The following is a 114,996-nucleotide window of genomic DNA, read 5'->3' on the forward strand; positions in this document are numbered from 1 at the left end:
TGGGGGTGGAGGAGAGAAAACTGTCAGTGACCTTTTTATAAAATCCCAACCCATGTTTTCTTTCCCTGACTATCTTGTGCCAGATCTTCTGGCATTCGATATGGGTCTGCAGACATCCAAGGCTAGCCTGAGTTTTATCCCCTTATAAGTGACTTGACTTTTTTCCTGGCTGTTCAAAAAATTCTGTATTTTTTAAACTACAATAACTTGATCAGTTTTCCCTGGCATAGAGCTTTTTCTTTCCCTGTACAGATTCAAGTCTCTTTTATCTCAGAAAAACTGTCTTGAAATCATGTATTTAAACGTGTGTTCCCCCAATTTCATTTTCATTTCTCTAATGTTTGTGATGTTTTTCTTCCATTGCTTCTTGAAATTCAGCCAGCTCTCATTCCATCTGCCCCTGTTGTCCCGTCATCTCTTTTCTGAGCTCTTGCACCTCTGCCTTCGTATCTTCCTTCATCAGGATGATTGCTTAATTAATTTTTTTTAATCCCTAGGAAAATGTTCAATCAGTGTTTTCAGCTTCTCCCTGGCAAAATTTTTTCTGGTGGGTACTCTTCCTCTACTTGTGAATTTTATGGCTGTCTCCCACATTTTTTTCCCTTTGGTATATCTTCTCAGTGCTGTGCTAGTGACTGTCTTGGACTCGTCATTGAATGAGCTGGATTTTCCTAGGTCAATATTTGCACAGTGTCCTTCCCAGCATCATAGCCCAAAGGCTCTCTCCTCAGCTGCTTCCTCTAAATAAGGCCCAACTGTGGGAGTCTTTGTGGAGCCCCAACTCCTCTGCTTCACTGAACAGACAGTGAACAGAATAACCTCACTCCCTCCAGTTCCTGCTTCTTGCTCTACCCCGAGGATACACCAGAATGGTCCTCTCACCTTCCGGAACCATATTTTTGCTCAGACTTTCAGAAAGTTGCAGCCCCTCCATCCTCTTGCCGTGTTCCCACCTTCCCTTTCTCCTAATCACAATCTCTGCCTACTCACAGCTGGAATTTTGCTGTCTGTGGATAGGTCTATTTTCTCATTTTATTGAAAATGGAATTTTCCATTCTCTTTATTGCTTTTATGTGATTTTCAAGCAAAGCATTTAAAGTTGACTTTTCTGCAGACGTGTTTGAATTGGAAGTCCCTTTTGGAGATTTGAGGATGTTAGAACGGCAGAACGGCTAGCAGCAATGGTTATGGCCTCATGGAGAAGCAGATCTGGGAGAAAGATGCCAACATGCAGAAAAAGACAGAGCATCCTAACAGCGTTTGGGTTCCTTCCAGGAGCCTCAAAGATCAGCTCCACCCCTGTCCTTCACAAGGTTTGGTTTTATGAGTCAATAAATTCTTCTTTTGGTTTCTGCCACTTCCAAAAAGGGAGTTCTGACTAATACAGGATGTAGCCACACTGCCTGGTAATCTTTTCCTTGTTTGCTTGGTTTCTCCAGGTCCCGCTGCCCCAGCCTGACACATAACACAAGGTGACTCTTGTCCCCCAGGAGGAGCATAAAATAGGCCACCACTATAAACCAGCATCACACACGCCAGGATGCAAGAAATGGTCAACAGTTGGAAGCCTTACATCCTTTTACCTCGTCCAGAGGCATACCAAGTCCATCCTCCATGCCACGTTCCCTTTTTCCTCACCATGTTGTCTCTGCCCTGCGTTCCCGTTCCACCTTGGACATCGTTTCCAGGCTTGGCTGGTTATCCCAAGGCTGCATCCAAGCTCTCAGAGGGATGTATTGGCTAGTGGTCCTGGACCCACAGAAAAGGCATTTCAGAGATAGAGGGCTTACTATAAAATGATAAAAGATTCAAAGATTCTTTAAAGATATAACAACTGTTGAATTATATGAACTTAATGAAATAACCTCAACAAATATAAAGGGAAAACTTGATAGAACTACAGAGAGAAACTGACAAATCCACCATCATGGTGGAAGATTTCAGCATGCTTCTTGCAATTACTAATAGATCAATGCCTCCCCTCTCAAAATAGCAAAGATATGGAAGATCTGAAAAACCCAATTTTAAAACTTGATTTAATGACACATATAAAAGCCTGCTCCAAAGAATTAAAAATTACACAGTCTACTCAAGCACACCTGGAATCTACACTAAATTGGCTGAGTAACAGGATGGAGGCAAGTCTCAACAAGTCTCAGGGAAGGAATATCATATAGACCTCTCACCAAACCTCAGTGAGTAAGAAGCCATTAACAAGTAGAGAAATTTAAACATTCTTGTACAGTTGGAAATTTAAAAACCCACTTCGAAAAAAAAAAAAAAACCCACTTCGAATGTCTTATAAATAAAAAAAAACCCAACAAATTTTAAATATTTAGAATTGAGCAATATTACAAATATTACACATCAAAACTTGTAGGATGCAGCAAAAGCAGAACATAGGAGAAAACTTATATTCTCACGTCTTTTTATTAGAAAGCACAGACTGGACTTCCCTGGTGGTCCAGTGGCTAAGACTCCGCGCTCCCAATGCAGGGGGCCTGGGTTGGATCCCCGGTCAGGGAACAGCTCCAGCCTCATTCCCTCCAGTTCCTGCTTCTTGCTCTACCCTGAGGATACACCAGAATGGTCCTCTCACTTTCCGGAACCATATTTTTGCATACTGCAACTAAAACCCGGCACAGCCAAAATAAATAAATAAGAAAAGCATAGACTAAATAGCCTTCTTTAGAAGTTAGGAGTGGGGGCTTCCCTGGTGGCACAGTGGTTAAGAATCCACCTGCCAATGCAGGGGACACGGGTTCGAGCCCTGGTCCGCGAAGATCCCACATGCCGCAGAGCAACTAAGCCCATGCGCCACAACTACTGAGCCTGCACTCTAGAGCCCGTGAGCCACAACTACTGAGCCCGCGCGCCTAGAGCCTGTGCTCCGCAACAAGAGAAGCCACCGCAGTGAGAAGCCCACGCACCTCAACGAAAAGTGCCCCCGCTTGCCGCAACTAGAGAAAGCCCGCGCACAGCAATACAAGACCCAGTGCAGCCAAAAATAAATAAAAATAAAATAAAATAAATAAATTTATAAAAGTTAGGAAAAGAACAGAATAACTCAAAGAAAGCTGAGAACCAAGATTAATTAAATAGGAAACAGAGACTCACCAGAGATTATCAGCAAGGCCAAAAGGTTGTTTCTTTGAAATTGACTGAGAACACCAATCACGAAAAAAATGGAATTCAAAAGGAAATATAACTCCAGATATAGCAGAGATTAAAAAGAAATAGAATACTATAAACAATATTGGGACATTTGAAAATAAAAATAGAATGGACAAATTACTAGAATAAGTATAACTTTCCAAAAGTTACTCAAGAAGAAATAGAAATCTGAAAATTTTGTAATAGCAAAGCCTTGAAAACAACCCAACTGAGCATCAGAAGGAAAATTAAAATGGGAGAGAGGGAGATTGTAGTAGTCAAAAAATGGAACCCTTTTGCGGTTTTATATGGACATAAAAATATTTCTACATACATTGACATGGATACATCTCACAAACAAAATGTTGGATGAATAAAAGCAATTTGTAGAATGATTTATAAGTAAGATATTATGTATATAAAGTCTAGAAACACACAAAATAATGCTAGCCTTTGGTAATGGGCACATACTATGTAAAAAAATTAAAACACAAAAACTTGAGAACCACACTCGTTAACTTCAGGGCGGTTTGTTTACCTAGGAAGAGAAAGGGACAGGATGGGCTTGGAAACAGATACGCTGGTGGCTTTAAATGAGTAGGTATCTCTTTTAAAATATATCAGAAATACATGTGGCCAAATATTAAGAGCTATGAAAGCTAGATGCTGGGTATATGGATTATTTTTCTTCTGTTTTTTTGTAGGTTTGAAATATCTCTTAATATTAATTTTTTTTATTAAAAAGAGACTAGGAGGTGAGGAAGTGAAGACAACGAAAAAGCAACTCAAAGAGTTTTGCTCTAAAGAGAAGCAAAGAAGCTGGGAATTCGCTGAAGTGGTCCGTGTTCCAGAGAGTGGGCGTCTGAGGTGGGAGTGGGGAGAGTTTGTTTGTAACTTGTGGGAATGGTTCAGCAGGGAGAGAAAACTCATGGGTGCAGAGGGGAGGGAAGCCCTGGAATCAGTGAGGAGGTGTGTCTTTGATAGGAGCAGAGAGGCTCCACTGCCGTTAACAAAAGGGAAGGAGAGGTGTGTGGGTGGAGATGCAGGCGTGGGAGTTGGTACCTGGAGGTGGGAAAGTGAGTGTCTCCTTAGCTGCTGTAACACCAATCTTGGCGGTTTAGCATCACAAAGTGTGCTTCTCACTCACATCACAGGACAAAGGAGGACAGGTTTCCTCAGTGGGGTGGCTTAGGGGTCCAGGCCCCTCCCATCGTTAGGGCCTCCTTAGGATCCCTTCCATCTGGCCAGCTGAGAAGTAAAGAGACAGAATGAGAAGGACCAAGTAGGACGCATCATGGCCAGGCCTGGACACACACTACAGAAGTAGCACTGGCCAGAAGCCAGTCACATTGACCCAACCTACCTCCAGTGGAGGCTGGGGTGTGAATTCCCCCACGATTGGTGAGAGGAGATGAGATCAGTGCCGATCCAGGTGGTCTCCACCACGGAGTATGGGTCGGCGGGGTGGCGTGGGCTTCTCATCAGACCAGACATTTTCTCAGTGAAGTAAGAAGCAAGGTCATTGACTGAAAGCGAGGAAGGATCAAGAGAGGGAAAATTATGAAACAACAATCTTGGAGAAATGGAGAGCAGATCAATGAATAGAACCTGCAGGAATGTCGGGCAGTGATGAAGAGTCACTTGAAGCTGGTCACAATTTTAAAGTCAGACAGGTCATCATGTGCTGGTGTTTTTGTTGTTATTGGAACTGCTTCATACAGCCACATCCACCTGCCTGGGTGAAGGACCAGAGCAAGAGGAAAAGAATTTAACTGGGGTTGGAGTTTTGCCTGGTGAGAAAGACAGAGGGAAGGAGGAGCAAGGGAATTCAGGGTATGAAAGGATTATAATTATAATTTTAATTATAGTTGCTTCAAGCTCACGGAGAAGGGCAGTGAACATGACAAGGGAAAGATGATTTGAAGGAGCCACAAGAAGCCCCTGCAGTGTCCTCAGGAGACAAGCTTGCCTACATGGCTGTGTCCAGGCCAGGAAACTCTGAGGAAGGTTTTGAACCACTGGACCTTGCACGATTTGCTTAAGAGCAGTCATGTCCGGGCAGGAGTCTGGGCCCCGTGCAGAAGAGGCTAGTGTGACCACCCCACTGTTGATGGGAGGCATCCTTGGATGGCACATGGGGTTCATTTTCCAAGAGGTTAGGAAGTTGGCTGCAACATCTGTGAGAGGTAGATTCTCTCTTCTCCTTCAATTTGCAAACCATACTGGGTGCATCAAAGTGTACTGGCAACTTACTTGAATAAGTAGTTTTCATGTTTTCAATACGCAGTTTTGAAAAATGAAGATTCTCCTACATTTTTTTAGATTTACAACTAGGAAACCTTCTTCATATTAACAATCCATTTATATGTATTTTCCTTAAAGTATTCTATTGCCTATTTTCCAAGCACGGTTCTGCCCTGATTGGCTTTTTATTCTGAGAGGTTATGCAACATTTGCTTCATGATAGAACGCTGAGGTCAGTTCCTATTAAATGAGTCCTTCTGCAGACAGCACATTCAGTAGCCTTATCCTTTCGATGGAATACCGTACCATATGCTCAACTCTGAAAACCTTGAACACGGCCAAAATCCATAAAGATTATAAAAGCAAACTAAGCTGTGAACCTATAGTACATGTAGGCATTTAGCTAAGGATAGCAATTCAAACTGACCAGCATCCATTCAAAACAAGTTCCTCCTTCAACCTTATTTTTACTTGAAATCTGCTAGAAGAAACAGCAAACTGAAATTTGTTCTATGCACAAGTTAATACCACTGGCTCAGCAAATACAAGTTAGTTTGCTTTGGGCAGGAGACTTTTTTTGTAATGGAAAAAACGCACTACCAAGTAAGAGGACAGATTTTTGCTTAGAGCAGGAGGCCCTTTATTACTGCTGCAGAAAACAAAAGCCTGGCTGCGTTGATGTTTGACATTCACCTTTACTGAAATCTACATGATGCTTTTTGCTGGGTTTTTGTACACGTGAATATTGTCAAGCTGTGAAAGAAAATGGCTGGAGGTGTGCTTTGTGTGAAAGATGAGCAATAAAGTATTTGTACTTTCAAAAAAAAAAAAAAGTTTACTGGCATCGAGTAGGGAAGGATATGAAGAAAGCCCAGAAATTGCTGAAGATCCCTAAGAGCAACCAGATACCTATTGACCTCAAAAGCAAAACCTAGAAGATGGCATCATTTGTGAGGAAGAATGTTCCAGTGACGGGGGGATTTTTCGGAGGCTTTTGGCTTGGTATGGCATCCTTAGGAGGACAATTCCACTTCCATTGTCCCTGGATGGGTTTTTTCCCCTTCCATCATTCATCAAAATGTGTCAGTTGTGTTTCCCAACCAGCAGCCTCTACACTCCATCAAGAGACACTGAGTAGGAAATGGGGGAGCGGACGTATAAAAAAAAGAGAGAGAGAGAGAGAGAGAGACACTGTCTCCTCCTCCTCTTCTCCTGGGTCCTCCTCCCTGCCATGGCAAATCTGAATGGCTTTCTACAGACGTCCGTTGGTACAGGCTAACTAATATGGCCCTGACATGAACTTGATGACCATGGAAGAGACCCTTCTCCAGCACATGCCTCACTTGGCTAATCTCTAGGTCAGCAAGAATGTTTCTTCTCCCCCCCACACCCCGTAAGATACTTACCAGAATTGTTCCAAGATGTGTCATGTTCCAAGATGTGTCACCTTGGAGGTTGAGTGGATCCTCAAATGCTATTCCAAACTGTTGATTTGGAAAAGAAGTAGCAAGTGCATAGACCTGGTTATTATGTGCTGCGTGGAAATTAACTGAAAGCATTTGCCTTTAAGTATGAAATATTTTGGCATCTAGGTTTCTACTTTCCTTTTGAGTTGGTTTTAGATTACAGAAACAGAACTGTTGGTACCTGCTATTATTATCCTGACAAAAATGGCAACATAAGCACTATAATTGAAAAATCTGAATATGGGCAAATTTATGCTAAATGTATGTGCTGAAGGTATGGTGTTTGGTGGAAGGTCCTTAGGGAAATCAGTTGATTTCCAGACGGTGAGTCATTTAGGGGCATTAAGATATTATCCACGGGAGGACTTCCCTGGTGGCACAGTGGTTAAGAATCCGCCTGCCAATGCAGGGGACACGGGTTTGAGCCCTGGTCCGGGAAGATCCCACTTGCCGCGGAGCAACTAAGCCCGTGCGCCACAGCTACTGAGCCTGCGTGCCACAACTGCTGAAGCCTGCGTGCCTAGAGCCCGTGCTCCTCAACAAGAGAAGCCACCGCAGTGAGAAGCCTGCGCGCCGCAATGAAGAGTATCCCCTGCTCGCCGCAACTAGAGAAAGCCCGCGTGCAGCAATGAAGACCCAACACAGCCAAAAATAAAAATAAATAAAATAAATAAATTTATTAAAAAAAAAACTTGCCTTATGGCCCAGTATTTGCTCAATTTTTTAAAAAATGTACCAGTATACTTGAAAAGAATGAGTATTCTGTAGCTGTTGAGTGCACTATACTAAATGTGTCCATTGGATCATTATACTTCAACCTGGCACTCAAAACATCTGTATACTTAGTGATTTTTCGGTCTGCTTGATATATCAATTACCAACAGAGGTGCATTACAATCTCCTACTATGAATATAGATTTGTCTATTCTTTTTGTACTTCCAGATTTTTTATTTCATGTATTTTGTGGCCATGTTATTCTGTGCACATATATTTAACACTGGTGTATCTTCCTGTTGAACTAAACCTTTTATCATTAGGAACCGACCCTCTTTATCTCGAATAATAATTTTTGTTATAAAGTGTACTTTATAAGAAAATTATTTGGGGACTTCCCTGGTGGTCCAGTGGTTAAGACTCCACGCTCCCAATGCAGGTGTCCTGGGTTCGATCCCTGGTCAGGGAACTAGATCCCACATGCATGCCGCAACTAAGACCCGGCACAACCAAATAAATTAATTAATTTTTTAAAATAAGATAATTATTTGGTTAGAATTTTCCTAATATATCTTTTTCATATTTTCGCTTTCACCCTCTCTCTTTAGATGTGTCTCTTGGGCATGTGGTTGGACTTTACCTTTTATTCTGTCTGTAAGTTCATGTCTTTTAAAAACATAATTTAGGGAATTCCCTGGCAGTCCAGTGGTTAGGACTTGGTGCTTTCACTGTAGTGACCCGAGGTTCAATCCCTGGTGAGGGAACTAAGATTCCCGCAAGCCGCACGGTGCAGCCAAAATAAATAAATAAAGAGATAGATAGATAGATAGATAGATGATAGATTATTTAGTCTTTTGTATTTAATATAATCATCAACATATTTGGATTCATAACTAACACTTTATTTTTTCTTATCTACCTGTTCTGTTTTTCTCTCCTTTCCTGCCACCCTTTAGATGTTTTTTCTTCATTTTTCCCCTTTATAAATTTGGAAGTTAAAAGCTCTGTTTCTAAGGGATTAACCTAAAAATTACAACAATGGTAGGAGAAACTGTCTGTATTCTGCTGTTTCAGACAGTGTTACATAATTATATCCTCTATATCTGTTCTTCTGTAACCTTTTTCCTTTCTAAAATCATGTACCTGTGTTTCCTTTATTCTCCTTCATATTTGTTTGTTATTTACCTTTTCTAAGAATCAGATTTCGTTTTTACTGATGATATCTACATTTTTATTTTCTAGTGCATTAAGTTTTGCTTTTTTCAAATGTCTTATGTTAAAAATAAGCTTATTTCCATTCAGCCTTTCCTATTTTTTTTAAAAATTAATTTATTTATTTTTGGTTGTGTCGGGTCTTTGTTGCTGCACGTGGGCTTTCTCTAGTTGCGGCTAGCGGGGGCTACTCTTCATTGCGGTGCGCGGGCGTCTCATTGCGGCGGCTTCTCTTGTTTTGGAGCACCAGCTCTAGGCGCGCAGGCTTCAGTAGTTGTGGCACACGGGCTCAGTAGTTGTGGCTCACAGGCTCTAGAGCGCAGGCTCAGTAGTTGTGGCACACGGGCTTAGTTGCTCCGCGGCATGTGGGATCTTCCAGGACCAGGCATCGAACCCGTGTCCGCTGCATTGGCAGGTGGATTCTTAACCACTGTGCCACCAGGGAAGTCCCTTCCTATTTTCTTTAATAAATGTGCTTAAGGCTATATACTTTTCCTCTGGGGAACTGCTTTATACCATCCCACAATCTCAGTATGTAGTGTTCTTCTTGTTCACTTCTAAACCACTTGACTGTTTCATTTTTATTTTTTTTTAAACCCAAGTTATCTAGAAAGATGGTGAGTCATGTATATGTTGATAGATCTTTTTTGGCTATACTTTTGTGTTTATTTCTAACTTTATTTTGTTGTGGTCAGAGCATTGGTCCTTTTTAGAATTAGTGGAGGTCTTACCTGTGGGTTAATTTGTCCATTTTGGTTGATAAACCCATAAGTGTCCATAAAGTCTTCATCTGTTTGTCCTGTTAACTCCCATCTGGGTTGTGGATTCTATTTGCTGTGGTTTTCTCTTCCATGGTATTGGTTTTCCTCCCATGTTGGTGATTCTGGGTTGTGGGTTCACCTTTGCATTTGTTGTATTTGTTACCTAACTGTGGATGCTGCTTCTGTTCACATTGGGGTGGTTCTGTTCCTGGGGGCATTGCTGGAGGTAGGATGATCCCAGTGAAACCAAGCAGGACCCTGCGGGGACCTCCCAGATACAAAAGCCCCTCCATGTCCCTTGTCTCTTGTTTGTAAAAAAAAAAAAAAAAAAGAAAGAAAAAGCTGTACTCTCCCAAGCCTCCCCTGAGTCACAAAAAAACAAGCTTAAGAAGTTAATGATTAGGACAATAGAGTCACAGAATCTTTAGTTCCTCCCTGAAGGACATAGGCAATAGTGTCTGAGGCACACTCCTGAGTTGTTTTGCAGATACTAAAACCACCACCAAATGGAAAAAGTTAACTGCACGATGACCAGGCTGTAGTCATGACATAAGCTGCTCCATCTTGTACAATTCAAGAACTGGTCTCAAGGAAATGGGACCAAACCGACCCTGGAACTGAAGATTAACTCTACTTGAAACAATCAAGACGATGCTGATCAGACCTCCGCATGACCAACGTCAAGGTGATTATCAGAGTTAACTGTGCTATTCTGCATGTAGCCCCCTGCCCTGCCTATGTACCCATGAAACTCCCCTTTAAAACCTTGTGCGCCCTGATCAGCAAGGGGAAGTTGCTTCTTTGGGACATGAATCCACCTTCTCCCCAGGATTGCCAGCTTCCTCAGTAAAGCTATACTTCCTTTTACCCAGCACTTGTCTCTCAGTATTGGATTCTTGCGAGACAAGCAGCCGAAACTGAGTTCAGTAACACCAGTAACAATGCCGCTTTACACCTGAGACTCAGGGAGCAGAATAACTTGCCCTAACTCACATACCTGTAAATAAGGAATCCAGGCCACCTGGCCCAAAGCCCAGACAGCTCTCAGGATGACCCGCTGCCTGCCCAAGGCTATCTAGTGCCAACCTGCCCAATCCCAATTCCTAATCCCCAACAACAAGACAACTCAGAATGTTTCATATATTTCTCTTCTTTTTACTCTAAAAAACAAGTTGACAATAATAACCTGCAAACCACAGAAAGTGGCATGGGTTTCAATCTCTTCGCCCCTCCAAACATCAGTCTACATTCCTCAGACACCACCCTTCCCCCTTCCCTCCAAATCTTAGATGAAAATCCAGAAGCCCCCAGATAGGAGGGTCCCCAAACCAGGAGCCCTATGGCAGGTAAAGGCATTGAGGAAATAAATTAGGGGGAGAGGAGGCTGCTAGCTTTCGCTGTCCCTGTCCCGCTGTGTCTCGCAGACCCACCGGTAGGGCCTCTGACAGACGTCATCGTTCCAGCGGCCGTCATCTGTGAAGTGGGCACAGTCCTCACCTCCTCCGAGCCCGTGCCCATACCAGTCGTCCGGCTGCTCTGGTCTCCAGTTCCTAAAGAGACCAGATGGATGCAGGCCCGAGGGGCCCAGACCCTCAGCCAAGCCGAGCAGCCCCCGGCGCGCTGGGACCCGCCAGGCTGGGACGGTGGGGCGCACACACTCACTTGAAGCCCGACTCATAGTCCGTCCCGTCTACCCATTTCCAGGGCCCGTTTTGGTCAGTGAGGCCCATCCAGGTGTTCACAGGGCCCATGTGGTGCTGGATAAATTTCTGGGGAGAGAGAAGGGGCTGGTGATCTCTCCTTAGACCTGCCAGCCTCCCAGCCGAGCCCTGCCAGGCCCTCACCTGCTCCTCCCAGGAGCCCACCACCACCAGGTGGGCGTCCTCCAGCTGGCAGTACTTCTCAGCCTCGGGCCAGGGCTTCCCCGAGCGAGAGAACCAGTAGCAGCTGCCTTCATGCTCCACCCAGTTCACGGGGCAGCAGGTCCTTTCAGAGCCTGGGGGGGGGGTGGGGAGGGGGGCGGGGACAGGCAGAGGGAGGGTGAGGGGCTGAGCGGAAGTGGGCAGGAAAGCGGGGCCGGGCAGCACCCACCCCCTTACCGTTGCCCTGGAGGACGGCCATCTGACAGCTCAGGCTTCGCAGGTCAGACACAAAGTGCTTCACGTGGAGCAGCAAGCTGGAGTGATCTGGGGAGACAGAGTGCAGAGGGGGAGGGGAATGAGCGGGGGAGGGCAAGGAAGTCAGGATGAAGACTGGGGCTGGGAAGGCTCTGTCATCTGCGTGCTGGGGCGTGAAGATGGATCACAGATGCTCCTGCCGTAAGGCCCCTTGGTTTGGCCTGAGAGACCCCTGTATCCTGCACGCGGAAGCCTGTGCGCACACAGGCTCCCTCGCTGACCTTCACTCAGGTCCTGCTGCTGTTTCTCCAGCTGGGACTCCAGGGACTTCATCTTTCTGCCCACATTTCCTCCTAGAGGAGAGACTTGCTCAGTGTCCCAGTGTCCCTACGTTCCCAGCCCCCCCAGCCCCAGCCCTCCTCACCCTGGACGCTCAGGGCCTTGACCTTGGCCTCCGTGCTCACTGTGAGGTTGCTGAACGTTTCTCTCAGGGCCCGCAGCTCCTCCTGCAGCTTGGAGTCTGGGCAGAAGAGGGTGTGGATAGGACAAAATTAGGAGGTTGTGTCCACCATCACAGCAGCCAGCACGTCCCCTACCCACCCACCCTCAACATTGCTCCCTTCCCAGCCCACCCCTGGGGAACCCACTCTGGGATCCGATCACACAGACAACCACCAGCAGCAGGAGGCTAAGGCCGACGGAGATCAGGATGAGGCTGGGTCCGGAGCAGAGACGCCGAAAGAGTGAGTGGGGAGGAGGCGGCCCTGCAAGAGGAGAGGATATCAGGAGCCTGGGGCAGCTCTGGGGTCCTAGAAGGAGAGCAGCCTGAGCCTCCTCTAGCCGACTAGGAGGAACGTTATCGATGAAGAAATTCGGGCGGTGGGTGGCCCGGAGAAGCCAGAGGCAACTGGAGGTGGGGAGGGGCGCGAAGCTTTGACCCGCCGGAGCCCTACCCAGGCCTTGGGCCTTTGCTGACACCTGCTGGCCGGGCTGAGTCACTGCAGCCTCAGAACTCAGCCTGGAGGATGGATGGAGTTTGCGAGCTGGAGGAGACTGGTTGCGGGGGGGACCGCCTTGCAGGTGGGGCAAGAGGAGTGGATTTCTTGGTTTCCCGTCGAATCCCACTCCTCTTTGGCTGCGCGCAGGGAAAGAGGCGGAGTAACCAGACTTCAGGTCCCTCAAGTTGCTCCCACCCGGGAGCCCTGTCCCTGTGAGCTGGAATATGGGGGCTTCCCCTCCATTTTTGCCGTCAGTCCCTTCCCCCATCGAAGGTCGCTGCCCACTCCCATCCACCAAGAACTTCATCCTGGCTCAGCCGAAGCAACATCCCTGCTCGCAGGAGAAAGAAAGGGGGCTTGCTTTTTGATGTAAGAGAGCCTCATCCTCCCCCAACCAGAGATCCCTCAGAGCCGTCGCAGAAATCTTCCCCTTGACCAAACTGATCCCTGGCACCAATGCACTCACGCACACTCACACACACACGCACACTCAGCGCACTCACACACGCACACTTACACACACTCACACACACACGCACTCTCACACACACTCAGCACACTCACACACTAACACGCACTCACACACACACTCAGCACACTCCCACACTAACACTCACGCACTCACACACACACTCAGCACACTCCCACACTAACCCTCATGCACTCACACACGCACACTTACACACACTCACGCACTCTCACACACACACACACACTCACACAGCTGGCCAAGGCTCACAGGGTGTTGAAAGAGGAAAGAAGAAGGAGGCCTAACTTCTTCCAGTTAGTCCCACACCCCTGGGCGCCCCCCTCCCCAGGGTCCTGAGAAGTCGGTGACAAGGTGAGGGACAGGAGGGTCACGCAGAAGCCTGGGGGCAGCCGTCACCAGGAAAGGAAATCCAGCCCTACACCCTGCACCTCCCCTAAGAGGGGCGGCTCAGACGCGGTGTCCCTGGGAGTGGGGCAGACCCAGGGAGAGTCGGGGTTACAGAAAGAAGCAGGAGCTGAGTGGAGGGAGCGAGAGCCACCTAATGCTCGCCTTTCAGAAATGGGGGGAGGCCTCTCCTCACTTTTTCTGTGCTGATGGTCATTCTCCTCGTTGTCCAGATGCTGAAGATCTTGATACTCCTTTGTCATGGTAGGGCTGGCTGGACCTGGGATCAGGTCAAGGCTGGGGTTAGGGCTGAGGCTACGGCGGAACAGAGTTGGGGTGTGTGGTCCAGTCCCTTTCTAGGTGATCAGCAGCTGCACGGAGACCTTTCTTCTTGCTCCCATTCCCTCCCAGGCCTAACATCCAAAATCCATCTTCTACAGTTTTCCCACTCCATCCCAAGCCCTCCTGACATGGGTCCCCTCCATCCCCTCCCCCACCCCACCCCCCCAGTTAGTCCCCTCCCACAGCCTTTCTTCCCCTTTTACTTGCTGAAGGTCTCAAGGTTGACTCCTGGGTCCCTCGATGCTGCGCAGATCCCAGGCTAAGAAACGGGCTGAAGCCTGGCGGATTAGGGTGCGCAGACAGCCCTGGATGGTGGGAGAGGAGGGGGCAGGGTCCATATGAGGGCCCTGAGCCCTGTGCGTCTGCCTGTCTGTGCGTCTGCGTGTCTATGTGTCCAAACACACCAAACCTGGCATCTCCAGTGCCCGGGACTTTGGACGTAAACAGAGGTAGAACTGGATTTGGAACTCTGGGGGTGTGGGGCTGGGAGCGGGGGATGGGTTGCCTCTTCTTTTCTTCCCAGGGATGGGGAGTCTCCCCGGTCTGTCCCCATTCCTTGTATGCAGTCACCTCACTCATGGCACCGTTTGGGAGGGGGCCAGGCCAGGAGGGGCCAGGGTGCAGTTTGCGGTTTCCCCTCTGCCCCTCCCCCCTTTCACTTCCTGCCTCTGAATTTCCCAGAATTGGTGGTGTCTCCAAATATCCCTGACCGGGATCAGAGGGGCCGATCTCCGCTCTTGCCCAATCCAGGCCTGTGACCCTGGCATCTGAGCCTGGGCCCGGCTTCCCTGGGGCTCAGCCTCCAGACTCCCCAGCCTGGGGCTGAATGGCTTTGCTCTCCGGGGGAGTAAAGTCCTCCCAGCTGCGTAGGGGGCAGTGCGGGGAGAGGCCGGAGGACAGGCTTTTCCCACTCAGCTGGGATTGGTGCCAACAAACCTCCAGTGACTCCTGTGTGCTTTTCCTTCATTACCTCCTCTCATTAGTCCCCCGAGCACATCCCTATTCGATTCGCAGATGAGGAAACCGAGATCCTGAATGGTAAGAGCTTACCCAGGGTCACACTGCAAGGAACAGCAGAGGGAGGACGGGATGTGGGCAGCTGGACTCCAGGACCTGTGTGCTGCCCCCAGAACCAGGGTCCCATCCCGTCACCATAGCTGGGCCCCGGGGTCCCAGAAATGCTAAAAGTGGTCCCTCACAGCCCCATGGAGAGTTCAGGGAGTGTTGTGTTCAGAGAGGAGTGTCTGGATTGGAATTATGCTAAATTAGAAATTGGGCGACGTTAAAGACGTTAATAAGTCTCGCTTTAGTACCAAATGTGAAGTCACGGGAATCCTAGGTTACAGTTATTTCAGTGAGAAAACTAGACCTGAGTTAGGAGAGTTTACATCACATGAGATATTCAGGAACACATCCCTTGCGTAAAATAAGAAGCCCTGGCTGCATGCTCCTTTGTCTGTGTCTTGAAAAGCCCCACGTTGGTTGCATGCACTGGGACTGTGGCCAGTAATTCTGGTGACTGTTGGGCTGTTAATTTGGCTTACTCTGGTATTATCGCTTACGATCTGGTTTATTCAGGCAAACAAACCTACGATGTTTCGGTCAGAATAATGGTCATCCTTACAGGAGTGGTGATTGGAAGGGAACTTCTGGGCGATGGAAATGTTCTACTTCTTGAACTGGATGCCAGTTGCAAGGCTGTGTTCAGTTTGTAAAACTGCTGATAGCTGTACACTTAAGATCTGTGCATTCTTCTGTTTGCATCTTATACAGGAATAAGATGTTCCTGCAAGCTGGTTCTACCCTATAACCATATTCCCAACCCATTGCTTAGGGAGCAGTCCTTGGACCAGTGCCGAAAAATACGCCAAAGCCAACAACTTTAGGGTGAGAGTCAGAGGTGATAAAACACTGTGAAGAAAGCCAGACAAACAACATGATACACCCGGTGGCTGACTTACAAGCCACCTGTACGATACCAGAGATAATCCTGAGAAACTAAAAAGTAGCTAAAAACAAAACAACGCCACATGGCGGTAGATATATGCACCCTGAGAACTCTTTACATTTATCCCTTTAAGAATATATACCTTGGGGGGCTTCCCTGGTGGCGCAGTGGTTGAGAATCTGCCTGCCAATGCAGGGGACACGGGTTCGAGCCCTGGTCTGGGAAGATCCCACATGCCGCGGAGCAACTAGGCCCGTGAGCCGCAACTAGGCCCGTGAGCCACAACTACTGAGCCTGCGCGTCTGGAGCCTGTGCTCCGCAACAAGAGAGGCCGCGACAGTGAGAGGCCCGCGCACCGCGATGAAGAGTGGCCCCCGCTTGCCGCAACTAGAGAAAGCCCTCGCACAGAAACGAAGACCCAACACAGCCAAAAATAAAAAAAATTAAAAAAGAATATATACCTTGGGATTTCCCTGGCGGTCCAGTGGTTAGGACTCTGCACTTCCACAGCAGGGGTCCTGGGTTCGATCCCTGGTCAGGGAACCCACAAGCTGCGCAGCGAGGCCAAAAAACAAAAAAGAATATATGCCTTGAATTATGCAAAGTCTTCAGGGACATAGCCTCGTGTATTCGTTTTCTATTGCAGGGTAACAATGCACCCCAAACTTAGTGGCTTGAAATGACACCCATTTATTAGCTCATAGCTCCGTAGGGCAGAAGTCCAAGCTGGCTTCTCTGCTCAGGGTCTGACAAAGCTGAGATTAAGGTGCTGGCAGGACTGTATTCATTTTTGGAGGCAAAGGAGAAGAATCTGCTCCCAAGCTCCTTCAGGTTGTTGACAGAATCCAGTTCCTTGCAGCCGTAGGACGGAGGCCCCCATCTCCTTGCTGGCTGTCGTCTGGGGGCCACCCTCTGTTCCTCGAGGCCACCTGCCTTCCTCATCGCATGGCCCCTCCATCTGCAAAGTCAGCAACAGTGCCTGGAATCTTCCTCGAGATGCAGATCTCTCTGACTCCCCCTGTGCTTTCAAAGGGGCTCTTGGGATTAGATTAGGCTCACCTGGAGAATCTTCCTGTCCTAAGGTCAGCTGTGTACATGACATACACAACAACTTAAGAACAGGAGTCAGAGGTGATAAGACACTATGAAGAAAGCCAGACAAACAACACGATACACTGGGTGCTGATTTACAAGCCAGCCCCCGGTACAATGTGTACGGCCATAGGTAATGGTCACTCCCTGTAACATAACAGTTGTGAGAGAGATATCTCAGCATGTTCTCAGGTGCTGGGGAGGACAGTATGGAATCTTGGGGGCCACTTTTAGAACTCTGCCTCTTCATGCAAAGCGACGCTGTCCCCTCTGAGTACACTTCACCTTGGGATATGGAGCACATGCAGAGAGCAATTCAGAGAGGCCGGGCTCCAAACCTGGGAATCCCACCACCAGGCTCCCTACGGGAGGTCTGTGACGCTGGCCTGAAAGAACAGGAAGGATTTTTATCAGTTGTAATAAGCAGGTGACCCTGGAAAGAGTGGGAGAAATGTCCAGAGTTGTAGCTTGGGCCACCCTGAGGAGGGCCTTGAGTCTCGGGGTGAGGCATCTTGAATGTCATTCAGAAGCACAGAGGTCTCCGAACTGGGGGGACATGTGCCCCAGGGGGATCACAAGGTCATCCATTAAGAAGGTGGCAAGAGGGCTTCCCTGGTGGCGCAGTGGTTGAGAGTCTGCCTGCCAATGCAGGGGACACGGGTTCGAGCCCTGGTCTGGGAGGATCCCACGTGCCGCGGAGCGACTAGGCCCGTGAGCCACAATTACTGAGCCTGCGCCTCTGGAGCCTGTGCTCCGCAACAAGAGAGGGCGCGATAGTGAGAGGCCCGCGCACCGCGATGAAGAGTGGCGCCCGCTTGCCGCAACTAGAGAAAGCCCTCGCACAGAAACGAAGACCCAACACAGCCAAAAATAAATAAATCAATAAATAAAAAAAAAAAAAAAAAAAGAAGGTGGCAAGAGGCGGACTCTGGGAGGGCTCACGCCAAGGAGTGCTTCCCAGAACTTCTGCTGCCAGTGTCCTTGTCCCCACGGTGAGCCACGGCCATCCCCCCACTCTGCAGGAAACCCTCCAACACTAGCAGGTCTCGAGATTCTGCCCTCCAAGAAAATCTTGCCATGATTGGATAGGACCCCCAGATAAACATTCAAACCTTCAACCTGTTCACTTTTACATCCCTGAAAATGAATCACCATTGGAACAAAAGTTAAGAGAATTAAGACAAGAAACACAAGAACGGAACCAACAGTTCTGGGCAAACCAGAATTTGACTTTTCTAAAGGCTTTGAGATGGGCCACTTCTCAGGAAATCCACATCCAGACTTCTCCAGAGCACTGAGAGCTGTGTCCTAGCCAAGGAAAAACAAAAAGACGAAGAAAGGGAGTTCTGATAGCTGTCTTCTTTTTTTTTTTTTTTTTTTTTAATGTGGGATCTTCCCGGACCAGGGCTCGAACCCGTGTCCCCTGCATTAGCAGGTGGATTCTTAACCACTGCGCCACCAGGGAAGCCCTGATAGCTATCTTCTTTTAGGAAAAAGAAGAATTTATTGACTCAAGACTAAAAGCCAAAGGCCTGGAACTGAGAGCTGAATCGGGTCAAAAAGCAACACTGAATGCAGAAGAAATGGCTGACTTTTACAAGGAATTTTTAAGTAAAAATTTTCGGAAGCACATGTATTGTAACAGGGACTGGTGCAAGCGTAATTTGGCCATCACCTTCTTCATGGGAAAAGTGGCCCTGGAGAGGATTTGGAACAAGCTTAGACTGAAACAAAAGAAGACCAGCAATTAGGAGCCCACCCTGACCCGCCCACCCTGACCCACCCACTGGCGTCTGAGTTTCCACGAGAAGCAGCTGCTTATAGGAGCTCATTTTACAAGGGCTCTAAAACCTGCGAGTGCAGGGCAGGCTGGGAGGACGCGGGTCCTGGTGCGCTGTGGCCCATGTCCTGGCTCTGTCCTGACTGTGGATTCCAAGCTGGCTCTTGGTCACGGAAGTGATGTTAAATAAAACCCAAGCACTGTGGGGGAAAGAAAAAAAAAAGAGGGTGTGGCAAGAAAACATTAGAACTTTATTTAGGGAATCCCCTGGCGGTCCAGTGGTTAGGACTCTGGGCTTTCACTGCTTAGGGCCCGGGTTCAATCCCCGGTGGGGAACTAAAGTCCCTCAAGCTGTGTGGCGTGGCAAAAACAAAAAACAAAAACAAAAAACAAAACAAAACACTTTATATATATTTTTATCCCATTTCTTTAGATTTCTACTTGGGGATGTGTTTTATCATGTACATAATAGACTTGTACAGTGGTAAATGCGCGTTAGTGATCTATTGCTGTAAAATGATCACTCCAAAGCTGAGCAATTGAAAACAAGGAATATTTATCATCTCGCTCAGTTTCTGAGGGTCAGGAATCTGGGTGCAGCTTGGCGGGTTTGTTGTGGCTCAGAGTCTCTCATGAGAGTGCAGTCAGGATGTATGTCCATGCTACAGTCATTTGAAGACCTGACCGAGACCGGAGGATCAGCTTCCAAGGTGACTCACTCACAAGACTGGCAAGTTAGTGCTGGCTGTCGGCAGGAGGTCTCAGCTCCTCACCACATGGGCCCCTCCACAGGGCTGCTTGAGTGTCCTTGCAACATGGCGGCTGGCTTCCCCCAGAGCAGATGATCGGAGAGCACAAGGTGGAGGCTGCAATTTCTTCTATGACCTAGCCTCAGAAGTAACACTTCATCATCTCCACAGCATCCTGGTGGCTCCCCAGTGTGGAAAGGAACCACACGAGAGTGTGAATACCAGGGGGTGAGAATAATCAGGGGCCATCTTGAAGGCTGGCTGCCACAAGATGTATAGAATTATTAGATGAGTGAATATGCACCGGGGACACACAACCAAAAACACTGTACTGATGTTGGCACCTGAACAGCCAAGTTAAAGACTGACTACAGGGGCCCATGAAGAGTTGCAGGCAGGGCAGTGGTGAGGTCAGAGCTGTAAGGTGAACAATGGCCTGGCCTCGGGGTGGGTGCTGGGTCAAAGGTGGGTCCCTGAGAGGCAGGGAGCTCTGTCAGGAGGCTGCTGAGTTGGTCTCAGTAAGAAAGTGTGAGGCTTGAGGCCAGAGAGGGAAGGTCACAGGGGCAGAACTTCGCAGAAGAATGGAGCTGACCTGGTGGCTGCTGAACACAGAGCGAAGGGGGGGATGGGGGCAAGGACGGCAGTGCACCTGACCAGGGTCCAGAAGGCTCCTGGAGACCACAGAGATTTCTGGTTACACTGAAGGCAGGGTCTTGGGTGCTACCCTGTGATGAGGCCACAGTGGAAAGAAAGCAGCCCAGGATGGAGTTCCCCCCCTGTGGGGGAAGCAGAAGAGAGAGCCCCAGGAAGGCGGGGTGACCTTCAGGGACAGCTCTGGGGACCCCAAGTGCCAGATTAAAGGTGGTCAAGGAGAAAGGGGTCTGGGCCTCCTATCGGGGTGAGTCAGGAAGAGGGAAGTGCTTTTCTGGCAGGTGGAGGTGGGGCCTGGGCTGTTGGGGGATGGAGGAGGGGCTGGTGGGGAAAGGGGGCAGGTGGACGCTGAGAAGGAAGGATGCCGATGGCCAGAGGTCCCCAAGAAGGATGTTAAGGGGGTGGAAAACTAGTGAAGCAGAAAGAACCTAAAGGCTGCTATCAGACAGACCTGAGTTCACCTTATCTAGAAAGTGGGTTTAATGCCCATCTCAGAGTTATGTCAAGGTTAAATAAGATAATGAGTGGAAAGCCCTTAGCACAGTGCCTGGCACATACCAAGTGCTCTGTGCATACTACCTATTTTTATTCTTATTATTATCACTAGCAGCACAGCCAAGAGTTGAGTTACCTCCAGGGCCTCTGCATGAGGGGACAGGGGGAAGGTGGGTCAGGATAGCAGAGGAGATCTCTCCCCAGATCCCAGAGGGTGGTGAGCAACTTCCCCGGGGCAGAACTGGGGCCCTGGCGTGTTGTCTGAGTTAAGACAGCCCCCTCCCCTTCTATGGAGGAGACCTGCGTCCTGAGCCCACACCTGCTCACACCTCTCCCTCAGAGCGCTTTTGACCTCGTGTTTGGAGTGGGCCCCAGACCCAGAGGGTTGGGATTCCACCTCGTGCCTCTCAGCACCCTGTGGGCTGCAGAATCATGTACCCAGCAGATCCAGCAGAAGAGGTGACAACAAATGGGCAGAGGGGCGCAGAAAAGGCTCTGTGCTGACTTTCCAAAGAGGGTGACCTGCGGTTCCCCAAATCTAGCCGAGGCTGACTTGGGCTTGGGTGGAGATGAGACAGGGGAGGTTAGGGAGCTGCACTAGGGCTGGAGGGCTCAGAGCCAGGAGCAGCGGTGGAGAAAGAGGGGGCTCTGAGCAGGAAGGGGGCGACAGCCACTGCACGCAAGTTTCAGATGTGAACTGATAAACCCACCCAGGGGCTTCAACATCCCCTCCCTGGGGCTGGGCGAGAACTTGCCTGTGTGGAGGGGCCGCAGCGCCCCGTCTCCCATAGGCGCACCCCGTCCTGGCTCCGTCCTCCCCAACCCCACTGTCTTTTGTGCTGGGACAGCCAGGATCCTGTGACCCAGGACCCTCTCTCCTCCTCTCTCCTACTTTTAGAGGGTGAAAATTTTAGAAAATTGTAAAACTCCAAAGGTTTCCAAGTTTTATTTAACTTTCAAGTTTACCCAGTAACAGAGAACAGATCAAGAGGCCAGGAGCAATAACCATTACCACATCCTAACGTGTGCCAGGCAGCGTGCCAATGGCTTTACGTGTTATTTTCCCTTTATTCCTCACAAGAATCCAACAAAGTAGTTACTCTTCCCATTTAACAGCCAGGGAAACAGGGTCAGAGGAGTTAAGCTCTTTGGCCAGTTGCAGTGACGCCATGCCTCTCACCCTGACCTCACGACCACCTCCTCCCTGGCTCTCTGCTGCCCTCGACCATACCTTCTTCACCAGGACCCACGGCAGCCAGCCGTGCCCCTCTTACAGCCCTCCCGCAGGACTCTTCCTGGCGTTTATAAAATCCACGTGAAGGCCTCAGGCCTTGCTGAGTCCTCTGACCCATATCCTACTTACCTCCCTCCCCTGACCCTGCTCTACTCTGTGACCTCTTTCTGTCCACCAACATTACAAGCTTCTTCCTACTTTGCATCCTCTCTCTACCTGACGCACTCCCCCACCCCATGCCTCATCACAGTTCAGGTCTCAACTCAAAGGTCGCTCCAAGAAGAAGCCTCCCTGACCACCCCGTCTAAACTAGCAAGGACACCCAGTGGTCACTTTCTTCCCTCATTAGCACCATCATTACCTTAAATTCCCTGCATTCCTTTACTTGCTACTCTGTCCCCACTGGGTAGACCCCCCCCCCCCCCCGCCAAGTTCCCTGAGGGCAGGGACACTGTGTTCCCAGCATTTCAAACACTGCCTGGCACCAAGGAAGATCCAAATTAGTATTTGCTGAAAAAAATAGAGGGGGGGTGAAGAGGAGCCAGGCTTTTTAAAAATAATAATAAATTTAAAAATAAATAAAAGCGGGGAAAAAAAAAAAAGAGGGTCAGGCTTTGAACTCCAGTCTGTGTGGGAACCCAGCGCGCCTACCACTCAAGCACATGTGGTCTCCCTAAAGGGCCAGGAAACAGCTCTTTATAGATTTGGAAGACTACATCCCAAACTGCTAACATGCTTCCCTCTGAGGAGTACATGGAATGAGATGGGGAAGGAACTCTTTTTTAACCACGTGTATTTCTATATTTATTTGCAGTTTTGTAAGGTACGTGTATTAGTGTTGTAACCTAAAACATAACGCATGCAGAACTAGGGGATTTTACCCCTTCTCGGTGAACTCTCCTTAACCCCTTAGATGCAGACGGGTTACCTGCACACACCTTCGTCAGCTCACAGCTTTCTCCCTTCAGCCGATGGCAGAGAATGTGAGCACAGCCTCAAACCATTTGCTCCTACGCAGAATCAAGCTAAAAGAAGGGTTATTGGAAAAGGCGGTGCTTCTCCATCCAGCGAGACATCAGAATCACCTGGGACGTTTCCTGAAAGGCAGACCCCCCCCCACCCCCGCGCCCCACCCCCAGGACTGGCCTGTGCTAGATAGAGTGCTGCTCAAAAACCAGCAGGGCGATCCAGAGAGGACCCCTTGCTTTAAGGGCCACACCTCTGGGGATCTCCGCCTCTAGCCTTGGATCTGGTCGGGCCAGGGCAGCACCCCTCAACACTGCCCCTGGGGGTTGGTCTTTTCCATCCAACTCTCAACTTTGGCAGGGGTGGCTACAAAATTGCCCTTTTGCACAGTTCAGGACTTAACCACCCCACCTCAGCCTTCCTCTCTGGGGTCCCTGAATGAGAGAGAGAAAGGGGTAGGTGGGATCCCCCAGCTGGTGCCAGCAATGGCTCATCTATGCTGCAGTTGAGGCTGGTGTGAGGGGAGCCTGTCAAGCATATGAACAGTGGTAGAAGGGAAGCTGAGGATGAGGATCTACAGAGCAGCATCTGAGAAACTTCAGTTAGGATTTAGGGCCCAGTTAAACCTGACTCCCTAAAAGAGCCAGAAGTTTTTCTCCTTCATAACATACACAACATACATGTATATGTATGTATGTATGTATGTAATGGACCATTTCCCTTTTTGCCCTGTCTACCAGGAAGCTCAGAAATCATATTTACCCTCATAGCTAATACATCTGTTTCTCCTATTTTTACCTTTGGTATCACGTTCTATTTTCCTACCCTTATTATTTGCAAAACTGCTTCAAATATTTCCTATAGAGATGGGGCAGACATAAAGAAATCCAATGAATATTCATTCACACAGCATTTCTTATCGGCAAACCTCTCTGAAGGTCACTGCCAGAGCCCAGTTCTGTCCACGGCTCCATGAACATGAATGAAGTGTCCTCACTATTTTCTTTAGAGACCATTGTGCTGCCCGACAGGACTGAGACAGCCCAGGGGAGTGGTCAGGGCTGGGCTACATTTGCAAGTTCTCTTTCTGGGTCTGTCAGTGACCTTGGCCGGAGCTCCAGCCCCGCCCCACCCCACCCCCAGGCCCATTCTTCACTAAGACTCTGGAGCCTTGATTTGCAGGTTCCTCCAAGGCCCCTTTCAGGTCACTCTATCCTGTGGGGTGGGGGATGCAGGGCGGGGAAGAAGTATCTGACCTTACCAGACCCATCCCTATGCTCCCACCCGGTCTCCCTCCTCACCCGGGTCCCAAATAACCAGGCCACACACCAGGTTTCAAGTATCTGTCTCTTCCTTTCACTCTCTCAAAAGAAAAAATAAATAAATTGCAGAAGGCGGCAGCATTTCCAGTCTTCCCCTGGCTCCCGGACACCCTACCCCCAACCCTGTCCCCCCCTCCCACATTCCCACTCCCTAGACCCATCCCTCCCCATTCCCCCAAAAAAAAAATCCCAGAAAAAAAAAAAAAAAAAAAAGCCACAGTTAGACCTTCCACTCATGCAAACCGGCAAAGAAAAAAGGTGGGGGGCATGTAGAAAGCAGGGGGCTCACAGTGGAGTCCCCCTACTTATCCCCCCAAAAACCACCTTTGAGAAGAAAAAAAATGGAAAAAAATAAATGAGAAATCAAGGGACAGGGGGAGTTATGATGGGGGCAGGGATGACCCCAGACCCTGCCTCGGGAGAGCGCGGAGGCCTGTAGCCCTGCATCCCTGCAGCGGGGTGCTCCTTGAGGGGGGCCCTGACTTCCGGAATGTGTGTGGGAGAAGATGGGGGAAGGCAGGTGGCCCCTGGTGGGTCTGTGTGTGCGTTGGGGGCGGGCAGGGGTGAGGGGTCCTAAGGAGCTAGGGCTCGGGATCAGGAACCCAGGGCTCCCCCCCCCAGACCCCAGGTTCCTGGGGTTCAGGAGTCCAGTTCTGGGGTGCGGGGATACATGCAGAGGAGTGTCCCCCCTCCAATGGGCTGGATCCAGTTAGAAAGGAAATAAATAAGAAGGGGTGGGAGGGAGGCTGGAGGTGCGAAGGGCGTGGGCAATTCAGTCCAGACCAAGGGCCTGGGCGATGGAGGCGGGGCGAGTCCAGGCCAAGCCAGGGCAGGAATCAGAGTCTCTCTCGGGCTGGGACCCAGATGTAGGGGCCTGAGAGGTCCTCGATGACGCGCTTCACCTTGTGGTAGATCTCCTCAAAGCTGTCTCCCTCCACGATGGCTGGGGGTAGGGGGGAGCAGGGAGTCAGGCCCAGAGGGGCACCTTTTTCTAATTCTCCTATCCACTTGCCACGGGGCTGCACCCACCCAAAGGGGACACCTCTCTCTAAACCACCCACCCAGTGGGGGCCCCCTCTTTGAATCTGAGCCAAGGGTGCCTCGTGTGCACCTCACCTGAGAAGCACTCTGTGAACTCCTGCTCCAGCTTGGCGGCTCTGTCGAAGGCTTTGCGGGCTTGCTCCTCTGTGATCCGCTTATTAATCTCTCTGTGGAGGAGAGTGAGAGACACACAGACCTGAGGGTGGGTCCTGCCCCACCTTTTATCCCCTCCATCCAGGGCTGTGAAGTCGCAACCAGTATTTTCTTATCTGGAGCACGAAGAAAAAAATACAATTCCCAATATCCTCTGGGGCCACAGACGGGCCCCCTCCCCATGACCCACTCCAGCCGGGTGTGGCCACTCCAGGGACCTCTCCAGAGCCTCATCCTTCCAGCCGGCAGCCCCAGTGAAGGACTTCAGACCCTAACTCCCGACAGCCCCCAGGCCCTGGCTCGGCCTAGCAGGTGTGTACCCCAGGGGTTGCTGGGAGTTGTAGTCCTGCCTAACCCGGGGCAGGAGAAAAGGAAAGAGGCCTGGGATTCCCTGTATCCTCTGGGTTCCAGCTCTAGGTGCAGATTTCCCTCAAGGGCTGCCGGAGCTGCTGTCCAGGGTTCTCAGGGGACAGTTCAACACAGAGGCCTTCTGAGGCCCAGAGCCCCAGGTGTGGGCGAGCAGAGGGGAAGCCCCCTGGGACCATACTCACAGCACATTCTCCAGGGAGCGGGGGCGGATGAAGATGGCGATAGGGTGCAGGTGGGCCGCCTGCAGCCGCCGCACGGCATTGGCCGAGACATCGAGGATGCAGTGCTTCCCCTGGGGGCGGGCAGGGTGGGCGGAGGCGGACCAGCAGGTGGCGGGAAAGGACAGACACAGGCGCCAGGACAGGACACAGTGCATGGAAAGGTGGGGAACGGGGGATTGGCCGAAAGGGGAGTGACATGGGTGTTGAAAGACACGTGGACATAGAGAGTTGAGACAGGAAGGGTATGGATAGACAGAATGAAAGACAGAGAGAAAAAGGCGAGGGGCAGACGGAGAGCAAGGGAAGGGCCAGCACAGGAGGGAGGGAGTGGGGGGAAGGAGGGAGGTGTGAGGAACCAAAAGATGGGGCACAGCAAGAGGCGGGGGGAGGTGGGGAGTGGCGAGAAGCAAAGAAAAAGGAGAAAGGAAGTAGGATAGAGGGAGGAGGGAGGGGAGGACGGACAGAGGACAGACAGATGGAAGGAACAAGGAGAGACAGATGGGAGGGAGGAGATGCAGATGGAGAAAGGAGCCATGGAGGGAGAGGGCAGGGTGGGGGCAGCAGGGAGAAGGTGGTGGCAGAGGAGTGGGAGGGGAGAGGGGAGAGGGCCAAAGGGGAGCCGGCAGAAGGGAGGGACCGAGTTGGGGGAGGCCGAGCCACCAAAGGCAAGGCCACAGGAAGAGAGGTGAAATGGGGCAAGGAGGAGGGCAGGGGAGGAGAGGGGACAGATGGCAGAGCAGAGTTTGGGGTCAGGGACCGAGGGAGGGAGGGAGGCAGGGGGAGCGGGGCACCAGAGAGCAGCCAGTCAGACAGAGTTGCCCAAGAGGAGAAGGAGGCGGAGGAGCGGAGTGGAGACCCAGCAGGGAAGAGACAGAGAGAGAGAGAGTTAGAGAGAGCTGAAGGAAGGCCACGGGGGGCGGGGAGGAAGAGGACGGTGCCGCGGCTCCTACCTGCTCGGCCACCTCGCGCACGGACTGGACGCTGGTTCCATACAGGTGGCTGTTGTACTGGCCGGCCTCAATGAACTTGTGCGCCTGGATGTCCTTCTCCATTTTCTCCCGGGATGACACAAAGTGGTAATCCCGGCCATCTATCTCATACTCCCGCTTGGGCCGTGTCGTATCTGCCAGGAAGTCACCCCACCACCCAAAGATCTAACCACCATCCCTCTAGCTTAAACCCTGCCTACAGTGACCCCCCCGCCACAGAGTGCCCAGCCAGTCCTTCAAGGAAGGGGGCAGCTGGGGAGACTGAGACCCAGGAGGGGCAGAGCCACCTTCCTCAGCAACCCCGGGTCCTCCGAGTCCCCGGCCTGGAAAGGTCACCGTGGAACATGAGGGTGGCTGAGCAGCACCCTTCTCTGAGAACCTCTGTGTCCGGCTGCATCCCAATGCCCGGAAGCGGCTCTGCCTGTGTGACCCCTTGGGCCCCCCCACCCATTCCAAGGCCCCGGCACTCACGGGGAACACAGGATCCAAACTTGTCGGGGAACTCGGAGAGGAGATCATCATTGGCGCGGTCCTTGGTGGGCCCGAGGATGATGATGGGGCGAGCGTAGTGCACTGAGGAGAGAGGGCGGGGTCAGGCGGGGAGCAGAGCAGGAGCAGGAGTGGCTGGGCCAGGTCGCAGCGCCAGACCTCACCTTCCATCTGTGTCACCGTCTCGTAGCTCAGAACCGAGTCTTCTCGACCTAGTGGGAGGCAGGGCGTCGGCAAGGGGGCTCTGAGGCAGGGGACCCGGGGCCCTGTGCTGCCGTCCCGAGGACTCAGGCGAGGCTCAGGGCCCCTCTCACCTCAGGTCTTCCCAAACGGACCCTACGTACCCTGTGATCCAGAGCTGGAGCCCCAATCCTAGGAAGAAAGAGCAGGCCATGCGATCGGTCAAGAGTCCAGCCCCACGAGCCCCCCACTCTTCCACCCAAACTCACGGCCTCCTCTACCTACCTTGGCCTTTAACCTTGACCACTCCCGTCGCTCAACCCTGTGGGATACATGGAGGGATGGTGGAAGGGGCGTGTAGGGAAACACCCAGTGAGGAGCCCGAGGGCCCCACCCCGGGCCAGCTGAGAACCCCATCTCTCAGCAGCCCCTGGGCCCCGTGCTCCTAAATGAGGCATTTGCCAGAAGTGCTCATGTGAGTCAAGGTGCCCGGGAAGGTCCAGCAGACAGATTCCCAAGAAGTCAGTGGGCAGACCCATGTCCTCCCTACTGGCTGCCCACCCTGGGGACCTTGGGAGCGTCAGTGCCTGGGGCAGGGAGGCTCACCGCCGTTTGCTGGGGATAAAGCCGATGTCATCAGTCTCGCTGTCAGAGTGGACCCGCCGCGCCTGCCACCACTCCTCATCACTGGCGTCGATGACATGCAGCACATCCCCAAAGCGGAAGCTCAGGGCCTGGCTCAGGAAACCACAGTCCTTGGTCTTGTCGTAGTCAAACAGGGCCCTGGAGGGCAGGCGGCCTTCGGTCAGAGCCTGGTGAGGACTCCGTCCCCCAAGACCCAACCTGGAGGTTCTGCCCCGGGGTCTATAGACAAGCGCGGCCGCTGATGGCTCTCCCACAGGTGCCGTGGATTCTGAGAAACCCAAGAACTGTGTGGGGACCAAAAGCGCTACCAAAACTCATAATCACCATAACTATGAACTGTCATTCAGTCCACACTGTGTCAAGGATCAGACAGGCTATGGATTCAGTGCAATTTCTAGAGTAAGATCTAGAACGGCACCCTCCCAAGAAAGCAGTTGCAGTATGCACACACGTCACAGTCACAGGGGTAACGGGGACTCAAACTCGTAGGGAAAGAAAAAAAGATCACTCTTTGCAAACTCTGGTTACCCTCAGCAGTATGAAACTCCTGTAAGTCACAACCCCTGAGGTCAGGACAAGGGAAGGAATGACCGCAGAGATGGCAGAGATGTTGAGCAGAGCACTGGGGCTAGAAAGATGGGAAGGGACCCCAGGATTGCCCGGCATCACCTGGGAGTCAGAACTGACCAGCCCTGGGAGCCAGCCGAACCCTGCAGAGAGGAAAGGGCCAAACGAGGCTCCGGTTTGAGCCGGGCATCTGGGCGGATGGAGGTGCCATTCAGGGAGAGAGAACACTGACTGGGTGGGACAGAGAGCACGAGTGCACGGGAGAAAGAGGTGAGCTCACAGTTTGGGACGTGTTGAGTGTGAATGCCTGTGGGACATCCCCATGGACGTGTCCAGAAAGCAGATGGCCAGAACTGCAGGTCTAGACCTCGAGGAAGAGGTCAGGCCAGAGCTGACAGCTCTGAGAGACATCTGCAGAGCGAGTGGCAGGTGAGGCCATGGGAGTGGATGGGCCCCCAAAGGGAGAGAAGGGAAAAAGCATCAGACACAGCGCCTGTGCCTGCGGAGAATGAGAAAGAGGAGCCAATGGGAGAAGGAGCCCTAAGAAGGTAGCAAAATGCCACCGGAGAGATGGGGACAGACTGGAGAGAGCGGTTGTCCACCTCCCCTAGACTGCATTATCCCACGGGGCTGGGCAGGCTGCGGCAGTATATTCCAAAAGCCGAGAGGCCCCCTGCTCTGCCAGGCATTAACCTTTGAGTTACCTGATTGTGGGACAGCTGGGGGTGCCAGGGGAGGTGCCAGGGTGACCGGGGCTAGTGGCAGTAGGGATCATAGGGAGTACTTCACAATGCCAACCTGTGCGGAACGCCAGCTGAGTGTCGGGCCGGCAGGGGTTGGGGGAGGGGGGGGCCGGCAGGATTGAGGGGGAAAGCTGGCTGGGGGACGAGGGGCACAGGAGGACGAGGAGCCCAGCCTGGGAAGCGTCCGACCTGATGTAGAAACCCCTTTTGGGATTGCTTCGCAGGGAGGCAGTCCCTGAGCCCAGGCTGCTGTTCATGAGCTGTTCCCGAAGGTCGTGGATCTTGGCCTCGAACCGGCTGTACTCTGAGGAAGGACAAGGTGGTTCCTGAGCTCGGGCCCCACACTACCGCCACCCTCCCTCTCCCCCTGCTGAAGCCAGGAGCCGAGGAGACAGAGAGCTGAGCCCACGAGAAGGCGCGATTCAGGCCCGATACCTTCCGGTTTATACTGAGCGATGATCGTGACTGTCTGACCCGCGTTCTTCAGGGCAATGGCAGCCTGCTCATGGCTGGCGTTGCGGAGGTCAACACCATTGACCTAGAGAGCAGGAGAGGCTGAGTCACTGGAGATGCGGGCCAGGCTCCAGCCTACAGGGCTCTGCCCTCAGGGGAGGGGGTGGTCCGGGCAGGGGCTGGCCTTCCCTCACCGAGAGGATCTGGTCCCCCTTCCGCAGCTCCCCACTGAGGTCCGCAGGGCCCCCGGCCAGGATGAAGGAGATGAAGATGCCTTCACCGTCCTCGCCACCCACGATGTTGAAGCCCAGGCCCGTGGAGCCCCGGTGGATCACGATCCGCCTCGGTTCTCGGGGGATGTCTTCCTCCCCGAGCAGGTCCTTGGCCACCGGGGAGTAGCGCCGAGGGGAGGTGGGGGTCATGGCTGTGGGGTAGTCAGTGCCCAGGTAGCTGCTATGACTGATCTCGTTGTCCAGGTGCTGGGAATAGGCTGGGGGAAGACGTAGGCGAAAGGATGAGATGGAAGTGCGTAGAAGAAGACAGCGCCCACCACCCCACCTCCTCCCTAGGGAATCAGCAGAGCCAGACCCAGGGGAAGGGGAAGCTACTGTGCCAGAGAAACAAGGCTGGGGTGGTAAAGGGGGCGTCAGGTCACAGCAATGTCAGGGGCAGGAATTCACAGGTGACGTAGGGGTTGGTGCTCCTAGGGGACAGTGGATCTGAAGGGTACGTGACCTCGGTATGGCAGGGATCACGGAGCCAAGGAGAATATTAATACCAGGCTTTGGGGTTTTTCGTTTGGTTGTAGCATCTCTCAAATCCCTTCATCTATGAAATTCCTCTCCCTTTTTTTTTTCCCCCTCTTGGCCATTCATTTGTTGAAAAAACTAGGGCCCTTGTCTAGCAGAATTTCCCACATTCTACTAGGGAAATTCTAATAGGTAAATCACTGCTTGCATCCCTGTCCCTGGGGTGTTAACCTGCTCCTCTGCCCTGTATCTCCTGTACACTGGTCATCCGAAAAGAGACTCAAGTTCAGTTTTGGCAAGACTATTTCATAGGTGGTGCTGAGTACTTTCTGCATCATGACAGGATGCAATAATGTCCGGTTGCCTTTTCTTAGGTAAGACAAATCTGTAGGTTCAGGTATTGTCAGCCTGATCCATCCATTATAAAGCTCCCCATCAGGCTTTCACCTAAGAGATTTAGCAGCCACTGATGATCGCTGCCTGGTCCTCAGAGTTCACTGGGGACAGCAAAATAGCGCCAATATTCTACGTTGTTTTTTTTTTTTTTTTTGAGGGAGGAACATTTATTAGTGAGAATTCGTCTGTAAAAAAGAACGTTCCCGGGCTTCCCTGGTGGTGTAGTGGTTAAGAATCCGCCTGCCAATGCAGGGGACACAGGTTCGAGCCCTGGTCCGGGAAGATCCCACATGCCACGGAGCAACTAAGCCTGTGCGCCACAACTACTGAGCCTGCGCTCTAGAGCACGCGAGCCACAACTACGGAGCCCGCATGCCACAGCTACTGAAGCCCGTGTGCCTAGAGCCTGTGCTCCGCAACAAAGAGAAGCCACCACAATGAGAAGCCCGCGCACTGCAAAGAGTAGCCCCTGCTCGTTGCAACTAGAGAAAGCCCGCACGCAGCAACGAAGATCCAACGCAGCCAAAAAATAAATAAAGAGATAAGATTAAAAAAAAAAAAGAACGTTCCCATATCAACCATTTGGTTACTCTAAGGTGCAGTTTGTACAGGAAGGGAGAATAAATGCTTGACTCTTTCCCTTTATTTGCCAGTTTTCAGAATGGATGAGTTCTCTAGCATCCTCTAAAGGTACCCAATTGTTTTGAAGTATCATTATAATCCTGTAGATTTTAATATATTTAATGAGTTTTGGTTGAATGGCCAGTTTCAACTTGACTTCTGTGTCTTTGACACGACCCTTTCATATCTTCCTTGCTTTCTAGTATGAAAGATGTTACAAGCTCATCTTGCACATTTCTTGCTCAAGATTTGGAATTGGCCCTTTCTCCAAGGAGCCAAGGTTCCTTTTGGTAGGTTATGGTGTTTAGAAACAAGACCATGTGATTTTAATATGGTCTTGCAGTATGATTTCAGATTTGGTTGGAGCAGTCACATCTCGTTATTCTTTACCAAAAATTTCTTAGCTATTCTCCCAAATGTATTTTTCCAGTTGGGGGTAGGGGGGACATTAAAATTCTGATGAGGACTGCATAAAATGTAGAGATTAAAAAAAAAAAAAATGTAGAGATTAACTTGTAGACGATTGAGATCTTTAGCATATTATGCTTTTTGCGTCAGGAAGCATGATGTGACTCTCCAATTCTTCAGTCTTCTTTTATGTCCTTCAGTAAAGTTTCATCATTTTCTTCATGTAAATCTTACACACTTCTTGTCAAGCTTATTTTTCTAAGAATTTTATAGAGCTTTTCTCCTATGGCAAAAGGGATCTTTTTACCCATTACATTTTATGGCCACTTTCTTAACCCTACATATTATTTCTAAGTTCTTCGGTTAATTCACTTAGATTTTAATCTAGATGGACGAAAGTATAATTTACAAATAAGGATAAGTTTGTTTCTTCCTTTTCAAATGTAGCATCTATTTATTCTTTTTCTCTTGCTACACTGCCTGAAAGCTCTAAAGCAGTGATTCTCAAGCAGGGTAATTTCACCTCCCAGGGGACATTTGGCAGTGTCTCAAGACATTCTTGGTTGTTCTCACTGGTGGGGAGGGGTACCATTGTCATCTGATACACAGAGGCCAGGGCTGCTGTTAAACATCCTACAGGGCACAGAACAACCCCCTACAACAAAGACTATCAACAGTCCCAACACTGAGAAACCCCGCTCTAAAGCAAAGTGGAATAACAGCAGCAGGAAGAGGCATCCTTGCCTAGTTCCTAACTTAATGTACACACTGCTAGGATTTTATCATTGTAATGTGTTCATTGTTAGTTTTTGATAACTATTCTTCAATCACGTTGAGGAAAATTCTTCTGTTCCTAGTATACTAAGTTTCCCTCCAAAAATAGGATGATGAATTTCATCAAATGACTTTTCCACATCTATTTGAAATGAACTTACCCTTTTTCTCCCTTAACTTTTTAATACAATAAATCATACTAAGAGGTTTCATAATATGGAACCATCTTTAATTCCCTGAAACAAACCCTACCTTGTGACAATGTTATTCCCTTAATATTCTGCTGTGTTTGTTGTGCAACTATGTTATTAGATACTTTTACATCTCTGTTCAGAAGCAAAATTGGCCTATACTTTCCTTCTTCTTCTTCTTCTTTTTTTTTTTTTTTTTTTTTTTTTTGCCACACCGCGCGGCTTGCAGGATCTTAGTTCTGCGACCAGGGATTGAAGCCAGGCCACGGCAGTCAAAGCCCAGAATCCTAACCGTTAGGTCACCAGGGAACTCCCACTTTCCTTCTTTTATATAATCTTTGTGACCATTTTCAAATGCCCTCATAAAATGAAATGTGAGATTTTATCTTTTCTTATATGCAAAAAGAGCATAAGAATTATCTATCCCATGAGGATTTGATAAAATTAGCCATAAAACCATCTGGGCCTTGTGCCTTCCGGGGGAGGAACTATTGACAATCTTTTCTAGTTCTTTGATGGTGACCGATTTTCCATCTATTCTCCAACCACAGGAGGTGACAGAGGTTGTGGCCAGTTCAGGGGAAATATCTGAAGAGGAATGGTCACCAGGGATGTCATGGGGTGACTGAGATGGGGCATGGGCAGCTCTGGGGTTTGGAGGGCTCTCACAGGTTGTGATGTCTGGGGGAGCATAGCTGTCACTCAGGTAGGCATTGCTGGGCTTGGCCACCTTTAGGTAGACAACATCATACGTGTTCTTCAGGGCTGCCACGGCATCCTCGTGCATGACGTCCTCCAGCCCCACACTGTTGACCTAGGGTCAAGGGAAGCAGAGCTCAGACAGGACCAGAAACATCCTCAAGACGGATGCACTGAGGGCGAGCCGATAAAGAAGCCTGGGCCTGCTCAGGACCAGTAGGCAAGACCTAAGTGTGGGCTAGAAAAGTGATGGGGGTCCTCACCGCCAGGATCTTGTCTCCAATCTGCAACCTCCCATCCTTGTGGGCAGCACCCCCTTCGATAATCTTGGTTACATAGATGCTGTTATCTCCGGGGATGTGCTGGTTCCCTACACCTCCAGCGATGCTGAAGCCAAGACCTAGGTGGAGGCGAAGGCAGAGGTGGGTGCCCAGGTACCGGGGGAGCAGGCCTTGGGGCAGCAGACAGTGGGATGGGGGTGGAGACATAACGGGTTACTACCTTTAGGCCCCTTGATGAGCTTGATCTCCATGAGCTTCTCAGCCGGGGGCTTCCGGCGCATGACGTAGAGGCGGACGATGGAGCCTGCCTCCTTGAGGGCCTCCACCGCGGCTGAGTGGGTCACCTCCCGCACGTCCACTTCGTTTACAAACAAGATGCTATCGTTGACCCTGAGGGCAGCAAGGTGGGCCTGAGCCAGGAGCTTCCTGCTGCCCTGGCCCTCCCTTTCAAGGGAACCAGCATCCTAACCCCTGTCTCTTCTCCCCACCTGAGACGGCCATCCTGGGCAGCAGCCCCACCAGGAATGATCTTGGTGATGAAAATGGATGGGTCGTCACCGACGTGTGGGTTATCAGTGCCACCTGCGATGCTGAAGCCCAGACCTGAGTTACCCTGGGCAGAAGGAGGGGAAGAGGGTCAGCTCCCCTCACCACCCACTCTAGACAGGGCAAGAGGGTCGGGGAGTGGTGGTGACCAGAGCAGGAAGGGGCAGGGTTAAGAGGCTGGCCACACAGAAACCGCGGGCACAAAGAGAAGCGAGGCACAGACGGGGAGCGAAGGGGGAGGACCTCGGATGGAGAAGCCTGCTCACCCTTTCCAATGTGATCTCCTCGTATTCCATTTCCCCCTCCGTCCCGTTCACCTGCAACTCCAGCACGGGCCAGAAACACGAGAGCAGTGAGACAGACTTCCTACCTGAGAACCTGGGCCTACCCTGGCTGCTGGGACCCAGGCCCTCCCTGTCTCCCTCCTCTCTTCTGTAATGGCCACAAAATCTATAAACAACTCACATATCCCGGGGCTTCTAAGGTATCTGTGTTGACAATCACAGGGGGAGAATTGGCCTGTGAGGGGGAAAAAGGAGACGAAAAGCTGCCTGAACCTTGGCTCAAGAGGGAGCCAGTAACCAAGAGTCCCACCGGCCTGGCTACCTTCTCAGCCTCTTAACCCAGCCCGCTCTGCTACCCTTGACTCCCTGAAGGACCCAGCCTCAGTCCATGTTACATACACACACACATACACATGCTGGACCCAATTCTGCCCAGCCCAGGCCCCCTGCATGTGGAAGGAGGTGTCTGAGAAGGAGGAAGGGAGAGACAGCCAGATGGGGGAGCAGCAGATGGTAAAGGGTTGGGGGGGGGGCCGCCTTGAGGGGAGGAAGCGTCTCACCGGATGTAACACCACAGAGTGTTACATGCCTTATGTGCTACACACAGACACCACAGGGCTTATGTCCCCTGGGTCCTGCTCCCCCTTCCTGCCCCCATCCCTGTCCCTATCGGCCCACATACACCCAGATACCTTCATAACCCTCCCTCAGATTTGCCCCTCCTTTTCACACACATTTGCCCTAAACCCTGGGCCCCGGGAATCCGGGGTTCCCCCAGATGCAGGCCGCACCCTCCCTCTCGCCCACCCACCATTCAATCTACTCCTTCCTCTAGGGACCCTGTTGCCTAGCAACGGTATCGAAGCCCAGCCAAGGCCTGGGGAGACCCACCTCCTGGAGGCCCCGTCGCCAGGACAACAGGAGGGGGAGATGGGGCGTGGCCTAAGGGCAACCAGATTCCCAAAGGCAGAAGGGATCCTCTAGCCCCGCCTTTCCTGACCTGGGCCCCGCCTCCCCTCCCCCCCACCGCCCCGTTAGCCCGGCAGAAATAAGTCCAGGCTGAGGAGGATTGAGGGCGCAGCGCACCCTGAATAACTTCCCTTCCTCCCTCCCGTACGCCCCTCACCCTATGCAGTGCAAAGCACATCAGGAAAGGGGAGTGGTGAAAGACATCCGGGTCCTATCCTCTCATCTACTCTCCGCCCGCCCACCACTTCATCCGGGAAAGGGTTAAAGTGGGGTGTGCCCAGGTCCCTGACGTCAGTCGCCTCGACGCAGCAGGGTCTCTAGACTCCAGGGCGGAGCCCGCTTTAGGCCGGTCCTAGGGGCTTCCCCAATTGCCTGGGCAACCGAAGCCACGTTTCCATGGCAATGGGGGAAGGCGGCCAAAAGCCTCCTTCCGGGGTCCCCAACCTATCTCCTCCTTAAACAAGTATTTATTTGGAGCCTACCAAGCGCGAGGCACTCATCACGGATTCCCCAGACTCCTCGCTCTCTCCTTCCAAAGGGGTCCCTCCTCTCTCCTACTGCTATTTGTCCATACTACACATTTTCAAGCTCTATAGTTGATTTCATATCCATAAATCTATTAACACCATCCTCCGACCCTTCAAATCTCAGCAGATGCTAACTGTCCAACCAATAGCCACTGACTGCCGAACTCTCATCCACACGTCCATCCTCTATCCCACAGCCTATCCTCAATCGCCATCCCCATCCTTATCCTAGAATTTCCTTTCCCAGGCCCCATCTTGTATCCGCAACTACCTTCATCTGTGTCCCCTCCCTCTCTCTACCCCACCCGATATCCTCCATCTACATCTCTGCCCCACCCTTCAGTTCCCATCTTCCATTCTCCATCTGCTTGCTTCCCTGTCCACTTCCCTGTCCACATCCTCCCATCCGGGCCCATCCCTTATCCGTCTCCTGCTCTTATCCTCCACCTTAATTTCTGATTCCCCAGAGAAATCAGCACCACTCTCCCTTAGTTCATCCTCAAACCCTCAAGATTCTATGACCAAATCACAATCCTTCATTCTCAACCCATTCCCCCTCTCCTCTGAAAACTGAGGCTTCTCCTGTCCCCCAGCTCAGGCCTTGTCGTGGGACCTCCCTCCCACACTCATGGCCTCCAGCACTCTCTCCTTCCACTTCCCTCTGCTTCCTGGGCTCAGATTCCAAATCTCCCTAGTTCTGTACTAACTACCACCTTCTCTCCTCTTCCCCTTCCCCAGGGACTTAATGGCCCCATCTTGGGGGAAAAAAAGCATCTCTAGTCTTCTTCACTCCTTGCAGCCCCCAGAGTTTCACAGGAATGCTCTACACCATCTCCTCATCTCCAGAGCCTTCCTTTCCTTCCTCTCAATCAGCTCGACCTGCTGCCCTGATTTCACAGTCTCATCCTTGTCTGTCTCCTGGCCCAGGACCTCTTACCCTTCTGTTGCCTCTCCACTTTGCTACCTGCCTGAGAACAGTCTTTTTCTCCCTCTCCAATTCCTCTCCTACCACATCCTTCTCACCCCAGAACCTACTGCTGCCCCCTCTCTGCCTCTTCATCTCCAGGCTCAGAAACCTCCTCACCATCTTCTTGGTGAAATGTCAACAACCCCCCCTTCCCAGAACATCCCACAAGATCCTAGAATCTCACCTCTGACCCCACAGTGTTCCCCTGAATCTCCCTGCTAGCCTGGTACACTCCATCCTCCCCAGCCTGTGCCCCCAGAAGAGGAGATTGAGGGGGAAGTAGTTGGGAAGTGGCCTGGAGAATGGAAGGTCTCAGAAACAAGGGTCTTGGGTAACAAGACTGGAGAAGGGAAAACATACTGTGAGCACAGAAGAGAAGGGGAAACAGGTGGTGGTGAATAATAATGGGGGGACACGGGGCGGGGTGGGGGGGCAGAAAGAAATCCGGGTGGAGGTGAGAGCCCAAGAGGAGGGGAGAGGGGAGGCATAGGAGGAAAGGAGAGAAGTGATGAGTAGGGAAGGGGGTAGCTGGGAGAGGGGGAGCCGGCTGCGGCTGGGCTGCCGAGGCAGAGGACTGATCAGGCCGCAGAGGGCCTGAGATGGGGATCAGGGAGAGGGAGAAAGAGAGTGCGTGGGAGGAAGAGAAAGACAGCATCTAGAACCAGCCTGCCAGCCAACAGGGAGGGAAAGGCAGCGAGGGGGGTGGCGCACAGGAGGGGTGCAAAGGCCGGAGCAGGGGATGGAGGCAGAAAGGCCCGGGCGACTAGTCTCAGGCCAGACAGATGGAAAGGGCTGGAGAACCAGGCCCAGAGGCCGGAAGTGGTGGGGGGAGGAGGCAGCGAAGGGACAAGAGCAAATGAGGGCAGCGCTCTGGCCGCAGAAAATGGAAATGGAGGTGGAGGGTGTGAAGGAATGAAGAGGGCTGGGGCGCAGAGAGCATCCTGGGGGATGCACACATCTCAACACACGTGCGCACAGACACGCAGACACACACACACACACACACACACTCCTGGCTGTAAGCCCTACACCCACTCCCAATTGCTTGGCCTCCGTTTCTCCTCTTTGGTAACCAGGTGTTTCCAACGCCCCAAATGCCCCCTCCCTCCCCCGGCCCCAGGAGCCCAAGCCCAGCTCCCCAGCCCCGGCCACCCCCCACCTACGGCTCACGCCCTACCGGGCCTTGGGGGATGTTGTAGCTCCGAGGCTCCGAGGGCCGCACTGGGGAGGGGGCCGCCTGAGTCTCCTACCTTGAGGGGGGAGAAGTGGGCGTGGCCCACGACCCCTTGGACGGCCTCGAGGTGGGACAAGTTCCTCTCCGCCACGTGCACCAGCTCGGGGGCGTTTACCTGGTTGGGGAGGTGGGCCGGGCTGTGCTCCAGAGGGGGCGTGTCTTCATCTTGGTAGCGGTATTTCTGGGGATGGGGACGGAGGCGTCACAGGGGCCGGACCAGCGCCTCGGGCTCCAGGCTGCCCGCCCCGGCGCGCCTCCTCTTCCCCCCGCCAGTGCAGTGCGGAAGGCCCTGGGGCCTGACCAGCTCCTCCCCCTCCCTGTCCTCCAGCCCATTGGCTCCCCTCTCTCCACCTCCCCACATCCCCCTCTCCCGCCAGGGCCTCGGCACCTCTCCTCTCTTCCCAAAGCCCTGCCCCATCCCCCAACTCCTTCAACTCCCAGCCTAGGACCCCCGCCTTCTACCCAGCACACTCCCTCCTCCGGCGTCCGTTTCCTCACCAGAGCTCCAGCCCCTCTGACACGTGCACCCCCGTTCTCTACATCCATCCCCAGCGTCCTTGCTTTCCTCATCAGCTTCCCCCCATTTCCTCTTTACCTCAATCCCACTGCCTCCTTCCAGTTGCTTCTCCCACTCTGTACCCCACCCCACCCTCCTTGCCTCAGTCTCCCCACTGCAGCCTCTACCCCTGGAATGAGTGGCTCTCCAGCACCTTGCAGGCCCCAGGCAGGGACAGCAGTCAAGCCCTTCAACTAGCCGGTACCTGGCGTCAGCCCCCCTGGCAGGACAAAGCTAAACCCGTCCAGCTGGCCTCGCTGGTTCCCAGGTCATCGGCAAAGGGGCCCCAGGAGTCTACGCCCGCCTCTACAAACGCCCACAGCCCAGGCAGCTAATCGGATATACTAGAAGGAGAAGGGGGAGAAAGGGGGAGGAACAGAGACAGTAGGGCTCACAAGGGGGGCAGGAATGGGTGTCAGCTTCCAGGTTTGCTGACTACGGAAGGGGGTAGAGCCTCAGAATGAATTCCTGGTCTCCCTCCGGCCTCTTGGAGTGAAAGACCCAACCTGACCCCTGACTCCCTTCCTAACTAACCACGTGCCATCTCAAGGGCCTCCCATACTACCTTAATAGGGACACCAGTAAATGAGATTAACTGGGGACCAGAGAGAGGAAAAGGGCAGCTGGAGATACTGAAGGGCAGCGCCCCTGCCTAGGTCCTCCCACATCTGCCTCTGCTCCCATAGGAGCAAAACCTCCCCAACACCAGGCTCCATGGCGGAGGGGGAGGCTACCATATGCAGGGCTCCCTCAGAGACTGGAGAAGACAGAATACACTCCCCAGTACACGTGGGTGAAAAGAGAAGGCAAGATTTCCCTCTCAAAAAAAGTATCTGAGAAACTGAGAGGACCCCAACATTTGGAGACCAACAGTTACAAGGTCAAACTGGAGGAAACTTATCAAGGTCAATGCCTGATGCTACAGTATGATTCTGAAAATTCTGAGGATGAGGAACCAAGGCTGAGGATGTAATCCAACTTTGGCCGTGGTTAAGGATGAAGGAAGAGAATAGGAAGAGGAAGATGGTACATGGACTCTCAAACCCAGGACACAGAGACAGCTGGGATCAGGAGCACCTTGATACATTTGAAGAGCCTTAAAGAAAGAAAACAGGGGCTCATCAAGGTACACTCTGTTTTCTGGCCTTGGAGAGAGACTTGACTCGGAGACAGTCTTGGAGAGAGAATCCCAAGCTCCCTCCAGGTTTTGATATCATGAACACCAAAAGTGGAGAAGAAGGGAAGCTAGGGGAAGTATAAGCTAAATAATCCTCCTCAAAGCTGGGCCCTCCTGGATAACAGAATTCGATGAAATGAAAGAGGTTGTCATTCCACACCCTGAAAAGGTGGTCTTCAGCCTGGACAGTGCGAGAGCTGAGGGACAGAGCCCCAGAACTGGAGGGGCCAGGGAGAAAGGGAGGAGGCAGCTCTGGTGCCCCCACTTCACAAGGCCCCCAGTTCCCTGCATGATACATGAGGCAGGGCCAAGGGTTGCAGCTTCAAGTTTTGGAGTCAGAGGAAGGGTTTGAGCCCAATGCCCCTCCATCTTCACCCCACCTCACACAGAAAATTCCTGAATCTCGATGAACTGTCAGGGTGCACATAACGAAAATGGAAGTTTGCAAAGGGACATTTCATTGTTTATTCTAGATAGGAGATGAAAGTAAATTTGTAGCACAGTGAGACTGCAGACACCTCTCCCCGCCCCATCCCCATGGGGGGCGGGGGGTGTCTAGGACTGAGGAAAAGGCTCCTCCTGACTGGAGGACAAGGTGAGGGAGATGGGGAACAAGGAAAGGGTACCAAAGTTCCCAGAATGTGGCTGGAGGAGGTTAGGGCCTGTGCTCAGTCCCTGGACATTTTCTAAGTAAATGTAGTAAGGAAAAACCTCTGGAGAGGTGGGGTTGGGAGAGAGTCATTCGGAAACTGCAAACTGGTAGGTGGGGGTCAGGGTCAGCACCTCTCATCCCAGATGACAGGACAACTAAAGCAGGACAGGCAAGAAAGGAGGATCCCCTCTTTTACCCTACAGGGACTCAGGGCCGCCGCGGGGCGACAGCTCCAGTGCTATTGGGATCAAGTCTGAACCCCCAATATATTAAGGCACAGGATAAATCAAAAGGCTGGGGGTCACTGTTGTTCTTTCCCCCTTGGCTCCCTCCTCACCGGAGCCCCAGTTACAAGAATGACCTGGAACCCAGCCTTGTACCCCCAGAATAGAGGGGTGTGAGTGAAAGTGGATGATCATAGGAGGGGCGACCCACTGCGCCTGTCCGCGAGACACTGCAACCCAGAGACCCCGCCAAGCAGAAGGAAGAGCGGAAGCACTTGAAGCTTGCACCCTGAGATTTGGGGGGTCCGGGAAGAGGGGAGCGGGGCCGGAGCCCGTACCGCGGCACGTACCACGCAGAGACACATGGAGGCGAATCTGTTCCGAGCCGACATGGAGAAGGGGAGGGGGACTGAGGGGAAGGGGTGGGTGGGAGAGCAAGGGTCCCGGGGTTGGGGGAGGGGGAGGGGCAGAGGGGCGGGGGCTGCGGCGGCCGCGGCAACTGGAGGCTGCAGCCTGGGGGGTGGGGGGAAACGGCGCCTGCGCAGTGCGGGAGAGCGTCACGATGGGAGAGAAGGGGTGAGGGGAGACCCTCTTAGCCATCAACTTCCCTGGTTCCAGCTGTTTCTCTGTGCACTTCACCTTCCACAGTATATTCCTATTCCTTTACAAATAGACTCAATCCTAAAATTTACCAATTTATCGCTCTGGTTCTCTGGGATTAGATTCTATCTAATCTCCCACCCCTAAAATCACCAGGCCCTAACTATTACAAAACCTCACTGGACTCTTAGGGTGCAGGGAAGGAAGCAGCACTTCTCCCTCACTTCAGAAGGACCCCCAAGGGATCTAAACTGCCTCCCACAATCCCCTCCCCCCAACCTCCCCAAAGATTGTTAATGTATACAACATCCCCACAGATGCTAAGACACCTCCTATTCTAACCAGCGGGAAAGCCCCACATGATAGCCAGACAACGCTTTCCAAGAGTTGAAGGACCACGGATCCTGTTGTGCCCTCAAATTAATCTACCCTTTAAATCATCCCTATTAAAATTATATCTATTCCCCCAATCCACTGACAGAGACCTTGAAATTAGTGCAACTATTACCCTTGCTCTAATGTAAACACCCAAATAAGCAGTCCTCAAATTTGTTTGGGGTCCCCTGTCCAAATCCTTGAACCTAATGAGATACTCATGAGTTTCTAATATACCATTCCCCAATACCACCAAATCCCATTTCAGGGAATACTTAATGTAATTTAAAGCTGACCTTCTAAATTCAATTGAAACCTCTTCAATTTATTACCAAACCTTTAAATTAAGAGATGTTTCCCTATTCCTTTTCTTTCCCCCTTAAATGCATACATTACTCCCTTTTCTGGCTGCCCTCCCCTACATCTCAACATTCCCCCCACCATGATTCTGAATTTTAACTTTGTTGGAAGATTCCTCCCCAATATATCTATCTCCCCCACACCCAAGTCTCAAAAAATTTTTACCAAATTAAGATCTGGCCTGCAACTTGCAGTGACCCACAAATCTCCCATAACACCCCAAAATGACTGCCTCAGATGTCTTGCATTCTGTCCCAAACTGAACCTGAAAGCATCTCTTCCAAATATTCTCCCATTGAACGCCCACCGTTCCAACTCTTAAAGCCCAGTGAGCAGTCTCCTAAAATCTGCTTCTCTGGCTTTTCTAAAACGCCTACATATGGTAGAGAGGACAGACTTCCCTAGAACCTGACCCATGCCCCCTCTCTCCCCGTTGGTTGGAATCTGTTAGATGCGCCCCCGAGATGACCCCCAAGGTCCTAGTTTCATATCTGGATAGAATGCTTGGATCCGGGAGCCAGTGCGGAATGGTCTGAACTCGAACTTCCTTCTAGAAAAGAAAATGCACAGGCCCCAGTTCTCCACCAGTGGGCGCTGTGGCCCATTAAGACCCTCCCCCATCCCCCATTTCCTTTTTCCCTCCATTTTCCGTTTCCCCGTTGCCTGGCAACGCAGCAATCCAGGACTTTGCTGTCGCCTAGCAACCGTCTCCCTGGAACATAGAGCTGAGGTAGGAGGTTTTGCTCTGATGAAATCCGAACAGGCCTCCATCTTAGGAAAACTGAGACGTCAGATCGCCCAACCCCCGGATTCTCCTTTCCAAAGACCCCCGCGCCCCGCAGTTTCTTAGACAACAAGCCCCTCAAACCCTGTCTCCTTTCGGCACATGGGACCACGCCACGCCCCTGCCGGGTCAGCCCCGCCCTCATTTCGGGCCGGTTACCCAGGCCTAAGGCCCCGCCCCTTTCGTTGCCCGCCACCCTTGGTAGAGTAAGCCAGACCCCGCCCACCTGCCTCCAGGAGACCGCGCCTCCGTCCACTTCCCGCCCATTCGCTCCCCCGGCCTCGCCCACACTGCCCCTCCGCCACGCCCCAGTCGGCCAATGAATGAGGCCGTTGGCCACACTGCCCCGCCCCCGGCATCTTAGCTTTGCCCAATAAGGACCACCCGGAGGGTTTAACCGCTTCGCCTCCGGGACTCTGGCCAAATACCCCCGGTCTTTCCCCACTTTCCCCCCTCCCCCACTTGTTCTGCTCCGCCCCCCGCCACCCTCGCCCGGCCCTCAAGTTCGCCACGCAACTTCAGTCGTCGCCGGTTACCATGGCAACGGCGGCAGCAGCGCGGGGAGAAGGGGGAGGGACGGGGGTGGAGTGGGAGAAAGAGATGCTCAGAGACAAGAGATACAGGCCGAGAGCTAGGCACAGAGTAAGACTAAGTGATAGCTATAAAGGCAGAGTTAGCACAAAGCACAGGACCTGGCACATTGTAGGCATTCAATAAATGATCCTTAAATTACTGCGGCAGAAGTCTAAATATAGGCAATGAAAGATGGAGGACTCAGACGGAGCTGGGAAGCTCAACGACCGCAAAGCATGAGCACCCTCTACCCCACCCAGCATTTTGGGGGGGAACAAGTGCCATGTGCCCCCTGCTGGCTCCTCCTAAGCTAACCCTCCGCTGCCCTGGATAGAGATGAACCACAACTCCCAACAGCCCCAGGGGCAGCAACTCGCCAACACTGACGGATCTTGCGCCTCAAGGCCTTATGGGACTTCGAGTCCCCGCCATCCCGAGACTGACAAGTTTTCCGGCCAAGGAACGTGGCAAGCCTGGGTCTCCACACCTCTGTAAAACCACAAAATGCATGATCCTCTCTGCGCAAGACTCCTTCCTTCGGGGATGCTCAACCCTGGGCTCCATCGAAGAAGCAGGATTCTTGAAGGGAGATGAATAAACCCATCCTCCCGGAATAGCTGCCATTGCAGGCAAGCCCCTCACCCTTGCTCGCGTATGTGTGTTCACATGTTGGAAGCAGAGCCCACACGTTCCAACTGGCTTTCGTGTACACCTGCACATAAGGGACCATAGCCAGGGAGCCTAAGGCTAAGAGGCAGGCTAAAGGCAGGAGACAGGAGGAACTGAGAATCAGACAGACATTAAAGGAGAGCAGGCCAGAGAAACTGAGGCACAAAAATCCACTGAAACTACAGGGATGGGAAGAAGAAGCAGTATGGGAGAAAGCCCAAAGCCCACAAAATGGGGGATAAGCAAGTAGCCCTGGAGAGGCGGTGGGGGCTTGGACTTAAAGGTCCCCAGCCCCCAGTCTCCTCCATCCATGCTCACACATGCATGACGCATGTGTAGATGCATGTGTATACACATATGTGAGTTTGTGGCAGGGAACATGTGTGTCCTCAGCTCCCTCCCCTGAGAATCTGCAGTTCCCACTAAATATAACCCCCTCCCCAGCCTGTGACTCACCCAGACCCCGCCTCCCCGGCCCCCACTTCCTGTCCCACCCCCCAACCCCCAGCTGCCTGCCACCCGCCCAAGCCTCCCTCCACACACCAGGCATCCAGCTTTCCAGTCCCAGAGTCTTACAGCCAAGACCTAGGTATTCTGCATCCCACCAGAAGCTTGCTAGTGCTCCCCATCCAAGATCTCCTGCACTTGCCAGGCTCCAACCACAGGGACACCCTTGTACAGATCTTCACTGCTGCCAGCCCGGCCTTTCTCCTACACCTTCTCACCCCAGTAACCTTAAATCCAGGTGTCTTCCCCCACCTTGATCCCAAGTGTCAGGGGTGACAGGAACATTCCCCTCCATCTGCTCTTCTCCCTCTTTCTCAACCAGGCGTAGATTCAGTGTGGGAGGAAATGGGGATGTTGGGCACCTGCCTGGGCCACCCCCAAATTTTGCACCACGCACCTGGTGCCCCTCCTCAAATCCCCTCTCCCCAAACCTCTCATCCTCCTCCTCAGGAGCTGGCAACCTCAGCTGCTGCAACCTTCTACCTCCCAAGGGAGTACCCCAAATCCTAACCTCACCTGGTCCATTCCCTCAGGTGATCCTATGTCAGGCCCCAGCTCTCTGACAACTCCCAAGTATCCCCATTCCACATGATCGAACCCTAAATTGACAGTTCCCTCCAGTTGAGAGCACCCCCAAATGTATCAGCCATGAGACGCTTCTTTTATAGCCTGAAGGCCCACCCCTTCCCTGCCAGCTGACACCCCCAGACCAGTCAGGTACTCACAACCAGTAACCTTCTACCCTCAAGCCAGGAGCCCCGTGAAATTGGGCAAGGCACCTGGAAGCCAGCTCGTCCCCCAAGAGGGAAGAGGTCCCCCCCGCCATGTAGTCCACCTTCTAACATACAGCAAGCAGGACTCCCATGTGAGCCAGGCTTCTCCTTAAATAAGTCTCCCTCAAACATCATTGGTGAACCTCAAAATCCACCAGATCCCCCAAGTCACAGAATACCCCCAATTTTCCATTACCCTCAAAGGTCTCACTCCAGGGGGCACCTGTGGCCAAACCCAGCATTTTCTCAGATGTGAACCCCCAAACTAAATTATGACCCCCGCAGATACATCGTCTGATGCTCTCACCCCAGGGCCCCCAGCCGCGGATTAGGCCTGACTAAACCCTCCCCACGAACTCATACCCTCCCCGCAGTTTATAGGTCCCCCCTCATGCTTACCTTGGTTGTCACTATACAGAGACAGTCCATGTTGGGGGGCCTGGCCGCGGCGGCGGGTAAGGGGCTCTGACTTCATCGGAGTTTCGTTCCTCCCCTCCGTGGGTTCTCACCCCTCCCCCCTCCGCACCCCACTTTTGCAGGGGGGGCCAGGATGGGGGGAGGGGTGAGAGGGGAAAGAGGGGGTTGGAGAAGGGAAGGGTAGGGGAGCGTGGGAGGGAGGGGAAGGGGGCCCTAAAAAGGGGTCCCCAATGGAGGGGAGGGGGCTTAGGGAGCACACCCCGATTCTCAGGAGGGGCGGGGGCACCGGGGGCTGGCAGCCCCGGAGTTCGGGGGCTGGGGCATGAGCTGAGGTGGGGGAGGGGAACTGGATTTCGGGGAGCCCCGGGGTAGGGGGGGGTCTTGCCTAACGGCCAGGGGCTAGGGGCCGTGGCGGGGGAGTGGGGTGGGGGGGGGTCGGAGGCGGCAGCGGCCGAGGGAGCCGTGGAGCCGAGGAGGGAAGGGGAGAGAGGAGGAGAGAGGAAGCAGGGGGAGGGAGGGAGGGAGCGAGGAGCGAGAATGGGGGGGGGGGTGCCTTGGCAGAGTTAACTGCTTCCGCGCTGGCAGGAACCCGGATAATGGGAAAGGAGAAGGAAGCAGGAGCCCAGAGGCCCTGAGACAAACATGGAGTCTCGGCCAGCCACCAGCGATGACAGCACAGGCAGTGAGGAGGGAGTTCATTTCTCAGACAACGAGGCACACACAGATGGGCTGGGGGCACCCGGGGTTGTTGAGATACTGGAGAAAGGCCATGGTAGGGGGTAGGGAGTGAGGGAGGGGCTGGCAGGAGGGAATCCCTGGGGGCCTAGTGCTCCCTCAGGATTCACAGGAGGAAGCCTGAAAAGTGACTGTGTCCTAGACTCTTTAGTGCCTGAAACTGGGGCAGGTAAACAAGAGCAGGAAGCAAGAGGGCGAAGGGGCTACAGGACCGGAAAGAGTGCATTCTCCTTGCCCCTGACTCAGGATGTTGTCCCCAGGGCCCCCAAGTCTCAGGTTCATATTAGCAGTACTTTGGTCCCCCTCCAGCCCTGCCTGCTCCCTCGGGAAGTCAGGCCCCCACCCTCACCCCTTTACCTGACTCTCTGAGATGGAAGCCTCATAATAGTCCAGGATGTCTGTCACAGGAACAGAGCTGAATTAGCTCTCCCACCGCCCCCCCCACCCCATCCCCCCGCCTCCCTGGCTGCCCCTGCCATCACCTCCCCTCCGCCTGCCTGGTAAGGACAGAGGAACTCCTCTAGCCAAGGCTGGTGACCTGCATGCTGATGGATAACCCCTGCCCAGGGCTCCTGCTTGTACCAAATGATCTCCAGGCTCCGAACCAGCCCCCAAGTTCAGTAATTGCCCTCACAGGCACAGGCCAGCCCTTTTCACCACCGCCCCCCAGAAAACTGGGGCTACTCACCCAGTAAGGCCTGGAAGAGGTCACTGTGCAGCACCGTGAGGAGAGGGGGTGCCCATCGCAATAGTGGGGGGGCCAGGAGCCAGAGGGCTGACCTGGGAGCTGGTGAAATGCAAGTGAGGGGGGGATTGGGACAAGGAAGAGATAGAGGGACCAACACACTCACCTCCTCTTCCCCAGCCTTTGCCCTCTCATCCCAGACTCTCTGCAAAGGTCCAGAGAGAAGGATCCCTGGGTCCCAGCCCCCTGCCAGCCCCCAGGCCTCTCCTTCACAAGGACTCCTGTTTTTCACCTCTTGGTCCTGGTCCCTCAGACATCTCTGTCTTCTCTCACTTTAATCTCTCTAATCCACCGGGGTCGGAGCTGAGCTGTCTTCTCCCCACCCAGCCTGAGCTGTCAGGTAAAGTAGGCAGGCTTGACCCGCCCACCATCCCATTCTTCCCAGGTCCCAGGCACCACCGCCACCACCGCCACCACCACCTTCCCCCTCACACGCTGGCCCCTCTCCCCAAAGCCAGGCATGACTGCAACAATTTCCTGAGGACCGGGAAGAGGGTCACCCCCAAGGGGCTCTGCTCTCACAGCTCAAAAGGAAAGGAAGCTGTCACTCTCTCCTCCTGGGCCTGTCCCCAGTGAGAATGGCAAAAAGAGGGGCATAAATTAGCTGGGACTTCTTGACCCAGAGCTAGACGCACGCGCGCACGTGCGTGCGTGTGTGTGTGTGTGTGTGTGTGTGTGTATGTGTGTGTGTGTGTGAAGGGGACGGGACATGAGAATTCCTACAGTTCCTCTCGGGAATGGGAAGAATCCATCTGCCCAGAGGTCCAGAGGTCTGCCCTGAGCACATGGTCTCAGGAAAGAACAAGAGGGTGCAGAGAGATGTTCAGGAAGGTCTCAGAGGTCCTAAGGGGGAGGCAGCAAACCTCGGGGTCCTTCCTACTGTGAAAATTTTAGTGTTTCCAGAGTTAGTGACAACTCCGACATCTCAGGATAATATGCCTGAGCCATTCACACCCACCTTGAGTCACCCACCCCACTATTATTTTTTAAATTAAATTAAATTAATTTATTTTTTATACAGCAGGTTCTCATTAGTTATCTATTTTATACACAACAGTGTATACATGTCAATCCCAATCTCCCAATTCATCCCACCACCACCACCACCCCGGCCCCCCACCCCTTTCCCCCCTTGGTGTCCATACGTTTGTTCTCTACATCTGTGTCTCTATTTCTGCCTTGCAAACGGTTCATCTGTACCATTTGTCTAGATTCCACATATATGCGTTAATATACGATATTTGTTTTTCTCTTTCTGACTTACTTCACTCTGTAAAACAGTCTCTAGATCCATCCATGTCTCTACAAATGACCCAATTTTGTTCCTTTTTATGGCTGAGTAATATTCCATTGTATATATGTACCATATCTTCTTTATCCATTTGTCTGTTGATGGGCATTTAGGTTGTTTCCATGACCTGGCTATTGTAAATAGTGCTGCAATGAACATGGGGGTGCATGTGTCTTTTTCAATTATGGTTTTCTTAGGGTATATGCCCAGTAGTGGGATTGCTGGGTCATAGGGTAATTCTATTTTTAGTTTTTTAAGGAACCTCCATACTGTCCTCCATAGTGGCTGTATCAATTTACATTCTCACCAACAGTGCAAGAGGGTTCCCTTTTCTCCACACCCTCTCCAGCATTTGTTGTTTGTAGATTTTCTGATGATGCCCATTCTAACCCCACCACACTATTTCCCTCTGTTTTGTGTTAGTGGAGACGGATTTCACGAGGGACCCCCAAAGAGTCCTCTTTCCATGTCTCTGCCTCTGGCATCTACCTTACGCTCCCACCTCTCCCTTCTAATTCCACCTGGGAAGTCCTCCCTTCAGTCTACCCTCCATCCCTCTGGCTGCAGCCGCCTAAGTTCCTCAGTCTTCCGTCTCAGCCTATCTCATTACCCCTTCTGAGGGCTACACTCCAGTTCGGACAGGCGAGATGAAGGAGTCTGGGGGAGACAAGGGACGTTGGGAAATGACCCTAGGTCAACCAGAATGCAGGGGTTCGGTGGCGCTCCGGAACTACAGACCCCAGCATGCCCCAGCGGCCGGAAGCCCCGCCCACCGCCTCCCGGTGCATTGTGGAGGATGAGGCAAGGCTGGAGGACCAGACTTTGGCTAACCCGGCGAGAGCGCTAAGTCAACGCTCAGGGTAGCAGCGGTCGGAGCGGTTCGGTGATGCAGGCGGCGAGGATGGCGCCGAGCATGGGGCGGCAGCTGCTGAGGTTGGGGAGCGGGAGGTGTGTGTATGACGGGGGGTAAGGGGGCAGTGGGCCCGGACACCGGGCCAGGACTGAACCCCTACTCCCCACAGCTCGCGGCCCAGTGCGCTCCTTGGGCAGTCCCGGCCCGGCCTCGCCTGGCGACCCTATGCCAGTGGGGCCGCCCAGGTAAGTGACGGCCACCTTCGAGGGTGTGAGAGCGGGAAGCCGCCTCGGCTCCCACCTCCCCGCCGCCGGCAGGGGTCTCCCTCTTGGTCCCAGTCACCTGCCGATCGCCCTGGCGCCGAAAGTAGGGGAAAGGGCAGACCAGGGTGCCCTGAAGCTGAAACTAGGGGAAAGGTGGCGGATGCGCTCTCCCCTGGCACCCAGCTCTTCCCCTTTGCTTTCCTTGGTACTTTGGAATCCCCTTCCCCGGCCTCACTAACCATCCCTTTCCCCAGGCGGCTGTGGAGAAGTCCGATTCTCTCTCTTCTGAGGCTTCGACCAGGGAAAAACGGGCCAAGCCGGTATGTGGCTCGAGCCCGGGAGGAGCTAAGCTAGGGACAGACCCACCCCACACTGCTCCCTGAAACTCCCTTTTCCCTGTGCAGGAATCTAAGTCCTTTGCTGTGGGGATGTTCAAAGGCCAGCTCACCACTGATCAGGTGTTCCCGTACCCCTCTGGTAAGGAAACGGATAGGCGGAGCTGGATAGGGATGGGGCATCTTCCCCTGACCGCCTCGCCTGGCCTGACCTGCCCGTTCCTCTTGTCACTCCAACCCCTGCAGTGCTCAACGAGGACCAGACACAGTTTCTTAAAGAGCTGGTGGGGCCCGTGTCCCGATTCTTTGAGGTGAGCAATGCCAGCCTGAGGAATAGAGCTTGGTCCCTGATGGGGTGGGAAAGAGGATAAGGAGCTTAACAGGAGGCTGGATATGAGATCCTGTGCCTTCCCCAGGAGGTGAACGATCCTGCCAAGAATGACATGCTGGAGCAAGTGGAGGAGACCACTATGCAGGGTCTCAAGGAGCTGGGGGCCTTTGGTCTGCAAGTGCCCAGTGAACTGGGTGGTGTGGGTCTCTGCAACACCCAGGTGAGGGAGCTCCCTCGGTCACCTCCAGTGTCCCAGTCTACTCCTCACCCCTGGAGCTAAGGTCTCTGCCAAGAGCTGCCCTGGGGGCCTGTGGGATGTTGACTCTTAGCACCAAACTACTTGCAGTTCCCAAGGGCTATGGACCTCACCCAGGGTCCCAAGTCCTAATGAATCGCTAAGGTGGGGACTGCCTGAGGATAGTGTAGGGAACCAACCTCCCACCGAGACCTGGAACAGACCTGCCAGTGTCCTCCTCTGCCGTGGCCCCACTTGCTCTGCCCACTCTCTCTGCAGGGATGCCCAGGTCAGGCTCTGCCCTGCTGCCCACACTTTCCTGCTAAGAGCAGGTCCCCACATAGCCAGTTACAGCCCCAGATGCCTGTTTCCCCTCCAGTATGCCCGCTTGGTGGAGATCGTGGGCATGCATGACCTCGGCCTGGCCATCGTCCTGGGGGCCCATCAGAGCATCGGTTTCAAAGGCATCCTGCTCTTCGGCACAAAGGCCCAGAAAGAAAAATACCTCCCCAAACTGGCATCTGGTGAGGCAGCCCTAGGAGACCCAGAGATTGGGAGTGTCCTGGGCCTGGCACAAATTGGGCTGTGTGGTACTTAGGTCACCGCACAGCTGGGTGTGCTGGCTGGGGGAGATTCTGGGTAGACATCAGTGTGCTGGTGGGGAAATACAAAGACACTGAATATTGCCAGAAGCGTTAAGGGGGAATGCCTGTGTGTGTGTGGGGCACTAAAGGGCCTTTCATGTCCATCAGAACTCAGTGTAAAGGAGCTCTCTCTCCAACAGGGGAGACTATTGCTGCTTTCTGTCTAACTGAGCCCTCGAGTGGATCAGATGCAGCCTCTATCCGAACCTCAGCTGTGCCTAGCCCCTGTGGAAAATACTATACCCTCAATGGAAGCAAGATTTGGATCAGGCACTCTTCTCCCATTTTTCCCTCCTCTCCACCTCTGCCCATGTCCAGGCCCCACAGCTCCATCCTGACTGCCTCTCATTTTTCCACAGTAATGGAGGCCTAGCGGATATCTTCACAGTCTTTGCCAAGACACCAGTTAAAGACACAGCCACGGGGGCCGTGAAGGAGAAGATCACAGCTTTTGTGGTGGAGAGGAGCTTTGGAGGTGTCACCAAGTGAGTGGGCTTGGGAGAAAGAGGTGGAGCCAGGGAGGGGGCAGTACTGAGTTCCAGGGCAGATGGCTGTCACAGGTCACTCTGGGGATGGGTGCAAAAGCCAGAGCATCTGGACAGCATGTTCCTTTTAGGCCTAGTATGCATGCAGCTGACCTAAAGTTTGGCTTCAGCGACCACTGAGCCCATCGCACGACAGCAGGATAGAGCCAGGCCTCCTCAGCCCTCTGGGCACGCCAGGGACTGGTGCCTGCGCCTCTTACAGGCTGGCTCATAATGAATGAATGGCTCACCCACACACACCCAGTGGCAACTTCTCCACCCTGTCTGTCACAGCGGGCCCCCTGAGAAGAAGATGGGCATCAAGGCCTCAAACACAGCAGAGGTGAACTTTGACGGAGTACAGGTGCCGTCAGAGAACGTACTGGGTGAGGTGGGGGGCGGCTTCAAGGTCGCCATGCACATTCTCAACAACGGAAGGTTTGGCATGGCTGCGGCCATGGCAGGCACCATGAAGGGCATCATCACTAAGGCGGTGAGTACCCTGCCTGAGTCCCTAGCTAGCCCATCCAAGCCTCAGTCACACTGTCCCCCTTTTCATGTGTCCCTGGTCTCTTGCAAGCCCTCCCTCCACCAGAGGCCCCTCCCCTGCCAACAGCTCCAGACTTGATAGCTTAGGTCTCCACCCAGCCTGGACTGAACTCTTGGCTGTGGCCAAAGCCCACCCATCCCAGCGCAGCCCAGCCCCTGTCCCGGAAAGAGGAGACTAGAGAACCACGGTGGGACACATGTGCCCTCTTCCAGGTGGATCATGCTGCTAACCGTACCCAGTTTGGGGAAAAAATTCACAACTTTGGGATGATCCAGGAGAAGCTGGCCCGGATGGCTATGCTGCAATATGTGACTGAGGTGAGGGCCACCCCCCTCCCCAGAGCCCTGAGGCCTTCTCCCCAGTTGGGTCAGACTACAACCCCCAGCAGCACCTGGGGCAGTGGGTCTCCAGCTTTACACCAATGCCCTAGGGGATGCGGGGAGGCATAGTCAGCTCAGCTTCCGCAGGATGGAGAGAGCCATGCTGTTCTGCCGAAGTGCTTCCAGAGGTCCCTGAAATTTGGTCTACCCCACCCCACCCTTACTCCTTCTTCACCCCTTTCAAGAAGTCAAATGCCTGCAAGCCCCTGACGAACTGACCAGGGAACCAAATATTTGGACGTGCCTGACACATGGCATTGGAAAGTGAAGGCAAGGGCCAGAGGGTGCCAGGGTAGACCCAGTCTTGTAGACGTGGGTGATCAGGTCGAGTCTGATGCAGCCCTTTACCATTTCCCTTCTCGTGTCCCAACCTCAGTCCATGGCGTACATGGTGAGTGCCAACATGGACCAGGGATCCACAGACTTCCAGATAGAGGCTGCCATCAGCAAGATCTTTGGCTCGGTGAGGTCCCAGGCCTGTGGGGAGGGAGAGCCCGGTTTGGGAGCTTGGCTCCAAACCCAGTCTTGGGTGTTTTCTTTGTCCCTAGGAGGCAGCCTGGAAGGTGACAGATGAGTGCATCCAAATCATGGGGGGCATGGGCTTCATGAAGGTACAGAACACTTCTCTGCCCAGGCCGGCTGCAGTGGGCCAGGAGGAGGAGGCGGCACGTCCAGCAGGGGCGTATTATCTGTCTTCCCCTGTGGTAGGAGCCTGGGGTAGAGCGTGTGCTCCGAGATCTTCGCATCTTCCGGATCTTTGAAGGGACGAATGACATTCTCCGGCTGTTTGTGGCTCTGCAGGGCTGTATGGTAAGAGGGAGGAGAACTGGGGGGAGGAGCTGGGCAGGACAGCGAGTCCTGACTATTGGACCCTCCTCCCCCCACAGGACAAAGGAAAGGAACTCTCGGGGCTTGGCAGTGCTCTAAAGAATCCTTTTGGGAATGCGGGCCTCCTGCTGGGAGAGGCAAGCAAACAGCTGAGGCGGTAAGCTTAGGGGCCAGGGCAGGGCGGGGCGGGGTAGGGCAGGGTATGGCAACTAACCAGTCACCCTTCCCCTTACTGTAAGGCGGGCAGGGCTGGGCAGTGGCCTGAGTCTCAGCGGCACCATCCACCAGGAACTGAGTCGGAGCGGTGAGCTGGTAAGTGGTCAAGGTTGGGGGACGGTCTGCATCGAAGGCTGACGGGGCTGGGCCCCACTTGAGCCCCGGGCACCTTCCCCATCTCTTCAGGCAGTGCAGGCTCTGGAGCAGTTTGCTGCAGTGGTGGAGACCAAGCTGATAAAACACAAGAAGGAGATTGTCAGTGAGTGAGCTCTACCCCATTCCCGCCCCCCCTCCTTTTCCTTTCCCTCCGACTAACCGCCCCCCAACCGCATCCCATCTACCTGACAGACGAACAGTTTCTGCTGCAGCGTCTGGCAGACAGCGCCATTGACCTCTATGCCATGGTGGTGGTTCTGTCCAGGTGAGGAGGCAGTGGGGGAGGCCTGAGCTGAAGTGGGGGCACTGGGGGTCCTGGGCCAGGCTCACAGCCCAGATTGGTTTCCTCCTGCTTCCCCCCAGGGCCTCAAGGGCCCTGAGTGAGGGCCACCCCACAGCCCAGCATGAGAAAATGCTCTGTGACAGCTGGTGTACTGAGGTGAGATCCAGGGCTACCAAGTACGGGGGGCGGCGGGGGGAACCCTCGGGGCACAGACCTGACCCCTCCTTCCCCTCCCCAGGCTGCAGCCCGGATTCGGGAGAACGTGGCTGCTCTGCAGTCTGACCCCCAGCAGCAGGAGCTCTTCCGCAACTTCAAAAGCATCTCCAAGGCCTTGGTGGAGCGGGGTGGCGTGGTCACCAGCAACCCCCTTGGCTTCTGAATACTCCCAGCTAGGGCCTGGCCCAGAATGTGCCTTCTCCCAAGCCAAAGCCCAGGCCCCTTCTGTGCTGATCCTGGTTCTGCCTTGAAGGGGGCCTCGGCCCAGGACGGTGCCTACTCTCAGAGGGAGCGCTTGCCGCCTCACAAATAAAGTCTCTAACAAGTCATGCTCTGCTGCCGTACCTCTGTCCTTTCCCTTGCTGCCTGCCTCCCTCCCAAAGAAAGGAGCCAGAGGCACGGGGAGTTTGCCCCTATTGCTTTATTTGGTGTTTTATACAAGTGACTACAATAAATAGAGTAACAAAAGCAGCTACACAGCCCCCAAATACCAAATACCCCAGCTTTCTTGGACTGCTGTCTAGGGGAACCAACCCCCTTCCACTTCCCAGGGTACCACCGACTGACCACCCTCCCACCCTGCGCAGGACAGAGCCGACTGGGCAAATGGAGTAGGAGGTCACATTTTGGGGTTAGAAGAAGGGGCCCAGGAGACAGGGATTCTTCATACAAAAGAGAAAATGTCTAGTAAAAAAATAGTCCCAAAAATGTAAAAAAGTCTATTTTAACCCCCCAAAAGGCTTATAAAAAACAATAAAGCTAAAAATAACCAAAGGTCCCTTGTTGACCCCTGAGGGAAGGGGCAGGAACCAGGCACTGCTGGAAAGAGTCACAGTGGCAACAACCTCACAGCAGGCAGCAGCCCACAGGACAGGCTGAGTCCAGGCACCAGAGGAGTAATGAGCACGTGACTGACAAGACACCCAATCACAGGACAGGAGCACCAAGCACTGACAGGCCGAGGGTGGAGATCCAACATGGCCCCACCACGGGCTCTACATAACATCCACAAAGAACTCACTGGGGTTGCCCATGGCCATGTGGAAGCTTTGGCGGCTGGCTGTCAGCTCTGGGGGCACGGAGCCCAGGTCTCTGACTGGAGGGGCCCCTGGAGGCTGCACTGCTGGAGGGACAGGGGGTGGAGGAGGGGGCATCATGACCACCATCATGGGGTTATACGGGAGGGCCATGCCAGGAGGTGGGCCATAGGGATGGAGCCCTGGGTGGGCTCGGAGATTGGGAGCACCTCCTGATGAGCCCCTGGATGGGGGAGGGCCCCCATCACCAGTCCCACCAGGTTCCCCGCCCCGCCGAAGGCTGCCGCCCCGGCTGGAAGGCTCAGACTCACTGCCGCTGCCAGACTTGGACTCAGGGGCCCGCTCCTCAGGCCTCCCTGTGCGGCCCGCCCCCCCATCGCTTCGTGTCGACCCACTGCTCCGGCTCCCTGTGGGGGGAGAGGGGATGGGAGCAACTGAGCCCCAGCCCAGGGTCCCTTGGCCTCCCCAGTCCCCGCTCCAGCCTCTGCTCCCTGGCTTCACCTTGGTGCCCACGTCCAGGCCCCAGCTCTATGGGGATCTGGCGGTGACTTACCCTCACTGTGCTGGCTGCTGGCACTGCCTCCGCCGTAGGTGTAGGACGAGAGCTCGTGGTAGGGTGGGGGCTGGGGACTGTATGGATGCGGGGCTGGGTACTGGTAGGAGAAGGTGGGCAGCAGGGGCCAGGGAGTGGCCCCGGGCAAAGGAGCCAAGGTGTCCTGGTCCGAAGCGCCACTGGAGCCATCGTTGTCATTCAGAGACAGGTTGACTAGATCTGGAAGGCAAGAGAACAGACCAAGGATCACTGCTTTAAGAAGCCAGCGCCCCAAGACATCGAATGAAGAGGAACTGGGAACCGTTTCCCCACAACCATCCACGATGGGGGTTAAAACGAAGGCCTCTGACAGGAAATGTCCCACCGGCCACAGCCATCAGGGCAGGAACTCGGCCAGGGCCACCACGAGTCCCACGCGCTTCTATGTGACTCAGAAAAAGCTGCCCTCCCCACCAGCAGACACAACCCTGCACGTGGCGCACAGCTCGTCCGGCAGAACACCGGGGGACGTCAACCCCCACGCGCGTCATCAGCCAGCGCAGGGCCCAGTGCAGGACGCACGCTGCTGAGCGTCCACGGTGGCCCTGGCTGGTTTCTGGGCTCGGCCTGGGGTTGGAGAGGCGGGACGAGGCAGCCAGATCCGCTCTAGGCCTGGGGTTGGAGAGGCGGGACGAGGCAGCCAGATCCGCTCTAGGCCTGGGGTCGGAGAGGCGGGACGAGGCAGCCAGATCCGCTCTCCCTGGGCTGGGACAGGGGCACTCACAACTCTCACAGCCGCCACTGAGGTCTCCAAAGACGTAATAGCACTGCTCAGAGAAGGTGATCTTGTTCACGGTGTGCCGGATAAGGCCTGCCTTGAGCAGCCCGCTGGCATACTTTCGGGCCTCCCGCCGCTCAGGAAAGCCCTCCACGTGATGGTAGAGCCAGTCAACAACGTCCGAGCCTGGATCGCCCAGGGCAAAGAAAGGCCTCAGGTTCTTCTCCCCAGCTCCTGCCTCACCCCTGCCTGGACCACTCCCAGCTTTGGCCTCCTCCTCCTCCCCACACCACCTGCCCAGAGCCCAGCCGTACCCAGAAAGGCGTTAGGGATGGTGATCTTGAGCCACATGCGGTCCCGAACTTCCAGTCCAGACTCTGGAGCTGCCATGGCCTTGGTCACAGATGCCATGTCTGTATGGATGGAGAGGCCCCGGCCCTCACAGCCTGACAAAGGAGAAACAGGGAATGACAGGTAGAGCCAAGGAGCGGTGGATTCACACCACACTGGGTGGTCTTCCAGGGAGGCTGGATGAGGTGGGCCTGGGGGCTCACCATCAGGAAGAGAGGACCCAGATGTGATGGTGCTCATGGACGAGGAGCCTGGATAGGCTGGGAAGGTGCCAGTCAGAGCAGCAGAGTGTGAGACCCAGGCAGCAGGGTCAATCGGCTGGATGGGCTCATCTGGGAAAGCGAAGGCCACCAAGATGGTCACTTGCAGTCCCAGAGAGCCAGCCCTGTCCCTCCCCAAATCAAACTCCTGTCCCAGCCCCACTTTGACCCTCACCCACCCACTCCCTGTAGCCTGGAGGCCAAGGGTATCCACGCCCGCCCTGCCTTCCCAGCTACAGGCCCCTGAGCATCACTCACTTCGGGGGAGAGTGAAATAGGCCTGGGGAGAGGGATCCCAGCACTTGGCTACAGTCAGCACGATGGGGCTGTGAGGAAGAGGAGGCCAGTCAAGCTGGGGTGAGGGGAGAGGCCTGAGGAGTGGGGAAGCCTGGAATGAGAATGGGTGAGGGACAAAAAAGGGAAAAGAAAAAGGAGCACAGACATGGCTGGGCCAGAGAAGGTGATGGTAGAAGGCTCCACAATGCGGGTGACTCACCAACACGGTAACTCTTAAAAACACACTGCTGAGTAATTCAAGTGAGTATACGCTGCGTGGTCCCATTCAGATCAAGTCCGAAAACAGGTAAAACTAAACTGTGTTGTTCAAAAACACATGTATGGCCGGTGAAACAACGACCAAGCAAACCATCGTGGTGATGACCAAAGCATCAGGAGAGTGGTTACCTCTGGGGGAGTGAGGAGGGAGGGAGTGGGAAGGGACACTGTGAGGGGCTCTCCCCGGGTCAGAAATCTTCTAGGTCTTGATCTAGGCGGTGGGGACACAAACACCAACTCACTCCAGACTCACTCGTTACACGTTCTTGCTCTATTATTTTTTTTCGGCAGCGCGGTGCGGCACGTGGGATCTTAGTTCCCTGACCAAGGACCGAACCCTCGCCCCCTGCAGTGGAAGCGCGGAGTCCCAACCACTGGACCGCCAGGGAAGTCCCATATTATGTACTTTCTAATGAGCGTTATGTTTCACCACTTTTTAAAATAATAAAACGAAAGATGGAAAGGCAAAGAAAGAGAAGCAAGGACCTGAGACCAGCTCGGAGGCTCACCCCGGCTTGTGCACGATATCCCTCAGCACCCGCACCGCATCATCGTTGCTCATGTTCTCAAAGTTCATGTCGTTCACCTGGCAGGAGGGGCGGTGGGTCAAAGGTGGGGGAGAGGGGCTGAGGGCCCCGGCCTGGGTCAGCGGGTGGCCCCGCCCCAGCTCACCTGCAAAAGCATGTCCCCGGGCTCAATGCGCCCGTCGGCCGCCACAGCCCCACCCTTCATGATGGAGCCGATATAGATGCCTCCATCTCCCCGCTCGTTGCTCTGACCCACGATGGAGATGCCCAGGAAGTTGTACTTCTCTGTGGAGGGAGGCCAGGTGACGAGGGGAAGGGCCAGCCTCATGCCTCCCAGGGAGACCAGGTCCTCCCAGCCCCCAGGGCCCGGGCGCCCTCCATACCCATGTTGAGCGTGACCGTGATGATGTTGAGAGACATGGTGGAATCGGTGACGCTGCTGAAGGATGAGGCCTGTGGTGGGTAAAAGGGAAGGAGCCGGACTGCCTCCAACAAGCCGGGATAAGCCCCAGGATTCTCCCTGTCTGGGCCTTGTACCCCCAAAACCAAGGCCCACGCCCCCAACTCCCCCGAGGTCCAGCTGCCCCACAAGAAGCCCCTCACCCTCTCCAGGCGGGGTGGCCGCTGTTTCCTCCGCCGCCGGTGGCGCTTGAGGAGGCGGGAGGCGCTGCTCTGCTCCGTGGAGCTGCTGAACCTGCCGGGAGGTCGGGCAGGGAGCTGGCCGGGCGGTGGTCGCGGGGCCAAAGGAGAGGGCGGGGTGGCGGCGGGGGCGGGGGAGGCGCCCCGGGGAGGCCTACGGAGCCCCACCTGCTCATGGTGTCCTCCTCGTCCGAGTCCCCCAGGCTGGTGCTCTCCAGCTCGCTGGTCATGAGGGTGGAGGAGCTCTCGTACCCTGCCAGGTGGCGCTCCAGCCTCGAGGGGCCGCTGGGCCGGTGACCCCCCGCTGAGGGGGAACAGGAACCTCAGGAACCAGGCCTCGGGCTCCTCAGCCTCGTCAGGGCTTTGGGTCGGAGCCAACCCCTCCCCAGCTCCCGGTCTAGCCGGCCTCCAGGCCTGGCCCCCCTCACCGCCGTGCTCACTGCTGTCTCGCCTGCGAGGTCGCTCCCGCCTCAGAGACACCACTGACTCTGTTTCTGTCTCGGGCTCCAGATTTTCCCGGCTGCTGGACACGTTAGGGCTAGATGGGCAGAGAGGGTTTCCCACCTGCGTCAGTGGGACAAGGCTCCTAATCCTCGGCTTCCCCTCCCAAGGGGCTTGGATTCCCTCCTCAACTCCCTCCCCTGGGCTCAAGAATCCCAAGGACTCACTGGAAGGATGGAGGCCTGGAGTCTCCAATGCCACTGGTCCTCTCCGGTGGCAGAGGGGGTACAGGCGGCGGTGGAGGCGCCGGGTCTGTCCGAGGCTCGTGGGCTGGGGGGGCCGTCTCAGGTTGGGGGTTATCTGATGACACTAACTAGAAAGATGCAAGTGGTTTAAAAAGAACAACAGCAAAAGAAAACGGCTCAATGGGGAAGTGAGGCATACGAGATGAGAGTGTAGAAAAGGGGACAGCGCCTGAGAGAGCCTGGAGAAAAGCACAAAAAAGGCAGCAGCAAGCGTTAGAGGCTCCAGAAGGAGAAGGCTGAGGAGCTCCAGCTGGCTGGCTCTCCAAACAGGTAAGGAGGATGGGAGTTCCCTGGCAGTACAGCGGTTAGGACTTGGTGCTTTCACAGGCAGGCCCAGGTTCAATCCCCGTCGGGGAACTAAGATCCCCGAGGGCCGCACAGGGCATGGCCAAAAACAAACAAACAAACAGGTAAGGAGGCAAAGAGCCAGAGCTTCCAGCAACTGAGAGGGGGCGGGCACAGGCTGAGGCTTGGAGGAGCTTGGCAATGCCAGAGGGACTCTCTGGCAGGGCCCCTTACCCAGGATACCACCCTTCCGTTGAAGCAGGGAAGGCGAGCATTGTCATCTGAAATCTCCTCCTTCACCACCCTGCCGAGAGACAAGATAAAGGTCGGTGAGACTGGACTGGCTTCCCCCATTCCCACCCGCATTCGAAGTTTCTCCTAATCTTCATCCAGCTCAAGGATGTTGCTTTTCTCCCACCTTGTCCAAGTCCCCTTCTCTGACGCTGAAACACTTACACCTAAGAAATCGCCAAACTCAATTCCCTTTCCTTATTTCTCCTCCTCTCCCCAGCTCATCCTCAGGGGCTCAGCGCTGTTCCAGAGATTTCCTAGAGTCTGATTCAAACCTCTCAGTCCAATTTCAAAGGCTTCCCCGCAGGTTGCCCCAGCTGCCCCAAATATCTAACCTTAGGAGGCTTGCAGGCAGCCTCCCTCCAACTATCACCCTATTCCTCACATAACTTCCCCCAAAGGCTTTGGTCCTCATCTACATCTCTACTTTTATACTTTTCTTAGTTTTCTCTAACTCACTTCCAGAGAGATGTCCAAATGTGCTGTCTTTCCCTAGATAACACTACCCATTTAGACCAAAGAATAGTACTTCCTCACTAGACTGAGCTCCCAAGCAGAGGTGAAGCCCAGATCCCCATTCTCCTGTGCCTCACTTGGCACAAACTCTGCACTAAGCAATCTGCTCCTCCTGACAAACCTTAAAGCCCAGCCCTGGGGGTCACCTCTCCCATGGGTTCCTTCAACGGACCTTTTCAATCACCAAGTGAAATCATTAATGCCTGTTTTGTTCAACACCATGTCCCCGGCCACAAGCCAAAGTACCTGACACTTCGTAAGCATTAACAAATACCTGTTGGCTAAACTAATAAAGGTATAAACTATGACACACTCTGCCCTGAACAGACTCTCACACACACTCACCCCCAAATTGGGATATCTGGTCGGATTAACTCTTTAGCCTAATACGCTCCTAAGAGCCTGGATATATGTCAACTCAATCCCACCTATCATCAATGTGACAACACAGCCCAGTCACTGCCAATCTGTCTCAGCATAACGTTGTATTCTTCACAACATAATCCAGTCTCAGCATAGTCCAGCCTGCCGAGTGATTCTATCCTGTATCATCATAGCCTAGTTTAAGAATTAGACTCAGTGCTAATAAGGGCAATGACCACACACCAAGAACGTACCATGCACCTGTACTAAGCATTTTACTCTGGTTAACTCCATTTCACAGACGAAATCAAGGCACAAAAGTTAAATAAATTGTCCCAGATTATAGTGCTGACAAATAAAACATTGAAATCCAAGGTAACTCCCAAGACAGTACCACCTTCCCAACGTCCAACAGTCTTTCTAGGTAGAGCCCAGTCTGTTCAGCTTTCCTATAACCCAGGCTATCCCAGCCTGATCCAGCCTCCCTTCAAGAGCTGAGACTGAGGACCAAGACAGCACAGTCCCAAAGGCTATAAACACAAAAGGGCCTACTCTGCATTATTTAAAGTCCCGGTCTAGCCCAGACTGTCCCAAATTACCCCAGGGTAGCCCAATCTATTCTACCACGTGCAGCTGTCTACACCAATATAGACTAGAATATCCCAATACAGCTGACTGTACCAGCTGTATTGGTATAGACCCCGTCAGCCCCGTCTGCCCTTGTATTGAGTGTCCCAATAAAAACTAGGCCCCCAAAGAAACTAAGATCAATCAATAGAACCCGCTGGAAACCAGAATGGCATCCCAACAGAACACTCTGCATTAGTACGGACTAGACTGTCCCCAAACTATCCTGTCTGCCTTAGTATAGGACAGAACATCCCAAGCCTGACCAGTATAGCCCAATCTACATCAGAAGAGTCCACAATATCCCTACATAGCCTGTGTGCTACAGGACTACTCACAATGTAGTTACCAGCGGAGAGATCGATCTACCTCAACACAGACCAGAACACCCAAAAATAAACCAGTGTGCCCCACTCTATTCCAGTATAGCCTAATCTTCTCTAATCTGGTTTAGTATAGCCCAGTCTGTCCTCCTACAGTTCCGCGCGCCTCAATCTGTCTAAGCATAACCTTGTCCGTCCTGGGACAGCCAATCTATATGAGTATAGTAAAGATGTGCTCCACTATAGCCCAGAAAATCCCAGCATGTCCCAAAGTAGACCAGTGCCCCTCAATATTACCCAATCCACAAAAGCACAGCCCCCGTCGTTCCTAGTCTAGGCCTCGCGCTCACCCGAAATCCTGATCCATAGACTTGAAAAAGTACTTAGCGCCCGCGGGCCGCTGCAAGACGCTCTTGAAATCGCCGAGGGTGATGCGCTCGGCGGGGACGGGGATCTTCACCAGGTAGGGAGTCTCTTCTTCATCCAGGTGGTAAATCACCTTCGTCTCCCCGACACCACCGCCCCCGGCGCCGCTGCCCGCCATGGTCTCGCCCGCGCGCTCCCGGGCTCCGCCGCCCACCCAACGGGGCTGAACGACCCCGCCGCGCCTGCGCACTCCCGCGAACCGACGCGCAAGCAACGCGGCCGACCCAGCGCAAGAAAGGTGCAAAAGGGAAAAAGACAAGGCTCAGCGGGGTGACGGCGGGGGGATGGGGACGGGCCGTGGGGTGCAACCCAAAGCCGCGGGCTCCGCCGCCACCGCCACCGCAGACGTTGCGAGCGCTCTCCAGCGCCCCGCCCACCTCTCCCCATGTCACGTGACCAGATATAGCCCACCCCCCGCTCTCCCCGTAACGCCCCACCACGTGACCCTCACTGGTCACGTGACTCTCAGCTCCGCCTAGCGCCCTCGTCACATTATTGCCACCTTCAGCAACGGTCTCCCAATTCTCTACGGCTCCGCCCCCAAGTGTGTCCCCACCCGCGTCCTCCGACTACCCTGGCTCGGCTGGCCTCGGCCCTCAGGGGGCAAGCAACGAACTCCCACCCCGCTTTACCCCCTCAGAGAGAGAGCTCCAAGCAACTCTGATCCGCTGGAGCGTGCATGTGGGAGGTGAGGGTGGGAATTGTGGGGGGTCCTTGACTGGGGGGGGGGGTGAGGTGGGGCAAAGCCAATCGAGGTCCTAGGGTTGGTGGGAAAGGCGCAGAGCCACGCCATTTTCAGCTTGGACTTTTAAGAGAGGTGAGTTTCAGCTCCTCCTGCAGCCAGCTTTTCCAAAGCCTCCCTCCCAAGCAGGACAGTCAGTGAGGGCTATAAACACAAAAGAGCCCACTCTGCTTTATTTACAACACGAAGGCTGTCTGTACAAACAGCTGGCCAATATTATTAAAAACAAAAGAGGTGAGTGAGAGAATCGTCACCTTTCTGTTTTCCTTCCTCCCTCGGCCAAGGTCTGGTTGGTACTCCACCTCTGAGCTGCCATACTCAAAAGGAGAAGTCCAAAATTAAAAATACAACCGGTGTAGAATAAATGGGGAGTGAGATAAAAGAAAAGATGAGGGAGGGGAGTGCTATATTTACACTAGAGTTTTATAGACAACTGTCCCACTCCATCCCAATTCCAACCCTGGCCCAGAAAGTGAGCGGTGGCAGGTCCAAGGGACAGAGCTTAAGTGTCTAGGGACCCAGACAGCTTCCCACCCCCAACTGCAATAGGTCCGAGTTCAAGTCCACAAGATGGGAAGGAAGGGTAGGGTAGGAATATCACTCATTTCCAAACCAGTCTCCCTTGGGAATTTCTGCCTTGAAGTGGGACAACATCCCAGCTCCGGGGGACAGGCTGATGACCCTGAAGCTCAGTTCCCAAGTCATGTTGCCATTCGAAGTTCCAGCCTAGAGATGGCATATGTCAGGGCTCTCCAGATTTCGGAGGCCCCCCTAACCGCCGGGCCTCTGGCCGCAGTTCCTTGCATTTCTGGCAGTAAAAGAAATCGGGGACGTTGGTCTTCTTAATCTTAGCACAGGAGAGGTGGATCCACGTCCCACACAGGCTGCACTCAATCATGGGCCGGCCTGCAAAGGGCTTTCGGCAGTAACACGTGATCAGATCCCATGAGTCATCACCTGGGGAAAAGAAGGTTTGTTTGGTGTTCTGCTGGAGCTCTTGGATCCACAATACCCCCAAACCCATCAACCCAGCTACCCCTGGGCAGCCCCAAACTTCTCACCTGATTCTACCATGATGTCCTCATCCATGACCCGCATCTCGCCTTCACTGGAGCTGGCATCTCCATCTTGGCTTGTTTCAGTGCTGCCCACGTCCTTGCTTTCACTGTCAGTGGGAGGGACTCCTTCAGGGTGCACTGTGGCAGGGGGCCTAGGAGCCTCAGGAGGTGTTGGCAGCACAGGGGCTGGGGCTTCCCCTCCTACCACTGCTGCCATCTCTTCCTCCTCCTCTTCTTCCTCTTCTTCCTCCTCCTCTTCAGAGTCTGTATCGCTGGGGGGTGCCCGGGGAGGCCCAGGAGGTGGGAGTCTATCCCCCCGCTCTGCCTTTTTCAACTTCCGCTTCTTGCTCTTCTTGATTCGAGACCTCTTTTCCCCATCCCCAGGGGCTGGCCGAGGCCTCCGAAGCACCCCAAAGCCTGTCCCCCCTCCTGGCCCCAACTTTCGGTTCTTTCGGTCCTTCTTTCGAGGAGGCTGGGAGAGGTCCCCCTGGGAAAGGGGCACTGGGGTGAGAGCAGCAGGGGGCCGGGAGGCATGTGTCAGGGATGTGGGGGACAGTGGAGATGCCATTTTGGGCCCATCTAGATCAAAGAGAGAGTCCTTGAGTTTCATCTTCTCAAGCAGGGTGGCACTGTCAGGGGCCTGCAGACGAGGGAAAGTGGACCTCGGGGGTCCTGGCTGGGTGGGACCTGCTTGAGCTGCCCTTCTCTTGGATGACTTTGCTTTCTTAACAAAGGTCTGGATGGTTCTGAGATCTGAGGGGGCTGAGTCCCAGCCATCGCTGTCTGCCGCACTCTCACCTCGCAATGGAGAGCTGGAGCCGGAGGCTGGCCAGTCATTTTCCTTAAAGGGGAGAAGAGACCAGGATCAGCAAGGGGCCCAGTGTCATCTCAGCCCCTATACAAACCCAACTTAAAAGACCAAAATATCCGGCCAAAACCACCAAATCTTACTGTATTCAGAAAACTTATCCCCACCCCAATTCCCATCAGCATCTCCTCTTGAACACTTCCATGTTACCCCTGACCTCAAATTCTAGCCATCTCCCCAATGCCCACTGCCTTCACAACACAGCATCCCCCAGACCAGAGCCATATTTCTCTAGCTCTTTCTGAACAGCCTCATTTGTTACCATTTTCAGCTTCCTAAAGTTTTTATCCAAAAGCACCTCCCATTTAGAGTACCCCAAAACCATTCACTGCACTCAAACCACCTATCTTATTAATCCCACCCCCACTCCAGATACTAGTTTTCCCACCAAAATTTCCATTTCCCTAGTCTTACATATAATTTTTAGGTTTTGCCTACAAAGTAATACAGTCTCATAAGCTCAAGAGCCCCTCTACAGCCCTAGGACACCACCCTCCAGTCAGTTGTCCTCCTGTCCCTACCTCCTTGCTAGGGGGGATGTAACCAGCATAGGCCAAAACAAAACTGCAGAATTTGTTGAAATCCTCAATTGTTCTCCGTCGTTTCTCTGGTGGCTGAAAAGAAAAAAATATGTAGCACAGAGTTTACAAGGGACATTCCCAAAAGCATAGTCCCTGGAGTGAGAAATCTGGACAAAGCGGGAGAGGGAGAGAGAAGGAGCAGGGGATCCTGCTAATACTGGGCTGCAAAAGAATGGGAAACCTCACCTGAGTCTCTGGCTTAAGAGTCGGAGGTGGATCTGTGAAAGCAATAAAAGCTGAGTCAAGGCACTAGGAAAGAGTCGGTGTAAAACCCCACCTCTCAAACCTCCGAGGTCCCAAGTGAACCCCCTCCTCTCCCAGGTCCCTCAGCCAAGCGAGCAGGCCCCCAGCGGTGCTGGACCCGCCCCTGCTCCCCCTTCCGCCCCGCGAGGGGCGGAGCCTGGGCGCGGCGCCCTCTCAGGCCTCGCTATAGCGCTCCCCTTCCCCCCACCGGAGGCTTGGCGCTCCGCCCCCCCCCCAACTCACGGTTTCTCTAGACTCCGGGTTCCTCGGCTCTCTCGGCGCCCCACCCGCCATACCGCTCCCCGGATCGAGCCCGGGCTGCCGCCTGCCCCTGTCCTTCACACGCGCCCAGTGCCCTGAGTTCCCACCCCGCCGCGCTCTACCGCCCCGGGCCCTCCGCGACCGCACACGCCGCCCGCCGGCCCCCAGGGTCTAGGATGACCACGCCGAACCGCTCCCCGCCCTCCGGCCCCTTCTACTCGAGCACGAGGCCCGGCGCGCCCCTCACCCCCACCAAACACACACGGGCTCACACATCCAACGCCACTTCGCGGCCGGGACAGACCTGAGAGCTCTCACCCGGACGCGGCCCCACCTGCCCCCCCTTACCGCGCTCCCCACAATTTCGCCGTCCCCCCGCCCCCATCCGGGGCTTTGGCCCCTCCCCGTCTCGAGCTTCTCGGGCTCCCCGCCGGGCCCCCGGGCCCAGTTCCGAGCTCTCTCCGGACTCGCCAGCAAGTCGCTCCCCACAATTTCGCCGCCCCCCCTGCCCCCGGACTCGCCAGCAAGTCACTAGGCTACGGACCCCTAAACTCGAGCCCCCCCCAAGCAGCTACTCTCTTCCTCCCCAGCAACCCCCGCTGCTGCCGCCGCTGCCCCCCTCACCCTCCGCAACTCCCAGGCTCTAACCCTCGCCGACCGACCAACCCCCCCCCCTCCCCAACTCGCCGGCCTTAAACCCCCACCCCGCCCCACCGCCCCCAAAACTAGCCAGCTCTCGTCGCTTCCCGGCTCCCTCTCCCCACAACTACCCCCCCCGCATAGGTCTCTCTATCGCAGACAATACCCAGACCCTCTCTTCTCCCCACAACTATCTGCCCACCCCTCCAACAATCACCGGGCTAGCTCCGGCGGCAACTACCGGGAGCTCCGGCACCACCGCCACAAACTCCCCCACCTCGGCGAACTACCGAGCTCCTCACTCAATCCTTTTCTACATCCTTCCTCCCCAACAACTCTCCGGCCCACAGATTCCCCCAACCTCCCAGTTCTAGGGCCCCAACCTGCCGGAGGCCCTTTCGGCCCCTAACCCCCGAAGCTCTAGGTTTCCAGCTCCCGCTCCCCCATCCCACCCCACCCGCCCTACACACACACAGCGCCTGATCTCCAACTACCCCCAGCCCAGTCTCCCACTCCTCTTTCTCCAAGGTCTCTCAACTCGTCACTCTCCCACCTCCAGGGGCAGGCCCCCGACCCCCTACCCGCTCTCCCCCGCTGGGCTCCGGGGCTCGACCTCCAAGTTTGCCAATAGATTCCTCGCCCGCCCCCCGCCGGCTAAGCGCTCCGTGCCGGTCGAGAGCTCACCTTCGGGACTGGGCTCCGCCATGGCTTCCAGCATCGCCCCCTCCCCTCCTCCCGGTCCGGCGCCCCCCTCCCCTGAGCCGGGGATACCGGTGCCGCCTCCGGTGCTCGGTGCTCCTACTGCCTCGCTCCACGGAGGTGTCTGCTTCGACTCGGTTGTGACTCGAGTCCGCTAGCCGCTGCCGCCACCTCCCTCTACCACTGCCTCCCGCACTCCCGGACCGGGCCCCCTCCCCCCGCGCCGCCGGCCGCCTGCTCCCTCCTCCTCCTTCTCTCCTCCCTCCCTCCTTCTCTCTCCCCCCTCCCTTCGCGGGCGCTAACGCGCAATGCATCAAGGGGATTATAGTCCGTCCGGGGGCAGCAAAAAGGACACTACATAAGCCTCCGGAACTTCAGTTCCCAGCAAGCCACGGATTGGCGCAGGCGCACTAAACCGCTCTCCTCCCCCGGGGAGTGGCGGGGAGATTGGGAGCAGAGGGGAGAGGGGAAGAGTGCGCTCAGGCTCCTGGGAAATGTAGGCTGGGCGGGGCTAAGAAAGAAGTGGATGAAGGGAAAGAAGGGATTAGACCTTTCGGCCACCATACTGCCTCATTCTGCGGCTTCTTTCTACCCCCGGGGGACCGCCCCACTTCCGGCCAGACAGAGAGAAGGCTGCTGGGAGACGAAGTTCTCCCGGTGATAATGGCTCCCTCCTCCCAGTGTTCTCCCTCTCCTGGATTACATTCCACTGGATCCCTCACGCCGGCACAAAGTCTGTCTAAGCGACATGCATCTGAGGACAGAGTCCTTTTACTAGCTCCCACTCGAAAATCTCCTTAACCCAAACGGTTATGACAAACTTGGATGGTTTATCTAAAGCAGGTGCTTTCAAACTTTCACAGGAACCCACACTAAAAAAATCAATTTTTTTTTTATAACCTCAGGACCCAATCCATACACACGTATATAAAACTGAACTTTCATGAAATGATACTCAGTATTCCATCCATCACAACAAAAGCACACTTTTTATGCACAAGGAAAAGCCCAACATAAAAACAAACCAAAATATACTAGTATCCCTCCAACCTCCTCTTTCCCCACCACTTACGAGGGAGAACAAAAGGGAGAGGGGAGCAACACAAAGAAAAATCCAGTTCAGCTTGGTGGTTTTCTCTTTATTGATGTGCCTCCTACCTTCCCCCCACAATTTCAGTCCCTTCCATCTACCCCCAAAAAAGAAGGTAGTGAAAAGAAGGGATTGTTGGGGTTCTGAGCCCCTTGGGCAGTTAGAAAGGGAACAGAAACCAAAACAATCACCAGATGTGACAGAGATTGACCGTCAAGAAGTCTAAAGCAGAATGGGAAAGGTGGTAAAGGGGAAGAATGGAGAAAGAGTAGGTACTAGAGGCCATCTCCCCCATTAACCCTTGTGTTTAAAGGGGCTGGAAGAGAGTCTCAAACATTAGGAAGTGCAGGTCCTGAAAAAGGGAGGTGGTGTTTCACCCTCAAGGAGGAGCAGGTCAAGGAAGGGGGGCCACCTCTCTCTTTGTAGAATGGGACCCCCCACCTTAGGGACAGCAGCTTCACAGACCATAGACACTTTCGTCACTGTAGGCAATGTATAGAAAGAAGTCTTCTTCATGGTGTTCCTGGGGTGAAAGCAGAAAGTAACAGTGTTCAGGCAACTGGGCTTTAGTTACTTGAACCACCCACCACCGGGACAGATTCTTCCAAAACCATTCTTTTTGACTCTCCCTCTCACTTGCTCCAGACCCTGGACGCTGAACAGTAAGTATTATTCTAGCCAACAGTCTTGGGCAAAAAGACCTCAAACTGTTCTCTGCTACCTTGGAACAGGGAGGGTCCTGGGGAGAGTCTGGATCACAACAGTTGCTCCAGCTCACTATTCTCTCTTCTTTCTACTCCCACGGCCCTGTCCAAATCCCCAACCCAGGACTATGTGGAAATTTTAAGAACAAATATAAAATTGAGAGCTAAGCAAGCCAGTTGATCCAAGAATTGCTGACTTAAAACTTTTTGCCTCTCAAGCGCTTCCAACTCCCCTCCAAAGCCTCCACTACTTCCCAGGCACCATACCTGGTATAGCTGACCCATCGTGGCACTGGTGGGTGGAATAACATTGTTGACAAAGAAAAACAAGGCATCCTCAGCTCGGAGATGAATTCGCTTCCGGATCAAGAAGTAGAACTGACCAACTGCCAAAGATACAAGGCCTGATAAAGTCAGAGATCACAAATGCCCTCAAAAGAACACCTTCTATGTGGAGCCTTCTCCCACAGAGACTGCACTCCCACCCCCAGCAAGCAAACCCGGGTATTGGGTCAGGTTCCCACCTGTAAGATCAGAAGGCACCAGATATTTCTTTTTGTCCAGGTCTCCTATCCGAGCTTTGGGAGCCTTTTCTACTATCACCTGTTAAAGAGAAGGTGAAAATTAGGAGACATTAGGTATACAGCCCGACAGCTCCACCTGTCAAGAACTCAAACAACAACATTCCTAGCACCCACACCTACCCCAGACTCATTTCTCTTTGTCTCTGAACATGCGGCGCAGCCCTGAGTAGGGATTCTGACCCCACTGACTCAAATTCACCTAAACATCCAGGATCCCTAAACAGGGCGTCATAACAAACCGTTACTTTAATCAGAAGGGGGTGACTTGTCTGGGCCGACAGCTTCAATTTCAAAAACCCCATGTGAAGCTCAGACTGTCAAACGCCCCACGGCCTCCCACATGAATCTCAAGGTCTGTCTCTCGCGTCTACATTCTCTCACCCCCAGCTCTACCGCTACCCCACTCCTTTCACCTCCGGTCCCAGGGACAGCAGTTTCGGGCTCGTTCCCAACCCCGCCACAGCCGGCAGCCTGAGGCCCGCGCTGCGGGTCCCGGACTCACGCCCGGGCTGTGGCGTCAGCGCCAGCGCCCCGCGCCCTCGGCCCTGGCTACTGTCCTCACCGGGACCCGGTCCGGGTATTTCTTTCGGATCTTCTCGCCCTCAGAGCGGCGCTTCTCGAACGGATGCTCCTCTTTATACACGAACTTCATCCTCCCGGGAACCGGGCTGGACCAGGCTGGGCTGAGGGAACCCGGGGGGGCCGGGACGGGGGGCGGTGGCGACGGCGGCGACGCGCGGGCGGATTCGGCGGAGCGATCCCGGGACTTGGGCCACTTCCCTATTCACCAACCCCGCCCCCGCCCATCAGGAGCCTCCCCGCCTGCTATGTTACGCCACTAGCGCAACGGCCCTAACGCCACTAGCGTAGCACCACCTACTGCCCGCCAGCCTCACGCCGTCAGCGCAATCGCTTTGGAATCAACTTGGAGGCTACGCAGGCGGCGTAGGAAAGATTGCTGGCTTTTACTATCGTCGAAAATAACTGAAAACCCATTTCCCGAGTTTCCCCCAGGAAGGTAACGATGAAAATGGCTGGAAGATGGTAATCGTAATTTGAGACTTGGCTCTCCAAAAGTTCTTTTCGGAAATAACGTACAGGAAAAAGAGCAGATAATTACAAGGAGAGCTATTCACGAAACGCGTTGGTACGCTGAAGGCGGCCGTTGATACCAAAACAAAGTAGTACCCAAACGGAGGAAGTGGTCTCCGGAAATAGAGGGCAGGCACAAACGTATGTTTGGAGAGACGCACGGAACGCTTAGGTTCCAGGGATGAGTGGACCAATAGGAACTGGAGAGGAGGTCCGAAAGGTAAGGACTACGTCAGCGCGGAAGAATACTGCACTGTGTGTACCGAGAATCATGTGATATTGGAGAAGGGCGGAGCGTCACGTGGCGGGTGGGAGGAAGTAGAGCCGGCTTAGGCTTCTGGGAGGAAAGCGCTGGGGAGGTGGGGCCCCAGGGCTCGGCCGGCCAGCCGGTGGCGTGGAGCACCCTCCCCCCCCCCCGCCTCCCTCCCCGCCGCTCAGGGGCAGCGTCTGCTTAGCTTGTTCACGTCAGCCCCCCAGACGAAATGCGGGCTTTGCAGGCGCCCAGGTCTCTCCTCCTTTCATATTTCTCTGTCCTGCCGCACTGAAGCTCACGTTCCCTCAGGACACACAGCTGTCCTTTCACTCCCCACCAGGGCGCCCATCCTGTCACTAAGACCCTTCCCACCAGGGAAAGCCAACACCACCGTTCCCCCTACCCCTCGGGTCTACAGCAGCCTCTTTTCCTTCTGCCTAGGGGACAGGGTGGGTGTGAACAAAGACCCCTCCCTTCATTTCCCAAAACCCCAGAGAAGGACCTAGGGCAGCCTTGGTTTTAAAGTTATAATGCATGGTTTAAAAGAGAGGAAAGAAAAAAAAGGAGAGAAAGCTGGTTACAGGTCTGAGGGAATCTAGGAAGAAGGGAAAATAGAAAGGGAGGGGACAAGTTTGGGGAAAATCCAGTGGCCCAAAATCCCAGTTTCCCACCCACAACCCAGCCCTTGGAGTGAAGAATTAGATCACTTTTGTACAAGAGTTTTTAAAAAAACAAATCACAACAAAGCTGGCTTGGCTTCTCTTTGAGCCTCCCGGATTACCGAATGTCTGTCTCCCACTCTGGCCAGTCCTGTCTCTCCACCAGACACTGTTGCGGCTCTCCTAGGCCTCCGCTTATGTCCCAGTCTGGGGTTTCCAGGGAGTGCGAACACGAAGTTAGAGTGAGGCTGCTTGAGAATCTGGCCCTTGTGTCCATCCAGACTCCATAATGGAGTGCAGGGCTCCCAGGGCAGAGAGGGGTGGGAGGGCCAGACCCTGCCCAGGCAGTCCTCACCAGTGGACAGGGCACCAGACAGCATCCCGAGGGCTCACCCTCCCTTTCCCCCCCACCCCAACTCAGGTGGAGGGGGAGCAGCTGTCACCAGAGCCTATGTTGGTGAAGGTTTCGGCTCAGCACAGAACGAACATCAGCGGTGAACCTGGGACAACAATAACTTGCATTGGTAGAGTCCTTATGTTGATATCCTCACACTAGTGTAAGGCAGCCTCACGGAAGACGTGGGGTGGAAAGGATCACCGTTTTCACATGAGACAGGTTCAGTTTGCCCAAAACCCAATGGCTAAAAGTGATGAGTTTTAAGAAGACCTTGGTTCAAAAGTAATATTCTTAAGGGAAAAGAGATAAGTAAGTAAAACAGGACAAACTTTTATTCCTTCTTGGGATCCCCCACCCGCTCCTCTCAGAAATCTAAGTGTCTAGCTTCCCTTACCTGAGGGCATCCAGCATCGGAAGCAGGTTGAGAAGGGCGGTATCGCTGGGGTCACTGAACCAGGATTTGATGGGGATGGCATTGTCTAGGGTGGGTGAAAAGGCACATGAGAAGAAACAAAGGATTCAAGAGAGACGGGGTGTTTTTCCTTTTATTTGGGGGTGGGGTTCATTACTTTAAAATACATACCCCCCCAAACTCAATGACCTAAGTAAAACCTTCTTGATTTATTCTTCAAAATAAAATAAAATTTTAATCACCGTATCTCATACTAGCGTGAGGCTTCTAGTCAAACTTACTGTCTTGTGTCTTACCTGAAGCAATTTGATATGAGAAATCTGATTTATGAAATGGATATGGGGGGGCGGGGAACATCTCATTTAAAAGAGAAACAACTTGCATCCTGACCTACTGTAAACCAGGGAATCCCAGCTCCATGCATTCAAAATATCTCCTCAGAACCACTTCCTAGTCCTGCCAGACTCACCACCGTCCCCTGTACCTGGATGGCTCCTGTAAGCCCCTGGGGAGTTATCCAGGATCACAATGCTGGAGAGGTCACTGTGGACCACAGAGAGGTCCTTGATGTAGCTGCCCAATTCCAAAGTGCAGTGCTGGAAGGCAGGGTGAGCTGGGCATCAAAAGGAGACTCGCCCTCTGTGATTGCTCCCCCAATCCGAACAATGCCCACAGGCAGCCAGTTCTCACAAAAGGGATTATACAGTATGCCTCCCCCACACCCTCAGAAGGTCCCATTCCAGGGCAGTTGCCTCAAACTCAGGTCCCTCCCTGATGGCCTGCCTCCCAAGCCTCACTCTTAGACCTGGACTCTAGCCCGTTACCTGTCTGTAGTATCTTCTCTTGAGAATGCTTCTGCTATTATCCAGTTTATCTGCCACAGCAGAGCCGTAAATTTCCATGCTTGCCGTGAACACCACCAGCTCGTACCACTGGCTCACCTGAAAGAGATTGGAGAAGAGGAAGGTATCAGAAGAGATGATCATTCAGACATATAGTTCCCTTTTACTAAGACTCTAGCAGAGTCCTTCAGGACTTCCAAAAACATTGAATGTCTCTGAGGACACAGAATTCTGAAACTGTCCTCAAACTCAAGAGTCTTAGGCAGCATACACCCTTAAGATTCACAGATGCAAGAACAAAAGAGCGGGAAGGCCGTGGAAGAATAGAATTGCATCAGCACAACAAATGAACCCAAACTATCGAAAGCCATTCTCTGAGCATCCTACAACCTCCCCTCTCCAAAACTGCCCTTACCCATTTCTCCTGATCCCTTACTTCCTCCAAATCCTCTAAATTCCCAGAGCCCTAAAACCATTCCTTCATCACAGAGCTGCCTTCAGCTTCTGCAAACTCACCACTTCCAAGAAGAAATCCACATGGGGCCTCTTATGTACAAAAAACCGGACGGGATGTTTGTCTATTACCACCTGTAGAGGAACACAGCAGGGCTGGGAGAAGTCCTGAGCACCACAACACAGGCCTAAAGGACACCCCCCCACCCTCCCACTGCCTGCTTCCCTCCTTCAGGCTGCCAGAGGACACAGCCAGGGATGAGATGCTCTGGGACTGGCAAAGAATCTGAGCAGAATAACAGACGTAACCATTCCATCACTTCCCAGCCCCACACACCTTGAGAATGAAGTCAGGAGGCGTTCCAGGCCGGACTGTAGGCCTCAGGACCCCATCGTGATGGGAGTGAATAAGTGTCTCATCCAGATCCAGCACCAGGATCTTCCTCTTCACCTGGCCTGAACCACAGCGGGAAGGGGTAACACCAACCAACCTCCAGCCAAGACCTTGAACCCTACCTCACCTAGGGTTCCTCCCAGTCAGCATACTCACTTAGCCGATTCCGGGACACAGGAGATAAGGGAAGGATGTCATATCGAACGGTTTGGTACTGAATTACCTAGGAATAGCAAGAGAGATGGTTAGAACCCTTGACAAGGAAATCTTCCCCACTAATAATAGGAAGCACATGTTGAACATTTACCATACATTGGGCATAGTGTAATTTAGGGTTGTTTCTTTAATCCTCAGAACCCTAATAATAACAACAACAATACCATCTACATCTTAAGGATGAAGAAACCAAGGCTTGGAGAAGTTAAATACTTTGCTTAAGACCCCACAGCTAGGAATTGTCTTATTTAGCAGTTTGCCCCTCCAGTTAGAATGAAAGCAAGGATTTTGTCTCGATCGTGGCTGTATTCCTAGAACACTATAGCAGGGGTGGTCACTTACATTAGAATCAATGAAATGGTGGAGCCAGGATTGTACCTGTGCAGTCCGATCCGAGAACGTGCCCTCTTAACCATGATGTTATCCTGCTACGTGGAATAAAGAAATGCGTGGCCCTCCCCACCTCCACCTCAAGAATTCTTTGTGACAGCTCTCATCACCTCCTGTTGGGAGCTGAGAGCCTCAGATTCCTTAGTGGACAGAGCGTAGGCGTCAGGAGGGGAGGTCCTTGGGTCACTAAGGGGAACAGAGAATGAGGGAATCCAGGGGTTGTCAGGTCAGCTAAGTTCCTCTGGCTGGGGGCCACCAGGCCTATTTTAACCAGCCACCTGTCCACTTCTGTCTCTACTAGCCAAGTCACAAGTTGTAGAGAACCTCAGCCCTCTGAACAGCCTCCTTATCCTGGTACCCAGGGCAAGGCAGAGAACACTGGAAATTCCCACTCACCAGGCAGACTGCTAGAGTACCAAGAAGGCCAGAGTGAAGTAAGGGCTGTGAGTGGGAAGTGAGGAAGGGACAAGGATGTCACCATCCCGGCCTTCCAGTTTCTCCAAGCCTTCTCTAGAGGCTCCTGTTTCCAGCACTCAAATCTCTCCCATGCAAAGCTTGGCAATTCCCTCCTCTGCTCTTTTCTTCTAAGCACAGTCCGTCCCTAAGCCCCAAGCCTCACCAGAACCAGGCTCTCCACTTGCAAACCAAAGGGCCCTCTCCCCCTAATCCCAAGGCATGTGCCCTTCTTTTCTCTCGGGGCTGCGATGAGGGCCGCAACAGCTCGGGTGTCCTGCCCTATCTCGGGTTGCACATGCTGGGCATGTAGGGAATGCTCTCAGCATCTGCCAGAAAGGGGGTGGGGGGAGAAACCAGATTGGAAAGGAAGGAAGGGAAGACAAAAGGCTGTGGGGTCAGTGCTGCCCAGAGGGGAGCAATTTTGCAAGGAACCAGTCTCTGCATGGGCTGGAGCCCATCCCTGCACCCAGAACAGAAAACTGCTATGTTAGGGGGAGAAGGGGAGATGCTCGGAGCAAGGCCAGGACGAGAAGACAGCAGCTAACACGTAAGGAAAATCCCAGGAGCTAGTCCCCCACACATCTCAGTATCTCTGACCTGACTCTTCTTGGCTCATAACTCTTATCTCAGGGAAATAGCCCTGCCTACAACCATGACCACCCAGAAACAATCCTCACCCTAAACCCTAAATCAGGAAGTGGAAGGAGTGGAGTGGTCAAGGAGACACTGAATCCAAGGCCAGGCCCATTCCCCAAATCAGTAAGTCAACCACCACTACCACTCAGGGCTTTCTGGAAGTTCCTTGACCTGGGCAGCCCCTACTTGGTTTTATTCCTTCATGTTTTATTGAGGTATGCCAGAGTACAGACTGGAGACCCTCTGCACCCCAGCTCACTGAATCCTCCCCAGACTCCTTCAGAGCATTCTCCCCCGTGATGGTGAGAACACAGAGTACATTAAATGATGTTAGCCTAAGGAGGTTTGACCTTGGAGAAAAGCTATGGGGGAGGAAACCCAGAGATACACTCCCCACAGTATCCCTCACAATGCTGGGGGTCTCCTGGAGAAACAATCTGAGAAGCATGCCCTCAGATTCAAACCTTAAACTGACAAGCACCGTCTTCTGATAGGGACATCCAAACTTTAATGTGCTCCCTTCCACAACTAAAGATGCCAATCATAAATGCATCTTTTTTAGTCCCAAAGTCTTAATAAACCCAAATATTCACACTCACACTATGAAATGAGTTTTCAGGACCTTTTTGGAAGAGTTCCCTTAATTTGAACCGCAGGGGTTTCTCCTTCACACCCAGGTCTTTTCCCACGTTCCCATCCTTGTTGGTGACATACGCTCTCCCACCCACCGCCACCCTTGGCACATGAGCCTGTCTCTCCCTTGTTATGAAACCAAACACACACGGAGGTTCCAAATAATAGGAGGGTCTTTCACAAGCCCACATCAACAGACCTGCTGCCATCAAACAGGTGTTCCCCGCCCCTCGGCTTCTTTAGCAACAACTCTAGCTTTCTTAAAGAGCACCCCACCCATCACCCTAGCCCCCAAGAGTTGCCAAATCCTTTTCCCATCTAGCCCCCCTCCACCATCTCGGCTCTACTACAAGGGTCTTCCTCTTCCCCGTCCCACCCCATGCCCAGCGACGGGTGCTCTAATTCTCTAGCGGTAAAAGCTGCCGCCGGGGCTGTTTCTAGGCCCAAACAGAGGCCCGAGACTTTCCAAAAACCCTCGAGCACCGCTGACAGAGGTCCCCACCACCACCAGCGCCCACCCAGGCTCACCGTGCGGATCTGCCTCCGCAAAAGGTAAATGAAGAAGCTCCAGAGCTTGGCGGCGAAGGCCACGAACGTGCGCAGCCCCAGCAGACACTGCGTCCGCATCATCCCGATGACCCCGGCACCGCCGGCCCCGGGGCCCCCGCGGCCCAGCTCCGCCAGCCCCCCGGGGGCAGCCCCCCGCCACCGGGAGGGGGAACGGGGGCCCCGAGTGGCAGGAGAGGCTGCAGAGAGGGGCACGGAGCGGGCGGCTCAGAAAGCCACCCACGACGAGGGGAAAGCCCAGCGGAACGGGGAGCTGGGGGACAGGCGTGGGCAGCCCGCGGGGGCCCACATGGGCGGGGAGTGGCACCGACGGATTCGCGGAGGTTGCGGGCCGAGACAGATCGGGCTACGATGGGGTCCTCCGAGACCAGGAGGGAAGGGGATGGAGAATTGGGGGAGGGGGTTGTGGGGGAGGGGGCTAGGGAGAAGGGAGGGAGGGAGAAGGAAGGGGGAGGGGAAGGGGGAAGCGGAGGGTGGCCCGCTGCGCAGGCGCGCTAGGGGGCTGCCCGCGGGAAAGGGGCGGGCGGGGGTAGCGGCGCGCGCAGGGCCGCGGTGGCGGCGAGCAGACCGGCTGAGCCAAGGAGCCGGGAAGGAGGGGAGGGGGAGCCGAAGGGCGCGGATGGCTGGACTGGAGCGGCCTCCCCCTCCCCGAGGTCGGGGGGGGGGGTGCCTCAGCCGCTAGGGAGCGGGGCTGCAGCCTCTGCAGCTGGATTTCCCACCCTGACAGGCGCCATTTTACCGCCCGAAGGCCTCCCTCCTTCTTTCTTCCCCCCTCCTCTTCCCCTCTGACACTACTTCCGGTGGTGACGTGTATTCGCTTCACCGGGGCTGAAGTTCCCCCAACTCTGTCTTCGGGGGTGGGGCTAAGGAAAGCGGAGCGTGCTCCGAACAAGGCCCCAGTATCGCGCATGCGCGGAGGGTGGCGATGGGGCGGGGCCTGAGGCAAAGCAGGCCCGCCTCGAATTGTATGGGCGGGGCGGAGTGACGTCACTTGCGCCAGAGGCTCCGACAGTAGGGCGGGATTGCGCGGCCACTTCCCCCTCCCACAGACAACTGCCCCAACGGCTCTTCCCGCCCTAGTCACGGTAAAAATGTAGAGAGGGGCGTCGTCCCTGCGTCTGTGCACCAGGGCTCAGGAGGGTTCGCTCCGCGTGAGCTTTCCTGGGATAGCGAACCTAAGCACCACTCACTCCCGGTTACGCCAGGTCTTAGTGGTGGGAGAGATCGTGGATGCCCCGCCCCTTCCCTGTGGAGGGGCGGGGCAATGGGCAGTGACGCCATCCGAAGAGGGACGCGACGCATTTTGGAGATGCTGGAGTCGCTGTTGGCTCTTGGTGGCCTGGTGCTGCTGCGGGGTGAGGGTCACAGGCACAGGGGCTTAGGAGCAGGGCCCAAGGGGCGGAAGTGGAGAGGAAGGGCCGTGGGTAAGAGGCCAGGGGTGGAGGTCGCTACCGGTTCGCGAATGCGAAAACCTCAGTGTTCTCAGGCTGTTTATCCGTCCCTCGCTCTCCCCAGACTCCGTGGAGTGGGAGGGGCGCAGCCTCTTGAAGGCGCTTATCAAGAAATCTGCACTGTGGTGAGTATCCCGCAGCGTCTCGCTGTCCTGCCCGAGAAGGGAGCCTGGGCCCCACTCTTTGACACTCTCCCTCATCTCTGCCTCAGTGGGGAGCAAGTCCACATCCTGGGCTGTGAAGTGAGCGAAGAAGAGTTTCGTGAAGGTTTTGACTCCAATATCAACAGCCGGTAAGTACAATTTGGAAGAGATTTAATTGGATTTGGGACCCCTGTTGCTGAGGAACTCCCCTTCCAGCTACAGGGGCAAACCTGATATGTAGTAGCAGCTACTTATTCATTGAATGGATATGGGTTTTTCAAGAGGTAGGAATTAGTCAGAGGAATGATGAAGAATGGTATCTGGAGAATCCAAAGCAGGGACCATAAAAGATGAGAGGAACAGAGTAATAAGAGGCCGACAGTACAGGTTAGCACTAGAAGCTGGACTGGAGGACAAGAATAAACGTGTTCTGCCTTTTGAGTTATTCAGAATCTTGTGATCAACATGCATCCGCACTGACTGCAGGGTACATAGGGACTTGTCCTACAGGCAGAAGGAACAGTTTATGCAAAATTAGAGAGGTATGGAAGGCATACCTGTTCATGGGAGATGGAAGAGCTTCCTGAGGTCAGACAGAGAGGTACCTGTTAGTAAAAGTTCTTACAGAGCACGAAAAGGAAAATTTGGGAGGAGAGTGATAACGTCATACCTGTTAGAAAGACTCGTCCAGTGACCACAGTGTGGAGAATGGGTTAGGAGGGGGCAGCCTGGAGATAGGGAGACCAGGTGGGAAGGCTATTGCAGTAATGCAGGTTCACACAGATGTATAAGTACCGGTTAAGAACTAGTTGTGAACCAGGAACTGAGCTAGGCTAGAACAGTGAATGAAGCCGACATGATTCCTGTTCCAGTGAATCTTAGAGAATAATGGTAGGAGGTGACAGAGGCCTAGCTAAAGACAGTGGCAGTAGGGATGGAGAGTTTAGGACAAATGTAAAAGGACTTTAGCAGGTAGAATTTCCAGGACTTAACAGACTGATGTGGGGTAGAGGAAAGCAGCCAGATCAGGAGGTACCTGAATCCACCTTTGTTGGGTGGTTAAGAAAGATTACTTCCTGGTCTGGTTAGCTAAGTGGATAATAATAGTTTACACTTATCGGTTGAGCCCTAATTTTGTATCAGCTGTTACAGTAGAGGTGATGCTGTAAAGGTGGCATTCACAAGAGAAGCAGAAGATAGAAAGGAGATGTCTGGGAACAAGTTCTGCCACTGTGAAGCTTTCCCAGGATTTCTAGTCCATGCCAGTCTCTTTTCCTGAATCGCTATGTTATCTGTAGTTAGTACCTCAGGACTTGATTCTTGACCTTCTCTAAGCTGTCCTACAGGCAGGAACCATGTCTCAGGTCCTCTCTTTTCTCTTTATCCATTCGAGAATGATACACTTTAGGCATCATTTAGTACTGTGCTGTCAGGAGGTTGGTATTCCTATTTTATAAATGAAGAAACCGAGTCTTACAGAGATGAAGTAATGTATCAGTTAGGTGACCTTGGACAAGTAGAAACAAGCTTGGAGCTCAGGGCTGTCTGATGCCAAAGTCTGTGCTCTCAATTACTATATTCTACTTCCCAGTAAAAACTTTTCAGTAATATTTAGGATATTATTGAAAATCGAGAAACAGCCACAAAAATCAGAAGCTGAATTTGGAGATTAGGGGGAGGGGCAGTAGAATCATGCCTTTCCGTTTCCCTTTGCAGGCTGGTTTACCATGACCTCTTTAGAGACCCTCTCAACTGGTCAAAGACTGGGGAAGCCCTTCCTGGGGGTCCCCTGGAAGCCTTGAGGGCCCTGTGCAGGAGGACAGATCCTGGCCCTGTCACCATTGCTCTTGATTCCCTCAGCTGGCTGCTGCTTCACCTTCCCTGCACCACACTCTGCCAGACTCTGCACGCTCTAAGCCATCAGGACTCCTGCCATGGTGAGACTCCTCCTTCGTTTCTTCCCACCATACATTCCCCCTGCCAAGGGATGTGCCCCTTTCCACCCTAACAAGAAACATATCAGGGATCTCCAATTGCACTTTCTTCCATCTCTTTAGCCTTTATTCTAGTTCTTGGTTTCTTTATAGTGCTATCTAATAATTACTCTTTTTTTTCTTTTCCAAGTTTTTTTTTTTTTTTTTAAATTCACGTTCTTATTGATTGATTGATTGATTGATTGATTGCTGTGTTGGGTCTTCGTTTCTGTGCGAGGGCTTTCTCTAGTTGTGGCAAGCGGGGACCACTCTTCATCGCGTTGCGCGGGCCTCTCACTATCGCGGCCTCTCTTGTTGCGGAGCACAGGCTCCAGACGCGCAGGCTCAGTAATTGTGGCTCACGGGCCTAGCCGCTCCGCGGCATGTGGGATCCTCCCAGACCAGGGCCCAGGGCCCGAACCCGTGTCCCCTGCGCTGGCAGGCAGACTCTCAACCACTGCGCCACCAGGGAAGCCCCCTTTTCCAAGTTTTTTTTTTCCCTTATTCATTTCATTCATTCATTCAACAAACATACGCATAAATACACTGTGTCAGGCACAGTTCTAGATAATGGAAAAATAAAGGCTAACTGTAGTCAGGTCCTTGCCTTCCAGGAGCTCAAAGTCCCGTAAAGGTATAGATAAGTAAACCAGCAATTACTAGACAGTCTGATAAGGACCATGATGATAAAGGAACATGCACCGAGTACCTTAAGGAAGGAATGTCTTGAAGAGCAAGGGCCAGTTTGTCCAGCTGGGGGCACTGGGACTAGCCCTAAAGTACAGTGGGTACTAGAATGGGCTTTAGAGTCAGATACCCAGCTCGGTATACAGGTGCTTGGTCTCACAGTGCTTCCGTTTCCTCAGTAAAAGCCGAGGAAGGAGGGAGTTTATAGTATGAAGATGAACCACTTGGAATTGCTTTTATTGTAGATCAGATATGATCAAATGTCAGCAATTTCATACGGTCCAACCTAAAAATGCAAGTATTTAGTGCAGTGCCTGATGCTTTGTAAATGCTGCTAAAAAGGGAGGGAAGGAAAGAGGGGATCTAAGGCACTGACTGGGATCTTGGCAAGTTCCTGACACTGCAGATGGTTTAGTGTGTAAGAGATGAGGCTGGAAAACAAGCGGAGAACAGATGCTAAAAGTGTGGATTCCATCCTGAAGGCCTTGAGGCGCTCCTGAGGATTGAGGTCAGAGTGGTGCCTTGATCCGATGTGCATTGGAATAAGAAAGTGTTTTAAAGGTGAGGGCTGAAAGAGGTCAGAGCAGGGCAGTGACACTGGCCGAGGTTAGTCAGGATCCTGGCAGAGCTCTGAGGGAACGTGGCCCTGTCCTTCCTTTTTTCCTCTTCACTATTTGATCCCAGGCCTCCCCCAAATGCTCCCTACTGCCCTTCGTGCACCACCTTTCTTGTCCCTCTCCAGGTGACAGCTCCCCAGGAGAGCAGGTGCATGTGCTGGGCCTGCTGCATGAAGAGCTTCACGGCCCAGGCCCCTTGGGAGCACTGAGCAGCCTTGCTCAGACCGAGGTGACCCTGAGCGGTGTGATGGGCCAGGCCTCAGCCCACATCCTCTATCGGAGGCCCCAACAGCGCCCGACCCACCAGGTCAGAAGCACAGGAGAACTGGAGGTTGGGGTCAGAGAGGAAGAGCAATAAAATGGCTGATGCGATGGAGCACTTCCCTAGGCTCTCATGGTTTCAGCATTGCCCTCATTGTATCTCCACAGCTGCCCTGTGAGGTAGATTGTTTTATTATCCCCATTCTGTAGCCTGGAAAGCTCGGATCCTGTGAGCTTAACCAATGAAAGACACTGCCTTCCAGGAGATGAAAAAGGAGTGCAAGAGCTGGAAGCAGCCAGTTACATAAGTGGTTGGGAGCTGGGGCGGCAGGTCCTGGTTCTCTGGTTTGTTCAGTAAGATGAAAAAAACCTTAATACTCTTCTTTCTTCTCCCCAGACTCAGTGGTTCTCCATCCTTCCTGACTTCAGCCTGGAGCTCCAAGGGGGGCCGCCCCTAGAGTCCCAGCCTAACCCAGATCCTCATACTCCCTCGGTATCGAAGAGAGCTAGGGCCGGAACAAGGGGATGCAGTTTGGAGTCTGGAAAAAGGAGAGAGGGGGATAAAGACTGCAGGGGTTGGGGCTGGGGTCAGGGATTTCAGTGATGGGGCAGAGTGGCAGCATCCTTTGTCTCTACAGACGGACCCCACGACTCATTTGACTTTTAACCTTCACCTGTCCAAGAAAGAGAGAGAAGCCAAAGATGGCCTGAGCCTGCCCTTCCAGTTCAGCTCGGAAAAGTAAGGTTGGGGCCTCGGTGCCCGGGTCCCTGAGCTGAGCCCAGCATCTGGGCCTAAGAGGTGGGGCAACAGCAGGTTGTTGATTAACCTCTTAGACTTTATAGGGGCTGAAGTCCACTTCCAGAGGCACGTCTGGGGAGGGGTTCTCTACGCACCCAAACCCCAACAATGGCAAAGGTCCTTTATGTCTTTTTTCTCTCCATTAGAGCCTTGGGTCCCAGCTCCACAGATGTCCCCAAAGTGATCTGGGCCTGGGTTGAGCCAGACCAGACCCTGGAGAAGTGGCCCTGTCTCCAGGCAGCGGTGCTAAGAGGACAGGAAGCTAGATGGGTATGGCAGAGGCAGCTTAATAAAGGCTTAGTAGATGCTTGTTGTCCTGTGCCCAGTGTATGAGCAGGTGAAGCAAGACTACGGCAGGATGCTTGCCCTCAAGCTGCTAAGAACTTAGGCTATTATGAGAGCGGCATAAGAGTATCTGCCCTGTACCAGGTGGTGCTTCCGTGCTAACTAAACGAGGTCACACAAAGGGACTTAGACCAAGAAAACATGGAGGCCAAAGAGGGAGTCACTGTCACAAGGAAAGAGGGTATCCAGACATGACCCATTACCCACCCTCACCAGCACCAATCTCCCTTTATGTCTTCTCAGACAGCAGGCTCTACTGCGCCCTGGGCTGAGCCAGGCTACCAGCCACATTTTCTATGAGCCAGATGCTTATGATGACCTGGACCAAGAAGACCCAGATGATGACCTAGATGTTTAACTGGCCAGGAGATGTGACTAGACTGTAATTGGAGGACGAGGGAGACCTTGGGCCCATAACCATCCTTCCACTGTTTGCATTGGCCTTAGCCTGTCTCTGCCCCATCTTTGTTCCCTGTGTCTGTGGAGGCCCTGCCCTGTGACCCATGAGCCAGGGAGCAGCTTCCAGTGAGGAGAGAAAGTGGAATGGGAGCCTAAGGGAAGGTGACACCACCACCCCCCAAGCCTAATAAAATCTTAATTTTTTTATTAAAAACAAAAGCTCTTTGGTTGCTATTTAAGCAAGAGTTGCGAGTGGACAGGACTGGAGGCTGGGAGGGGATGAGGGAAGCCAAGAACATGAGTCGTTTAGAGTCAGTAGTCAAAAGTGTTGGGGACTGAATGACTGAAATGGTAGAGCTGGGACAGCCTTGCACACCATTGGTGCTCAATATATGTTTTTTTAACTGAAGTAGGTACACTTTAGGTTCTAGGTTCCCTGCAAGGATCTGGGTTGGAAGAAAGCAGATGCCCCGAAGGGAAGAAAAGTCTACTTTCCAAAACATACGTTTATTACTGTACAAAAGGCACACCCTCCCCCTTTTTGTCTCCCCACCACCCAACACCCCAGGGAACTGTACATGGTGTGCTGGGCTAGAGTGACCGCAGGCTTCTGCTCGGCACCCTGCCCACGGGTTGAGCTCTCTGCCCCAGGTCCTTTCAGATGTCTGGGGGCACCTCTAGGCTGCCAAGCTGGGGTAAGGGCATCCCAGCTTACACGTACTCCTTGGCAGAGTTGGGCTTAGGGTAGGAGCGGGGTGCACGGTACCCAACTTTGCTTTCACTCCCAGGACAGGAGCAAGAGAGCAGTGCACCTCCCAGGAGGACCAGAGCGGACCCTGCCCAGCCAATGAAGATGGCAGGACCAAACTCATACCTGTGGAGAGAGGACTGGGGTCAGAAACCCTGGCCTGCCTCTCCCAACACTAGACCCCTTAGGAGGCAGGGCTCTCTTACTTACTTAACATTCATGGGGACCAACGGGTTGTAAAAGTCTGCGACAATCTGGTGGCCATACCAGGAGCAAGCTATCAAGGCAGCAAGACCTGGAGAAAGAATGAGGATTCAGATACTGTGAGCCCCCCGCAAACCAGCACCGTGCCCACCCTTACCCCTCCAGGATGGGCAAGAAGGGAGTCCTTGGGCCCACCTTGGACTTGTTGCTCACCTGCCAAGATGAAAATGATGCCTCCGGCCATGGCTGTACGGGCCTTCTTCACTTTGTCGTCCCCCCCACAGTTTGTACACTTCATGCCCATCGTGGCCACGAACGTGGCTAGGAAGCCCAGCACCAGGGAGACCACCATTAGGGCTCGGGTGGCCTGCAAGGCCGCTGCGGGAAAGGGGGAAGCATGCTGTCCTTGATGGAAATGCCAGCGGCCCTCGGACGGCTTCAGCCTCTGAGTCGCCGGCTGCGCCCACTAGCCGCAGGCCTGGGGCCCCCTCGACGCCCAAGTCCCGGGCCAGAGCGGGTGGATCCCGCCCCCTCCCGACTCCGCGGGCCTTCCCGCTCCGCCCCGCCCTCTCGGCTCTAGGATCCGCCCGGGGCGCCAGGGTTTCGACGAAACTGCCCCGGGGAGGGGGAAGGGTGAAAGGGTACATCGAAGAGGAACCGAGGTGGTGGCCTGAGCCCCGGAAGCGGTGGTTGGAGCCCCGACGCCGCCTGCAGATGCCGGCCCTCGTCCCAGCTCTGACCCCACTATCGAGGCCACGGTTTGTGGCTTCGGCTAATCTGCCGATAAGATTAGAAGCCGCAGGCGGCGCCTCAGGACTGACGGTGCACGGCTCCTCGGCCCTCGGTCCGACCCCGCGGCCCCCAACCCAACTCCGAGGCCTCCAGCCCGCGCCGCCTTTTGTCAGAGAAAAGGGCGGGAGATGGCGGAGACCGTGGCCTCCTCGGGGTGGGGGGAGGGGGAAGGCCCCGCCCCAGGACTCGGCTTCCCGGGACGTGCTTGGGCCGCCGGCCGCCAAGCCCGAAGACTAGGCGGGTCCGCGGGCGAAGAGGGGCGCAGCCGGCCCCGGAGGCGCGCACGTGCAGCCCCAGATTCTCGGCCCGCGGCGTCCCCAGCCCGACCGCTTCCGCTTCCTCCTCTCCGCCCGTGCTCGCCGGCAACCCAGGGCGTCGGGCCGTGGGGCCTGGGGCCGGGACCCGCGCCCACCCCGCGACCTCGGCCCTGGACGCGTCCGCCCCGTCGGTCCCGCGGCCTTACCGGGCAGGGCGAGCACCGAGTCGTACATTTTGCAGCTCATCATGCCCGTGCTCTGTGTGACGCAGTCCATCCACAGCCCCTTGTACATGGCCTGGGCGGTGATGATGTTGTCGCCGGCGTACGAGCTCATCTGCCACTGAGGGATGGCGGTGCACGCCACCAGGCCCACCCAGCCCAGCAGAGCCATGGAAAAGCCCAGCAGCTGCAGGCCCGAATTGGCCATTTCCGCCCTCAGAAAAGACGGGAGGCGCCGGGCTGGCGAGTTTTGTCACCCAAAGAGGCAAAAAAGTTTTTGGTCGAGTGCTTGCAAATCTTGTCACCGAAGTAAACGCAAATCTTGTCACCGAAGTAAACACAAATTTACCCCTCCGGCGGGGCGAGGGTCTCACAGCAGAGGGAACAGGACTGGTGGCCAACAAAAGCAATCCGCGAAGACCCGGCAGTTCCCTCCGGCGCTCGGCGACCCTTCCCAAACAAAAGGTGGAGGGGCCGTGTGGGCGCGGTCCCGGGTGCTGGAAGTCCCCAAAGTATCCTGGGCTGTCGGCCCGAAGCTGCTGTGCGAAGAGAGGTCGCTCAGCGGTGAGCGGGCAGGTGCGGGCGGACAGGTGCGGCGCACCTGAGTATATGTAGGTCGTCAGGGGCGCGCCCCCGCGGGCACCGGGAGCGCGAGGCGGGGAGGAACCGGAGGGGCGGCCGAGGATGACCTGACGTCACCGAAGGGACACTCACCTGAGCCGGAAGTCCTAGCCCCCACCCCTCCCGGCCCAGGTGAGGAGGAAGAAACCTGAGCACCAGGGTCACGCCCCTTCACTTGCGGGGCTTGGACCGCCGGAGGGGAGGAGGCGGAGTCTTCTCGGGAGTCCCAAGCTCCGAGTAAGCCCCTCTGGACTGGAGGTCCCTCGGGCACCAGGATGTCCCTTCCCCTCTCCCCGACAGGTGCGCTAAGAGCGCGGCGGAGCCGGAGCGGGGGGGATGCCCCAGGCCAGCCTTGGCTCCACCTTTCCCCCACGCAGGGACTCTCGAGTTCTACTCTGGGCGCTCTTTGTCCCGCCCTACTTTCGCCCCAACACTCTGCTCTTTTTCTCCTTTCCTAGCCGATCCCACCTTCAAGGGCTCTGGCTCCAATCCCGCAGAACTCCCCACTTCAGCAGCCTTATTGGAGTCTCCACCGCCAAAGCCACCTCCTAGCACCCACCCACCCCTCGCCGCTGTCGCCCTCCAACAGACACCCGGCTTCCAGGCATGGCGCCCCAACACCCCCCATCTCCTTGGCCCCCTATTCCGTTCCCTGCTTGACATGACTTAATGGCGGGGCCGTTGGCACCCCACCTCCCAGCGTTCACTATCCCATCCCGCCTCAAGGGTCCTTGTAGCAGAAGGAAGAAACCGTTGAGGCCAGAAGCCAGCAGAGGGTGGGAGCAAGGTAAGGCCAGGGTCAGAGTCTTGGCCACACCCATCATTCCCCTCCCTTGGAGTCTTTCCAACTCGTCCTCCACCTTTCCCTCTTCCTCCTCCCCCAGCCCTGCACACATTTCTCTCCCTCATTCTGAGCCTGGACCTGCCCCTTTATGTACCCTCTCCCACCCTCTCACCATTCTGTCCTCCAGAACACCTGGCTCTAATGTGGCCTTTGATTCAGCCCTCAGATTGCCACCTCACTCTCAGGTTTCTTCTCTCACTCTCCCCGAGCTATGTATGGCCCCATCCTTTCTCCGCACATCTCCAAGCATCCCCCATTTATTCATTCCTCCCTCATCTGTTATCATCTCCCCTTCCTGTCTTTTCCGCTTCCTATTTTACTCCCCACTCTTTTGGTCTACCTTTGTACCCTATCTCCAGCCCCCTTGGAGCCCAGCATCACCAAGTAGCCTTTCTTTGCATCTTCCTGAGTGCACATCGCTGCCACCCCCTTGTCCAGTTTCCTCCCAATCTTCCTCTCCTCCAACCTCCTGACACCGCTCAGGCTCACACACCTTTCTTACTCTGTCTCTCTCATTTAATTTTTCTCTCTCCTTTTTTTACCTCAACTCTCTCACATTTCCCGTCTTTGCTCCTCCCTCTCAAACATTTCTCTGTATAAGTCTTTCCTTCTTTTATTCGATAAAAATATTAAAGGGCCCTTCATGCTCAGCTAATTAACCTGCTTTTCTATAAAATGCAGACTTTAATGAACTCTTTATTATTCATTTTAATTTTTCTACCTTTTGATTAATGGTGAGGTTTTGTTTTGGTTTTTTTTCAGGTGTTTTCCAGCTCTGAAATTCCATGTTTCTCATTACGTAAGTATATCCAGCTCCTCTCCAAGTTGAGACCATCTCAGGCCAAGCCACCATCACCTCTTGCCTAGACACTGCAACTGCCTCCAAACCAATCTCCCTGCTTCCCTGCTTGTCCTTCTAAAATCTGTTCTCCGGAAGTGACTTTTTTTTTTCCCAAATCAACTTAAATCTTGTCACTTCCTCTTTAAAATCCTTAAATCTTCCAATGGCACACTTTTGCTCCTATTGCTGCACTGGATTTGGCAAATAAATGCCACACTGGCTTACCAGACTCTGTGCGTCAGCCACACTTCCTGAACCGTGCTATGTGCCTTCCCACAACAGTGCCTTTGCACTCTGTTCTCTATGCCTGGGTGCTCATCTCCATCTACCCCACCCAACCTCCCTCTACCTTGCTAACCGACTCATCCTTCAGCTCTCAGCTCAAATATTACTTCTCCTGGGAAGCCTGGCCTGACTACCCCATCCCAGGCTGAGTCAGATCACCTGCTGAATGCTCTCACCGCTACATGTACTTTACTTTCAAAGCTCTTATCATGGTTAGAAACTATTTACCTTGTGTGATTATTTACTCAGTGTCAGTCTCCCCACTGTACTATAGGTTCCAAGAGGGCAGAGATGTGTCTGAATTCTATCACCAATAAATAGTTGATGAATGAATGACTAAATTGCAAATTAACAAGATTTCATCCACCTGTTTGACAAATAGAAATTGTCTGAGTCCCTATGTAATGTACCAGGCACCATGCTTGACACGGGGGCTACAGCTATAAACAAGAGGACACTGCGGACTTCCCTGGTGGTCCAGTGGTTAAGACTCCGCACTTCCACTACAGGGGGCACGAGTTCAATCCCTCGTCAGGGAAGTTCTGAATGCCAGGCAGTGCAGCCAAAGAGAAGAAAAACAAAAAACAAGAGGACACTGCACTCAGGTAACTTAGATTCTAGAGGGAGGAAGCCGGCAGTAAAGACATAAAAATGGTGCATGTTTTGAAGGCAATAAAATAGGGTAATGTGATGGATGAGGTTGGGTCCACTCCAGAGTGAGGTCAGGGAGACCTTTCTAGGAAGGGACTGTTAAATAATGAGCCAGCCAGGGGAGAACCATATTATAGGCAGAGGGAACAGCAAGTGCTAAGACCCTGTGTCGATTGTCCCTTTGAGACTTGTTGTATTAACTTAAAGCAGGATCTCTCAGCCTCAGCACTATTGATACTTGGGGCCAGATAATTCTTTATTATGGGTGACTGTCCTGTGCATCATAGGATATTTAACAGCACCCTTGACTTCCACTGATTTGATGCCAGTAGAACGCTCCCCAGCACCCCAGTGTGACAATCAAAAATGTCTCCAGAATAAACAACAAGGTCCTGCTGTATACCACAGGGAACCATATCCAATATCCTGTAATAAGCCATAATGGAAAAGAATATGTGCATGTGTGTGTGTGTATTTGAATCACTTTGCTGTACAGCAGAAATTAACACAACATTGTAAATCAACTATACTTCAATAAAATAAAATTTTTAAAAATGTCTTCGGACATTGCCAGATGTCCCAGTGAGGAGATGAGCAAAATTGGTCCCAGTTAAGAACCACTGATTTAAAGCGTGACCTGTCAGCATCATTGTGGATTTTTTGCTCTAGTAGCCTTCAAGTAAAGAGTTGGGTGCAAGGAGCCAGTGGATGGATGGTTGGAATTAACCAGGATTGGGATTTTGCTAAAAAGAGAGAGAAGGGGGAGTTCCCTGGTGGACTAGTGGTTAGGATTCTGGGCTTTCACTGCTGTGGCCCGGGTTCAATCCCTCGTCAGGGAACTGAGAATCCAAAAGAAAAGAAAAAAAAACAGAGAGAAGGGATTTTAAGGTATTTGCATGAGAGTGATTATGTGCTAGATCATGGATGTAAATTGGGTATAAAAGAGAGTAAACATAAAAAGGAGTCGGTGTCGGTGGATAGTGAAAAACTGATTGGGTCAATGGTTTCAAGGTCTCCATGAAGTGAAAGGAGTAGGGATACATGAGTAGATGACCCGGAAGGCTAGGAGGTGATCATAAGAGGTGCGAGGCTTGAATTCAATAAACTGGAAGAGGGTGTTTTAGGAGTTGACAAAGTCATGAGTAAGGGCCTGAGGGTGGGCTGAAGAGAAAGGTCACTGGAGAGGAGACTGAGGGCTGACAGACTAAGTCGGTGGAGTACCCTGGTGGGCTTTGAAGTCAACAGCAATGATGATGAGAACATAGGTGTAAAGAGGAAGACGATGAGCCAGGTGCTAAAGTTGTCAGTGAATGTGGGTGAAGGATCAGGCTGGAAGACCCCAGCAACAATTAGAGGTAGTGGGCGTTATACTTCCAGAGATGAACATCATAGGAGCAGAGGATTTTGAAGGATGAAGGAAGAATAATGGTCTAAAGTAGCATTGAGGATCAATACTCCCAGCTCCAGACCCTGAGGTATATGAAGTAGGACCAAAAATAGGCCTTTATTAAAAGGGCTGCTGGGACTTCTCTGGCGCTCCAGTGGTTAAGACTCCGTGCTTCCACTGCAAGGGATGCAGGTTTGATCCCTGGTTGGGGAACTAAGATCCCACATGCCATGCAGCGTGGCAAAAAATAAATTAATTTAATTTAATTTAAAAGAAGGGCTGCCGAGGAAGTGTGTCCTCCAAGACAGCCAGGTTTCAGAAAGGAACATTCAGAGAAGAGGCTGGCATATAAGGATGTTGACAGATGTTGAGTCCAGCAGTCACAGTGGAAGAATTTGAAAGACCAAATTTGGTTGGAATATTGGATCAGGTTAGGGGACCTACACCATATGAGGTAGGCAACCTGATATGGAAACCCTACCAACTTGTTTATTTCTATGGGAAAATATGTTTTGAGTTCTGAAAAAAACTGATAAATAAGTGAACTCTGGAAACTTACAATGTTATTTTAATATTATGTATTATAACTCAAAAACTCATTATTATATAGGTCACTGGTGATTATTTTACTGGTCAGACCAAGAAGTTATACACCCAAGGCAGTTAAAATATTCCAGGTTCTAATTCCACCCCATTCAGGAATTTAGTCTTGGGCCTCAATTGCCTCATCTATAAAATAGGAATGATAATATTTTGCCTGCTTAGGAAACAGGATGCTGGTCCAGATAATCTCCTGTGGTTCAGCCTGGAGTGCATTTTGAGATACAGATCTGGAGAAGGAGTGAAAAAGTGACCAACTCATTTTCTGAGGCTACGTTACTCTTGCCTCTGAAATCAGTTAAGGGTAATATAAGTATTATAGGCTCATTTCATTTATAAATACAGATGCAAACATCATTAATAAAATATTACTTAACCAAATGTAAAAAATGTATTTAAAGAGTAATACATTACGAACAAGAACAGTTTATCCCAGGAATGCAAGTGTTTCAATATTAGAAAATCCATCAATGTAATTTACCACATTAATAGATTAGAGAAAAAATATATATGGTTACCTCAATAATTTTAAAAAGAATTTGATAAGGTTCAACACCTACTTATGATAAGAAGTTTTAGCAAACAAAGATTACAGAGGAAATTCTTATACTTAATGAAGAAATTTTAGACTCATGTTTTTTGTGATTGGGAAAAGGACAAAGATGTCCACTGTTACCCTTTTTGCCTGACAAAGTCCTGGAAGTCTTGATCAATACTACAAGGAAGTGAAAGAAATACATGGTGCAAAGATTGAAAGGGACGAAATAAAACTGATCTGTAGGGACTTCCCTGGTGGTGCAGTGGTTAAGACTCCGTGCTCCCAATGCAGGGGGCCTGGGTTTGATCCCTGGTCAGGGAAATAGATCCCACATGCATGCCACAACTAAGGAGCCAGCGAGCCGCAACTAAGGAGCCCGCCTGCCACAACTAAGACCCAGTGCAACTAACTAACTAAATAAATATTTTTAAAAAACTAATTTGCAAATGATATTATCATCTACTTAGAAAATGGGATAGAATCAACAGACAGTCTATTAGAACCATCAGTGATGTTCAGCAAGGTCGCTGCATACAAGATGAACCTACAAAAAGAGTCACTAGTATTTTACTACACAAGCAATAACCGATTAGAAAATGTCATTTAAAAAACAACACTCAGTTTGCATCACTGACAAAAATTATGAAGCATCTAGGGAACCAAGTATTCATAAGACCTCAGTGGAAGAAAAAATTTAATTCTACTAAAAAACATAGAAGATGACTTGAATAAACAGAGAGATAGTCCATGCTCTTAAAAGGGATGACTTAACATTATAAAGATACCAGTTGTCCCCAGAATAACTTACAATTTGATATATTACCCATAAAAATTCATCTGGTGGTTGTTTTTTGTTTTGGGGGGTTTTTTTTTGAAAGATCTTGATAAGTTTACCCTCAAATTTGTTTGGAGCAATAAGAAAAAAACCAAAAAACCAAAAAACCACAAATGGTTAAGTTGACACTGAGAGGGAGGGTTTCTCCGGTGGTCCAGTGGGTAGGACTCCACGCTCCCAAGTTCGATCCCTGCTCGGGGAACTAGATCCCACATGCACGCTGCAACTAAGAGTTCACATGCCACAACTAAGAAGTGCGCATGCCGTAACTAAGGATCCCTCACTAAACATGCCACGATGAAGATCCCACGTGCTGCAACTAAGACCCAGCGCAGCCTAAATAAATTAATTAATTTTAAAAAAAGTTGACACTGAGTGGTAAGAGTAACAAGAGGGATCTTGCCCTTCCAGAAATTTAAACTTGCTACAAAGCATCCAGCAACAATAACAGTGTAGTATTAGTGCAAGGACAGATACACCAATGGAACAGAATACCAGAGACAGACACTTGTAGATATCAGAATCGGACATGTGGTAAATGTGGCTCAATGTGAGAAAAATAAATTGGATCCCTAACACCCAAAACAAGGATGAACTCTAGATGGATTAAAACGACCTAAATATGAAGAATAAAACTATAAAGTTATTGGAAGAAAAGATGAATTTGTGATGCAGAAATAGAAAAGAACATAGGCAAAATTTCAAAATCACAAACCCTAAAGGGAAAATTGGTCATTTTGATTACACCAAATTTAAGGATTTCTATTAAATGAAGTTCACCGAAGAAAAATTAATAGGCAGCCGATACAAGAGAAAATATTTGCAATGTCCAAATCTGACAAAGAACTGATATTATTTGTTTAAATGTCTTGCCCATCAACAAGAAAAATATTCCAAGAGAAAATGGGCAGAGAATACAAGGAGGGAATCTGCAGAAAACAGACAGCCAAAGTGCTAACAAGTGTTTAAAGGGATGCTCTAAGCCGTAAGTAATCAGAGAAAGCTGCAGTAAGATATCACCTTTCACCTACTGAACTGACAAATATTAGAAATCAAAGCAAATTCTCATTTGATTAAAATCTCATATAGCCCATTCTGAATTTTAAAAGACTGACCATTTTAAGTGTTGGTGAGGGTGTGGAAGAACTGGAACTTTCAGACATTGCTGGTGGGAATGTAAAATGGGACAACCACTTTGGAAAACGGTTTGGCCGATTCATAAAAAATTACACACTACTGTCTGCTGCTAAGGTTTCCACTACAGATGCAAGAAAAAAGTGTCCTGGCACTTTCTGTCTGTCTGATTGTGGCAGCCCAGATTGAGTGGGGGAAATATAGGGAAAAATTGTTTGCAACTCATAAGAAATGACCTTGTGAGCAGTAAAAGCCTGGCTTAGTAAAAAAAAAAAAAAAAAAAAAAAGTTACACATACACCTATCGTATAATCCAGCTGTTCTACTCCTAGGTATTTTCCAAGAGAAATGAAAGCATACATGTCCTTAAAAAGACTTGTGTGTGAATGTTCCTGGCAGCTTTATTTGTAATGGCCCCAAACTGGAAATAACCCAGATATCCATCAACAGGTGAATGGATAATCAAACTAATTACTATTGATAATCAAATCAATGATATTTCCCAACAAAAAGGAATGAACTCGTAATACACGCAACAACATACATGAATCTCAAAATAATTACAGTAAGTAAAAGAAACCCAGACAAAAAGAGTACGCTCTGTATGATTCCATTTGCATAAGATTCTAAAAAATGCTAACTGGCCTATAATGACCAAAATCAGATCAGTGGTTGCCTAGAGGCTGAAGAGAGGAATTACAAAGAGGTACAAGGAAACACTGCGGGTGATGGATGTGTTCATTATTGTGATTCTGGGGAGAGTTTCATGGGTGTATACATATGTCAAAACTTATCAAATTATGGATGTTAACCTGACTTACTGTGGTAATCATTTCGCAATATATACAAATATAGAATCATGATGTTATACACCAGAAATTAATGTTACCTGTCAGTTATATGTCAATTAAAAAAATCTTTTGACTTACCAAATGGTACATTTTCTTTCATTGAAAAAATTTTTTTTCTTTTTTCTTTTTCTTTATTTTTTTTGCTGTGTTGGGTCTTCGTTGCTGTGTATGGGCTTTCTCTAGTTGTGGTGAGCAGGAGCTACTCTTCGTGGCGGTTCGTGGGCTTCTCATTGCAGTGCGCGGGCTTCTCATTGCGGTGGCTTCTCTTGTTGCGGAACATGGGCTCCAGGCGCGCAGGCTTCAGTAGCTGTGGCTCGCAGCCTCAGTAGTTGTGGCTCTCGGGCTCTAGAGCGCAGGCTCAGTAGTTGTGGCGCACGGGCTTAGTTGCTCCGCGGCATGTGGGATCTTCCCAGACCAGGGCTCGAACGCGTGTCCCCTGCATTGGCAGGCGGATTCTTAACCACTGCGCCACCAGGGAAGTCCCCAAATTGTACATTTTAAATATGTGCAGTTTATTGTTTGTCGATTATATCTCAATAGAGCTGTTTTAAAAAACAAAACCAACCGTATTCAATTCTATTTTAAGCACTATGTGACTATTACATTATTCATCTGCATTAAAACCCTAAGATGTAGATACTATTATTATCTCCCTTCTCATTTTACAGATGCGGTAAACAAGGCACAAAGAGCTTAGGTAACTTTCCCAAGGGCACGAAGTTAGTAAATATCAGATCTGGGACTCAAACTCAGGCAGTTTGGGCTCTTACCTATGCATACTCTTAACTATGCTGCTCTGGGTGTATGCTGCCTGAGAGGTTGTGGTGGTAGTGAAACCCTCCCAAACTGCTGATGGAAGTGGAGACTGTGATTGTCATTCTTATGAGCAAGCTGGTAGCTCTTAATCAAATTAGGTGTAAGTATACCCTATGACTCAGCAATTCTGCTCGGTGGAGATAGATATAAATAAAGACAAAGACCTAGGCAGAGGCAGAGACATATCCCCCATAAAGAGCCTTGTATGAAAATGTTCACTGCCATGTTATTTGTTGTGGTTGGGAAGTGGAGGTGACATGGGTGCTTATCAATGGGATGACTGACATTGTGGAGTATAATGCAACAATAAATTATGCAATAAATAAATAATGCAATACATTAATTATACAACAATAACTTTGATAATTATAGAACATGAATGGGTTTTTTTTTTTTTTTTGGCTGCACCCTGCAGGTTGTGGGATCTTAGTTCCCTGACCAGGAATCGAACGCATGCCCCCTGCAATGGAAGCTCAGAGTCCTGACAACTGGACCGCCAGGGAATTCCCTGAATGGGTTTTTAAAACATAGTGCTTACTGAAAATAAGTAAGATCAGATTGAAATATATAACCAGATGCTATGTACATAAATTAAAAATGTGTGCACGCAAAACAATTCATGTTTTGCAGGTGAGCATTAAATACATTGGAATGGTTGTCTTTTGAGGAAGGACAAATGAGAAATGGGTGTGGAAATAAAAGAGAATAACTTTTTAAATAAAAGCAAGATAAGACATAGATCAGTGAGGATAATGTACCAAGAACTGTGTCATTAATTCAATCCTCTGTACCTGAGACCCTCATATATTGACAAAAACAGTGACGGGACAAAGGGAGGAGATGGCATTGCTGGAGCTCAGCCGTCCAAGGTTTCCCTCCAGAAGCTGGAAGCAAAGTGGGCCTGTAGAGTAGTAGGAGCTGGACGCAGAGAGAGGGAAGAAATATCCTGGCTTTCTCCTGCCCTCCAATCTCTTACCTACTGTGGGCTGCACCAGGCCAGAAGGCAGTGAACACAGGAGCTTGAAAACAAAAGCCCACAGGGATCAGCTCCCCATGACATAGGGCAGAGCTTAGGAAGGGCTACAACTGGTTCTGCGATCAAACGGGCCAAAGATTAATTTCTAGGCAAATCAACACACACAGGCTCCAGTGCGAAGTGCCCACTTGTATCCTGTGTCTCTCTCCTTCCTTTTCCATCCTCTCTCAATCGACCTCTTTCTCTCACTGTCCCAGCCATTTTTCTTCCTCCCTCCCAACTGTCTCTCCTTACTCCTGTTGTCTCTTCTACTCCTCCATCTCTCTCTCCATACTCTACTCTGTCTCCTGTATCTAGCTCTGACTTGCTTTCCTTGATTCCACTTTCTCTGCGGTTTAAACTCCTGGAAGCGTCAGAACACAGCATCTGAATGAGATCAGGAATGTGCCGTGCCCTGAGTGCCAGGACAGACCCCAGCCCTGCACTCCACCTGCTACACTGACTTATCATCTGCCCCCAATCTGTGCCTCCCCCAACTCCCTTTTTTCCTCTTGGCACCCTTCTTGGCTTTTCCTCTCTCCCTGCCCTCCTCCCTTTGTGGTATTCCAGCATCCCTGGCTTTCCTTTTACCTTCCTGACCGGTCCCTCTCCGCTTCCATCAATCGCTTCTGCTCCTTTCTGCTCATAAATGATTGGTTCTCCTCAACCAGCAGACCTTAGTTCTTCATCTACATCCCCTTGGTCAGATATGTGGAGCCATTCACCAAAGGTTTCCCCGCTTTGTGATTGCTCCCTAATCTGCATTCTTGGCCATCAGGAGCAGACCCTCATTCCATTCGTTCAACAAACATTTACTGAGTGCCCACCCCTAGGCTGGGTGCTGGGGATACAGAGGTAAACAAGATGATCATCTGTCCTCAAGGTTAAGGTGCAGAGAAGAAATGATGACAGTACACTATATTGGGGACACATGGACATTTTTTTTTTTTAATAAATTTATTTATTTATTTTTGGCTGTGTTGGGTCTTCGCTGTGTTGCACGCAGGCTTTCTCTAGTTGTGGCGAGCGGGAGCTTCTCTTGTTGCGGAGCATGGGCTCTAGGCGCGCGGGCTCAGTAGTTGTGGCACACGGGCTTAGTTGCTCCGTGGCATGCGGGATCTTTCCGGACCAGGGCTCGAACCCATGTCCCCTGCATTGGCAGGCAGATTCTTAACCACTGTGCCACCAGGGAAGTCCTGGGGACACATGGATTTCTGGAGGAAGGCCAAGGAAGGTATCACAGAGAGGGTGAGCTTTTTTTGGAGGATGAATAGGAGTCCTCTGGTATTGCAGACTGAGGGATTAGCATGGCAAAGGCACCAAGGAGTGAAACAGCAGTGTGTTCTAGGTACAAGAAGTAGTTAGGAATTGACTAAAACTCGAGGGGAGAGGACAGAACGTGAGGCAGAGATAGAAGAGGAAAGGCAGGAGGTTTTGTTCACTCTGAAAAGGGGTTTGAACTTGACAGTAGGCAACAAAGACTTTTGGGGGGAGCGTGAGTGAGAGGTTGGACTGTTTTGTATGGTACTCTGCCCTCCCTGCTGGGGAAGAGGAGGAGCAGGGAGACCAGTCAGGGTGATGGTGGTCCGGACCAAAGTGGCAACAGTACAGGTGGAGAAAATCAGATGAATATGAGAGTTTAGGAGGTCAAAACACCAACGCTGATAACTAACTGGATAAAGGGAGGGTGGGCGGGTGCAGGAGAGGAGAAATCAAGCATGACTTCCTCCTTCTGATAGGAGTGACAGGATGGCTAATAGGACCATTCACTGGGATGAGGAAGTTAGCAGGAGGAGCAGGTTTGGACACGCTGATCATGTGAGCTGCCCACCCACGCGGCTGCTGAACAGTCGGATCTGGAGCTCCAGAAAGAGGCCTGGGCTGGAAGTAATGGAAGCCTTAGAGGTAGAATGACGGGGACAGTGGGCCGGAGACCACCCTGGCCCGATCCGCTGCGGATCCGCGTTCTCCCTCCAGGTGGCACTAAAGCCCCGCGCTTCCGAGTCCCGTTTTTCCAGACGCGCGCTCTCTGTACTCGGAGTGTTCCGCTGCTCTGGGGACTCGCCACCTCTAGGTCGCGCCCTCCTCGCTGGGCAGGATTTAGCTGGGGATTCAAACCCGAAGCGACCTCTAGAGAGCGTGTCCAAGTCGTCCACGCGGCCAGCACATTCTTGGCGGCTCAGGAGCCTCAGGACTGGTGACGTGGTTGGTGTGACCACCTGTCCCTCGGGCCGCCTCCAGGAACCAACGTGGGGAACCGGTGCAGGGGAAGGGCCAGATAGACAGTGCCCAGAGCAGGGATGCATGGAAAGAGAACCACCAAGACCAGACACCCGACCCGCTAGGAACGGAATTTCCTGTGCCCAAGGCCATCTCCGCGTGGGAAGCGTGTCGCGGATCCTTTAAGGCTCCGTCTCCCTGCCCTCCCCCGCCCGGGACCGGCCGGGACACCCGGGACCTGACATTTGGCGTCTCCCAATGTGGGAGCTAAAAATAACCACTGTGGGTTACTCCAGGCCATTGCTCCGCACCCACCCCGCGCGCCGGCTCGCGCAGTTCCGGGCCCGAGTTCTCTCCCGGGCAAGTGTACCTGGTCCGTCCCTTCCTCTCGGACCCCGCCGTCTCGAGCCGCCGCGCAGGGCTTTGAAGTCGCTTCTTCAGCCCCGAACCTTGGGCGGTGGGCGGAGTCCTCACACTGAGGGGAACTTGGCCTCCAAGGGTCCCAGGACCCCCTTTTCAAAACATCCGGGCCGGAGGCCGGCGGGAACCCGAGGGGCGCGTCTCGCCGGGCACGCTGACGGGCGTGGCCTCGCTAGCCTACCCTACAGCAGGTGCCAAACTCTCAGCCTCAGGGAGGGGCGTGGCCTTCTGGGGTGTGCGGGCTCCTGGCCAATGGGTGCTGTGAAAGGCGTGGCCCTGGGGACAGCCGGGGCTGCTCTTCGGGTCTTTCCCCAGCCGGCCAGGCTCAGCCAGATCCCCGGGAGCTGCTCTCTGGCTCCTCGGCTTGTGGCTGTGGGTCCCGCCAGGCTCGCCATCCGCACAAAGCTCCGCGACCCCCATCGCCCCCGCTCCCTCTGCCCGCCAAGGCTAGGGCCGCAGACCCCTAGTCGCCTCCCTCTCATCTACGGCAGCTCGTGCGTCTCCAGTTCCTAAGACAAGATGCCGTCGGGCTTCCAACAGATCGGCTCCGAAGTAGGGTTTGGCATGCGGGGGCGCGACGCGGACACGGGTCCCGCTTTTCTCGGGCTGGGGTCGCGGTTGGGGTCAGCTAGGGGGCGGTCCTTGCGCAGACGCAGGGGGTGGGGGGGGTGGGGGACTGGCTATTTATAGCCGGGCTGGACAACCCGTGACGGTCGGATTCCAGTCCCTCCAAGAGGCATAGCGGGTCTGGGGGATTATTCGGGAGCTAGGACCAAGGCTGGATTCTGCGAGTCCAGGGTTCGCTCCCTTCTCTAGTTGGCAGCGAGTTGCGCCGGGATCGTGGACACTCTGCCCTCAAGAAAGCAGATCCAGGCGGGTCTTGCCCTCCAGCAGCTGTCCGTCTGTCTCGGCTCGCCCAAAATTTTTCGAGGACCGGAGGTTCTCCGTAGGCCCCCCCCCCCCACTCTTGGCAGTCCTCCAGGACGCTGAACTTTCCCTCGCCCCACGGTTGGTGGAGGGGTAGAGGGGAGTGTCAGCCCTTCCTCCCCCAGCTCAGGTTTCCGTTTGGAGACAGTCTGTGCCGCCAGCGATGAGCCACCACCGCTACCGCACCTCATACCACCTTCCCGCCCCCATCCCCTGGGCAAGGCTCTCCCAGGCAAAAGCCAGCATGGCCCCCTGCCCTTCGTCGCAGCTTAGAGGGGGAAGGGAAGCTGGGGCGGAGACAGAGAAGGCCATAGGCCAGGAGGAATGACCTCGATGTCCTTTTGGGAATTGCCTTTCTTGAGCCTGTTGGGGGCTTCCGGGAGCCCGCGGAGAGAACCCCCAGATGGGAGGGGAGAGGACAGAGGCTGATGACGATAATGCACTTGTCACTTTATAAAACCAGCACTGTTGGGGACACTGTTAACGTTTGATTTTGATTTTCACACTTTCACTGACAGGTAGGCAAATTAGGCAACATCACCCCTATCTCCCCAGTTCAGAGTGGGGCAGTGACTTACCCAAGGTCACACAAATCTGAACTCAGGTCTTGTAAGGCCAAGCCTGTCCCAAGGTCACAGAGAAATTGTGAGACCCAGGTCCTCAAACATTTCTCTGCCTACTGGACTCAAACATCAGTTTCTCCTCCATGCCCTGGTACTCTCGGGTTCTTCCTGCTCTTGTTTACGTTGAGATCTTCAAGCGATTCCTAATATGGCCCACTTTCCCTCGCCCAACATGTTGGATGGACCCCAGCATCTCAAGGCTCCTGCTGGGCCTGGGCCCCTGGAGGAAGAAAAGATGCCATGATTCCATGTGATATGCCTCCTCTCTGCTTCCGCCTGCCCAGGATGGGGAGCCCCCCCAGCAACGAGTCACTGGGACCCTGGTCCTCACCGTATTCTCCGCTGTGCTCGGCTCCCTGCAGTTTGGCTACAACATCGGGGTCATCAATGCCCCCCAGAAGGTGAGGGGCTACAGCCGGCAGAGTGGGGTGCCCAGACAAGGCAGGGGGTGTTGGGGGTGAGCAGAGAGGGAGGAGTCTGCAGGGAATAACTCCTGTGCTGTCCCCCAGGTGATTGAACAGAGCTACAATGAGACGTGGCTGGGGAGGCAGGGGCCTGAGGGACCCGGCTCCATCCCACCAGGCACCCTCACCATGCTCTGGGCTCTCTCCGTGGCCATCTTCTCTGTGGGTGGCATGATCTCCTCCTTCCTGATTGGCGTCATCTCTCAGTGGCTGGGAAGGTATGGGGCTGGAGGGCAAGGGAGAACAGGAAGGGAGCCAGAGTACCAGTGCCCTAACTCTCACAGCCCCACTCTTTGCCTGCCAGGAAGAGGGCAATGCTGTTCAACAACACCCTGGCAGTGCTAGGGGGCGCCCTCATGGGCCTGGCCAAGGCGGCTGCCTCCTACGAGTTGCTCATTCTTGGACGGTTCCTCATTGGCGCCTACTCAGGTACCCGCGGGCACTGTGGTCGCGCCCAGTGCCTTGCTCTCCTTCACTCTCCCTGGGCTTGGGGGTCAGAGTGGGCAGCTGCCCTCAGAAGCTCTCTCCTTCCCTCTGCCCAGGGCTGACGTCAGGGCTGGTGCCCATGTACGTGGGGGAGATCGCCCCCACTCACCTGCGGGGCGCCTTGGGGACACTCAACCAACTGGCCATCGTCATTGGCATCCTGATCGCCCAGGTGACTGGACCTGGCCTCACGGGAGGCTGGGCAGGGGGTTGGGGTGGGGCTCTGGGGACAGGCTGAACGGCCTGCCCTCCTTCCCACCCTTCTGCCACAGGTGCTGGGCTTGGAGTCCATACTGGGCACTGCTACACTATGGCCACTACTCCTGGGCATCACTATGCTGCCTGCCCTCCTGCAGCTGGTCCTGCTGCCCTTCTGCCCAGAAAGCCCCCGCTACCTCTACATTATCCGGAACCTGGAGGGGCCCGCCAGAAAGAGTGAGCTCCCGCGCCATCTTGCTGGAGCCTGTCCTCCTCCCAGGCCCCCTCCCTACCCTCTCAGACCTGACCCTCCTCACCTCCAGGTTTGAAGCGCCTGACAGGCCAGGCCGACGTGTCTGAAGCGCTGGCTGGGCTGAAGGAGGAGAAGCGGAAGCTGGAGCGTGAGCGGCCACTGTCCCTGCTCCAGCTCCTGGGCAGCCACATCCACCGGCAACCCCTCGTCATTGCAATTGTGCTGCAGCTGAGCCAGCAGCTGTCGGGCATCAACGCAGTACGTATGCAGCAGCCTCCAGGAAAGGCAAGGGTCAGGGAAGAGCCTGAGAGGAGGGAAGGAGGGAGCACGCCCCCTCCATTAAAATTCAGGGTCGGTCCAGCTTGGAGTGGCTGCAAGGGAGGGAGGGACCCAGGGACCCATCCCTGCCATCCCCTTTTCTTCTCGCCCACCTCTAGGTTTTCTATTATTCAACCAGCATCTTCGAGACGGCGGGGGTAGGGCAACCAGCCTACGCCACCATCGGAGCCGGTGTGGTCAACACGGTCTTCACCTTGGTCTCGGTAACTGCTGGCCTCTGGAAGGGCCCCCACCATTGGTTTCACATCCCTGGGCGTCCTGGAGGTCCAGCTCTTGGTTGGCCCCACCCACCTAACCCCTCCCACTTCCCAAGCCTTAAAGGCCCCTTGCAAGCCCTGACTCTCCCCTCAGGTGTTCTTGGTGGAACGGGCTGGGCGCCGGACCCTCCAACTCCTGGGCCTGGCAGGCATGTGTGGCTGTGCCATCTTGATGACCGTGGCTCTGCTTCTGCTGGTGAGGCCTAGGGAGAGGGAAGGGGACCCGCGGCCCAACCCAGGGGAACTGCCCCAAGGGGCTCTGTAGGCAGCCAGGGCCATGCCTCAACATACATGCCTTTGATCCTGAGGCCAGGCCGTATGCCAGGACCGTGCTACCGACGGACCCAGGCTGCACTTCCTCCTCTGGGTGGAAGCTGTAGCACAATCCTGGCAGCCAGGGAGGAGAGCCCCTGTCGAGCCCCAGGACCAATAATAATTCCTAAGGACCCAGCTCTAGAACCAAGTGGGAATCCACAGTCATAAGAGCTGGGAGACCACATGTTCCCTCTGCCCTGAATTGGCAAAGGGTAGCCAGCTGAATGTCAAATGCTCAACGACCTATTCTAACCAAGGGTGGCCGGCCCCCTGTGAGCGGCTGAGAGGGGTAGATGCCAGTTTGCTGGGTTGAGGGCAAAGGAAGATCCAGAAAGACCTGACCTGAATTCTCCACCCTCCCTGCCTGGCCCCCAGGAGCAGGTTCCAGCCATGAGCTATGTCTCCATCGTGGCCATCTTTGGCTTTGTGGCCTTCTTTGAGATTGGCCCTGGCCCCATCCCTTGGTTCATCGTGGCCGAGCTCTTCAGCCAGGGACCCCGCCCAGCAGCCATGGCTGTGGCTGGTTTCTCCAACTGGACATGCAACTTCATCATTGGCATGGGTTTCCAGTATGTTGCGGTAGGTCCCCTGCCCTGTCCCCATCTCCCACATGGTCAGCCAGAGGACGGCAACTCACACTCACAACTAGCCCAGTTGCTTTTCAGTCAGCATTTCCCCCTTTCCCCTGCCCATAGAGTGCTGGTCTGGGGATCACTTTGGTGGACCACGTGGGTCCTGAAGACCACCTGTTCCACCAGAATCAAAGAAGGGAACTGACCTAGATTGGATAACAACAGAGGTTTCTTAACAAACTAGTGGCATAACTTACTTAGACTAGGAGTAATATTACAAACTTCATATTAATACTGCAAATGGCCGGGAATCCACTCTGACTTCAGTGACTCAGGATGGTAAGAGAGGGTAAAACCAGGAGAGTTGGGGTTCAGATAATTCTTTTCTCACTAAATTCTCCTGGTAATTTCTCTTGCCCCACAAAGGAGCCACCTGCTTTGTGCAGTATCCCTGTGAAGGCCTTAGTCCCTGGCTTGCCTGAGGCCACCCGTTCCCTCCCCTCTGTCAACACCTCTTTCTCCACTTGTCCCAGGATGCTATGGGTCCCTACGTCTTCCTTCTATTCGCGGTCCTCCTGCTTGGCTTCTTCATCTTCACCTTCTTAAAAGTGCCTGAAACCCGCGGCCGGACGTTTGACCAGATCTCAGCCGCCTTCCGCCGGACACCCTCTCTTTTAGAGCAGGAGGTGAAACCCAGCACAGAGCTTGAGTACTTAGGGCCAGATGAGAATGACTGAGGGGCCAAGCAGGGGCGGGAGAGCCAGTTCTTCAACCCGCCCAGAGACCCCCTCCTTTCCTCTGCAGCACTTTAACCCTCTCTTCCCCATTACTTCCAGGGTGGAGACACCCCCTGCAGCCTGGTGGAATTGGGAAGCTGGAGGGAAGGGTGGTCTGAGCACCCCCCTCATTCCCCTCGTGTGACTCTTGGATTATTTGTGTTGTGGTTAGGCTGTGGCCGTGGGGTGGGCCATTCTCCCTTCTCGTCCCCTCCTTCCTCTGTAGCCCACCTGCACCCCACCCCAGCTCCAGGGTACTTCTGCCCCCGGCCAGAGTAGGGGGATTATAGGGAGGAGAGGCTCTAAGACTGACTTTCTGGTGGGCATGAACTGAAACCAAGAGCAGGACTGGAGAAGAGATATCCAGTTCCTGCCACCTTGGACTCCTCCCACTCTGGCACTTTCTCTGAATTCTTACCACAGACTCTGGGTGAAAGGGGGGGAGGGTCTGTCTTGTCCCCTCCAGGGCAAAGGACGCACCCCTCCCAAGATCTAACCTCACCTCTCTCACTGCAGGCTCAGTGCTCTTGCTCGGCCTTCCGGGGTGAGAGGGAACACACATCCACATGTGGGGAGAGGAAGGGACAGCAGGCGCCTCTCTAGACTCAGGGTTCCGGGCCCCACCCCAGCTGCTCCCCAAGGCTGCCAGATGGGGGCCCCAGCTCTTTTCTCCTCTCCCATCCCGGGAGGGTGTTGTACCCAAAGGCTTTTGACCAACTAAGGGAAAGAGGGATTTGAAAGGCTGCCTGTGAACGCTGGGCTGGGAGGAGCCTTCAGATATTTTTGTATATGTTTGAAAAAGAAGGGGCAGGGAGAAAAAACTGAAGGTCTGTTGTACTAAATGTATATATATATAGATCCGTATATAAAGTTACTGTATGAGATGAGCGTCCTGTCATGCGAAGACACTCCGGGATGGGCTGAGGCAGGGACCATAGCCACTCCAACCCCCGTCTCCTCTCCATCCTGCCTCAGCTCGAGGCCGCAGAACCCTCTGGATGCTGTCACTCACTCACCCCCCCCACCTAAAGAGTTGTAGTCACTGCTTTCCTTAACGGTAGTAAATGCTCGGAAAGGTGACGCTGCAGGTGCCAGACGCTGCTCTCGGCACTTCAGGAAACACTCATTCTGCCAGGGAGGCATTAGCCCCGTTTCACAGATGGGAAAAGTCAACTTCACAGGGATGAAGGCACTTCTGCAGAGCCGTACAGCTAGAAACGTGGGCACAAGGATCCGAGCGCAGGCCCTGCCGCCGCCCCCCTCTACAGGGAGTTACCGGCGAGGCTCTGAACAGAAAAGAGGCAGAGACCAAGACAACAGGAAAGCCTGTTTTTGTTTTTACTGGAGGCTCAGGTGGCACATGACAGTTCATAAAATGGCTTCAGAGGTAGGGGGTAGTGGGGAAACAAAAAATAAACTGGGAGGGGAAAGAAAAACAACCAGGAAGAGGTAAAAGCTGGCTGGTTCCTTCTCAGCCTGATTTAGGGGAGGGAGTTGGTGCCTCTGAACAATAACGATGGATCCCTTCCTTTAACCCTTGGTCAGGGAGAGAGAGAAAAAAAAGCCAAAGGCTGTTGCTTTGGCCCTCCTGAGTCTCCAGGAAAAAGGGGAAAAGCTGGTGTTTTGATGTCATGAACTGTGGGAAAGCGGGGAGGGAGGTGCTGGGTAGGATACAGGTCAGTTGGAAAAACTGGCAGATACCTGAGAGGAAGAGAGACCGAAAAATCACGACCGGCAGCTTATCACCACCCAGCCCCAACCCCACCCTCTTGGTACCCGCCCTGGGCTTGCCACTCACCAGATGGTGGCTCTGGGTGTCCTTTGAGTTGGAATCACTCCGGTATGGCGGTTGGGGGGCCCCCACTGTTGATGGGGGCCGAGGTCTAGAGAGAACAAGGGTGGTCAACTGAGACCCTCTTGTCCTTTGGAGCCCCCAACTTCAACCTCCTCCCACCTTTTCTCTTCCCGTTCCTCCCCCAGTTCACATCCACAGGCTGGTGCTGGGGCTCCCAGCAGAGCTGAGAGGGAGTCTGCAGGGGGTGACGTGGGCTCGACCGCCTCTGCTGGGGTTTCCTGGTGGGTTGGGGTGCCCGCCAGGCGTACTGTCTCTTGGGTTCAGGCTGCGTGAAACAGGGTGGGTGGGAGCAAGGTCAGGAGAAGGGGGACAAAGAGTGGGAAGGGAAAGGAAAAGAAGACAGAAGTGGGGGAAGAAGGGAGACAGGCAAGTTGGCCCCAGCCTTTTCTTTCATTCTCCCCCACCACACACTGACAGTCCAAGGTCCTCACCTCCGGGGCTGTGGGCTGCCCGGGTCCAGGGGGCTGCTGCCGTCTCCGCTGGAAGTAGGGGCGGTTCCGTGGGCGCTGGGGCTCAGGCCGGGAACCGTCAGTGGGGCCTTGGCTGGACTTGGTCTCGCCATCCCCACCTTCTGTGGTGGGCTGCTGGGGTGGCCTGGGGTGGAAAGGCCTGGGGAGAGAAGCAGGGACCCTGAAGGGACAGGAGCCCAGTGCGGCCCACGTCCCTCCCTCCCAGGGCCACCCAGCAGAGGTGGACCAGCCTGCCTCTCCATCCCCACCCCACCCCAGCAGTGCCTGCTAACCCCTGGGCACCTCAGCAGTGATCGCTCAGCTACCCAGCTCTCGTGACCACTGGCTTCAGGGCCATCCCCCTCCCATCCTCCTGTCCCCATACTGGCTGGCGAAGGGGAAGACAGAGCCCGGGACAGGGAGTCTTACCTTCGGTACCTGGGCCGGAATCTGGGTGGGGGGACCCGCTCATCTCCCTGCTGTTGGTCCCTCTCCAATGGGGCTGTCTCTTTGGGTTCTGCCCCGTCAGTGCCCTGGGAACACACAAAGGCCCGGGTGAGCCGGGTGGCACCAGCTGTCCAGGCGTCTGCAGGTCTTCCCAGGCCACCATTCTGCTTCGTCTGGGGACTCTGGTCTCCAGCCTCACCAACTCTCGCAGCTGGTTCCCACGTTCCCAGTTCCCCTCACCTCTATGGGCTGCTGCTGGTTGGGGGGCCGAGGGCCTCGCACAAAGCGCCGTCGGTAGAAGAAGGGTGGTGGGCGCCGTCGTCTGGGCCGCTGCCCGGAGTCTTCAGCACGCTCCCCTTCGCGACCTGGTTCTGTCCCGCCTGACGGAGCCTCTGCCACCATGGGTGGCGGGGCAGCTGGGCGGGGCCGGGGGATGAATCGGCGGAACCTACGTCGGTTGGGGGCATAGCGGCTGCCCTTCACTGGCACCCCTCCGGGCCCAGTTACATTAGCAGCTTCTGCGCCCTGCGGGGGGAGGTGGGGAGGAACGGGTGAGAACCTGCTCCAAAAACAGGTGCGCAACCTTCCCAGCCTTGCCTGAATCATTGTCTTCCCGTCCTTCCAGCTAAACGCCCCTCTCCAGCTTTCCTCCTGTTCCTCTAACTTCTACTTCTTTCCACCCTCCCCAGAGAAGGAGTGGCAGGTGTTCGGACCCTTCTAGGAGGGGCCACATCTGCAACTGGTCCTTTTGAAATAGCTGCCACTGGACCCTCTTGAGGTTTAGCCTGGAGGTGGGGTGGGGGTGGGGAGGGAGAAAGAGGGCTGGCAGTAGGTGTCCATCTCCGGGAGGGCTGATTCTGAGAGGAGAATGTGGGCACGGGCCCCCCGCGGAGAACAGGCATGGGAGTATTTGGTGAACTACACAGAAACCCAGATACTGCTGACTGGTGACAGGGACACGTTCTTTAGGACATCCCTTGGAGCGGCCAGAGCGTTAAGGACAACAAGGTCTGCGTGAGGACACAGTCCTGGTCCTACAGCCTGGGCTGCTCGGCCAGAGGAAGAGCTGGCCTGAGGAGGCCAGAGCCTCAGGGGACTTCCAGGCCACCCTCCCATGGCTTGGTGGTTTCTCTATCCCACCGCAGCCCCCGAACCTTCTCTCCTTCCACGACATCGAACTCCACAGTCTCCCCATCTCCAACGCTGCGCAGAAACTTCCTTGGGTTGTTTCTTTTAATAGCTGTCTGGTTAGGGAAAGGCCAGGAGAAAGGTGAGGACAGCCAGCCGGGAGTCTCTCGCACCCCTGCTGGGTCCACCACCCAATTTCATTCTTTTCAAAATTTTATTGAATACTTGTGGGTCGGGGCTGGAGGGTGGAGCAAGGAGAAGGCAGTCAAAGTTTAGCAGGGGAAAAGCCACAAACTAGGGGCTTTCAAACAACTGTGCATTTCACCATGGTCCCCAGGACACACTCCCTCCTCCCCGACCCCTAAAGGATTTCAAGAAGGGAAGCAAGAAACATGAACTCAAAAGCAAAACAAAAAGCCAAGAGAGTCTTAAGTTGCAAAGTGGGTAAAACGTACTGTGTTTCTTACCTCAATCCCACTGAGAGCGCTTTCCACCAAAGCAGTGGTTCTCAAACTGTGCGTGCATCACAAACACCTGGAGAGCTTGTAAAAACAGGCTGCTGGTCCCTCCCCCAAGCCTGATTGATTCGCTAGGTCTGAGGTGGGCCTGAGAATTTGGATGTCAGGTGATGCTGCTGTTGCAGGGACCACACTTTGAGAACCACTGCACCCAAGTAGCGCAAGCCTGTGTCCTTTCCCTCGGACACTGCCTGTGATTCATTCCAAGGGTGTTCACAGGTCCCAGTAGGTAGTGAGCGTGCCAGGCCCAGAGGGCAACAGGTACGTTTCTTACAGAGACAACCCAACACAAGTGGGGCCAATGCAGTTAATACAGGCACCTGAGGCGGGTGGATGGGGGAACTATTTCCGGGTAGGAGGTGAAAGCTGGAGAAACATGATCTGTGCTGCTAAGGATAAGGGCAAAAGCCATCAGAGAGGGAGGGTTCCTCCCCTCAGAAAGCCAACCTAGCTCTTACCTGGTGAACAAAGACATCCTCCTTGGTGTCATTCCTGCAGGACAGGATGGGTTGTTAGGGGGTGACTTTGGTAAGGCGCTCACCTCCACTGAAGCCTCCCTAGCTGCCATTCCTAAGACTTGTGGCCCCATCCTCTCCACCTTCCATGGCAGCTTGGGGTGAAACAGGGCCCAGGGAGTGAGACAAGAGCCAGCGGGGACCCCCTGAAGCTGGTATGAAGCAAATATCCCTAAAACCTCCATGAAAAACCTGGGCTTCACGAGGAAACGGCTGTGGGGGGAGGCAAAGGCACCTTGAAGGAGCTGGGCCAGCTTTCACCTGCTGAGCACTCCACCCTCTACCCCGGGGCACCTTAGAACCTGGTGGTGCTGGGTATAACTGTCCCCAGCCAACAACCCCTCTTCCCCAACCCACATCACGGGTGGAAAATTCCACTCGGTTTCCTTCCTTCTATAGTCAAGGAGGGAGAAAGTGGGGACAGGAGTTGAGGTGCAGAATACGTTTGAGGAGGGGAAAATGGGTCAAGAACTTGCTCCAAACAGCCACAAAACTGTATTCTCAGCCTGGAGGTGAACCCCAGGCCCCCTCTCAACACACCAAGAGATCAAGGATGAGAGAGAATATTCGAACTGTCACGACCTTGCCTATCACCCCAGTTTATCCTAGCACCCCAATGGGGGAGGGGAGAGGTTTTCCCTCAGAACCTCCCAGGAGTCCTCATTTCCAGAATTAGAAAGGGACCCTTCCCTAGAACAAGTGTTCTAGCTTTAAAGCACTTAGATCTGCACAAAGGTCAGCCTGCTAAGAGGGAACTGGGACCTCCCAGGAGGTCTGGGCTCGGCAGGGTGCCTGGGCTGGGGAAGGGCCCTCTGGGAGAGACCTGGCTCCGCTCAGAATCCGCCACTACGGCACCGCCCAGTGCGGGGGCGGGGGGCGGGGGGCGGGGGGTGGGAGGGGCTGCGGAACTGAAGGAAAGCAGCAGCCTCAGGCTGAGTGCTGGCGCCTCCCTTCCCCAACCCCCACCGGACGTAGTCCCATCAGGTGGGGGATTGATTCAACGAGCTAACAGCTCCGTAAGGGAGATGAGTTATGAGAGTGCTAAGTGTGCTGTCCTAAACAGGAAATGAGTGAGGATTCCAGCCCGGAGGCACAGAGAGCAGGTACATTCTGCCACAAAGGCGGCGGCAAACTAAACCAGAAGGTGACCCAGACAGGCTTGGGAGGGTCAGAGCCAGGTTTGCCAACTTCCTAGATCATTAACCCTCTGCTGCCCTTGAAGATGTGGAGGCGGCTTCGTCTTGCCCACATCTGTGCTGTGGTTAAAGACTTTTAATCAGCGTCAGCTGGACATTGCAACCATGTGCCTTGGTAGGGGTAGGGATGAGGCTGGAAAGGTGTCCAGTCCCACAGGCCAGTTTGGAAGGCACCCATTCCACCCCCTCCCTGGGTTCCTCAGATACCTGTTGATGAATCCGTAACCATTCCGCACGTTGAACCATTTGACAGTGCCCAGGACTTGGATTGCTGCCAGGCAGGGATGCAGTGGGGACAGTAAGATGGGGGAAGAGATGGAGTTTGACTCAGTTTTGAGACACTCCAAAATCTAGTCTACCTCCCTATTACCTATTAAGCTTAACTTCACGCCAACCAGGTTTCATCCAGTAGCTTCAAGGCATTCTTACCCCAGTTCCACTACGTAAATGGAAGCGCCCATACAGGGGGGCTCAGGCTTTCAAAACTCTTCCGATTCTAAGGCACGTTCCTCACATCCTACAAATCAAGGCCCTTCACCTAGAACCGGGTACTCACCTGGTCCACGAAGTTCCGCCCTCAGGTCATAACTGAGGGTCTCTCTAGCCCTCCCAGTGTAAGGATCACTAGTGCACTTGCTTCCTGGTCTCAGAGATTTAGCTAATACTAACCCGAGTCATCAAGGCCAAAGTCTCCTGCCCCGGGGGCGTGGCCAGACCCTACCAGACCAACCACACCCTCCCGCCCAAGAACTGCAGGATTTCCCACCAGGGGAACCCACTTCGGTCCGCTGGCCTCAACCTAGCTAGTCCTTTGAGTCTCGAGCCAAACCGGCCTTCGGCTTTCCGGACCCCGCCGGGCTCCACGATGCCCCTCCCCCAGCCCGCCGACCCCCTTCGAGCAGCCCTGGCGCGCGCCCCGCCCCTCACCCAGCACCGGCTTGTCCGCCTGACTCCGGGCCGGGGGCGCGGGGGTCCCCGAGGCCGCCGTCGCTGGGTTGCCAGGGGTGCGGGGGCCCGGCGCCGAGGGGGTCCCAGCAGCGGGGCCCGAGGCGGCTGCGGCTCCGACTCCGCCGCCGCCCGCCCCGCTGCCTGCTTTCTGTGACTCCACTGCGGGCACCGGAACCACCACCGCTACCACCCCTGCCGCCGTCGCGGGCACCGTGGCCGCGGGGGCCGCTGTCGCCACCACTGCCGCCTCCGCCTCGCTCATCCCGCCGGGCCCAGTACCGGCCCCCGCCGCCACCTCCTCCTCCTCCGCCGCCGCCACCGGCCCGGCCCCTCCCCCTGGCTCGCGAACCCACCGCCCCGCTTGGTCCTCGCGCCCCGAGCCTCGCCTGCACGCCGGCAGCGGGCCCTGAGCCGAGGCCAATCGCAGCCCGCAGCCGCGGCGCGCGCAGGCCCCGCCTCCCGGCCACAGGCCAATCCTAGCGGAGCTACCCCCCCCCCCCGGGCCAGCAAGCCTGCCCCGCCTCCTGGACTTCGCGCGGAGGCCGAGGCCCCCGCCTGCAGCCTCGTAAGTACACCTGGGCCCCGCCCCGTTGCCATCACGTGACCGGCCCCAGCCCAACCCATTGGCCGACGGCCTCTCTCCCCTCCTCCCCCGCCCCTTTCCACCGGCCGCGGGAAATCAAACGGGCTGGTCGCGCCCCAACCGCCACCTGTTCTCGGCACGAAGGGCGGGGCGGGGCGGGGGGCGCAGCTCCAAGGTTGCCTCTGAAGACCCGGGCGGGGGGCCTGAGCCCGCAGCCTCGGTCCCGCTCGCCTCCACTCTCGAGGCCACCCTTGCCCGCACAGCGCCAGGTGTGGTTGCTTTCTCCCAGCCCGCCCGAACCTCTCCCTAGAGGATGACCCGCACACCCTGGCCTGCGGGATCAGCCCGCGCGGCCAGCTAGACTTGCCAGCTCACGGTTGCTCTCACAAGCCGAGGACTCTCACTTTTTAGTTTGTTTTTGAGGTATAATTTACATACAGCAAAATGCACAACTCTTCGCTGAGTTTTGATAAACGTGTTCATCCGTGTAATCAACACCTTAATCAAGGTGTTTTTCCCTCGCTCTGGGAGGTTCCCTCGAGCCCCTTCCAGGCAGGTCCAACCTCCGCACAAACCACCGCTGTTCTGATGTTTTCCACCGGAGATCAGTTTCAGGGTCCACAGTGCTGGGCGCTCTGGTCTCCGGCTGGGTGGGGCCTCCGTCTCCAGCTCCTCGCCCTCTCCCTGGCCGCTCCCTCCGCCTTCTTTCTTTTATCCAACTGGTCAGGCTCTTCGGACTCAACGGCAGTTTCCTCTGCCTCCATGTCTCTCAGGGTGACTTGGCTTCAAGTACCAGCTTACATATCACTCCTCACTATCACTTCTTTACTTTTCTCATGGCATTGTTTGAAATATGAAATTGCTTATTTATACTATTCCTGCCCGCTCCGAAACTCTTAAACCGTGAACTCCACAGCAAAAACCGTGTAGTTATGCCTGACGCCTGGAACAGTACCTGGCACAACACTGGCACGCAATATTGCTTGAGCAAATGAATGGTCCCCATTCCACAGAGGAAAAAGCTGAGGCCCTGTGCGAGGCTTGCCCCGGGTTTCTCGGGAGTCCGGGTGTCCGGCCCGGGAGACGCTATCTCCCTTCCAGAAAGATGCGCCTCCAGAAGCCGCTCCCGCCGAGGGCCGTCTCCCCGACCCGGGCAGGACGCGTATTTTTAGCAGGGACAGCACGCCGCCGGGCAGCACACGTGCCCCCAGGCTCTGCCCGGCCCCACGTGCGCTTCCGCAGCCCCGGAGTCACCCGCCAGGCCAGCGTCCGCTTTCCAGACCGCGGCCGCTGCCAATCCCGGTGCCGGCGCGCCCTCTGCCGGCCGCTTCGGGAGACCGCCCGCCCCTGCTTCCTCTCTGTCCTTCCACCCGCTACCCCGCCAGCCCCACCGCTCCCACCCTATCGCAGTTGAAGATTCTGTTTCCCAGGACATCGGGCACCGGAAAAAGAGAAAAGATGCGAAACAACTAAATCAAGGCGAGGCCGTGAAGGATAAAGAAATGACCACCCTCTTTTAGACTATTAAGGACCGACTTACCTGTATCCAGCCCTGAGCTCAAGGAATTCGAGAAGCATGAGACCAAGGCTGCGGGGAGGCAAGCAAGGTAACTCACAGTGTGACCCCGGAAACCAAAGAATCGCGTGGAAGGTACAGAGGGAGCTCAGGTTTGGACTGGTTAACTGTAAGGTTAGAGGGTGAGAGAGAGGAAGCTCACAGAAAGGGTGAGCCCTGTTTGTAGTAAAATTAAAAATATGTCAGGAGATCAAGGGTGCTGCAGGAAAAGTACATTCGGCCGACAGCACCGAGACATGAAACAATACTTAGGCATGCAACAGTTACATACTCTCTATCCCCATGTATAAGAAGTAGCAGAAGCCACAAAGATTTGCAATTAATATCCCTGTTCAGTTGAAGGGTTTGTGCATGTAATTTTCTGGTTATTTAATTTCACACACACACACCCCCCACAAGGCATGCGGGATCTTAGTTCTCCCACCAGGGATCGAACCCGTGCCCCCTGCAGTGGAAGCCCGGATTCTTAACCACTGGACTGCCAGGGAAGTCCCTATTTAAATATTTTTAAGTACTATAGATAACAAGGGCTCCAGGCATTCTTGTGAAAAGGCTTCCTCCTCTTACTGTCCCTCTCTTTCTGTCATTTCCTGCCCACCTGCAATCTGGCCTATCTTGTTCATTG

General features: G+C 53.6%; 12 protein-coding genes across 24 annotated transcripts; 4 read left to right on the forward strand and 8 right to left on the reverse strand.

Moving 5' to 3' along the window:
* Positions 1 to 10,685: 10,685 nt before the first annotated feature.
* LOC137755208 (asialoglycoprotein receptor 1) lies at positions 10,686 to 14,253 on the reverse strand. 2 transcript variants are annotated; one of them, XM_068531242.1, is made up of 9 exons: positions 14,086 to 14,253; positions 13,737 to 13,820; positions 12,316 to 12,432; positions 12,093 to 12,188; positions 11,950 to 12,021; positions 11,651 to 11,737; positions 11,396 to 11,547; positions 11,214 to 11,320; positions 10,686 to 11,101 (listed from the first exon to the last, which is right to left on the reverse strand). In XM_068531242.1, exons 2-9 carry the CDS (start codon positions 13,801 to 13,803, stop codon positions 10,939 to 10,941), a joined length of 861 nt encoding a protein of 286 aa, XP_068387343.1. In that variant the 5' UTR covers positions 13,804 to 13,820; positions 14,086 to 14,253; the 3' UTR covers positions 10,686 to 10,938. The 2 variants fall into 2 exon arrangements, with proteins under 2 accessions (XP_068387343.1, XP_068387342.1); XM_068531241.1 differs by lacking the exons at positions 13,737 to 13,820; positions 14,086 to 14,253 and having other exon boundaries at positions 12,316 to 13,127.
* Positions 14,254 to 15,912: 1,659 nt separating this feature from the next.
* LOC137755581 (cytochrome c oxidase assembly factor 8) lies at positions 15,913 to 18,673 on the forward strand. The gene is made up of 3 exons (XM_068531781.1): positions 15,913 to 15,918; positions 17,966 to 18,163; positions 18,413 to 18,673. The coding sequence occupies exons 1-3, from the start codon at positions 15,913 to 15,915 to the stop codon at positions 18,671 to 18,673; spliced, it is 465 nt and encodes a 154-aa protein (XP_068387882.1).
* Positions 18,674 to 24,315: 5,642 nt separating this feature from the next.
* DLG4 (discs large MAGUK scaffold protein 4) lies at positions 24,316 to 46,961 on the reverse strand. Of its 5 annotated transcripts, none has more exons than XM_068530159.1 (20): positions 46,265 to 46,960; positions 38,632 to 38,796; positions 35,100 to 35,153; positions 34,901 to 34,957; positions 34,577 to 34,701; positions 34,309 to 34,478; positions 34,071 to 34,207; positions 33,778 to 33,922; positions 30,164 to 30,459; positions 29,952 to 30,054; positions 29,706 to 29,820; positions 28,168 to 28,344; positions 27,847 to 27,883; positions 27,726 to 27,753; positions 27,546 to 27,593; positions 27,364 to 27,465; positions 26,854 to 27,026; positions 25,865 to 25,974; positions 25,236 to 25,327; positions 24,316 to 25,062 (listed from the first exon to the last, which is right to left on the reverse strand). In XM_068530159.1, the coding sequence occupies exons 1-20, from the start codon at positions 46,292 to 46,294 to the stop codon at positions 24,956 to 24,958; spliced, it is 2,271 nt and encodes a 756-aa protein (XP_068386260.1). In that variant the 5' UTR covers positions 46,295 to 46,960; the 3' UTR covers positions 24,316 to 24,955. The 5 variants fall into 5 exon arrangements, with proteins under 5 accessions (XP_068386260.1, XP_068386261.1, XP_068386262.1 ...); XM_068530160.1 differs by having other exon boundaries at positions 34,901 to 34,951; positions 46,265 to 46,959; XM_068530161.1 differs by having other exon boundaries at positions 38,731 to 38,796; positions 46,265 to 46,958.
* Positions 46,962 to 49,847: 2,886 nt separating this feature from the next.
* Positions 49,848 to 55,196, forward strand: ACADVL (acyl-CoA dehydrogenase very long chain). 2 transcript variants are annotated; one of them, XM_068530164.1, is made up of 20 exons: positions 49,848 to 50,001; positions 50,076 to 50,151; positions 50,424 to 50,489; positions 50,574 to 50,646; positions 50,751 to 50,815; positions 50,921 to 51,055; positions 51,450 to 51,594; positions 51,855 to 51,984; positions 52,074 to 52,199; positions 52,533 to 52,731; positions 53,001 to 53,105; positions 53,545 to 53,631; positions 53,717 to 53,779; positions 53,877 to 53,978; positions 54,056 to 54,153; positions 54,236 to 54,308; positions 54,399 to 54,471; positions 54,561 to 54,633; positions 54,732 to 54,807; positions 54,890 to 55,196. In XM_068530164.1, exons 1-20 carry the CDS (start codon positions 49,940 to 49,942, stop codon positions 55,028 to 55,030), a joined length of 1,968 nt encoding a protein of 655 aa, XP_068386265.1. In that variant the 5' UTR covers positions 49,848 to 49,939; the 3' UTR covers positions 55,031 to 55,196. The 2 variants fall into 2 exon arrangements, with proteins under 2 accessions (XP_068386265.1, XP_068386266.1); XM_068530165.1 differs by having other exon boundaries at positions 49,848 to 49,986.
* A 74-nt stretch (positions 55,197 to 55,270) lies between these two features.
* Positions 55,271 to 63,498, reverse strand: DVL2 (dishevelled segment polarity protein 2). 5 transcript variants are annotated; one of them, XM_068530158.1, is made up of 15 exons: positions 63,048 to 63,498; positions 60,812 to 60,881; positions 60,215 to 60,360; positions 59,987 to 60,084; positions 59,715 to 59,850; positions 59,511 to 59,601; positions 59,291 to 59,360; positions 59,053 to 59,192; positions 58,890 to 58,966; positions 58,084 to 58,151; positions 57,769 to 57,897; positions 57,529 to 57,660; positions 57,221 to 57,400; positions 56,458 to 56,676; positions 55,271 to 56,311 (listed from the first exon to the last, which is right to left on the reverse strand). In XM_068530158.1, the coding sequence occupies exons 1-15, from the start codon at positions 63,239 to 63,241 to the stop codon at positions 55,863 to 55,865; spliced, it is 2,199 nt and encodes a 732-aa protein (XP_068386259.1). In that variant the 5' UTR covers positions 63,242 to 63,498; the 3' UTR covers positions 55,271 to 55,862. The 5 variants fall into 5 exon arrangements, with proteins under 5 accessions (XP_068386259.1, XP_068386257.1, XP_068386258.1 ...); XM_068530156.1 differs by having other exon boundaries at positions 58,084 to 58,196; XM_068530157.1 differs by having other exon boundaries at positions 59,975 to 60,084.
* Positions 63,499 to 64,010: 512 nt separating this feature from the next.
* On the reverse strand, positions 64,011 to 68,421 carry PHF23 (PHD finger protein 23). The gene is made up of 5 exons (XM_068531402.1): positions 68,200 to 68,421; positions 66,559 to 66,590; positions 66,313 to 66,405; positions 64,927 to 65,764; positions 64,011 to 64,822 (listed from the first exon to the last, which is right to left on the reverse strand). Exons 1-5 carry the CDS (start codon positions 68,231 to 68,233, stop codon positions 64,608 to 64,610), a joined length of 1,212 nt encoding a protein of 403 aa, XP_068387503.1. The 5' UTR covers positions 68,234 to 68,421; the 3' UTR covers positions 64,011 to 64,607.
* A 911-nt stretch (positions 68,422 to 69,332) lies between these two features.
* On the reverse strand, positions 69,333 to 71,372 carry GABARAP (GABA type A receptor-associated protein). Its single transcript, XM_068531655.1, has 4 exons — positions 71,155 to 71,372; positions 70,533 to 70,611; positions 70,276 to 70,394; positions 69,333 to 69,827 (listed from the first exon to the last, which is right to left on the reverse strand). The coding sequence occupies exons 1-4, from the start codon at positions 71,242 to 71,244 to the stop codon at positions 69,762 to 69,764; spliced, it is 354 nt and encodes a 117-aa protein (XP_068387756.1). The 5' UTR covers positions 71,245 to 71,372; the 3' UTR covers positions 69,333 to 69,761.
* Positions 71,373 to 72,450: 1,078 nt separating this feature from the next.
* CTDNEP1 (CTD nuclear envelope phosphatase 1) lies at positions 72,451 to 78,778 on the reverse strand. Its single transcript, XM_068531654.1, has 8 exons — positions 77,954 to 78,778; positions 75,251 to 75,317; positions 75,038 to 75,156; positions 74,764 to 74,835; positions 74,230 to 74,346; positions 73,890 to 74,001; positions 73,388 to 73,472; positions 72,451 to 73,096 (listed from the first exon to the last, which is right to left on the reverse strand). Exons 1-8 carry the CDS (start codon positions 78,053 to 78,055, stop codon positions 73,036 to 73,038), a joined length of 735 nt encoding a protein of 244 aa, XP_068387755.1. The 5' UTR covers positions 78,056 to 78,778; the 3' UTR covers positions 72,451 to 73,035.
* Positions 78,779 to 79,084: 306 nt separating this feature from the next.
* Positions 79,085 to 84,886, forward strand: ELP5 (elongator acetyltransferase complex subunit 5). 2 transcript variants are annotated; one of them, XM_068531652.1, is made up of 9 exons: positions 79,085 to 79,347; positions 79,508 to 79,568; positions 79,655 to 79,735; positions 81,303 to 81,523; positions 82,989 to 83,170; positions 83,522 to 83,617; positions 83,763 to 83,863; positions 84,070 to 84,193; positions 84,512 to 84,886. In XM_068531652.1, exons 1-9 carry the CDS (start codon positions 79,257 to 79,259, stop codon positions 84,566 to 84,568), a joined length of 1,014 nt encoding a protein of 337 aa, XP_068387753.1. In that variant the 5' UTR covers positions 79,085 to 79,256; the 3' UTR covers positions 84,569 to 84,886. The 2 variants fall into 2 exon arrangements, with proteins under 2 accessions (XP_068387753.1, XP_068387754.1); XM_068531653.1 differs by lacking the exon at positions 84,070 to 84,193 and having other exon boundaries at positions 79,091 to 79,347.
* A 321-nt stretch (positions 84,887 to 85,207) lies between these two features.
* On the reverse strand, positions 85,208 to 87,138 carry CLDN7 (claudin 7). Its single transcript, XM_068530532.1, has 4 exons — positions 86,875 to 87,138; positions 85,833 to 85,997; positions 85,626 to 85,710; positions 85,208 to 85,541 (listed from the first exon to the last, which is right to left on the reverse strand). Exons 1-4 carry the CDS (start codon positions 87,095 to 87,097, stop codon positions 85,379 to 85,381), a joined length of 636 nt encoding a protein of 211 aa, XP_068386633.1. The 5' UTR covers positions 87,098 to 87,138; the 3' UTR covers positions 85,208 to 85,378.
* A 13,254-nt stretch (positions 87,139 to 100,392) lies between these two features.
* On the forward strand, positions 100,393 to 105,983 carry SLC2A4 (solute carrier family 2 member 4). 2 transcript variants are annotated; one of them, XM_068529796.1, is made up of 11 exons: positions 100,393 to 100,498; positions 101,781 to 101,897; positions 102,006 to 102,178; positions 102,265 to 102,389; positions 102,503 to 102,618; positions 102,719 to 102,881; positions 102,968 to 103,155; positions 103,335 to 103,439; positions 103,588 to 103,689; positions 104,184 to 104,387; positions 105,217 to 105,983. In XM_068529796.1, the coding sequence occupies exons 1-11, from the start codon at positions 100,466 to 100,468 to the stop codon at positions 105,433 to 105,435; spliced, it is 1,545 nt and encodes a 514-aa protein (XP_068385897.1). In that variant the 5' UTR covers positions 100,393 to 100,465; the 3' UTR covers positions 105,436 to 105,983. The 2 variants fall into 2 exon arrangements, with proteins under 2 accessions (XP_068385897.1, XP_068385898.1); XM_068529797.1 differs by having other exon boundaries at positions 104,914 to 105,378.
* Positions 105,984 to 106,478: 495 nt separating this feature from the next.
* Positions 106,479 to 112,474, reverse strand: YBX2 (Y-box binding protein 2). Its single transcript, XM_068530739.1, has 9 exons — positions 112,192 to 112,474; positions 111,472 to 111,535; positions 110,012 to 110,045; positions 109,062 to 109,151; positions 108,148 to 108,432; positions 107,890 to 107,993; positions 107,443 to 107,620; positions 106,955 to 107,039; positions 106,479 to 106,857 (listed from the first exon to the last, which is right to left on the reverse strand). The coding sequence occupies exons 1-8, from the start codon at positions 112,472 to 112,474 to the stop codon at positions 106,989 to 106,991; spliced, it is 1,089 nt and encodes a 362-aa protein (XP_068386840.1). The 3' UTR covers positions 106,479 to 106,857; positions 106,955 to 106,988.
* Positions 112,475 to 114,996: the final 2,522 nt, after the last annotated feature.

Source organism: Eschrichtius robustus, chromosome 20 (assembly GCF_028021215.1).
Source record: "Eschrichtius robustus isolate mEscRob2 chromosome 20, mEscRob2.pri, whole genome shotgun sequence".
In the NCBI taxonomy this organism is placed as follows: domain Eukaryota; kingdom Metazoa; phylum Chordata; class Mammalia; order Artiodactyla; family Eschrichtiidae; genus Eschrichtius; species Eschrichtius robustus.

Coding starts and splice junctions, on each gene's coding strand:
- LOC137755581 (XM_068531781.1), top strand. Junction 18,164..18,412: donor AGAATTTGACTTTTCTAAAG/GCTTTGAGATGG, acceptor ATCTTCTTTTAG/GAAAAAGAAGAATTTATTGA.
- LOC137755208 (XM_068531241.1), bottom strand. CDS start 12,973: ATGAAGTTCTTGGTGGATGGGAGTGGGCAGCGACCTTCGATGGGGGAA. Junction 12,189..12,315: donor CTGTGTGATCGGATCCCAGA/GTGGGTTCCCCA, acceptor TCTTCTGCCCAG/ACTCCAAGCTGCAGGAGGAG. Junction 12,022..12,092: donor CAAGGCCCTGAGCGTCCAGG/GTGAGGAGGGCT, acceptor TCTCTCCTCTAG/GAGGAAATGTGGGCAGAAAG.
- CTDNEP1 (XM_068531654.1), bottom strand. CDS start 78,055: ATGATGCGGACGCAGTGTCTGCTGGGGCTGCGCACGTTCGTGGCCTTC. Junction 74,347..74,763: donor TGGATTTCTTCTTGGAAGTG/GTGAGTTTGCAG, acceptor AATCTCTTTCAG/GTGAGCCAGTGGTACGAGCT. Junction 73,473..73,889: donor GGCTTACAGGAGCCATCCAG/GTACAGGGGACG, acceptor CACCCACCCTAG/ACAATGCCATCCCCATCAAA.
- SLC2A4 (XM_068529796.1), top strand. CDS start 100,466: ATGCCGTCGGGCTTCCAACAGATCGGCTCCGAA. Junction 101,898..102,005: donor TCATCAATGCCCCCCAGAAG/GTGAGGGGCTAC, acceptor GCTGTCCCCCAG/GTGATTGAACAGAGCTACAA. Junction 102,882..102,967: donor GGAGGGGCCCGCCAGAAAGA/GTGAGCTCCCGC, acceptor CCTCACCTCCAG/GTTTGAAGCGCCTGACAGGC.
- DLG4 (XM_068530159.1), bottom strand. CDS start 46,294: ATGGACTGTCTCTGTATAGTGACAACCAAG. Junction 27,594..27,725: donor CTCCAGCTCTGGATCACAGG/GTACGTAGGGTC, acceptor GCCTCCCACTAG/GTCGAGAAGACTCGGTTCTG. Junction 25,975..26,853: donor TGCGCGAGGTGGCCGAGCAG/GTAGGAGCCGCG, acceptor GCCCGCCCCCAG/GGGAAGCACTGCATCCTCGA.
- PHF23 (XM_068531402.1), bottom strand. CDS start 68,233: ATGCTGGAAGCCATGGCGGAGCCCAGTCCCGAAG. Junction 65,765..66,312: donor ACATCCCCCCTAGCAAGGAG/GTAGGGACAGGA, acceptor CTCCCCTTTAAG/GAAAATGACTGGCCAGCCTC. Junction 64,823..64,926: donor GGACATCATGGTAGAATCAG/GTGAGAAGTTTG, acceptor TCTTTTCCCCAG/GTGATGACTCATGGGATCTG.
- ELP5 (XM_068531652.1), top strand. CDS start 79,257: ATGGGCAGTGACGCCATCCGAAGAGGGACGCGACGCATTTTGGAGATG. Junction 79,736..81,302: donor GACTCCAATATCAACAGCCG/GTAAGTACAATT, acceptor TTCCCTTTGCAG/GCTGGTTTACCATGACCTCT. Junction 83,864..84,069: donor TTCCAGTTCAGCTCGGAAAA/GTAAGGTTGGGG, acceptor TCTCTCCATTAG/AGCCTTGGGTCCCAGCTCCA.
- DVL2 (XM_068530154.1), bottom strand. CDS start 63,241: ATGGCGGGCAGCGGCGCCGGGGGCGGTGGTGTCGGGGAGACGAAGGTG. Junction 60,882..63,047: donor TCTATGGATCAGGATTTCGG/GTGAGCGCGAGG, acceptor GTCTCTCGGCAG/GGTGGTGAAGGAGGAGATTT. Junction 56,677..57,220: donor CAGTGGCGGCTGTGAGAGTT/GTGAGTGCCCCT, acceptor CTTGCCTTCCAG/ATCTAGTCAACCTGTCTCTG.
- GABARAP (XM_068531655.1), bottom strand. CDS start 71,244: ATGAAGTTCGTGTATAAAGAGGAGCATCCGTTCGAGAAGCGCCGCTCT. Junction 70,612..71,154: donor AATACCCGGACCGGGTCCCG/GTGAGGACAGTA, acceptor TCTCTTTAACAG/GTGATAGTAGAAAAGGCTCC. Junction 70,395..70,532: donor GGTGCCTTCTGATCTTACAG/GTGGGAACCTGA, acceptor TATCTTTGGCAG/TTGGTCAGTTCTACTTCTTG.
- YBX2 (XM_068530739.1), bottom strand. CDS start 112,474: ATGAGCGAGGCGGAGGCGGCAGTGGTGGCGACAGCGGCCCCCGCGGCC. Junction 109,152..110,011: donor AGGATGTCTTTGTTCACCAG/GTAAGAGCTAGG, acceptor TTCCCTAACCAG/ACAGCTATTAAAAGAAACAA. Junction 107,994..108,147: donor ACCAGCAGCAGCCCATAGAG/GTGAGGGGAACT, acceptor GTGTGTTCCCAG/GGCACTGACGGGGCAGAACC.
- CLDN7 (XM_068530532.1), bottom strand. CDS start 87,097: ATGGCCAATTCGGGCCTGCAGCTGCTGGGCTTTTCCATGGCTCTGCTG. Junction 85,998..86,874: donor CTCGGTGCTCGCCCTGCCCG/GTAAGGCCGCGG, acceptor CCTTTCCCGCAG/CGGCCTTGCAGGCCACCCGA. Junction 85,711..85,832: donor CATCATTTTCATCTTGGCAG/GTGAGCAACAAG, acceptor TTCTTTCTCCAG/GTCTTGCTGCCTTGATAGCT.
- ACADVL (XM_068530164.1), top strand. CDS start 49,940: ATGCAGGCGGCGAGGATGGCGCCGAGCATGGGGCGGCAGCTGCTGAGG. Junction 50,152..50,423: donor ATGCCAGTGGGGCCGCCCAG/GTAAGTGACGGC, acceptor CCCTTTCCCCAG/GCGGCTGTGGAGAAGTCCGA. Junction 53,780..53,876: donor GGGGCATGGGCTTCATGAAG/GTACAGAACACT, acceptor CCCCTGTGGTAG/GAGCCTGGGGTAGAGCGTGT.